The 140,512-nt window shown below is 44.2% G+C and overlaps 11 protein-coding genes across 15 annotated transcripts in view; 6 read left to right on the top strand and 5 right to left on the bottom strand.

The window, feature by feature from the left end:
- mllt10 (MLLT10 histone lysine methyltransferase DOT1L cofactor) overlaps positions 1-24,269 on the bottom strand; it is a 36,117-nt gene extending 11,848 nt beyond the window's left edge. For 2 of the 4 annotated variants that reach the window (XM_037455678.2, XM_037455680.2), the window contains exons 1-10: positions 23,888-24,267; positions 20,828-20,907; positions 16,765-16,819; positions 14,612-14,721; positions 14,386-14,489; positions 14,078-14,171; positions 6,812-6,910; positions 6,178-6,520; positions 4,944-5,162; positions 4,119-4,613 (exon numbers count right to left, since the gene is read on the bottom strand). In XM_037455678.2, the coding sequence (XP_037311575.2) occupies positions 4,119-4,613; positions 4,944-5,162; positions 6,178-6,520; positions 6,812-6,910; positions 14,078-14,171; positions 14,386-14,489; positions 14,612-14,721; positions 16,765-16,819; positions 20,828-20,907; positions 23,888-24,056 (1,768 nt within the window). In that variant the 5' untranslated portion in view covers positions 24,057-24,267. Of the gene's footprint in view, positions 1-4,118; positions 4,614-4,943; positions 5,163-6,177; positions 6,521-6,811; positions 6,911-14,077; positions 14,172-14,385; positions 14,490-14,611; positions 14,722-16,764; positions 16,820-20,827; positions 20,908-23,887 lie in introns of all 4 variants that reach the window. The other 2 variants (XM_037455679.2, XM_037455677.2) reach the window with 2 other exon arrangements.
- An 8,517-nt stretch (positions 24,270-32,786) lies between these two features.
- Positions 32,787-36,221, top strand: skida1 (SKI/DACH domain containing 1). Its single transcript, XM_037456685.2, has one exon. The coding sequence runs from the start codon at positions 33,174-33,176 to the stop codon at positions 35,607-35,609; it is 2,436 nt and encodes an 811-aa protein (XP_037312582.2). The 5' UTR covers positions 32,787-33,173; the 3' UTR covers positions 35,610-36,221.
- A 10,859-nt stretch (positions 36,222-47,080) lies between these two features.
- Positions 47,081-64,563, top strand: LOC134107517 (uncharacterized). The gene is made up of 9 exons (XM_062559361.1): positions 47,081-47,638; positions 48,229-48,357; positions 48,540-48,712; positions 49,531-49,692; positions 49,820-50,142; positions 50,702-51,419; positions 63,318-63,483; positions 63,677-63,916; positions 64,365-64,563. Exons 1-9 carry the CDS (start codon positions 47,322-47,324, stop codon positions 64,561-64,563), a joined length of 2,427 nt encoding a protein of 808 aa, XP_062415345.1. The 5' UTR covers positions 47,081-47,321.
- A 24-nt stretch (positions 64,564-64,587) lies between these two features.
- Positions 64,588-79,692, top strand: LOC119198413 (polycystin-1-like protein 1). Its single transcript, XM_062559055.1, has 46 exons — positions 64,588-64,781; positions 64,886-65,067; positions 65,159-65,362; positions 65,633-65,796; positions 65,876-65,983; positions 66,130-66,192; positions 66,429-66,653; positions 67,082-67,153; positions 67,231-67,410; positions 67,503-67,580; positions 67,832-67,974; positions 68,329-68,449; positions 68,557-68,689; positions 68,892-69,084; positions 69,183-69,239; positions 69,330-69,659; positions 69,756-70,121; positions 70,234-70,385; positions 70,511-70,611; positions 70,790-70,988; positions 71,131-71,214; positions 71,408-71,615; positions 71,726-71,832; positions 71,950-72,049; positions 72,136-72,264; positions 72,365-72,538; positions 72,618-72,807; positions 72,957-73,051; positions 73,147-73,198; positions 73,304-73,631; positions 73,739-73,823; positions 73,966-74,151; positions 74,231-74,349; positions 74,439-74,549; positions 74,633-74,738; positions 74,894-74,959; positions 75,457-75,533; positions 75,654-75,882; positions 76,349-76,453; positions 76,791-76,931; positions 77,171-77,290; positions 77,724-77,936; positions 78,034-78,195; positions 78,497-78,658; positions 78,765-78,832; positions 78,972-79,692. The coding sequence occupies exons 1-46, from the start codon at positions 64,668-64,670 to the stop codon at positions 79,309-79,311; spliced, it is 6,942 nt and encodes a 2,313-aa protein (XP_062415039.1). The 5' UTR covers positions 64,588-64,667; the 3' UTR covers positions 79,312-79,692.
- Positions 79,693-79,941: 249 nt separating this feature from the next.
- pdia4 (protein disulfide isomerase family A, member 4) lies at positions 79,942-84,399 on the top strand. Its single transcript, XM_037455546.2, has 10 exons — positions 79,942-80,212; positions 80,625-80,814; positions 80,931-81,136; positions 81,258-81,396; positions 81,537-81,742; positions 81,830-81,988; positions 82,085-82,236; positions 82,355-82,511; positions 83,204-83,437; positions 83,826-84,399. The coding sequence occupies exons 1-10, from the start codon at positions 80,137-80,139 to the stop codon at positions 84,239-84,241; spliced, it is 1,935 nt and encodes a 644-aa protein (XP_037311443.1). The 5' UTR covers positions 79,942-80,136; the 3' UTR covers positions 84,242-84,399.
- Positions 84,400-84,426: 27 nt separating this feature from the next.
- si:ch211-217a12.1 (alanine aminotransferase 2-like) lies at positions 84,427-90,603 on the bottom strand. Its single transcript, XM_037455547.2, has 11 exons — positions 90,335-90,603; positions 87,848-87,937; positions 87,627-87,735; positions 87,334-87,467; positions 86,641-86,884; positions 86,476-86,555; positions 86,057-86,193; positions 85,788-85,962; positions 85,300-85,455; positions 85,098-85,210; positions 84,427-84,859 (listed from the first exon to the last, which is right to left on the bottom strand). The coding sequence occupies exons 1-11, from the start codon at positions 90,479-90,481 to the stop codon at positions 84,769-84,771; spliced, it is 1,476 nt and encodes a 491-aa protein (XP_037311444.2). The 5' UTR covers positions 90,482-90,603; the 3' UTR covers positions 84,427-84,768.
- Positions 90,604-92,065: 1,462 nt separating this feature from the next.
- Positions 92,066-104,605, bottom strand: ppp1r16a (protein phosphatase 1, regulatory subunit 16A). 2 transcript variants are annotated; one of them, XM_037456483.2, is made up of 11 exons: positions 104,525-104,605; positions 97,205-98,220; positions 96,674-96,744; positions 95,893-96,038; positions 95,464-95,567; positions 94,949-95,073; positions 94,606-94,731; positions 94,437-94,512; positions 94,104-94,233; positions 93,843-94,008; positions 92,066-93,734 (listed from the first exon to the last, which is right to left on the bottom strand). In XM_037456483.2, exons 2-11 carry the CDS (start codon positions 97,449-97,451, stop codon positions 93,207-93,209), a joined length of 1,719 nt encoding a protein of 572 aa, XP_037312380.2. In that variant the 5' UTR covers positions 97,452-98,220; positions 104,525-104,605; the 3' UTR covers positions 92,066-93,206. The 2 variants fall into 2 exon arrangements, with proteins under 2 accessions (XP_037312380.2, XP_062415293.1); XM_062559309.1 differs by lacking the exon at positions 104,525-104,605 and adding an exon at positions 104,096-104,473.
- Positions 104,606-107,265: 2,660 nt separating this feature from the next.
- On the top strand, positions 107,266-112,647 carry foxh1 (forkhead box H1). Its single transcript, XM_037455250.2, has 4 exons — positions 107,266-107,341; positions 108,530-109,108; positions 109,772-109,876; positions 110,148-112,647. Exons 2-4 carry the CDS (start codon positions 108,635-108,637, stop codon positions 111,105-111,107), a joined length of 1,539 nt encoding a protein of 512 aa, XP_037311147.2. The 5' UTR covers positions 107,266-107,341; positions 108,530-108,634; the 3' UTR covers positions 111,108-112,647.
- A 1,433-nt stretch (positions 112,648-114,080) lies between these two features.
- Positions 114,081-124,751, bottom strand: oplah (5-oxoprolinase, ATP-hydrolysing). Its single transcript, XM_037456508.2, has 28 exons — positions 124,649-124,751; positions 123,818-124,032; positions 123,309-123,500; positions 122,698-122,812; positions 122,359-122,482; positions 121,834-122,029; positions 121,504-121,669; positions 121,141-121,279; positions 120,705-120,772; positions 120,068-120,243; positions 119,856-119,981; positions 119,598-119,710; positions 119,312-119,482; positions 119,081-119,218; positions 118,827-118,965; positions 118,608-118,720; positions 117,945-118,096; positions 117,612-117,772; positions 117,397-117,498; positions 117,108-117,282; positions 116,587-116,771; positions 116,360-116,506; positions 116,137-116,271; positions 115,859-116,008; positions 115,617-115,774; positions 115,354-115,514; positions 115,136-115,233; positions 114,081-114,796 (listed from the first exon to the last, which is right to left on the bottom strand). Exons 2-28 carry the CDS (start codon positions 123,986-123,988, stop codon positions 114,644-114,646), a joined length of 3,924 nt encoding a protein of 1,307 aa, XP_037312405.2. The 5' UTR covers positions 123,989-124,032; positions 124,649-124,751; the 3' UTR covers positions 114,081-114,643.
- A 685-nt stretch (positions 124,752-125,436) lies between these two features.
- On the bottom strand, positions 125,437-135,030 carry shrprbck1r (sharpin and rbck1 related). Its single transcript, XM_037456222.2, has 15 exons — positions 134,766-135,030; positions 133,613-133,964; positions 132,805-132,979; positions 132,283-132,360; positions 131,906-132,047; positions 131,666-131,756; positions 131,161-131,482; positions 130,420-130,520; positions 129,678-129,848; positions 128,370-128,530; positions 128,129-128,240; positions 127,454-127,633; positions 127,127-127,225; positions 126,781-126,924; positions 125,437-126,548 (listed from the first exon to the last, which is right to left on the bottom strand). The coding sequence occupies exons 2-15, from the start codon at positions 133,886-133,888 to the stop codon at positions 126,468-126,470; spliced, it is 2,133 nt and encodes a 710-aa protein (XP_037312119.2). The 5' UTR covers positions 133,889-133,964; positions 134,766-135,030; the 3' UTR covers positions 125,437-126,467.
- Positions 135,031-138,759: 3,729 nt separating this feature from the next.
- On the top strand, positions 138,760-140,472 carry prlh2 (prolactin releasing hormone 2). Its single transcript, XM_037456204.2, has 3 exons — positions 138,760-138,883; positions 139,321-139,507; positions 140,062-140,472. The coding sequence occupies exons 2-3, from the start codon at positions 139,345-139,347 to the stop codon at positions 140,265-140,267; spliced, it is 369 nt and encodes a 122-aa protein (XP_037312101.1). The 5' UTR covers positions 138,760-138,883; positions 139,321-139,344; the 3' UTR covers positions 140,268-140,472.
- The last annotated feature ends 40 nt before the right edge of the window (positions 140,473-140,512 follow it).

Raw genomic sequence — 140,512 nt, 5'->3', positions numbered from 1 at the left:
AAGGAACTGTATTTATTATGAAAGTGTGTGATTTAGTAAAAACACCAGTGTAAATAATTAAATCCATTTCCCTTCAGCCAATTCAGTTTGAGGTTCCGGGGTTTGTTGGTGTTGGCTAGAAATAATTAAAACATGGCTGGTGGATAAATCATTTACTAAAAATTTAACTTTTGAACAAATTACAGATCTGACCGAATCAATGCATGATTAATAAAATCAACAAACAGAATGCATAATTAAGTATGTGGGCCTGAGTATGCGGTCAGATATTTTGGTTTCTTTGCGATTGTAAAAACTCAAACAAGTATAATAAACTTAGCATAGATTGGGTGTATATACACACACACACACACACACACACAAAAATCTGACAACTCCAATACGCTTTTACAAATTAAGACAATGCTTCCTCTCCATGTGTATTATTTGTACTAAATCAGACAATTTCATTCAGCTCATGGAAAATCCTGATCATATCCATTTTCACACACACACACACACACACACACACACACACACACACACACACACACACACACACACACACACCGGTACTGATTCTCTTATCTCTTTGCTCTCTCTCTCTCTCCCCCTCCCTCTCACACACCCCTGTGCTCGCCCACTAACCAGGGATAAGCCCTGCCCCTGCCCCCTTTGACCCCGGCAGAGGAGGGGGAGGGGGGCATCGGGTGGGGGGGAGACAGGACGGGGCCCCTCAGCCCCACAAAAGCTTGAATGGCTCAGGGCAGCACACATTCACTTGGGGAACAAGAGATCTTTGTGCCAGGAGGGGAGTGGTGGAGGGTGAGGGAGGGAGGGGGGGAGAGAGAGAGAGAGAGTGTGATAGGAACACTGGATGAACCTACATACTATTTATAACGCTTTGTAGTATGCACCAGAAAAAAATTGATACCCAAAGCAGGGCAGCCGTGACTCTGGGGCACGAACTCCTGCAGGATTTCTAGCAGTCGGATTAGAGGCCAAACCAACGTTTTATCAGAGTTTAGCTCATTGATGAAACCAGGAGGGAGGGGGGGGGGGCAAAACAGAACCAGTAATATAAATTAGTTCATATTGATTTTATAATGTGAGACTATTGAAGTTTTTCGATATGTGAACGCCGCTTGTAAATCACAGCCAGGAATGTTGGAATTAAAAACAACAAAATGGCGTATTTAGATTAGCAAAGAAAAAAAATAACTTATTTTCCTCTTTCTTTTTAGAGAACGAAGCAAAGGAGAAATTTTCATTTGAACTATTCTGTTTACAATCAAAACAATCATTTTTTTATTTTGTTACTTTTCGGGTGAAAAATCTTTCCAACTCATGTAAATATTTGTTTCAAACAAATTAAATAAACAGACGAAAAAATAGAGGCGACAATCGGGCTGCTTTTTATAGATGGTGAGAAACTGCTATTGTGCAAATGTATTATTGTACTCATTTAGCCTTCTACGCGGGTGAGAACATTTTCAAATATTACAAAAAATAATATTTGAATTGCCGATTTTGAAGGGAATAAAGAGAATAAAATAAAATGTTGACACACACAAGAATGGAAAACATGAACCTATAAAGCTGCTGTCTGACCTCAGTGTTGCTTTTCCCTTCTTGACAAAACTTTTGTCAGGTTTAAAAATGTCCACCTCGGTCAGTTCAAGCTGGTATCACCTGCACACGAAATCTATGTTGCCCATGTAGGCGGGATTAACACTAATCTAAAAACCTGTGTGTGTGTGTGTAGGTATCACAATGTGTTTGTGAATTTGCCAAACAGCCAAATTCAATTGTGTATTTTACTATGAAGAGTTTGGGACTCAAACTGAACTACTGTATCTTCAACAGAAAATATGTTATTCAATTTATTCAGGAAGAAGAACCATATTGTAATATTCATGAAATCACTGCCACTTTTAAAAGGTTTCCTTCAAATTGCCAGATGTGTTGTTTAAGGTTGTCTACATAACGGCTGTGTGTGTGTGTGTGTGTGTGTTATCAGAAGCTGTTTACAGTGTCAACAGTCTTAAATACACACTTAAATATACTAATGGTAAAATATATACACATATATATGAAAATAAATGTTTAAATAATAATTCCAAAAACAGTCAAAAGTACTGCTTTGAAAATGTCCGTGACAACAATGCATTTTTAAAGTGAAATCACTTTAAAATTTTGCTGGTTTTCACAACTTCCCCCTCACATATTTTAAGGTTAGACCAATTTGCTGATAATGACCATTTCACAAAAAAATAAATAAACAATATAAACAAACAAAAACAATCTTAAATATGAATGAGCAAATAAATATACAAATAACGAGCGATACGCGTCTTATGCTCTCTCGTCTCTTATTATTCTTTTACACACACACACACACACACACACAGGTCTGAATAAATTCATGTCCATCCAACAGCTTTCCTCCCCCACACAGAGCCCACCATCGCCCGTCCCATTGGTGACCCCCCCTGCAGTCAAACATTAACCTAACCAAAATCTAACCCCCTGCCTCCGCCCAACCTCCACACATATCTATCAGGCTAACTATCCATCCGTCAGCATGCCGTGTCAGCCGACAGAATGGAGGGGGGGTTAAACGCTAAAAACCTCCCCATCACTGCCCTGTATTAACTTCCAGCTAAATATTTACAGTATGAAGAAGAACACACGGTTCTCAGACGCACACACAATGCACAGCCATACATGAGCGCCACAGCTGTAGGGACACGCGCACGCCCCAAGCACTGAAAGTGGAATACACTAAAAGCATCCTGAAACGGCTCCAATAAGTATCCCCACCAACTCATTGAAAAGGTCCACTAAACACACCTTTCAAAGTGTCACTGAACGAGAATATTTACTCGATTCATTTGATGTTTTGCAAAAATATAATCATTTAAGTAAAGCCTGATTTCAAACTGCTTCCCTCGCTTAGGTTTAATAACGTGTAACATGTTTCCTCACAGTAACAGTACACACACACATATAAACGATATATATGATTTTATAAAATGGCTGGCATAAAGGTAAGATGGACCTATACAAGAACTTTATCTCCTCAAAGCAGACACAGGCTATAAGATAAATGTTTAGATCACCATCAGTGTATTGTTGCACTTCTTAGCAACCACAACATTTGTTACTGCTATGAGGGGGAAAAAAACAGCATTACCACTGATTCATTAATTCTACGGACGCTACAGAGTGGTCCGTCTTATATCTATTAAAGCTTTTCAAGGTTAAGGACAAACAATTTGCCCACATGAAATAAAAACATGCAACATGCTCTGTAAGAGACAAAAAAAACAATCCAGGTCAACATTGGTAAATATTTTAAAGAACAGGTACATATTGGTAATTTGTATTGGATCTGCTGATTCCATGATGTATATGACCTTGATCGGAGAATCAATTTACTAAATTTTAATTTATAATAAAAAGCATGTACACATTGATTAGGGGACACCCTCCAGCGCACAAAGCAACAACAGGTGAGGCAAAGATCGATGGAAGGAGCAGAACGCAGGTAATAGACAGCACCCGGGAGGCAGAGGGGAGAAACAAAAAAGGGTGGCAATTGTGGAAGAAAGGAGAGATGTGGGCTGTGTGTTGGCTGAGCGGAGCCATTTCCATCAGTAGAGGGGAACTCCAAAGCATAAAGACAGTTGCCAAGCAACAGAACACGATGAAAGAAACACAGAGACCACTTCCGCGTGTGTGAGCAAACAGCACGGAGCCCGGACTCTGGCTTCCACGCACACAAGGAACCGATAACAAAAGGTGTGTCAAACCCCCTCGTTTGAGGTGGGAATGTTACATGGCTGCACTGACGCAAACCACAAACATCCTTCTGCTCCACACATCAGCATTTAGGGGTGCGGGAGAAGAAGAGAACGACGACTGCTGCGGCCCCCATGTCACACGGGAGCCACCTCCCCTTCCGGTCCTTGTGATGACGCATCGGGCCACAACAGGACAACTTCCACTGAATAATTTCCCTATTCACGCTGCCAAACAGCAGGTCAAAACGCCATAATGCTGCTCACGCTGACGGAGAGATGGACCTGTGAGACAAAGGATTGTTGTGTTTGGTGTGGTCCGCTAGTTATTCTCACCTGGCCCAGCGGCTGTGGAGCTGCTGCTCTGCAGACTCCCATTCCTGTGGTTCTGTATCCCACTGCTGACACCCATGACGCCGAGCCCCCTCTCTCCTCCTCCTGCTGCTCCCAACCCCACTCCTAAGCCACTGCTGGACACCATGCCCGGCCGGCCTGTGAGCATCGACGAGGAGGAGGAGGATGGGGAGGCGGTGGAGGAGGTGGCGGCGGCGGCGGTGGTGTTAGCCGTCGAGGAGGAGGGGAGCGTCAGCGAGGGAGCCGGCTCGGAAGCTTTCACGTCCGTGGTGAAGCAAGGTCCAAATCTGTTGCGCCAGTTGCCCTTCTTCTTCTTCTTCACCCCATCGTCCCCTCCTCCTCCTCCTCCCGCCGCGGCTCCTCCGATCCCCGGCAGCGAGCTGGAGGGTTGTGGCCGCTTGTAGCCGGCGGGCCCAACCAGGCTCGTCGTCTCGGTGGCCGTGTGACTGTGGGAGTTCTCGTACAGCTTCCCGCCCACTGAAACAACAAGAAAAGCAGAAGTGAACGTTTTGGCGTAAAGCCTGCGGCCTCTCTGTGCTTTTCTGTAGCCTGCTGGTCATCCAAGAGGGGAAAGCACAGCCTGGGTCATCGGTTCTCTTGTAAAACAGGGCCCTAACCAACTCGTTATTCATTAATCTACTTATTCCACTAAAGGAGCTTTGCTTGAAAAATGTGGCTCTGCCGTAATAGTGAGAACCAACAATGTGACCACGAACAGGGAAAGAACTGATTGGACACCTGACCAAATTACATGAACACACTTGAACTGAACCAGCGTGACCTCTGACCCAAATAAGCATCTGGTACCTGCGGAGGCCGTGTTAGTGGACATCATGGAGCCAAAGAGGGCCGTGGTTCCCTCCGAGGCGCCGCCCTCCGAGCTCGGCTTCACCAGGCAGCTGCTGAAAGACGGCGGGGAGGAGAAGGTGGTGCCCCCCCCCGAACGCAGCGCTGAATCCGAGAAACTCAGGAAGTCTGAGGAGGATGGAGCGGAGGGCGTCTTGCTGGCACTAGTCAACAGGAGGCCTGGAGGAGAGAAGGACAATGGAGGAGAGAAAATGATGAGTGGCGGGAGAGAAACAACACAAAAGCCGAAACGGGCGCTACGGCTGGGGAAAAGGTTCTGTGAGACTGCTCTCCATCATCACGTGGGGAGCAGCAACAACGTAACCAAAGAAAGGAGTTTTTCTGCTTGGTAGTCCTTCCTCGTATCAGAGGAAGTGCGCACACACACACACACACACACACACACACACACACACACACACACACAGATTCTCTACCAGACACACACAAACAAACACACACACACACACACACGTCTGCCGAGAGGCCTCAAGGTCTCCGATAGGAGAAAACACAGGAGCTCAGTGTGAGCTCTGACTCCTTTCAGTTCCTGACCCCCCCAACACACTCCCACGTGTTCCTTCTGCTGGTGTGTTTCTTGTGTCTAGGCCTTATTTCGCCCCCCCCAAGACGAGGCCCCCGATTACAGGAGCCAGAGGCCGGTCAAGACCAAACACTGTTATCAGGGCCACACAACATGGCCAAAATCCTGCCAATTACACTGCGTGCACACACACACACACACACGCAAAACACAAATCACACACTTATTTCAACAGCATTGCTATAATTAAGATGGTGCTGCACTGATTGCTGAACCTTTGTTTTTTGGGTGGGTGGGACAATTTGACGTTGCATTCACCTTTTTTTCTACATTACGTGTCATTTAGCTGACGCTTTTATCCAAAGCAAATTACAATAAGTGCATTTCAACCGTAGAGAAAGAAAGTACAATTTTCATCAAATCAAGCAGTTTCAAAACACGTTATAGATCAGTGCCATTATAAGTACAATTGTGAAGTGCTACAATGTGTTAGTGCTACAGTTTGTTAGTGTTTAGTCAAGGTGTAGTCTAAAGAGGAGTGTGCGAGTTGGGATGTAGGGTTTCACCGTGTCCTGGATTCTAAAACCGGAGGCCTAAATAGCCAGCAGTGGGAAACTTGACATATAAGACCATTTGCAGCCATTAATTCACCTTGATGGAAAGGCCCGATGGAGGCAGAGGCAGATGTGGAGGAGGTTGCCATGGTGACCACGGCGGAAGGGAGGGGTTTCCCTGAGGAAGTGAGGGATTTGCGGCCGCCCCTCTGTCCCGCCACGTGACCCACGCCGCCGCTCTTTTTGTTCTTCACCTCGGAGGCCGCCTTGCCGGCGTCGGCCGCCGAGCCGTCTTTGGAGCCGCCGCCGGAGAGGGCGAGGGCGGAGGACACCTCTTGAAAGTTGGCCGTGGTGAAGCGAGCAGTGGCATCGTCCAGCCGCTTCTGCGAGGACGCCGGCAGGGAGGTGACTCCTCCCCCTGAGCTGCCGCTGTTGTAGGTCTGGATGAAGGAAGAAGGGAAGGGGAGTGAGGGAGGGGGGGCAGAATACAGAAACATTATGGTTGGAAGGCGAGGGGGAGGACAGGAACCATGAGAAGCCGCCGCGAAGAGGGAGGACTGAAAATGGGAGAAAGGTCAGCGGGAGGACAGGATGTGTAAGCGATATAGAAGACAAGCAAAAAAAGGAAAATCAAGGTAGGAGGGGGGGGGGAGGAAAAAAACACCCATCCCTCCTATAATATTTAACTAGTTCAGTGAAAATTCACCGACACAAAGAGGAGTTGCCCTCACCTTGTCCGGGACCAAGATGTTAGGAAGGACAAGGGAGGGGGACATGTCCATGGAGATCTTCTTGTGTTTGGGTTTGTGCCTGTCCCTCTCCTTGTGTTTCTGAGGAAGGAGGATAGAAAGAAGAGAAGAAAAAAAAAAAAACGAAACCGATGGGTGAGGCTGCTTGAGAAGCAATACGGAAGAAAAGAGAAATAAAGACGGACCACCTACAACCCTTTCTTTCACATTGCATTTTGAGGAGCATGTGGAAGACAGAATACAGAGACACACGGGATCACATCCGCCAGTGGGAATGAATTATCAGGATAAGCTTAGGAAATAAGCACAAAAGAGGAAAAGAGTGTGTGTGTGTGTGTGTGTGTCTGATAGAAAGAGAGAGCATTATATTTCAAAGGCTCAGTCTGAGATGAAAGCTAAGAGATCCACAAACACAAAGAGAGTGATGGAGGAGTGATAAAGAACGGGCCGGAGGAGCAGGAATCCGGCGTGCTGCAGTTTAGAGGAGAGTGCGCCTAAGTGCCTCTTGCCTTTCACAAGGTCTCATCGTTGCATCCAATCATATCCTCCTTCTCGGACCATCACGGCTCAATTTACACCCTTTGCTATCACACACACGCCCCCCCCCTCCTCCTCCTGTCGCACCCCCGAGGTGGCAACTGGGTACCCTTGCGCATCCCCGCACCCCGACACCTCTACGCACACGCACACACTATGCAGCAATCCCGAGAGACGACATGGGACTCGACATGCGCGTGACGCCCAGTGTCACGACAACGATGAAACTCCCCCCTCTTCAACATGCTCCCCCACCACGACGGCTGGTGACAGTTAAGCCAGACTTCCTCTACGAGTAGCAGTTAACAGCGGAAATGTAACCCAATGCCAAGAGTCTGGGCTTTGGGACCCGATCGAGGCGTTCCGTTTGTGTCTGTACATCCGGGAGCTCTTTCCTTGAGGTTTGATTTAAAGCTTTTTAGTTGTTGAGATCGTCTCATCAGATGCCGCCTGATGTATCATAAATCCACTTAAAAAATATATATATAAAACAAAATTTCCCTAGAGTCTAAAATGTGTTTTTCCTCCCGGCATGGGTTTGTCCTGTTTATATTGACCACTGGCGATTATCTTAAGCTAATCAAGTCAATCTATGAAACGGCGACAAACGAACAGGAGAGAAAACAGGAGCGTGAGCGAGAGACAGAGGAGGTAAAAATCTTCAGGATTCTCTTGTTGTTTTTCATTAACATTCCAGAGGTAGGTGTTGATTGACAGAGGCTGAGCGGAGAGAGTCAGATAACACACACACACACACACAAGGACCTGAGGCGCTGGGCGTGGGAAACACAACACACACACAATGTAACCCTGACACACCCTTATCAATCAGGTCAATTGATTATACAGGCAGAGACAAAGCCTTTCAGCGTGTCCTCTCCATTCTTTTTCCTCGGTCGCTGACCGCTAGCGGGCCGATCATTTGACATGTCCGAGTGCCCTTTCAGACCGTGTGGCGTAAATGTGTGCGGTGGAAGTGCACAGAGGGCCGTGCCTATTCATCCCCCCCCCAGCAGCAACGGGAGCCGACGTCCCCTTCGTCTACGGCGGGACGATGGTGGCGGGGTTCCAAACCGGGACACTTTTTAAAAATGAGGCAAATACCGTGTCTCAAAGTTCTTTAGTGTCTTGGAAATAGTATTTCTACAATTTAGTCATTACAACTAAAATACATTAGGGCCTTAGTTATCTGTTCATGGATCATTTTCTCGACAATATGATCGTGGACATAAGTCCCAGTTCCGAGGTGATTGGACTTTAGTTTAAAACAAAGCATGCAAAATATACATCAGACCATTAAATAAAACAGAGCAGAAACCCCTAGTTAAAAATGCTTGGCTTTGAGGATTGATAAATGATATAGAATAAATGAGTACTAAAAATAATAGTTTGTGCCATGGATCTGGGATGTCTAATCAAAACCGTCTGTACAATTCACCAAGTAAAGTTAGCACCGGGGCAGAGATAATATCTCATAAATTTAGCTTGGTTATGTAAGAAATAAGGGGCCTTTAAAAACAAAAAGCATTGTCTTTCATTTTGATGCATCTTAAATGCTTCATGTGTTAACACAGCAGGAGGAAGATGAGAGGGTGCAGACACGAAGGGGACGGGGACGAGGGAAGACGAGGGGAAACGGACCAACAGGAAGGGGTAAAATAATCCGCTCAGGTTTAGCAGGAATTCCCCTGTGCAGTTTCCTGCAGGACTTCTGACCAGCCATTGTGTATGTATAGATGAGAGTGTGTGTGTGTGTGTTTCCTGCAGGGCTTTTCTAAGTGGCCAGTGTGGGGATCTTTAAGCCCCTGCTCTAGTTTGACTGCAGAGTCTAACATGAGGTGGGTATAAAACCAAAGCACATAATGTATGAGTGTCGACACACACGCACGCCTATTGATCTCTGACCCTGGAATGTGGATGGAGAGTATGCAATGCTTGCACATGTGTGAGTGAACGAGAAGTGGAATACTCCAACTATAAGGTGGCATTAACAAAAGCCAGGGCTGAGGAGCTGCATAATATGTGGGCAAATATCTTCGCGCGTGCGCGCACACACACACACACACACACACACACACACACACACACACACACACACACACACACACACACACACACACACACACACACACACACACACACACACACACACACACACACACACACACACACACACACACACACACACACACACACACACACACACACACACACACACACACACACACACAGTTTGACGAAATGGAAAAGTAGCCAGCTAAAATGTCACACATGAGAAATGTTCGCTTTGGATAAATTACTTTATGAATGAACCTAATGAACCATCTATTCTCTTGTTTCACACTTTTCGACCAAAGAACAATTAAGTATGATTAGAAAAAGATAGAAAGTGAAACTCAAAGCATCAAGAAAACGCCACAGAACATGAATATCTCATTCCACAGAAATGTAACTATTGTTTGATAGAAAATGAAAAAGAATTGCATGAGTGGCTGACTTCTGGGCCAAAAGGCACTTTTAAAACAATATCCATTCTTCCTTCCTTCGTCAACTGTAGGGTTGCAAAATTCCAGGATTATTCAACATTGGAAAGTTTTCGTGGGAATTAATGGGAATAAACTGAAAATCTGGGGGTAATTTATCTGTATTTACCCTGTCATATGACATAACATTTGTTTCGTCATAAGCAGACATGCATGCAAACATTTCTAATACAAAATTTAAAAAATAAATTTGAGTAGAACTTTATTCTTTTATTGGACAATAAAAATATGAACGTTGAATAAAAGTGTATTCCCTAAAAGACAAAACTTCCATGGAAGTTTTCCTTAGTAAGCACACTAAATTCCATGGTCATTAATATATATATATATATATATATATATATATATATATATATATATATATATATATATATATATATATATATATATATATATATATATATATATATCACACACACACAAACACACACACACACACACACAGCGAACAACAGCATGAATATCAAAAATATCAAAAATATCAGGGACACGTTTAGAGCAGTAAGATTAGTCTGTTTCTTCATAATGGAGGTGGTTTCTCCCTCAGAGGGTATGGCTCACACGCCAGAGCATGTTAAGTGCTCCTCTCTTGTTTTATCTAATGACGGCCCTTTGTTCATTCCTGGTTGCTACGAGTGCACGATAAACTTGACACATCAACACCAGCTTGGATATCTCGATTCTGTGAAATCTTCCCGTCCACTGCTACGTTAGGAGGGAAGAAGGATGGATGGAGGGAGGGAGGGATTTTCTTTGGGCCGTCCAAAGAGGGCTCATTGTTGGAGAAAATCAATGACACTGAGCAGAACTCTCTTAACCAGCTAAACTATGAAGGGACAGTCATGCACATTTATTGGGTACATTACACTGGGTTGAATATCTCCATTTAACTGCTCAAATCTAATAAATCTAATATAAAATCGAATACCAGATCTACAAAAGTTGCAGACAGAGCATCAACCATCAGAATTGGTAAAATTGGTAAAAAATGTTGTGAGAAGGACACAATATGAGAAGAAAACAGCCCCAACCCTGTCCTCTGGTTTAAAAGGGACTGGTGCGCACGAAAAAAAAGAAAAGTGGAACAGATGACTTGACACTCTTTTTTTTTTTTAATTCAGATTTTTCGCTGCCTGTGATTACATGTCCTTCTAACGGCTGTGGATGATTAAGTCACACTGATGCAGCATTCATCAGAGGCTTAGATCACTGGTGGGTGTAGGTGGGCCGCAGCAAAAAGCCATGAAAGCCATGAAAATACCTGGTCCATAGTGTACTATTTCCCCTTTAAACTCTCAACTGTAAAAATTGTGAGCTTAAATCAATACCAACCATAGCATAGTTTCTGCTTCTCAGAAAAATATTCTTTTTTTACCTTTGTGCCATTCAAATGTTTCAATTTAGTTTTTCTCAGATCACAAAACACTTTTTTCTCCCATTCTTCAATTCCAATTACACGATCCTCACATCGCTTGTCGTAAATACAAATAAATATTCTGCCATCAAATCAGACGAATGTCTCCAAATAAATGCTGATTATGGAGCCTTTTTTTTAGAACCACTAAAAAGTGTTGAGGCTCTTACTGCGAGCCTGCCTGTCCCTCCAGTGTGAGCATCTCTCATTGTTGGGAGGCAGGGAGAAGGTCCAGGGGCTGTCTTACCTTCTTGTCCATGTCCCGGGGTCTCTCCACACACTGAGAGGAAGAGCCACTTAATTGACACATACTACCACGGCCCATGTTCCTTCGCTAAAAAAGGTAAAGAGGAACTCTAGGTTATATATATATATCTCTCATAGTTATTTTCCTATATTGCAGTAAACATCCCCCACAACCAAGAGCAGTTTTATTGTTACTCTTTTGCCAAAACTTGCATGTAGAGGGGCATCAAGGGATATTTTTGAGGGGTCTTATTCATCGATCCCAGTCCATGTCAGATCGCTGTTGCTTATGGTATTGGTTGCCATGGTGACAAAGAACTACATCCTCAAATTACAGCCAAATTACCTCCAGGCATAGATCAAGGCTTGTGTTTGCCCAGTCTATTCAGAGGTACAGATCTATGATCAGAGACCGTTTCTTTTGGCTGCTCATGTAAAACGGACTCTCCGAGGCAACATGGTGAACCATGGGAGAAATCCTCCTCTTCTGGCCTCACACACAGCTCATCAGCTCTCTAATCGCCATCTATTCCCTTAAAAAAAAAAAGTCTTAATGCGGATCTCCATACAGACATACAGTACAACACGTGTGCAAGAGTTCATCGATTGCTGCTCCCACTGAAAAACACTTGATCATCGTTCAACTCTGAAAAACAACTTGGAAGAAATCACCAGTGTATTAAGCAAACTTTATTTTCTTTGCACCTCTTTTCAGGGACCATTCAGGGAACTTTGTTATGTTTTCCATTTGATGAATTTGAACATATTTCTCTCTGCTTTCAAGAGAACTGTATTTTCAGAATGTTATGTAACAAGGCTTGACCTATGGGCATGGTCACTCAAAGCCATATGCAGCTGTGAGCAGCGAGGATGGTTTGAAGAAGAAGAAAAAAAAGAAGTTAAAGCCAGTGCCTTGAGTGATACTGGAAAACCATCCAGTCTTGATGAAATCAACCACAAACAAGAATAATTTAAGTTTTGAAATTAAATTTGGAGACTGACCGAGTCCAGTCTAATGTCGCTAACATGCCGTAAACATCCATCAAGTGGCATTTCATGAAACCCACTCTGCTAACAACATTGCTTTCCTCATCATTGATTCCCTCGCGTACGTTCCTGTCATCCATACGATCCCTGCTTAATGATATTATGCGCCCGCATCCAAAGCCATTCACACACAATCAATAGAACAGCACGAGGCTTTCCATCAGCGGTTGTTAACATTGCAAAATGTCATGTGTCTGTCTATGTGTGTGTCTCTGTGGGTTTGTGTGTGGGAGAGAGAGAAAACTATGAAGCCGGTCCTGGGTTTCCAGCCCATCACTGTTCCAGGTATGATAATAGTGAATTCCCGCTTCTGCTTTTTTTTCCATATTTGAGTCCCTACAGCAGCTGTTGCACTGGGTGTGCATGCATATGCCGACATGCACACACTTCCAAAAAGTTGTTAACTGAGAAGTGGAACAAAATCACGAAGACAACAAGACAGCTGAATATGTTCCTTCTGCATTTGTGTGTCGATATGCCCGTCCTTTTCATTCTTCTCTTATCTGATTGAATTCTTCTCGACAAAGGGCCGGCTATCCGCCTATCAGGTTTATATTATGCTGGTCGCATAGTCAGACTACAAAAGATAAGGTAGCAATCATGGACAAGAAACCAGCACGCTGCCAATTAGGATCAAATGTGAATTCTTTGTAAAAAAGAAAAGTGCAGACAAAATAAAGTTTTGCACATGTGCAGTCAAGCCGAAGAAGCCCTCTGAGGCTGTACACAACTACAGCCCTAGGTGTTCCAATATAATGTAGATGGCTCTAAGACTCAGAAACAGTTTATTGCCAAGTACGTCACACATACGACGCACATGAAAACTGCACTGAAAGGACCTAAAGCAGCACCTGTAAACTCACACAACGAGAAACAGAGGAATGACAGGCATCAGGAAGGGAGGAGGAATAAGAGTAGAAATGGATTTATTGGTCCAGAGAAAGAGGAAGCAGATGTATGACAAAGATAGAGGGAGGGAGAGGAGGCCGACATAAACCGGAAGCCGACTGAAGGAGGGAGATGTCTGAGCGGTAAAGAGACACCCAGTCAACAGAGGAAAGGACAAAAGAGGAGAGCGGTAGTACAAGAAGGAGGACGTGGATGGGAGGGGCTAAGGGAGGTGACCCTGATTCTGTGATACAGGTAAACCGATGTGTGTCTACAAAGAAAACACATAAATGCTCATTCACATGGGTACAAGACAGGAAGCCTTGAGGAAATATACAGTCGCATGCAACAAACACCAGATGGCAATACACAAGTCAGGGTGGTTTATGCTTAAAACAATATAAAACAGGGACCAAAGGTCAGTTTTTACTGTCATGTATATATTTATGCAGCACAATCAATATTTATACAGAGAAACATCACAAAGATATGCGTTGAGAAAAATGATGTTGTTTAGTGAAGTTGAGTTTCAAAGACACATTGCTATCTGTAGAAAAACATAAGTACACTCACCAATTTGCTGTGGTGGTACTTGCAATATCCACAGTACTTGACATTGTCTGCGTCTGATCCTTGTTCTTCACACAGCAACCCCGCAAACTGGGCACTGGGTCAGAGAGTTGTGTGAAGCAAATTTTTAAAAAAAGAAGAAAAGAAACACGTGAAACATTGTGACACAATGAGAATCCCAATCAACACACGTGGTTTTTACTCAACAGTACGTCAAATATTCCAAGTTGGTCCTTGAGCGTGAGTGAAGAACTGAAGGGACAATCTCCTTCTTTGTTCAGGGAGTTTAATGTGCCGTGAATGGGTCTCACCATGTGACATGGAAGGCCTGCCGGCAGCCATGTTTGTTGCAGGTCATACAGGCTCCACTGGCCGCCTTACTCTCTCTGCCCTGGTCCTCACAGATGTAACACGTCTACACACACGCACACACACAAAATGAGAGAAGAGATTTGATCTGAACAACAGTCTCCCTCACACTTTACTGTATTTGCAATTGAGTGACATGTTTGGACGCATGGATCCATCCATTCCTACCTTGTTGTAGCGGTCATGCGGCACGGACTGGAGTACTATGGGCTCCATCGTCGACACATTAGCGAATTCCACTTCGGGTATATAAAGGGCACAGACTACATGGGCCCAGCCTGCAGAGACAACCAGAAGCATGTCAGACTTTACTTCCTATGAAGACACCTGAGAATACCTTGGATGTGAATGAAAGTGTTGCAGGGTCATAACTCGAGGCCCAAGTTGAGGGTTTTGGTTCGGTATATTTCTGCTGGTGGGAACGCTGCCTTTTAAACTGTGAGGTTGAAACAAAAACAACCCCGTCAAGACCGATAATAATGATGACAATGATGATGATGGGCCCATCTCCCCCAACCTCTTGCATTACATAACGCACCATGTCATCCATCTCCTATCTGCACAGTGTTCAACTAAAATCGGTACCATCCATTGCACCATTTGACTTGAAAATTGCAGTTTGGGTAAGATTTGCATTAAAGAAATGAATGAAAATTAAAAAAACTCCAATTAAAGCAGGTTCAACTTTGAGATGTTGAATCTTAAATGTTTCAATTTACAGCTTGGTAGCTAATCTACCCAAGTGGCAGTTTAATGAACACACACACACACACACGTACACACATGCATGTCAGTGAGGACAAACTGAGGGCGGTAGAACGACAGTAGGGCAAGGGTGGAGGGGCAGAAGCTGAGGAGGAGCAGAAGGCGGTCAGCGGGAGGTCAGATGGAGGGGGGGGGGGGCAAACTGGAGGTGTCTGTTTTTCCCCCATGGCGGAAAGAAAAACAGGCTTAAACTTACAGTTGAACCCCCGACCTGCCTTTGACCCGGTGACCGGGGCAGAGGTACGAGGGCACAGGGCAGGACAGAGAGGGAGGCAGCGGGTGTGAAATTGGGGGTGGGGGGGTGTTGTTGTTTTGAAGTCCCTCCAAGAATCTCGAAGAGGCCTATAAAACAGAACTATAAAAGCGGCCCAGCCTTCCTCCTCAAGCGAGGCATTCGGAGTGTTCGCCCCTAAAAACCCATCAAAGCAGCCCTTCACAAACATCCCTCACAGCCACAGGTTATCCAAGTCCAATGTGGGGAGACAATGGGCTTCAATTTGTAGATGACAAAGTGCTTTATGATTTGAATAAAACCTGTTTAACTTCAGAGGCTTCTCTGTAAATGAAGCCAAATGCGTGTGTAGTCAAAATAACAGAATTCAGCTCCAATTTGCCACATCTAAAATATTACTTTGCCGTGACTTCTATGAAGCAAACTAGATGCAGATTTTGAAGTGCACTTGTATCTATTAATACCCCCTTAAATACACCAATGTGAGATAACGTTTGAAAACTATAAGTGTGGAACATCATCTAGCTCTGTGTGTTAAACCCATACTATAAAGAAGGCACCAGTAATAATTGGGTATATGCAACTGAATAAAATGTAGGCAGCTGTAAACTTAACTTCTGTCTCCCTTTTCTTTGGTTAGCATGCCAGATCCAACACCCGTTCTAGACCAATCCCTTTACTCTGCTGTTATTTCAGGTGGGACAGCGATAAAGCAGCTCACCACACCAATCAACAAGTAAAGAGGAAGTGACAAGAGCAGAAGAACGAACGATATGGGGAGAGAGATGGCGAGAGGAAAAAGAGAGGGGGAGCGGGGTCATGGGGAGGGTAAAATAAAAGAGAAAGTAGTAAAACTGTGTGTGTTAGTGTTGTCTTGATGCCTCCCTGCAGGCCTGGACACAATCCCACAGCTGTGCCTCTCTCTGCGACTGACTGTCTCAGACACACACACGCGCGCACACACACACACGCACACACACACGCACGCACACACTATTTATAGTCTCAACCAGGCTGACCTCTCAATGAACCCACAGAGGAGACTCCTCACAGGCGATGCACTATACCCATCCTGGTCCGCCCCCTCATAAACACACACACACACAAAACATGGACTGGTGAGGACAGCAGAAAGAGGCTACACACACACACACACACACACAACAAACAGCAACATAACTCTCACGCTCACACCCCTTAAACTTGCTGGGGACATGCAATTAATGAAAAAAATCCTAAAATACACAAGAGGCTCACCACAGTTGTGTTTGTGTGTTTTTGCGTGTGTGTGTGTGTGTGTGTGAGTAGCTGGGAGGGGCTCTACCTCCGTTGTCTGTCCTCTTCAGGGCTCCATCTTTGTGGGGACACAGCTCACATCTCTGTGGGTGAAGAACAAACACCAGATCAGCCTCATCTACTCGAGGGGAGGTGAGCACACAAGTATGACAAATATGTCGCTCGGTGAGAAAGTGGCAAGCGGCGCGACTCCTGGCACAAGGCCAGAAACCCCACGGCGAGAAAGCCCCGCTATCCGCCACCTCAGGTGTGCATGTGTCCGCGTTTGTATCAACAACAACAGTCACAGTGTAATTAGTTCTGCTGCCGCTGAGATCGACAACTCAACTGTTCCTCAACTCACGCATTAGCTGCTGTGGCTTTCTATGGAATGCCGTTTTAGTCAAAATTAAATAAATGACCAAATACACGGTAATGCATAATGACACTGCATTTCATGATAAATAAATGAATAAATACACGGTAATGCATAATGACACTGCATTTCATAATAAATAAATGAATAAATACACGGTAATGCATAATGACACGGTACTCGGTAATGCATAATGACACGGTACTCGGTAATGCATAATGACACTGCATTTCATTTCACGTTCTTATATGCAAATCAGGGGGCGTGGCTATCTATCACATTCAGAACAGACGACAGAGCCGTGTGCCGTCGACACCGCTAGCGAACGCGGAAGCACCCCCCCCCCCCCCCTAGCATGCTAGCATTAGCGGATCAAATCGATCAACATGGGTTATCTGCAGATACTATTTTGACACATATTGAGGGTTTTTTGGAAATACTAGGGCTTGCGGTTCCCACTTCGGCAGCTCTAGACTGCGGTCAACTCAGGCGACACTCGGATATCCGTGGTCAACTCAGCCGACACTTGAATTTTAGTGCACGTTTATGCTGACATTTACGGTACAATTTCTCAAAGTTTGGTCCGGTTACTTGCTCAATACCGTAAATGTCAGCATAAACGTGCACTAAAATTCAAGTGTCGGCTGAGTTGACCACGGATATCCGAGTGTCGCCTGAGTTGACCGCAGTCTAGAGCTGCCGAAGTGGGAACCGCAAGCCCTAGTATTTCCAAAAAACCCTCAATATGTGTCAAAATAGTATCTGCAGATAACCCATGTTGATCGATTTGATCCGCTAATGCTAGCATGCTAGGGGGGGGGGGGGGGGGGTGCTTCCGCGTTCGCTAGCGGTGTCGACGGCACACGGCTCTGTCGTCTGTTCTGAATGTGATAGATAGCCACGCCCCCTGATTTGCATATAAGAACGTGAAATGAAATGCAGTGTCATTATGCATTACCGAGTAACGTGTCATTATGCATTACCGAGTACCGTGTCATTATGCATTACCGAGTACCGTGTCATTATGCATTACCGTGTATTTATTCATTTATTTATTATGAAATGCAGTGTCATTATGCATTACCGTGTATTTATTCATTTATTTATCATGAAATGCAGTGTCATTATGCATTACCGTGTATTTGGTCATTTATTTAATTTTGACTAAAACGGCATTCCATAGCTTTCAGGTCTCTAATTGTTTGTGGTAGAAATGGAAGAAAATCACTTTTGTGCGTTTAAAGTCACACCTCTCAAAAACGAAAGTGTAGGCGCTTCCGTTTCACATTGCCGTGGTATGATCCATCTTTCTGAAAGTGTGTGGCATTTCTTTGTATTCACTCAAAATGTATCATTTGCCGGAACATGATACTATGAAAATCAACAAAGGCAACTCATTCATTTCTTAAACTTGAAAGAAAAGCATTTGAATGCTACAGGCGTCAATATTTTCTAATATCTACTTAATTAGTAAAACAGTGTGAAATTCAAGATGCCAACATGCATTTGTCATTTTTATGAAGGTAACTGATTAAAAATCCAGTTCTGTTAAATGCTAACTTTGCACATAGCGTTCTTCTTTGTGAAAAAGCAAACACATGCAATTAAGGTATCTGGTTGCGGACTCTTTTTTTTTCTCCCCTAAACTAATTTTTTTGGATGCCATTAAATGTGAATGGATTGCTTTCCATTGTGTAGGAGGGAAAACTTGTTCCGCCGCTACATTTGAGAAAGGGAGATATTGCCCCGCGCGCACACATAACTACAGCGAGCCAGCGGATCATTCCCAGCACCTGTATCAACAGCTACGAGAGTAAATCTTGTCCCGACGTAATCTCGACAGGTCCTTAAAAGTCTGCCGAGGTCATATTAAGTTGAAACTCAGTAAGCCACCCCCGTTTGGGGCAAATGTGGAAACTCTTTTGCCAAAGGCAGGTCTGTGGGAGGCGGGTCAGCGGGGCCGGTTACACTGTCACGTGCCACTAAGGCAGAGACTAGATTGCTTAATGTTCGCCACAAAATGCAGCACACGCACAAATTAGAACAGTATTCAAATATAATCTTTTATAAAGCTTTTCAATCCGGATTTTAAAAAATGTAATTTGGTGAAATATGACGGTAACTGGAGCAGAGAACAGATGCGGGCTGAGTGGCGGGCTAAGGTCAAAGGGCAGGTGCTCCGCAGAAAGAGGCAGCTCAGTGTGTACCTGCGGCAGGATGCATTTCGGTTACATCACTGCGCAACGCAGCTCCTGCCAGGCTGCACGGGCATACGATGAAACGGCTTAAGTCCCAAGTTAAACAGTGCCAATATTTGAATACAATACGATTCATTCTTAGGTCCCCTGCTCTTTTCTTTCTTTAGTTGGAAATGTTCTCTGGAACAAAGTAGAAATCTGAAAACATTACCTTCAAAAGCGAAGAGATTTCTTTTGGCAATAGTGCACTATACATCAGGAGGGAACGGTGGTTCCATGTGCCCAATACCAAATTATGATAATAAAATGTCTGCACTTCAGAAACTCCCTTCAAGTACTTGGTCTATGCAATGTTTTTTTTTGGAGAACAGTCATGCTTACTTTTGGAGGGGGTTTCAGTTTCTTTGTAAATTTCAGTTTTTACAGAACAAATTAAACATTGATAAAATAAGGAAAGTCCTCAGTTTCGTGTTGATTGCCCTCCTCAAAGCCACAAACCATGACTAAATGTCCACCCCACAGCGCTGGTGGTGCCGGCGTGTGTCCAAGCTGCTGGTGTAGACAACAGTCTCAGCAGTGCCTGTAATCGATTCTTCGAGTCAAATGAACCACTGGCAGTCGATTGGTAATCAAGGCGTAGGTTTGTTTTCCTCCAGCGGCGTGAAATATCGGCGACGGACAAGTTGTGACTGCTGAAACCCCAACATGCAGCAAACACACGGGGGTCTCCATCATCGTGGTGAAAAAATGGTCCCTGTATCTGCTTTTCCACAAAAGCTTTCCACTTATTAGACCAACGGGGCGTCAGGCATAAACACAGCGAAAGATATACCTTTCGACACAAAAACACATTAGCATGGATGTAGTCTAAGGATGGATTTGGATGAGGACAGCTCTATGTGCACCAATCAGAAGAAATGTTGTGGCATTGTTTACCTCATACAAATATAGCTTATTTTGTTGCGTGTAACTGACGGCCTCCAACACATCTGAACTGCTACGCTGTGGTTGCAAACGGACTGAGAGGCTGGGCAGTACGCCAATGTCTCTCACCAACCACTTATCCTCAGCATAACTTGAGTTTGTTGCATAATCAAATATTAATAAATTGGTCTGTCATATAAACACACACAAAACTGTCCCCCGAACACTATGCTATTCATTTACATTCATATTTGTAGAGAAATGGATTTTCATTTACTGAGCAGTCCATTGAAATTATATTTAAAAAACATGACATGGGATTTTCCAACAGTGAACTGTAACTATGCCAAACAAAACGGTAGAAACAGATTGTGAGTATCATATCAGACCCCGAATCAGCCATAGTCAAAACAACATTGACTCTCCACTATGATATAATTTGCATTTAACATGCATCTTGTTATTTTAGGAGCATCACTCTATATAATCCAAGACCCAACCTATTGTCCCTGGCACATTTACAATGACTTACAAAGTCCACCACCTTTGCCGGACCGCCCTGTTATTCCAGGAGTTCACTCATGAATGATGAATGGATAGATTGTGGGACTCACCACACGGGCCGCTCTCTCCTGAGATTCACACTTTCTGCAGAACCAGGGACCAGTGGGCACCTGCACGATGCCGTAGCAGGCTGAGGAGAAACGGAGGGGAGAGGTGCGTTTGATTTAGTCATCACAACCCTTAACAAAAGGCTACAACTCACACCACAGAAGACATTTGAACAGAGCGATAACGAAACGAAACCACACCAGACTGCATTTGATCAAATCTTTAGGATATCAAAGGATCTTACGCAACAAATCTTTTTTTTTTCTTCCCCAAGTGCCAGACTTGAAAAACTTGACTAAACTGTTTTGAACGCAGAACTGAGGAGCGTTTTAAAGTGACAGAATAGTGAACACACTGCAGTTACTACATCAAACTCTACTGACAGCTGACATGGTTCGTCTGCACTACAAAACCTCAAAAGCCCCCAGGGTACAGAGGCGGGCGCAGCGCTGATGCATTGGTAACGTCAGCGCGCGTACAGGCATCCATGATAAATGGCTCATCCTCGCGTTAATGTTGCGGCGCGCGCTACACCAGGTTCAAGAAGGTGGCCGCATTCAGATTCAACTCAACCTCCTCCACGCAATTCTATTAAAAAAAGTCAAAAGGTAGGTTGACCGCTATATTCTAGATCAAACAACACTAAATACTCAAAATGTGACATTTACTTTTCTTACTCCCTGCATGAACAGGGTTGGAGAGGACTGATGTGTGTTTACGGCCATAGGTTCTTGTCAAATATCAATACTCGGACAACGCGTTAGCAAACTGAAACGTAAAAACCACACCTTGAGGTATAACTATTTCATTGATGCCTAACACTACTCAGATGTAAAGTTGCGGTACCGGTGGTGCTGAACTAAATACCTAAATAGCACTACCCTAAATAACCTACATACACATTTCCAGATTGGACCAGAGTCTGTAATCCAACAGAGTAAACCGCTAGAATCCAGGTTTCTATGAACCAAACAGCCCAACGTTACGCTGAATGAAGAAACTAGATATCAGATAAAACAAGTACCCGTTGGACAGGATATTCTGCATGCACTGCTATTTTTTCAAACAAGTATGGCTGGCCTATCCAATAACTTTAAAATGTACAATTTGTATCTGTATTCATACTAACCAATGGAACATCAGGTATGAAAATGCTTTACAAGAGACCTAAAAGACCGGAGCTATGACTTTTTTAAATAATTGAGGATTTAATAATATAATAATATCATGGGATTTACACAAAAAGGAATGTTGACCATACATTTAACCATTTGTACAGCAAGTGCACAGCATTCAGGAGCAATTTTGGCGGTGATGTACGCTTGCCCAAGGACCCATCCAGAGTGCGGGCCGGAGCCGGTCCTTAAATTAAAGATGACTCACTCTATCATTGAGTCACAGTGGCCATAAGAAACTATCCATATATGCCTTTTTATATTCGCAACTACTATACATTGCCCGTTGGAAATGTGCCCCAGTTAGTTTCATTGCTTCTACTGTGACAACAAGGTTGGAGCATCACGGCTCAAACACTGTGGCATAGACTTATATTACAAAATACATGTTTAAATATCTCCTGAAGGGGTTGTACAATTGCAACCACATTTGATAGACATGTGTGGATGGTGTCTGAGGGACCATTGCAAATACTGGTGTCATTTGGCTGTAGCCAGATCATTCATCTATAAGGCTTATGCGGGTGGTCATCTTTCCCATATCTAGAGAATTATTCACTTGATCTACTTCATTCTTTCTATGGCTGGAGACTCCAGGAAATGTACTTCCGAAGTTGGTGCAATATCAACGAACTTTGAATAAACAAATGGAGAGCTTCCTGTGGGCTACAGGGCCATGTGGAAGGAGCATTCATTAACCCAGTAAACAGTGAAAACATGGGTTTGCCGTTCTAATTACTAGTTTAAAGTATTCAATACAACATAATGCTTATTTAGTGAAATATAAATCTATTTAGAGTAACCTGAACAGTAAAAAAGGGTTTGCTTTCCTTGTGATTGACGGCACACTACCACTGCATTGTCTTGTGTGGCAGTGGTCTGGGTTTTGGACTCTTTATCCCTGTGTATTTTCAAGGAACAAAACCAAGATGGCAGTAAACAAAATTTCAAACACAAGGATTAAAAGCCAAATGTCTACCAAAACGATGGGTGACGACACAAACCCTGGTCCTTCATAACAAATCTGGAATTTGTGATTGTTTCCATTCCTAATTGATGTATATATATATTGAATTATATCAAGTTTTGCACAATGGGTGCTTTTTGTCAAATAAGTACTTATTCCACCCCTGCGTGAAACCAGCAAAGAAAAACCTATTCTTATCTAACCTGGGTCAAATAACAACATTGGACTACATCTGACTGGGCAAAATAGGCAACAGCTAAATAACAGACACCACCCTGTTAGAACTACTGTGTATGTCAAACACATTGCTACAAAACAAACACGTGTGTTTCAAGTGCGAATGCATCGAGATGCGTCACGGTTCAGAACCGCTGACGCTTCAAATAGTTCCCCGTATCCCCCTGCGTTGGCAGACTGACACATGGCCAGCTGTTAAGTTCGTAAACAGTAGACGTCATCGTCTTGAGTCATTTCGGGATAGCCGCGTCTGCGCTCCGCATCGCTGCAACAACACCAGACGCTTTGCAGCTCGTCGTCTAGTGGCGTGAACTGTTTACCAAAGTCCTGCGCTGCAGATTAAGGAAGCGGTCGAGTCGGCGTCTCTCCACGCTGCGTGCGGTTCGTTCTGTTAATCGGTCGAGTCAACTCTCCACAAAAAGCCACTCGAGCTTTCCCGCGAAGTTTACGCATATATATTTTTTGAACATGGACAAAATACGCAACGAGTCGAGGGGGGGGGGTGTAGTGGTAACCGGGCTAAACAGGTGGAGCCTGACCTCATTCCCCGGCCTTGGTCGAAGGGCAGGCGGAGGAGGCTCGCGCACGGAGCGCCTCGTAACCTTGCGAACAACACTACGCTAGCTAGCATGCGAGCTAACCAGCTAGCTTCTTAGCCGCGTCTCGCGGAGCTTACCGCTTACCTTGATGCACGGCCACGTTGCAGCCGTGTCCGTCGCAGTACACCAGCGGGTTTTCGGCCCAGCCTCTCTCATCAGAGCAAACACAGCAACCGCCGATCATCTCCTTCATATTATTCTTCTTCCTTGGCAACTTGTCGTCCGCCGCCAGACAACGCTCGCTGGAGACCATCTACGAAGAAAGCGGACATGCGGAGGGATACGAGGCAAAAAAAAGTAAACCGAAACCTTCGCCGTGGATCCTCTGCTCCCCCACGCGCTCAGCCGCTTTAGGTCCCGCTCGGTCGAAATGTCATGTTTTGAAGGTATTTACGTCCCCTTTTCGACACCGTATTTTTTCACCAAAACATCCACTCCACGGCGCGACGTTAAGCAGAAGAGGGGGGGGGGGGTTACTCTTCGAAGAGAACCGGAAATGCGTAATGACGCTGGGGCCGTGTGTGTGCGTGCTCTCTGGCAGGAAGTAAGATAGTCGGTTTGAAAGTTTTGTTGCAAAGAGTCTTCACTCAACCGTCTTCACTGCCAACATGTCGCAACATGGAGGTAGGCGAAGACGTGATAACTTGATACAGAACTTAAAAAGTCGAATGTTAAAGGCACGAAAGTTAATGTTGACCGATGTTGTCATGTTTAATTTTAGCGTGACAATCACGTTTGATTATTTTGCATATTTGCTCAAATGGGAGTTGCATTGATTTGTTGCATTATTTTGATATGTCAAATTACAAATCTGTTTAGAGTAAATAAAGCCATAACACAGGGTATTCTTCATTCACCCTTTTATTAGGGCTTCTTTGGGATTGACATGGCACTACCACAACGTTGTCCTGTCTGGGAATTGTCTGTGTTGGAGACCTTTAACCCTTACATAGTTATTGATTCAAGGATGATCTGTGCCACCTCAGGACAGTGAGCATGAACACAGTGCTGCCCTGTGTAAGGTGCATATAACTCACTTTCTATAAAAAATGTATCGCCTCTTTGTTACTACCATTGAATTACTGCTGACTCGCTACTTTTAATCGGCCTGTAGGAGCTGCATTGCAGAGTGAGCATTGCTGCAATTTACTGACTGATTGTTTTGACTAACAGCTGACAAAACTACCAACACACAGACACGCGCCGGCCGCCACTGAAAGCTGACGGAACGACACACCCTGGTGACTGCCTCGTTGATGTTGCTCCACGTCCAGACACAGTTATTCCATGCTTCTGCATCGGGTGTCAACCTTACGTCTACGCGGGTATTGTGAAAACTACAGACGTGCAAATGAAAAGCACATCAGATGGAAAGGTTAACCAATTGTGTGTTGATTTCATTCATCAAACGCCCCAGCAGCGGTTGTTGCACAAACAGCTTATTTTACTATTTACAATTATTTATTTTGTCATTTTGGACCAGTATGGCATTTTAATGAGAATTAGATTTTTCATTTCAATATTTCTTGAGAAAATAAACAAGGGTTAGTGTGACAATCTCATTGACTAAATAAATAAACAAACTGCATGAATGTAATGAAAGTATTTGTGGAGGCTTTGATAAATTGTGTACACGCCTCCGTTTAGATGGTTAAAGCGGACTAAACAAATTCACATATTTGAGGTTTAGCAGTGACTTTCCTGGACAGCTGTTTACCCTCTATGGGATTTCCTCCTTTTGAGCTTTGCTGTATCCTTTCCTGTGAGAAGCCTTGCGTCCTTATAACATTTTAAGGGCTTGAGGCTTGATAATTCCTGCCTCTCGCTTAAGTCATTTAATACAGCATTGAAACAGATTCATGAAAGAAAACATTTATAAATATCTTACAAAGAGCATCTTTAAAGTCATTGACAACAAATGGTTGTAAGAAATTTTGATTAAAAGACAATCATAATATACACCTCTATGAACAGCCTTTGGTCATTTTTCAAGTAACTGAAATATAATCTGTCTTTCAACGAGCAATTTCATCATGATTTAGACTTCCGGAAGAATATTTATAGGGCGAGTGAGCGTAGAGCCACTTCCATGGCTTCCCATTTTAAGAATGAATACCCTTTTATCATTCAAAAATTACTAAATGGGTTTGGGGAATCCTATATCAGGATGCATATCAGACTTGTCAATATGCAGTTTTGTTTTGACAGCATCCTCATTCTGTTGCCAAGGAGGCTTCAGAACACACACGCGCACACACACACACACACACACACATACACATGAATGCTATTCCAAGCACTCAGCTGCTGCTTGCATCACCGATTCCTCTGAGCAAGCTCCCGCTCTTGGTTTCCAGAGAAACGTAATGACTTGCCAATAATGCGCGAGAGCACACGAGCGTCCTCCGTGTAATATGGTGAGCGAGAGGTCCCTGGGAGTGCCTGCCCATTGTTTGCTTTAATTTCAAATTGCTCAAATGCTCCAGTCGACACTGGGCACTGCACTAAAAGGGGGTGTGGGAGGGATGGGGAGCTTGGGGAGAGGAGGGGGAAAAAAAGTGAATTGTGTGTGGCAGGGGAAAACCTATTAGAGCTGGAGAGAACAAAGGGAGGCGAGAGGAGTGGGCAGTGGTTATGGAGGGGCCCGTATAGCTACTGACACACTGAAAATGGCAAATTATTTTTTTACAACTTGCACTTGATAAAGTCAGTCTACATGAACCACGCAGTGTTGCTCGAGATATTAGAGAAGAGCTTTTCTCTGAGACAAATGACAGCGGCACAGATTCCAACAACTATTTGTGACCTCATATACTCCAAGTGTTTATATAGTTGAAGGTAATCTGTAAAAGCTCATACTGTACATTGAGTTGGTACTTGGATGCAGATCTAAACCATTCCGCACAAGCATTTCTGCAACAGCCCTTGTTCTGTCTCCTCTCAACATATTCATTTGTCAAATAAAAGATTTTACCCACTGAAGAAACATGCAGTTTTGGAGCAGGTTTTATACCACGGTTTTCAAACATTGTTGTATATTTTCAAATGTATGGCTGCTTATTTCACTTGTGGTAAAGTTTGAGCTGAACAAGGAAAAAGAAAAAAAAAAAACCTAGAAACCACATCCTCGAATGTATTATTCATCAACTATATCCAAACAATTGTGACAGAAGGGTTTGATCAGTCTCCCTTGCAAAATGTACATGCATATACTATATGCATCAAACAGCACCTACAACCTACCAACTTCTATGTAAGCTGCTTATAATGGCACATAAATAAATGTTGAACATACTTAATTGCCTGTTATTTATTTTGTCTAATGGCTACCGCTTGCCTTCCTTACGGCATCTCTAAAACACTTAAGGTTTTTAGATATTTAAACATTCTCAGAGAGACCCAAGAGGGAGGAATGTTTGTAAGAAATGTAACCAGTAGTAAAATCTAAAGTTTGTTCTGAACCAGCACTGCATTCTCTGCCTCTGCGTGTGTGTGTGTGTGTGTGTGTGTGTGTGTCCGTGTGTGTGTGTGTGTGTGTGTGTGTTGCTGCAGAACTCTGCAGAAAACTATAGCTCTGTGAGGAATGTTGTCACAGACTTAACTCATAAGCTTCAACAAATGACTATTGACAGCTAGGACTTTTATTTTGAAGTGATTCTCAAACTGATGCCACATGTTTCTTTTCAAGTCAAGGAGGACTGTTCATGTGTGTCATGTAGGTGGTAAACTGGTTTTGTCCCATACAATAAAAAAAAGGTGTCACATTTTTCATATATATATATATATAATATAAGCTGTGAGATGTTTTATCTCTTTTTTACACAATCTATTTCTATACAACCCTACTCTTATTCTTGAAGCGTATTTAAATTAAAACAATAGAGGCATTGTTTCATGGACAAAGCAGCGAGTAAGCAACGCACAAGTTCTTCAGCCCTTTGTGTGGGCTGGATTCAAACAGCCTTAAATTCATATCTACATTGTGAGTTCAACTCCCTGCCGCGTTAACAGTACGTTTTATTGATTGTTAAGATTGTTCATAAGCAGCAACCACATTAAAACATTAAGTTAGAGCCAGTTTATGTTGTCATGCAATTACAGGGCATAGACAAAGCTTTATATTAAGTTGTATTTGTACAATTTCCTGGGCTGATTCTCTATGTCTTTCTTTAGGTTTATTGCAATTGTATTAGGTAAATGTAATCAACGTTGTAAAGGTTATTGCAGACCATGAGCTGTGTCACATAAATCCAAAGTGTTTACAAATGTTCAGCACGTCGTATCTTTTTGATGTGTAGGAACTGTTCGCTGAAAATCAGCTATCCCAACAGGAACGTGAGGTCTTTCTCCTCCGCCGCCAGGATCCCCTGTGTGGGAAAGTGTGAAATGAAAGTTTGCAAACACTGAATTGACCCGAGCCGCAGAATTGAGCTCAACACTCCCGAGCCATAACGTTCACACCACGGTCAGAACCGCATTCAGACCCATCAGTATTTAACCGGGTCCCTTCTCTGATCGGCGAGTATAGCACATGGGGCCCAGGAACTAACACACACACGCACACACACACACACAAACAGCTCCAACACGGCGGGGTGAAAGGTGAAGAGAAGCCCTCCCCCCACCACTGTCCGCACACACTTCAGGCTCGGATTGCATGTAAAATCACCTTCTCCCGGGGGTGGAGAGGAATTCATTGTTTGGCCATAGGTTTGTGTCATAAAAGGTCTATGCTCTACAAGTGCCTGCGCCTCCTTGACCAAAGTGTCTCCATAAAAAACTCGACGCGCAACAAATGACTCGGAGCTGCAGGAGCGACACCTTCGCTTTGATGGCTGTTCGCTTTAAAAACAAAAAGAAAAGATTTTATGACCTGGGAGTTTATAAAAAGTTACAAATTCGTCCAAATAAACCGGTTGCACGTTTCCTCGTCCCACTAACAGGGTTTCCGCTTTGCCAATGCATGCATTGTGTGAATCTTTCTTTATATTCTCGCGAGCCTGTTTCATTCTGAATCACGATTCGTCCAGTTGCATGTAAATACTCTCTAAACGGTGCTTGTCACTCCGCGTGTTCCTGCACGGCCGTCGGAGTTTGTAAAACAATTCCACCCCTGTGAAAAATATAGTTTTGAAAAATGCGGGTCACGTGCGTTCATTGATCATGTACGCGCGCGCGTGTTTGTGTCCGCAGTGTGTTTGCCGTAATGCGCCTCCCCCCTCCATTAAACGGCTGGAACGTTTAAAAAAAATAAAGCTGCAAAAGCAGCAGTCACGAGGTGAACAACCGCCATTGAGGTCTGAACTAAACTATACGTTTTCATGTAAAGGATCTCAGTGCGTATAGGTTCTACTCCATGCCCTAATCCTACAAATTAAAGTGACTTTCAGAGCTTCCCCTCCTTTGTTACTCCCCTCAAAACACGTCCAGTCTTTGCAGAAGTGGATCGAGCCTGCTATGCAAAGTTTCGGGCTGCTGAAAGAAACCTCCCCCGTGCCTGAAGTCTCTTTCTCGGCCACTCGGTCTCGTCTCCTCCCCTCCAGTCCCGACCAACATCCAGGCGCATGAGAGGCATCTAGTGCATCTGCACGACAAAGCGTCCTTGGTCTCATTTGGAAATATATATATGGAAATTTACATTTATATATATACACACACAAAGTGATTTTACTTATTGCAATATTATATTATTGTTTTAGGTTATTTAACATCAATGCAGAACTTGGGATGAACTAATGGCTCCAATTTAAAAACCACGGCGTCATCATGGGCACGTATTACGTCTGTGGCACCGGTGTGGGAGAGACTTCACTGGCAGTTGATCCCGATACAGACAGAAATTCCGTATTTTTTTTAAACTAATTAGTTCAATCAAAAATAAACAATTTGGTCAAAGTGTGCCATATTCTAATAATTATATAAATAACAAAATAAATAGAAATAATAATAATTATTATTATAGTTTTTTCCATGTTTTTTAGTAAAGGTTTTACGTTTAAGCATGTAAGGTTTCAACAATAGAGACGTGCCAGACACGGAGGAAATATGTGTTAAAAAGGATGTGTTATGTTGGTGATTGATCCACGTCGCAGTAGCCCAACAAATGTCAAACAACCGTCCTCAATTGCTGTGCAGTAGCATTATTTCGTGATAACGGATGCATTAATTGTATTAGGGCAACTATACACAAGCACGCCTGAAGGGTCAGAATGTGAACCATATTAGGTCAGTAGATTCGTTTACGTTGTTTCAAATCGTCAACATCCAACAGAAAGTATTTGCATACGATCCGGTAAAAATATATATATGTATATTTTTTTTAAAGCATTTTGGTTAAACAAGAAAGAAGCCTAGGTTACCCAAAAGGGGAAGACATGCGGTGGACGCGACGTGGGACAGAAACCAGCCTGGACTGTCTGTTGCACCTTCTGGACCCGGGGCACCATCCCACTGGGATCCGGACCCTCAACACGCTGCCCCTCCTCTCACTTCGCTCTGCTGCATCCGCGATACTCGGTGCTCCCCGAGCACGAATGCTGTCATGGGCCTCCCCCACCAGCATGTGAAACGCGAGAATGCAGGTGAGGGTCTATGGAGATTTTAGGAGTTTTAATAGGGTTTTACTGGCTGGTAAGGGGAATGTGCAGCGTTTATTACATGTATCCACTGCACGAAAGCGCGCGCGCGCACACACGGGCATGATCTCTCATGTGTTTCAACTGCAACCGTGAACCGAACCCAGAATTAACCACAAGTAAGTGCATAAAGGCTTCCTGCAGTTTATATAAACGCAACTATCTACTACTAGGCTATTTTCATATAACGTAAAGTCATATCTGTCCTTTTCTCAAATACGTTCCACCAATGCCTCTGTTACATCAGATTAAAAAGTAAAGAAAATACCAATACGTGTCCTTAAAAACATAAGTCCCTGTTATTTCAAATGACTCAAACGATGCAGGTAACATGTGATTGTATCTGTGTCACACACACTCCATTTCCTCGTCCGTGACCACCACGTGAGTCGGTCCGATACTGGGTGGATATAGTGTATGCGGTCCAATCCCATTCAGAGGTTTCACGAGGAGCTACAATAACAACGCCTGCGTGTAGAACCAGCTGTTTGATGTAACACCAAGGTAACGTAGATGTGTTATTCAGAAAACAGGGAATGCTCTATGGGAACTGGCAAATGGGTTTAACGTTGTGGAAATGAGCATGCTCAGTCTTGAGTATATATGGCCCCATGAGGAACGGGCCACAAGGGATTCACGTGTTTTATAGATAAGAAAAGACGGAACATAGCGCGAGGAGATTTGAGAAAAATATGGCTTAGGGGCAAACACAATAGCCAGTCCAAACATCCCTTTTGAAGGCCAACCGGTAATTCTGACAATCGGCCTGTATAATATACTACGCAGTGCCATTATGTTAATTATTTGGACAACGTTATGGGTGGTGGCTTTAGTCTTTGTGCGCCTTTTCTGCGCATCTGTGTGTGTGCGTCTTTTCTCCGTACGTGTGCACTTGTGCACGTTCCGTGAAAACTGCGGGTATGCGTGGTATGTGCGTGCATGCAATATGCATATGCATGTGCATGTGCGCGTATAGTGGGAAAATACGGAGATGTATGGGTGACATACAACTCCGACCCCACATTGGTTCCAAATCAAATAGTGGGTCAGATATTATTACCACAATATCCTGTGTTCTAACAGACCTATACATGCTTATATATAATCGTATTTGTATATGTATATAATATATAGATATCGGAGGCTAATTGTTGCTTCAACGTCCCGTTACAAGAAAATCAACAGAGATCTAAATGGAAGTGTTTATTAGCTACAGCATTAACCTACATTGTCATAGAAAATATTGAGGGAAAAGCAACGATGACTCTGCACTTTTCGGTCTACAATCACGTTGATGTTGATTTAGTGGGATTAACATAGGCTACAATCTAACAACGTTATTAGTAATATAATAAATAGGATTTCTGCTATTTTACGCTAATGTATATTTTTGTATCAATTAGTAACAATTGCCCGCGCAAAATACAATATGATAGCATTGCTACACCCTGCTTAACAGCATGTTTCCAAACACACACACACACACACCCACACACCCACACACACACACGTGTTGTAAAAGAAAAAAGGGAATTAAGAACGATGGCAAGGTCGATGACATTTTAGTCATACAAATGAATATATATATATATATATAAACTATGAAGGATGAGTAAGTCCACAGTCTACCAGCGAGGGGAAAGAAAATCACATGGGCAGAAGGATAGAACCAACAAAAGCAGATGAGTGGAGCCTTGGTCAGGGGAGCAGCCCTGCGGAAAATCAGCTCTCCTAGTGTAAAAGACAAATGTCTTTGTTTAAGCTCCGCTGCTTTACACACACACCAACATGCCTAAAATACCGAAAGCGTCAAGTCATTTTATCAGCACACAATCGATTGCATATTGACTATTGCCCGCGTGCATTTTGATGGGGACCAATGGCACAATAAATGAATTCCTGTTCTTATCGTGACACTTCGCCGCTCGAGTTTTGCTCGCACTTTCTTTAGGATTTATGAAATGTGGACGTGTCAGCTGCATTATTTACTCCTAAACAGCAGTGTGTGTGTGAGAGAGTGTGCGGATGTAAACTATTGTGGCAGTATGGGTGTGTGAGAGGGTGGGGATGGAATATCCATTTTTATTTCATCACCTGTCAGCTTCATCCAATGGGCGTCGCCTCCGACGGCATTAATTGATGAAGGTGTCTCCCGACTGGCGCACCTCCCCTCTCTGTCGTTTTTATTTGTGGCTTAACCAGCGGCCAGAATAGCAGCTGCATTTTAGCTCTTATTCTGTTTCTCTCTGACTCTCTCTCTATCTCCCTCCCCTCCTACCAACGACTCACTCTCCCTCCCTCCCCTCTCTCTCTCTCTCTCCCTCCCTCTCTCTCTTCTCGCTATTTTATCCCTCTGACTGAGGCAGTGGTGTACACCTACCCCTCGTCCTGCTGCCGACCAGAGGGGAGTGGAGCCGGCAGAGGCAGGTAGCAGCAGCATCGGCAGCAGCCCCGGCTTGGTGGACGCATCGGGTCGCATTCCTCCACCATGCCGAACTGGGGCAAGAGGCGACGGATGGATGCTGTCAGATCAGTCAGCCTATTAGACACCGGCAGCTCCATTTAAGTCCGGCATGTCAAAGTTTGCATGTTCCTGACGCAGCAGCATGCAGCGTGGACGGATTAAAGGTATGAGCAGGGTGCCTTAAACTCTGGAGCCCGTGCCATTTACTGGTAAAGCCTCAACACACTGAGAGTGACTACATGGATTGATACATTGGAGCGGATACATAAACATGGGAGACCTGGAGTGTGGCTTTGAGGAAATGCAAGGAGTGAGATTGGGGTACCTGCTCATCAGAGGCAAGCAAATGTTTGCTTTGTCTCAGGTTTTCACCGACCTGCTGAAGAACATCCCTAGGACCACGGTGCACAAGCGCATGGACCACCTGAAGGTGAAGAAGCACCACTGTGACCTGGAGGAGCTGCGGAAGCTCAAAGCAATACACTCTATAGCTTTCCACGCGGCTAAGTGCACTCTGATATCGCGGGAGGACGTGGAGGCTCTGTATTTCTCCTGCAAGACGGAGCGGGTTTTGAAGTCCAACAAAAGGAAAGCGAAAGCGGCGTGTCCCCCCGGAGATGAGAGCGCGTCCCCGGGACTCCTCGGTGCTGACGCCGAACTGTGGAAGGAAAAAGTTTTGTTTAGTTTGCACGGCGTCTCGGACACTCTGACGCTCCACGGCCAAACGGACAGGAGGGGAGAGCTGACGCCTCGCCTCGCCGACTCCAAACTACCTCAATTTTACAGCAAACCCACCGGACAGGAGTACCGGTCGGCGACTAAGTCCAGTCACAAACACTTTAAAAACTACGAAACGGCGAAGATAGAAGGGAACCGCGTGACTCTGAGCCAAAGGCAATCGATTTTCCGCAGCGCGTTGAGCCGGCAGCCGGCCGTGCGTCATTCCGCCATCGCCGCTCAGTCCAGGCGCTCAGCCATCGACCTACTTCCCAAAAGGAAGAGGAGGCGCGAGGGAAGCAGGGGCAGACACGCGCACCACCACGTCCCACCGGTGCTGCTTTTGCAACCCAAATCACCCGGAAGTCACGGGACCTCTTTCGCTTCTTTCCACCTCGGTCCAGATTTGTACCTTGACGCTAGACCCCACCACCACCATCACCACCAGCACCACCATCACCACCACCATCACCACCACCAGCCGGGATTCCCGGAAAGCTGCAGCAGCGACACCGAGTCTAGCACCTACTCGGACCGGGCGTACCCGGACTCCGACTTCGGCTCCGGCCTCTCCAGCACCAGCAACTCCGTGAGCTCCGAGGAGGACGAGGGGGGCGAGGACGACGATGACACGCAGTCGGAGAGTTCAGAGGTCAGCACGGACGACGAGGAGGAGGAGGAGGAGGAGGAGAGCTCCTCTCAGTCCGACTCGAGCTCCGTGTGCAGCCGCGTTTCGGTCCAGAGCATTCGGTTCCGACGGGCCAGGGTCGGTTCTGTCCTCAAAGGTCTCAACGCTAGCAAGGCGCCGCTGGTCTTGCAGCCGACGTTTCACTACAACAACCAGCATCAACCAGGGCGAGCACCCAGGACTACGGGCCACGCAGCCGCATCGCAGACCGGCGACAGCGTACAGAAGTGCGAGTTCAGGCGCGTCCAACCTACACGGGACTTTGTACCCTTACAGCCACCCAGATTCCCCTCGTCCGTCATGGGGGAGAGGTTTTTCGCCGAGTCCAAACGGGAAACGCCATTCGAGGCAGATCCAAAACGGGTTGAACACGTGGACGCGCTGGCCCCCTTTTCGCGTGGCCCCAGCCGGTATAAGGCGTTTAACCCTTCCTGCAGGACACCGGTGTGTCCCGGCAAGCGCCACCCGGCGCTGAGGGTGCAGTGGGACCGGTTAAAAGACGCCAAGGTCCCCGGGTGTGGCGACAAAAGGGAGGCGAGCAGCCTCGAACTGTCCCCTCCGCTGAAAAAAATAAAGACCGAGCCGGAGGAGCTTTGTTTGACCGCCGTGCCCTGCTCAGACAACGGCGGCCGGGTGGCCAGGACACCGCCCTTCAACCTCCACAACGTGAAAGTTAAAGTGGAGGAAAGCTGTGATGAATACGAATACCAGAGCCAGGCCACTGTAGTCAACTGTAAAGGGGATAGGACGGAAAGCACCGCGAAACACGGAGACTTTTTCCACAGCGGGATTAAAGCCACCGAGAAAAGCCCCGGCGTGGCCCCCATCACCCACGAGCACAAGAGCGCGCAGGACAACCCGCGCACCGTGGAGGGGGCCCACGGGACCAAAAACTACAGGGTCAGGGCGCACGGGAATAAGAAACCTCGAGTTCCCCGGACGCAATCGAAACTAACGGTCGACAAGGCTGCCTTTTCCTCCGCCTCGTCCTCTTCTTCCCCGTCTCCTTCTCCGTCGTGTTCTCGTCCCACGAGCAGCGAGGAGGTGCCCGCGAAAGATTTACCGAGCAGACGCAAACGCGCCGCGGCGTCGCCCGTAAAAACGCCTTTCAGCCTGATTGCAAATTTCCCTTCCCCGCCGTCGCTGGTCGTCGGCAGCGACGGGGATTTGTGCCCCGCTTACTCCCTGAACTCGCTCCTTAGGGGCCCCGGGCCTCCCCCTCCGTCCCACCCCGTGTGGAGGTGGCAGCCGGGCGGCCAGATTTTCCCTCCCCCACTTGCTCAGAGGACTCGGAAATACTGAGCTGTTTTTTTTAAAAGCAAAAACACACACTCACACACACACACATTAAACAAAAGCCCCTATCGTAACCATCTCCAACCCATCTTTAGTCTTAATGAGAGTTCGCAACTTCATCGCCGATTATTTGTATTCTTTTTTTGTGAATGGGTTTACAATCCGCTTTGTTTTGTTGTTGTTTTTTTTACACAAGATCCCGTTTGAAGCCTCCGAAAAACGCCCACTGGACTACGAGACACCGCTCGTGGATTTTTGCTTATGTTAAAAACAAAAAAAACAGTGTTTTGAATAAGCTATCGACCCCCACTACGTAATAGTTTCTCGTTTAATGTGTTAACATGACTATTTTATCTGTTCTCGACTTGTTGGATTGAAGGTCCCAGGGTTTCAGCGGGTTGTGCTTTGTCTGGAAGAGGAAAAAAAAGTACTGAGGCTGCTCTTAATCTAGCTGTAACTGGGAGAGAGTTTTCACTTGGCTAATCAAAAAGTAAAGAAAAATCAGGATTTCCCATCCTGTGCCATCTGGTATATTGTATATATCAAAGCTGTGTTTTTATTTCCTCGTGTGTCCAAGAGATCAGTTTCAGAGAATTATTAAAAATGGGTTTAATGCTGTTTTTTTTATTATTATTATTACATGCACACAGTTAAGCCTTCATTAGTTTACAGGGACGTATTCCTGGTGGTTTTGGGTTTGTTTTCTTCTTTCCTAGACTGCTTTTGATTTGTTTGTTTTTTCAGTCTTCTCTTTTTTTTACTGCATCCGAGGATTTTCTGGTTTACATGTGTGTGACTGTGCACAGATGCAGGCCCATACACAACACAGTGTCCAGACAATCAAAAAAAAAAGAATAAGGCTCAGACCTTTACAGCACGTCAGACTCTATTCATGCCCCCCCCCCCTCCCCTCCTACTTCTCCTATTCCACTTGGCAAGCCATTTCTCCTGAGCACCATATTTGTGCCAGGGGCAGTCTGTATTTGCGTTTAAAGCACGAACATGTATTTGGAAGAAAAAAAAGAGAGGACAACACAGACATAATAACTATGTCCAAGAAGTATGTGGATGAATGGGATTCAGGAGAGTCACGGTTGGGAGCGGCCGGGGAGGGGGGGGGGGGGTACCTCGCTGCTGTGGTTACTTAGAAACAAGGCGACATAGCACGTGAGAGGCTGAAATGCGTTGCACATTGATACTGTTGGGGATCTCCTTTCAGCTTTAGGGTTCTCTGACCCCAGCCTATGAAATGATGTCGGAGAGATGCTTAAACAACGAAACGTGCCATGATGGGTCTTCCTGATTTTTCTATAATTTATTTAATAATTTGCTTTTCCCAAGCCGATATTGTACCCTGTCCTGATTTCTTAGTTGTAGTCACCTCCATCTCACCTGGAAAAGAAGGAAACACGTCAATTGTTTCATAATATTGGACACCCATAATACTGTCTTCTCCTGTTGCTTTCTTGTCAAGCACATCGCCATCTCATTATCTTTAATGAATATGGCCGCTCTATGAATGTAGAACCCAACCCCCCTCCCCTTACCCCACAGAGCTGCTCAATTTACTCCCCAAATGCAGCAACAGACGTCTCAGTGTGTCCCCCCCCCCTTAAATACGAGCAAAATTGAGAGATTGACGCTGTCCCTACCCGTAGGTGTTTTAAGTAAACGCGTGGACGTTTTTTAATGGCAGCGCAGGAAGCGCTCTGCTAATTGGCAGGCTTTCCCCCCCCTGTCTGCGACAAAGAGAGGCCCAGCTTATGGCGAGCCAGGTCACAACAAACCCAAAGCCCGTGAATGATGTCACCCCCCCCCCCCCCTCACCAGCGGAAAAGGGTGCATTCATTCACAGGATTGTAGAAACTATTTAATATATGATTGTAAAAATAGAGAAGGGGGGAAAAAACAAGAAAATGTGAGTTTTACTCTGCTTGAATCAGTGCGGATACATATGGTAGGTGTTTTAGCCCTGTGATTAAAGCAGCCCCCCCCCCCTCTACGCCCCTTCCGAGCTCACCGTGGGCCTTATAGTTAGTTGTGAGGCCGGAGCGACCATTCAAACTTGAACTTATATTATGAGCCTGTTAAACCGACTTGTTTTTGCAGCCGTGACACAAGCTGTAGAGCAGGCTTGCAGTAAAACGGAGGGGGTTGCACAGAGGGGGCGATAGATAGAGGGAGGGGGGGGGTGGCGAAGCTTTCAACCTTTAATCCGCATGTCAAAAGCATAGGCTGCTCGGCGGAGGAAGAGGCAGAATAGCCCGCGCCCGCAGTGAAGGGTAATGCTCCCCCCCCCCCCCCCCCCCACACACACACACATACACACCCTGTGACGCCGCGGCCCACGCTATCGCGGGAGCTCACAATGCCCGGCTGAAGGGACGGAGATGGTGGGTAACGGCCTGTTTCCGCCAGTAAGACCACTAGCCCTCGGACAGTGAAGCCATCGATGGAAGGATTGCGCTCCCCTCGCCCTCCTCATTCGCTCATTTGCTTCACTTTTTGGATACAATACTTGAGGTCTTTTTCTGCGGTGTTTTTTTTACATGCAATTTTAAGTCACTGAATATTTATTTTTGTGAATTTTTCTGGGGTTTCTCGTACATCGATTTTTGTTGTGAATATATATACATATATATATAGAGAGAGAAAAACTGCACTCAAAATGGAAACTTGAACGGTGGATTTCTGAAGCACTTTCCCTTTCCTTTTTATTTTAATTATTGAGCATTCATTAAACGCGACTGAGTGTAATTAACAGACTATTTCTCTTTCTTTGGAGTTGGGTAATCATTTGATGTGGACTAGTTTTAGGGGTCCCCCTTTCTTTAACTTTTATTTTAGGAACACAGCTGCTTTTCATCATTGAAATGTCCATTTAAATCTCAAATTTCACATTTACTCTGCAACTCATTTCATAAATGCCTAAAAGCATTTAGGGAAATTGGACCTATCTATTCTCCAATTAAATCACAGATAAGGATTTCGCCCTTAGGATAAACTGTTTCCGCCCCCCAAAGCGCTTATCCACATTGTGGGCAGTTTCAACTAACAAAAGAACCTATCATGACTATGGTAAACAGCTACACCTCAGAGGGTATCTTCCCTTTGGTTGAACTATTAACGTGGGGGAATCCCTTCCCTGGAGTGTGTGTGACGGAAGACGTGGTAGACCTGCTCAGCCTGCAATAATAACAGGAGGCAAACCGCAGACATTTACGCATCCACCATTTCCAACCACTGCGTACGAGGCGTCCGGTGCAAAGTCTGCTCGCTTTAATATACGATATCTGGCCTAAACTCCTGCAGGGAGGCTGTATATTTATGCTAATCCAAAAATAGCGTGCATGCCTGTGCATGAAGTGTATATACAGAGATGGCCAATGTGTCGAGAAAAACACAATTATTACTTTTCTTCCAACTAAAATAGGCACGTGTTCATCTGCGAGATTTGACGCGATGTTTCCCCGATTAATGGGACTCGGGGATAAAATCCAGGCCAAGGACCCGACGCCCATAAGCGGATCTCGGGCCGGCATGCTGTCTGACCCCGACTCCGCTGCTGCTGCTGGACCCAGGATCCCTCGAGGGGCGACTCTGGGAGCAGAGACGAGGCGTTTCAGGGGTAAATTCCAGTGGGATTTTGGGAACCAGCAGACTGTAACTTCTAATTACTAAGTATACGTGAACAAGACGAGCACGAACACAGTTTATTTTGGTTTGTTGTTGTTTGTTTTCCTCACAAAGGGCCCAACAGTTTACTGGAGCTAACATGCTATCTGTGGAAACGTATGGATAATGCTGACAGACAGACACGTCCAGCGCTGAGCTCAGCACTTTGCATTGATCTTTCAAATACAAGGAGACAGATAGAAGTTGTCAGGTCCTTTTTATGTTCAATCTCTGAACTGTACAGTATTGGCCCGCCACTCACCCCTTCCGAAAAGGTCACTCACTCATCATATTGTGATGTGAAATATTGATAAGCAAATCTATGTGGAGGGGGTGGGGTTGCGTCAACAATTGTTTCAGCGTAAATCAGCAATCAACCTTTTTAAAATTAAGGATGCAATTACAAAAACTGTTATACATTGCAAAATAAATCCTTTAATTGTTTCCAATACCATTGATGGAATAGATTTGGCACTTACATACACGTACACGTATTCAATCAACGCACGCAAACTAAACACGCAGGGCCGGGTCACTTGTCACGAGGTGATCGCAGAATTCTCATTATTTAGGACTCCTCATCCCAGAGGCCGCGTGCATCAAACCAACCCGCGTGGTGTAGAGATAGATGGGAAACTTTAAAACTAACCCTAACCCAACCGCAGAGGATTAGAATCAAATATTCGTGCCAGTTGTAATGCGGATAAAATGTGAGAATTTGTGAAAATTAAAAAATGGTATTATTTTGTAGGAAAAGAGTTCTCCTGAATTGTATCGCTCCTTTGTGGGACACATGTGGTTTTCCCTCTTTGAGTTTATACAAGATACCGATCTACAGAGACAATTAGGAGCAACAACCATTTCTCTCCACTCCTGTATTTCCTTCTTCTTGGTTAAAATTTGACGTTTTTGAGCCTGTTAAAACCGACTTGTTTTGACAAAATCAGTCTCAGTCTATATGTATATATATTAAAGAACCATTATTTTGTACAAATGTTTTAATTGCAGCCAATGGGGATGGCAATTTTACACTGTACGTCTAAAGTGGTGGTCAATCAATCAATATGAGTTTAAAATAAGTAGTGCAGAGGTCACGGACTCATAATATTGATATGTTCATGCAACCTATAGACTTCAGTGATACAAAAGCACAAATCACAATGAAGGGATTTTTAATCAGACCTTGTCCGTCAGTTTACGTCACGATATATATATATAAAAAAAAACCTGCATTCTTTCCCACATCTAATCAAGTCGCGCGTGTGCTTTTGGGAGCCTCCATCCTTGCGATCGGGGCTTTTTAGCAGCGTTGGAGGAAACAGCGCTGCCTCTGGGTTTTACCCGGCATGCCTCTGCACACACACGGGGTCAGAGGGAGCGACGGCGGCCCGTGCGGAGACGTGAACAACGCTGCTGCAAGTTTTACGTAGCGTCACGACGGGTTTTTATGTATTTCTCTAAAATATCCATTTGTCACAGCAATTCCATAATCAAAGGGGAAATAGGTTGAAGAGGAAGTCATGCGTTTTTAAATGGGATTAAAGCACATCAGATCCGTCAATACATTAAATATGCTATTTAAAGGAAAATGGTGTGGGTAGCAGACTCAACACCAAAGTTGGTAATACTGTTAAATATTATTCAAATTTAGGTAATTCTCATGAATAAAAATAGTCACACAGAAAGCGTGATTCTGCGTGTAATGTGTACGGCCACCACGTCTTTGCATGAAGTGAATCTCGAGCCTCCACGTGTTAATTAAATTCAAATGCTCTCGAGTTAATAACTGACCCCAAAGTGCCGAAAAAGACACAGGGAGCCCACAGAGCTGATGTCTGGTTGTTTTCCCTGGCCAGCGGGACTGTGTGTGCGCGCGTGCGCGCGTGCGCGTGTGCGTGTGTGCGTGTGTGCGTGTGTGCGTGGTTGAATCAGCACTAGGGCTTCTGCTCGGTCATGGAGCTCAACTCCATTTGTAAAAGGCTTTTCTGCGGGGCAGGACAGAGGCAGATTCAGCCCCACGTTGGACCGAGAGACACTTTGAACACACGATTCAATCACGCCAGTGACTGAATGAACCCGGATCCGAATCCCAGGAAAAAAAGGGTTTCCATCGACGGGCCGGGACGTTCATCCTAAAACAGAAACACTGTGTGGGTTTTTTCCTTCCCCTTCGCCTCTTGTTTCTGTCGCCTGTATTGTGTTCATATGGCCCCTGGCTCCCGTCCGAGGTTTATTTATGAATAATTCATCAGTTTTAACTAGTGAGTCGTTTAAAGACCTATACAAAACTATTTACACATTTCTCACATTCAAAAAGGGGTTTCAATGCTTGCTGGAGGAGCAGACGTATTCAGAAATAATGCAAGTTATTTAAAAATATGTATTTTTAATAAGAGTGAAGAAATGTTATTTTACTAAAACACTAAACAGCTCAGGTTTATTTTTATTCTGTTTTACTTTATCAGAAGTCACAGGCTACTGTCAGTGTGACAGACATGTTTTCTTTCAACAGCACTGTGCCGCGTAAATAGAAACAGTTCTTGAGACATCTGGCAAAGCCAAATTTAACCACACGTGTATTTTTGTAATGAAGTGATTTTGTGGTGACCCACATTTTAGACCAAGTTGAAGTTTGAAATTCCTGTTGTTCATTTTTTTGGCCTAATCCCATTACATGAATGACTGAACATGCATGTTTTTTACTCCTTAACTTATTGTCAGTATATCATTCTAATCAATAATATTATTTATTATTACAAGTTATATATATATATATATAAAAACAAGAAATAATTTGCTTTTAAACTGAAGCTCTCCTCGCCACACATGAATCTCACAAGTGTTTCTTTGTTGTATGCTATTTGGTAGAATTTTTTTTCTAATAATTTAATTTGAACATACATCTTCACATTAATTTATAACTTTACGTTATTGATACAACAACTTATCAAGCTTTCACAATATATTTCATTCTAAAATGTTTCTTGTGGTTCTACCAGCTACATTTTAAAGGTTCATTTCAAAGATGCGGCACAAATTTCTACCGAAAGGTATTTTGTTTCCACTGAGATTAAACAACCATAATAACCTTTTTAAAAGCATATTTAGCTCTCTATTTGGATATGTTTAAAAGAATCTGCTATGAAACTAAGCAATTTCACAAAGCACAAGATTAGGTGTGTTTCCCCTTTATATCAGCTGATTGAAATGTTCCACGGCTTGAAAACTAATATCTGGACACTAGATCCTTTTATAAAACCACTGATCAGTTGAGAACATTACACACTATAGGGGGATTTGAACACGGCCACAAGCAGCGGTGACCTTTGACCCTTCATACCAGGGAGTTAGGACAGGGAGGCCAGGCTGGATTGGGGATAAGAGACACACACACACACACACACACCGGAGAACCTCCTCCAATGCTCACACAGGAACAAATAAAGAATCAATGTTATTTGCATTATATGCGAAACAGAAATAATCCTGACATAAATGTGACAAAAACGCGAGATGAATGTCTACCACCGGCCCGCATCCATTCAGGCCTCAGCTTGTTGATTACTAATGTCAATGTAATTGCCCCATTGCCAAAGTTGACAGATTCTCTCACCTCAGTTTAGGGGATATGTGTCAAACGTCAGCCGGATGAACATGTTGCCTTTCTGCAGGGCACACAGGCGCCAGAGGCGTCAAACCCAGATATGAGCGGAACTGCTTCTTTTCTTCTGCTCTTCGAGTGAAGTTTCTCTGATTGGGTGTGTGGAAAATACAATGGGCCACTTTTATTTGTATGTCTGTGTGTGGTTAGGGGGTGGGTGACTGCTAGATAAGGTTTCCCTCAACTTTTACTTTACTTTATATCTGGCATTTGGAATGTGGTCAAAAAGGGAAAATCACTACTTTCATTAAAAGTGTGGCCATTATGTCTACAGTGACTTTAAATTCCTTAGTTTGAATCCTATTTAAGATAAGGGGAGCTTCTCAGTAGAGTTTGGTCTCACTCTTACAGTTCCATGGTTCATTAGGACTCATTTGGATTGAAACAACAAAGCTTTAGCATTAGCATAATATTATTGTGATATAAAACCTTTACTTTTTTCTTATTTAATTTAATTTTTTCATTTGTCTTCTTTGTCTGTTTGCAGGACAATGCATGGCTCACAAGAATTAGCTGGAAAATGTCCTGTTAAATATGTTTTTCTCTCTTAAGCCACAGAACACAGAAGAATGCTGTTGATCCAGCTTTGATACGATCTGCATGTTACAGTAAATCCTCGTTAATAATAGTTAGGAGTGTAATCTGATCCCAGAGCTGCTTCTCACCCTCCGGGCCAAAAACCAGCCTGAGAGCGCCTCAAAGGATGTTTTCATATACGTTGAAGCACAGAGGTTCACCAAGCATCACTCCGAAGTCATACTTTTACACAACCCTGGGATCTAATAGATGCATTCTAATAGCGCCAGGTTTTGAATATCCACGAGTCAAGGAACTTTGGGTCCTACAGGTTGCACCACGTCACCGTATTTTGGTGTATCTTTATCATTCTTCTTGTGACCACTCTCAGCTTCCCTCTGGTTCATTAGACCATCGTGACCCTCCACGTTCCCCTTACACGCGTTTCCACATCTCCTTCCTGGACTCTTATAATGCCCGCGGAAGGATTTGTTAATGCATCGAACGAGCCCAAAGTCCCTTTAACAAGCTGCAAGAGGAGGATCCGATAACAGTGTTCCGTTTGTTGAGGGGCTCATTAGACACACGCAGCTGATTGGATGGCACGTTAATTCATTCATCAGTTATAGGCATCGTTCATTTACACAACGTACTTTTACGTAAAGCGTCACGTGACCATCCTTTTTAAGCGAGACACAGTTTTTGTTTTCTTTTGGTTATGATGATCCAAGCTTCATAGACATGGAAACATTGCCGTTAGTTGTTGGCTTTTAACTGTTGTTTTAAGGTCTGACCGATTCCGCAGATCACCCAAAATACCCGAACTACGTACAGCCCCAATACACAGCGATTTGAAATACACGGTAACAATGCAAGTACTGGAAAATGTGTCAGTGGAAACACAATAGAATAAAGTCAAACAGGTTGTCAAAAAATGCGACAGCGACGCATGTGAGACTAAAATGTATTTGAACAACCTGCCTTCCCCAATTATTATTACTTCAAATGCAACTCGTTTCATTTTGTACAATATGCTAATATTCTATGATTGAGTTGTCTACTGTTAATCTGTGCCTAAACTGCCTTTCTTGTTTCATTTGTGGTTTGGCAATGGGATGCAGCGAATGCTTCTCTGGGCTTCTTCCAAATAGAAAGATGTTTTAGTTCCACATGACGCACAGTGGATAAATAAAGCGCACGTGTCAAACCTCTGTGGCCACACCTGAACCTTCTTCATCCCACTGGCACGATTTATAAATGATGTATTATGAGGAACTGGTTTGATCCTTGCAGGGAATGCTGTCGGGTCAGAAGGTTCCATGTGTCCTGCATTTGTTTTTTTTAGCTCTCAAAAACTAATGGCCAATTTGAAAATGTTTAAAAACCAACGACTTATTGAGACTTTTCATAACACCGCAACGATTCAAAAGTATATTTGCGCTGTCATGCGGATCTTTTGTTAATAATGTTGAGGGACAAGGCGTCTGGTGAGGTCAGGCCTATTGGTCATCTAAATTAAAGCCTCTGTAGTGTATTCTCGGATCGGGAGATGCGATAAAAGGGGGGTCACGTATGTTCACCAGTTGCTTACCATCAGATAAAGACACGCACGTGTATATATGAGCCACATATTAAGTTTGTGGATACGCCACAAAGGCGTTAATATGATACCCCCCCCCCCCCTGCACGGCAACGCGCTTACGAGACTAAATATATTTCCAATACTGCTCCACCTCGAGAGACTCCACGGTCTACCGGGAGGGGGGGGGGGGGGGGTCGGCGGTGCTCTTGCTCTCCTACAGCTCGGTGTGCTCCGTAGCGGCGCAGACTGCCGGCGCGCTTACATAATGCTCCGATGCGACACGACACGACTCTCCGGCACGGGGCGGCGTAACGCGTCAAGATTTCGTTGACTTAAGCATTTCTCAGTCGTCTCGCAACGCGCACAGGTTGGACACAAAGCACGCGCTTAACGAATTAAGCAGGTTAGTCGAGCTCACGGGCCCGGGAGGAGGGAAGGAGGGAGGAGGGAGGGGGGGGGGGCTGTGCTTTACGCACCTTCGCCACTACGGCGCTGCGTTTTCATTCTGGAGGTTATAAAATGCCTCTCCAAGTGTGGTCCGGGGACCCAGGGGTGCTTCTATGAGCTCCGGGGGTGCCGCACTGAATACTACATTATGAATTGAATATATTAATTCACTAGAAAATTAAATTAAAATTAAATTAGGTTGTATGTGCGTCAGATGTGCGTCACCCCATTGATTTTTGTTTTTTATGTATGCAGTTGTATAAAATAAAAATCCCGCTTTTTAGTTGTGGTTTTTTTGCTGGGGGGACGTGTTTGCGTTCATGTGCGTCACAAATGTCAGAGTTTTTTCTTAAACCGCGAGAGTCCCCGATGGGAGAGACGGAACGAAATCAACCAAATCTGCGGAATTATGCGTAACAAACAGAGAGAGAAAATGCGTTTTGACTCTGATCATAATGTTTCTCGCTACTAAAGGCAGCTTGAGGAGATGGAGCGGTCTCACAGCGCCGCCTGCTGGCCGCAAGGATGGATGGGAAATTCTCTTAAAGGGGAGGTCTAGGAAACCGGAAGGGTTTTTTAAGGTGGAACGGGGAAGTTAGCTGTATAGCGAGCACCCTTTTACTTCCCCTCGGGAAGGTGCTCGCAGGGTGAATTGGACCCAGGCGAAGCCCTTCCAACGGTTCCGTTAGGTTTGAAAAAATACGAATATGTTAAAGGGATTCGCGCTGGAGATAATAATCTCAATTTTCTTAAACTTAGTTTCACTTAGTTTTAAACTTAGCCCAGCTAGTGGGCTCCATGTGTTTCTTCTTTCCATTTCAAAACACGCTTTTGAAGAAAGTCCTTGATTTATGTAAATATGAGGCGACCGGGACGCAAACAACGTGACAATTTATTATACTAATCCACACAGTTTTAACTCATTTGTAGGATTTGAAAAAAAATAAAAGATTCAGAAAATGACATTAACACCAAAAGACTCGTTCACTCTGCAGTAAATTATATGTTGGTTTTCTCTTTCCAGTAATAAGCGGCCTCGTTCATAGTGACAAGAGGATGAGCCTAATGCATAAAGGAAAATACAATAGGGCACTATATCTCCCCCGTAATAAAACAGTGACGTAAGGACTTTTAGATACTTTTGAAGATTCAGATGCAGTTTTTAATCGGGAACAGAACAGAGGTCAGTCTCTGGCTTTTAGATGGTCTCATCAGATTTAGAAGTGCTGAATCAAATCAATAATGGGATTTCCTTCATGGCAAGACGCATACTTGTTTCACAAACATGGCTGAAAAAAACATGAATAATTACATTATACATTATTATATCGCAGGCCTATTTGATGAAGATTAAAAGGGCTATCAAATATAATATATAACAGGAACCATCTCATTGCAGTTTTTCAATGTTTCTGTTTTTCCTGCAAGGTCACAACATTTTACAATGTTTTTGTTGAATGCCTGTTGATGCCTGTTTGTTGACTACAAACAGGCATTAATTTGTATTTGTTTTAATCCTTTACTACCTCTACGTGTAAAAGCCTTACTATATAAAGCCTTAGAGCATAATCATTTATAGTCTGGATGCACATTTATTTAAACCTGTAAACGTTATGTTGAAATACAGGAGAACTGCGCCAGTGGAACAGAAATACACAACACCGTGGCCACCGAATTCAGGGGGACTACTTTATCGCATGGAAGCACAATAACTGGCACGTCTTTGAAGGTGGTTCGCTCTTTTTGTTGCCTCTTCAGTGAAGAACTTCCACCTCCGTCCCCCACACACACAGGGAAATTTACATTCAGTCCCTCTCTGTCCCCTCCTCACACCTGTATGTACCCGGTCCGAGGTGTGAATGCACCTGCGTCCTCTATCCTCACTCCGCTCCGCTCACCCGCAGCTCTCATTGCTCCAGCGGCGTCCTTCGTCCGGACACCTCGCGGATCAAACATGTTCGGCGCTTTCTTCTGCGCGCTCGTTTCATTGCATCCGATTTTCTGTTCTCGCTGGTCTCTGGCAGCTCTTCCTCCGGATCGCGAGGACGCGCCGTGGTTCGTGGGCTGCGTCAGCGCCAGCAGCAGCCTTTACAGAACCGAAGGGGCCCGTGACCTTGACCCGGCCACTTGCTGTGTTCTCTGTCTGGAGAAAGGGTAAGTTGGAGGGGGGGGGGGGGGGGGGGGGGACCCGTTGAATAGTTGCATTTAGTCTAAGGTTGATTTGTGTGTATTTCTGTCTAATTACGGTTTTAAAATCCGTCATTTGTGACCATTACTTTCCCAAATGTGATATTATTGTAGAGCAACCTATTAATATATAAGAAAACTGATTAATTGATTACCTCTAAACTCATTCTGACGCCTATTTTTTTGTAGCTGATGTTCTTATTCTCAAATCCCACTTTAGATATTGTAATGTATTTTCAATCACGGACCAGCCCTACTTAATTAGGACTTTGATGAACAAAGAAATAGGTGAAAATAAAAAAAGAATTCTTCCATGACAAAAAAGGACTTTTGCAATAGAATTCAATGTGTGCTTAGTCTGCTCAGACAGATATATTGGTTGACTTCTGCAGAACTCAGACAAGTATCTTTTTTTGTTCTCACTACATGTAGCTTATTGCTGAAAAAAACAGTTGCACCCTTTTGTTTCTATAACAGAAGTGTCCCACCACACAAGTGCTGAGTTTCGTAACAGTGTGCTGATGCACTTGCAGAACTTTCAGTATTTGTTGTTGAAGGTACCAGGTTGCAGCGTTGACCTCAGAGGCTTGTTACTGTGGCAACCAGCAACGTGGTTTCGTGGCCAGTGAGTGTTTCAACACATCTTCCAGTGGGGGGACAAAAGATGACAGAGGAGGAGGACAAAGGTGAGACGGACTGCTGCCTTGTCCTTTGTCTTTCAGTGTAACCTCAGCTTCTCTGATTCATGTCTGGATCGACCAGTGACTGAGGGCCGCTGTGTTCTTTCTGCCATCACACGAGTAAAACATTTACATCAGTACCACAGTCTTTGAAGCTTTTTTTTTATCTTTTCTTTTCCTTTCTTCAGTGTCCTCCACTTGCCTGTTGGAGGTGCACCGGGAAGTGTGGCCCTCTACAGAACCGAAGGACCATTTCTGCACAGCGTTCGCCTGTCCACGTCTCCGGACAGAGTGCAGGCTGGGAAGACTTTTATCATGGAAGTTTCTGGAAACCTGGCCGGACGCCCCAACCAGCCAACAGGTCAGCTGCTGCTCAACACACAAGTGCAGTTCTCAGGAAACAGGACTCTTCAAGTTGCACACAAGGCTCGACTCTTTTGTTACAAATGATGCCTGACTTGGAGGCCTTTGATCTTTCCTCCGGTAATTACAAGTGAAAATGTTTTTTTTAAACTAGTTTACGTGTGCAACCTTTTAATTTCATGATTTATTCCTAGTTTTTACTTCAATGAGTTGTACAATACGGTTAATTATGTTTAAATATGTTTAAAAATGTATTATTTATCATTACCAATCATTAGTATCAAAATGATTAGAGGAAGATACATGCTCAAGTTTGTTCCAACTGTCGACAGAATTTTAGAAATTGTTATTTCACATTGAAAGGTTCAGTGATTTTACAAAAATGGTCACAGCCACGTTGCATAAAACATACAAATGATTGGATATAAACTACAAATACACATTTTCTATAATTCTTTGTTTACAACTGCAGTCGAGCTGTAATGTGGACACAACTCCTCAACAATAATTTCTCCATTGTATATATTGTATTTCTTAAATAATTTCAATACAACATTTGTAAATTTGATGACATTATACAAGCAACTCTGCTTGAGATTTTTTTCTAAAATAATGGTTGAAAAAGTATTTATCATTTAGATTTTTTTGACCAATATTTCCTGCAGAATGGGCCTGTTAATGAGTTTGTATGTGAAAAAATATATTTTCAGGGGAAAAAAAATACATATTTGATTTAAACCTGCACATTTATTTATTGATTTGTAGCATTATTGTTTCTATTTTTCTGTTTCAAATTAGTTTCCTTGTGATTTTTAGGGATTCTGGGTCTAGGAGAGCGGGACCTCTCTTACGTCACTGTTGAGTTTCAGAAAACGACCCCTACAGGTCAAAGTTCACACCGTGTCAATGTGTTGGATGACGGCTCCTTTGTTGTGTCATCTGATGGGATTTTGGCAACGCCAGGAGAGTATCAACTCAGTAAGTGAACTAGAGCAAGCAAATTTAGTCAAATGGAGATCAATGAATCAAGGAAAAATATGCATGGTTACGTTTTCACCCTCTTTCTCTCCTTTTTTCTCCTTCACCCCGTCATTTTTTTGTGTAGACGTCAGCGTCTCCAACCCCCTCTCAACAGCCTCCTCCACCCTCCACCTCTCCGTCTTGCAGCCCTCTGCAGACGGCACGGTGGTCTCTGTGCCTCGCGGCCCCCTGGGTGTCCCCTCCAGCAGCCCATTCCCACAAAGAGGCTCCAACAGAGAGACAGTGGAGGAAGCGCACCCGGGCGACCCCACCACGCTGCAGGCCCACATGGCCGACGGTCCGCCAGGAGAGTTTTTTCAGTGGATTACTGGCAACCAAAAAGGGGGGGAAAAAAAGGTAGTCAAGACAGCTTGCCGTCCCACATCCGAGTGTTTGATCAGCACTGTGGTGAGTGGAGCTGACGGAGGAGCACTGCTAGGTGGTTTTTACATTCAATGTTGTCAGCATTCAAGGCTAAAAATCTCAGATTTTTCATTTCAAGTGCATGTTCTTATGAAATTTACCGAAATGGATCAACAAAGCTAAATGACGGCCGGTAGCTGTTTAAAAATGTTTTTTACATTGCACTAAATCAGGGATGTTAAGGACTGCCTGCTTATCTTTAAAGTCCATCTTCTTTGTGACTTTTTTTAAACAAATAATTTCCCATAGATTGTGATATTAAAGAGGTAAAAGCTAAACAATTGTATTATTTATTTTCTATTATTCTTTTTAATGTCTTTCATCAGCTTCAAGTATTTTAACCAATTGGTTATAGAGGACTCATTAAAGACATCAGGTGGATTATATAGATTAAATTTAAATTTGGTGAAAATAGTTCAAATGTGTATATAATTAGAATTATGGACATGTCTCATGTGGTAGCTCTGTATCAATGCAATAAGCCCAATTAGAGTATTGGTTCAACTGAACCCTGAATAAAACATGTTTCTTAAATGAATTGCAGACCAAGGAAAGTTGCCTCAGAGCGTCTCTTCTCTACACTTCTGACCCAACGTCAGTGCCGCTCTCCGACCTCCTGCCTCAGGCCTTTGTGGTGGAAGAGATCACACGTGCAGCGGTTTCTTCTCAGACTTGGAAGTCAGCAGTATCCACGCACACAGAAGTCCACCTGCAGGTGGTCGGCCCCGTCAGCCGAGCGGGGTCGCGGGTTATTTGGACTTTCAGTTTGGAAAATAACACTGGGATCAGCAGGAGCAGCGAAGACTGGAGCGCGAATGTGTCTCTCACAGCGGCAGGCCGTTACAAGGTGACAGCCGAGGCCTTGAGCCCAATCAGCCGGGCCTCGCTCTGCACACACATCCTGGTTCAGGATCCGGTTGGGGAGTTATTACTGAACGTTTCCAGCGTGGTCACGGCCCACCGAAGACACCCGGTTTCATTTACCGTCACAGCGGGCTCAAATGTGACCGTGTCTCTGCTGGTGAATACGACGCTGCTGCACAGAAACTGCAGCTACGCTGCAGGGGAGGAGACGACGGTGGTTTCGCTTTTCGACCAAACCGGGACAGTTGTGGTTGAGCTGCGAGCAGAGAATCGAGTGTCTTCTCAGAGCAAAAGCGTAACAGTGCGCGTCGAGGGCAACAGGAAACCAAAAGCTGTTGTTAATCCAACATGGCGACCACCCAGCAGTCAAAGTCCTGTTCACAACCTGGATGACAATGGTGAGAAAATGTTTTTAATGAACACCCACTGAGCAGTCTAAAGCTATTTTAGTGGGATTTTGTTTGCTTGTAATTATTGAGAAAATGTCTAGAAGATTTTTTTTTTATTATTGTCAATGTCAAAATATTTTTATCTTTGGTCATGACAAATTTCTTAAAATTAATTATTTATTTTTATCCGTATACTGTGGGTTTGGTTCTGTTTTTTAACACTGTCAAAGAAAATGACAGCTTCAAAATGATCAAGTAGATCAATGCTGATGCGGTCTTCTAATTTGAATTTTGTTTCTTTTCTATCACTATGATTTTCAATTAATATATTCTAAATCGTTTTTTCAAACCAGATTTTAGTGTAATGCTTTACATTATGTTTCATATTTATTAGTTGGAATGCTTCAAGCATTCCAAGTATTGTTCTTCTAATCTTTATTAGTTGGAATGCTTCAAGCATTCCAAGTATTGTTCTTCTAATTAGTTGGAATGCTTCAAGCATTCCAAGTATTGTTCTTCTAATCTTTATTCCGCCTTATTAGTTGGAATGCTTCAAGCATTCCAAGTATTGTTCTTCTAATCTTTATTCAACTTATTAGTTGGAATGCTTCAAGCATTCCAAGTATTGTTCTTCTAATCTTTATTCAACTTATTATTATTCTTCTATTTCTTCCGCGCCCCCTTTCAACTCCTTCACACTTTCAGCTATTAAGACCATTCAAATATTAAAATGTTCAGCTCCTTCAGGAGAGGTGTGCTATGACTTTTCAGCTTTTTAGCTCTTATAATTGAATTAATATAAATTAAAAACATCAACCTTTTTTAACATGGTTTCCAATGGATTACATTTTCAAATCCTCTCAAAACTTGTTCAACTTTCAACTTTTTCAGCTCTTCCAATCTTTCAGCTAGAGACACCATTTAAACTTTAAAATGGTGACACAAGTCTTAACAATTATTTAAAAAAAACAGCTTGTTGATATCTATTATACTTTTTTCATAATCACTAATTATGTTCCATTAGTTTTGGGGTCCTTTTTGAATTTAGAGTGGGCGCTAGAGTGCAGACAAAGTGGGAAGACAAGAGAGGGTCCATGTTTTGTAAACTGCTGGTAGAGCAGTTTTAAAACACATAGAGACATAAAAACTAGACTCAAACGTTCGGTAGAGTCTTGTGTCTCTCAAAATGTCATTATTTTTTGGCTACTCCAAATAGTTTTGCTCCAGGAAGCATTTGTTTGAGGTGTGGGTTTTCTGTAAATCACTGCCTGTCTGTGAGCAGCTTCTCCGTCGCCATGGATACTCCACTCTGTCAGTTGGTCTCACCCAGCTGAACCATAACGGCTGATTAGTGTCGTCACGTGACACAGCTATTCTTTCAACCAGGGTTCGTACAGTCATGGAAAAAATAACAATACGGACATGTTTCTTTATATACAGCCCCTGAGATTACTTTGGGATGTCAATCTGAAGTTCCACACCCAATAGCGCCCCTGAACTTGGCCATAGGTCCGGCCAATCATTGACCAGGAAGTTGTGTGCAGGCGAACGGAGAGAGCGGAGGGGGCGGGACGAGGGAGAGACTAAGAGCGATGAGCAATGGCGGATACGATGGCAGATGCGTCTGCTAATCGCAAGTTTAGCTTCAAGTTAAGTTCAGGGTCCGTGTCGAGGAAGAATGACATGGACGTGCGTGTCGTGAGTGGGGACGGTGACCCGGGATGAGCAGAGCGTAAGTAATGTGCAGGCAGGACGGTTAGATATTTGGGACATGGGAGAGCGATACGTGCTAGCTAGTTATACTGCTAACGAGGCTACTCCCCTTCTGCTGGGGTGTGACGTTGTTCCTTCGGTGTTGTCATTAAGCTGCAGGCACGTGAGTTTATTTTCTTACGCGAGTGATACTATTAATAACCTTTTCATGGATCGCAAGAAGGTCCGTAGGTTAATAAGCACGTCAAAAGTTACGGGGGAGGGGCGTGACGTTGTTCGGTGATTGAGCTGCAGGCACGTGAGTTTATTTTCTTACGCGAGTGATACTATTAATAACCTTTTCACGGTCCGCAAGAAGGTCCGTAGGTTAATAAGCACGTCAAAAGTTACGGGGGAGGGGCGTGACGTTGTTCTTTTGGTGATTGAGAGGCAGCCACGTGAGTTTATTTTCTTACACCGTGTGATACTATTAATAAACTTTTCGCGGACCGCAAGAAGGTCCGTCGGTTAATAAGCACGTCGAAAGTTACGGGGGACCCCGGACGAGCGGACCTTAAGTAATGTGGAGGCAGGACGGTTAGGTATTTCAAACATGGGAGAGAGATGAGCGCTAGCTAGCTAAACTGCTAACGAGGCTACTCCCCGTATGCTGGACTTAAACCGGGGGCGTGACGTTCCTTCGGTGTTGTTATTAAGCTGCTGGCGGAGCCCGGGAAGTACACCTGTGATTGAGGAAGCGCAACGGTAGGATGTTAGCCGCTAGTTAAGTGTTTAGCTGACTTTAGGAACTTTATTAGCTCGTCTCCAACGCTGAAGGCTTCACCGCGCCAGCGAATAACGACGGCCAGCCGCCTCACCTCTACAGCCCGTGATGTGCCAGCAGCACGCATGCTTTCTCTCCCTCCCTCTCCCACGCCACTACCCGACGTGAGTAATATCCTGCCACACGTGAATCCACCTTGTCCACGAACAGCAACGTGATCAGCTGATCGTGGCTCCTTTTTTTACGTCTACGTTATGGGTAGTTTTGAATGCTGTGATTACATGTTTGCTGCATTCAGTGTTACAGTACAGTGTTAAGCTTGGCCTGTCGTTTACTGCATCTATGGCTATATGTTGCTAATGACATTACCACGCAGTGGAATGAATGTACGTTGTTACGGGGAATTTATTTGTTTTGTTCTGGTTACTGAGCCCCCTTCAGTTAGAATAACTCCCCCTTGAGTAAGACTGGTGTTTCCCTGTTAAAGCATGGTCATGAACAAGGGGAAATGTTTCAGTATGAAATAATTGTTCTAAAATTCTCTAATTAAATCATACTTTGAAATTTAACTTTCTATATGGTTGGTTCGACCTGCTACATAACTATACTATAACGAGTCTTCATACGTTTTAATGTGGTGTCAGAGACTGATGTTGTTCACCGGTTACGTCTGTTTGAGGACAGAGTTTAGTTTTATAACTAGTATATAACTAAACCGTATATTACTACAGAGAATGTATTTTTTAATTCTCAGCTTTTCCTATTTCTATTATTTCAGCAACGTTTAAATTAAATTCAGCTTTTATTATTTCTGTGTTTTCAAATTCATAGAAGCTTCTCCCATTTTTGTTTTTTTGCAATTCTTTCAAGTTGATTTCAGCTTTTCTCATTTCTGTATTTTCAGCCATTTTTAAATGTATTTCAGCTTTTTCTATTCATTCAGCAATGTTAAGAATAATTTCAGCTTGTTTCATTTCTGTACTTTAAGCAACTTTTTGAAATTAATTTCAGCTTTCTGCATTCCAACGCATTTTCAGCAGGAAATGCATTTTCTAGTTCAATATTAATCTTATTCTTCTATTTCTTCCGCCGCACCTTTCAACTCCTTCACACTTTCAGCTATTAAGACCATTCAAATATTAAAATATTCAGCTCCTTCAGGAGAGGTGTGCTATGACTCTTCAGCTTTTTAGCTCTTATAATTGAATTAATATAAATTAAATTGTTCAACTTTTTTAACATGGTTTCCAATGGAATAAATTTTCAAATCCTCTCAAAACTTGTTCAACTTTCAACTTTTTCAGCTCTTCCAATCTTTCAGCTAGAGACACCATTTAAACTTTAAAATGTTGACACAAGTCTTAACAATTTCCTAAAAAAAACAGCTTGTTGATATCTATTATAGTTTTTTCATAACCACTCATTATGTTTCACTAGTTTTGGGGTCCTTTTCGAATTTAGAGTGAGCGCTAGAGTGCGGACAAAGTCGGAAGACAAGAGAGGGTCCATGTTTTGTAAACTGCTGGTAGAGCAGTTTTAAAACACATAGAGACATAAAAACTACACTCAAACGTTCGGTAGAGTCTTGTGTCTCTCAAAATGTCATTATTTTTTGGCTACTCCAAATAGTTTTGCTCCAGGAAGCATTTGTTTGAGGTGTGGGTTTTCTGTAAATCACTGCCTGTCTGTGAGCAGCTTCTCCGTCGCCATGGATACTCCACTCTGTCAGTTGGTCTCACCCAGCTGAACCATAACGGCTGATTAGTGTCGTCACGTGACACAGCTATTCTTTCAACCAGGGTTCGTACAGTCATGGAAAAAAATAACAATACGGACATGTTTCTTTATATACAGCCCCTGAGATTACTTTGGGATGTCAATCTGAAGTTCCACACCCAATAGCGCCCCTGAACTTGGCCATAGGTCCGGCCAATCATTGACCAGGAAGTTGTGTGCAGGCGAACGGAGAGAGCGGAGGGGGGGGGGACGAGGGAGAGACTAAGAGCGATGAGCAATGGCGGATACGATGGCAGATGCGTCTGCTAATCGCAAGTTTAGCTTCAAGTTAAGTTCAGGGTCCGTGTCGAGGAAGAATGACATGGACGTGCGTGTCGTGAGTGGGGACGGTGACCCGGGATGAGCAGAGCGTAAGTAATGTGCAGGCAGGACGGTTAGATATTTGGGACATGGGAGAGCGATACGTGCTAGCTAGTTATACTGCTAACGAGGCTACTCCCCTTCTGCTGGGGTGTGACGTTGTTCCTTCGGTGTTGTCATTAAGCTGCAGGCACGTGAGTTTATTTTCTTACGCGAGTGATACTATTAATAACCTTTTCATGGATCGCAAGAAGGTCCGTAGGTTAATAAGCACGTCAAAAGTTACGGGGGAGGGGCGTGACGTTGTTCGGTGATTGAGCTGCAGGCACGTGAGTTTATTTTCTTACGCGAGTGATACTATTAATAACCTTTTCACGGTCCGCAAGAAGGTCCGTAGGTTAATAAGCACGTCAAAAGTTACGGGGGAGGGGCGTGACGTTGTTCTTTTGGTGATTGAGAGGCAGCCACGTGAGTTTATTTTCTTACACCGTGTGATACTATTAATAAACTTTTCGCGGACCGCAAGAAGGTCCGTCGGTTAATAAGCACGTCGAAAGTTACGGGGGACCCCGGACGAGCGGACCTTAAGTAATGTGGAGGCAGGACGGTTAGGTATTTCAAACATGGGAGAGAGATGAGCGCTAGCTAGCTAAACTGCTAACGAGGCTACTCCCCGTATGCTGGACTTAAACCGGGGGCGTGACGTTCCTTCGGTGTTGTTATTAAGTTGCTGGCGGAGCCCGGGAAGTACACCTGTGATTGAGGAAGCGCAACGGTAGGATGTTAGCCGCTAGTTAAGTGTTTAGCTGACTTTAGGAACTTTATTAGCTCGTCTCCAACGCTGAAGGCTTCACCGCGCCAGCGAATAACGACGGCCAGCCGCCTCACCTCTACAGCCCGTGATGTGCCAGCAGCACGCATGCTTTCTCTCCCTCCCTCTCCCACGCCACTACCCGACGTGAGTAATATCCTGCCACACGTGAATCCACCTTGTCCACGAACAGCAACGTGATCAGCTGATCGTGGCTCCTTTTTTTACGTCTACGTTATGGGTAGTTTTGAATGCTGTGATTACATGTTTGCTGCATTCAGTGTTACAGTACAGTGTTAAGCTTGGCCTGTCGTTTACTGCATCTATGGCTATATGTTGCTAATGACATTACCACGCAGTGGAATGAATGTACGTTGTTACGGGGAATTTATTTGTTTTGTTCTGGTTACTGAGCCCCCTTCAGTTAGAATAACTCCCCCTTGAGTAAGACTGGTGTTTCCCTGTTAAAGCATGGTCATGAACAAGGGGAAATGTTTCAGTATGAAATAATTGTTCTAAAATTCTCTAATTAAATCATACTTTGAAATTTAACTTTCTATATGGTTGGTTCGACCTGCTACATAACTATACTATAACGAGTCTTCATACGTTTTAATGTGGTGTCAGAGACTGATGTTGTTCACCGGTTACGTCTGTTTGAGGACAGAGTTTAGTTTTATAACTAGTATATAACTAAACCGTATATTACTACAGAGAATGTATTTTTTAATTCTCAGCTTTTCCTATTTCTATTATTTCAGCAACGTTTAAATTAAATTCAGCTTTTATTATTTCTGTGTTTTCAAATTCATAGAAGCTTCTCCCATTTTTGTTTTTTTGCAATTCTTTCAAGTTGATTTCAGCTTTTCTCATTTCTGTATTTTCAGCCATTTTTAAATGTATTTCAGCTTTTTCTATTCATTCAGCAATGTTAAGAATAATTTCAGCTTGTTTCATTTCTGTACTTTAAGCAACTTTTTGAAATTAATTTCAGCTTTCTGCATTCCAACGCATTTTCAGCAGGAAATGCATTTTCTAGTTCATCTTCTTCATATTATTATTCTTCTATTTCTTCCGCCGCACCTTTCAACTCCTTCACACTTTCAGCTATTAAGACCATTCAAATATTAAAATGTTCAGCTCATTCAGGGGAGGGGTGCTATGACTTTTCAGCTTTTTAGCTCTTATAATTGAATTAATATAAATTAATATCTTCAACCTTTTTAACATGGTTTCCTAATGGATTCAATTTTCAAATCCTTTCAAAACTTCTTCAACTTTCAACTTTTTCAGCTTTTCCAATCTTTCAGCTAGAGACACCATTTAAACTTTAAAATGTTGACACAAGTCTTAACAATTTCCTAAAAAAAACAGCTTGTTGATATCTATTATAGTTTTTTCATAACCACTCATTATGTTTCACTAGTTTTGGGGTCCTTTTCGAATTTAGAGTGAGCGCTAGAGTGCGGGCAAAGTCGGAAGACAAGAGAGGGTCCATGTTTTGTAAACTGTTGGTAGAGCAGTTTTAAAAGACATAAAGACATAAAAACTACACTCAAACGTTCGGTAGAGTCTTGTGTCGCTCAAAATGTAATTATTTTTTGGCTACTCCAAATAGTTTTGCTCCAGGAAGCATTTGTTTGAGGTGTGGGTTCTCGGTAACTGTCTGTGAGCTAAGTGCACCTTGCTCCGTTGCCGCGCCAACGAGCTGGGGCTCTTTCTGTGACTCACAGCTGATCCTAATTAGCTGATTAGTGCAGCCTGACATGACCTCCTTCTCTCCACCTTCTCTCATCATTTCAAACCCCCATGGAGGGAGTTCTTACTGTAATGTTTGATGAGGCCTATTAAATAATATATACTGTCTCTCAACCCCCCCACCCACTCCCCCAATACCATCATTTCAAAATAAAAGCTGCAGTGATTATGTTATTTAAACATGAAGCTTAGGATTCAGCTGTTTCGTTGAATACTTATTGCGCTTTCAAATAGTACTACAACCACTACTAATATTTCTAGTACTTCTAGTAGTACTTCTAGTATTTAAACTGGTATTATTACTAAAATACTTTTACTACTAGTATTTCAACCCAATGGAGGGAATTCTTACTGTAATGTTTGATGAGGCCTATTAAATAATATATACTGTCTCTCAACCCCCCACCCCGCCACCCACTCACCCAATACCATCATTTCAAAATAAAAAGCTGCAGTGATTATGTTATTTAAACATAAAGCTTAGGATTCAGCTGTTTCGTTGAATACTTATTGCGCTTTCAAATAGTACTACAACCACTACTAGAATGTCTAGTACTTCTAGTAGTACTTCTAGTATTTCAACTGGTATTATTACTAAAATACTTTTACTACTAGTATTTCAACCCAATGGAGGGAATTCTTACTGTAATGTTTGATGAGGCCTATTAAATAATATATACTGTCTCTCAACCCCTGCACCTACTCACCCACTCCCCCAATACCATCATTTCAAAATAAAAGCTGCAATGATTATCTAATTTAGCCATGAAGCTTAGGATGAAGCTGTTTCGTTGAATACTTATTGCGCTTTCAAATAGTACTACAACCACTACTAGAATGTCTAGTACTTCTAGTAGTACTTCTAGTATTTCAACTGGTAGTATTACTAAAATGACTTTTACTACTACTAATATTACTAGTACTACTAGTATTTCAACCCCAATGGTGGGAATTCTTACTGTAATGTTTGATGAGGCCCATCAATTAATAATTTTAGTTTTCTTAGCTTAGGGCGACTGTGGGTGAGTGGGGAGCGCGGGCGGCCGTCCTCCAATCAGAGGGTTGGCGGTCTGATCCCAGGCCTGGCTAACCTGTATGTCACTGTGTCCTTGGGCAAGACACTTGATCCCAGAATTGTTCCTCTAGCTGTGACTACACTGTGTGAATGTTAGTTACTGGTTGGGCAGGTGCCACTGTGTATGGTAGGTCCTGTCATTGGTGTGTGAATGGGTGAATGATGTTATGTAGTGTTAAGGTGCTTTGAGTGGTCAGAAGACTAGAAGAGCGCTGTACAAATCTATTTTACCAAGTCCATTTGGTTTGAATAACAAACAGTCTGTCTCTCAAACCCCCCCACCCAATTCCATTATTTCAAAATAAAAGCCTCAATGATTATCTGTACCTCAACAATGGGTACACCACAATTGCTTTCAAATACTAGTGAAACTAGTACTTACTTCTTCTACTGCTGCTAGTACCACTAGTACCACAATTACAACTATAGTACTAAACTTTATATTACTACAAAAAATGTATTTTTTAATTCTCAGCTTTTCCTATTTCTATTATTTCAGCTTTTATTATTTGTGTTTTCAAATTCATAGAAGCTTCTCCCATTTCTTTTTTTGCAATTCTTTCAAGTTCATTTCAGCTTTTCTCATTTCTGTAATTTCAGCAATTTTAAATGTATTTCAGCCTTTTCTATTTCAGCAATGTTTAGAAAATTTCTGTATTTTCAGCCATTTTTAAATGTATTTCAGCTTGTTTCAATTCTGTACTTTAAGCAACTTTTTCATATTATTTTCAGCCTGCATTCCAACGCATTTTCAGCAGGAAATGCATTTTCTAGTTCATCTTCTTCATATTATTCTATTTCTTCCGCCGCACCTTTCAACTCCTTCACACTTTCAGCTATTAAGACCATTCAAATATTAAAATGTTCAGCTCATTCAGGGGAGGGGTGCTATGACTTTTCAGCTTTTTAGCTCTTATAATTGAATTAATATAAATTAATATCTTCAACCTTTTTAACATGGTTTCCTAATGAATTAAATTTTCAAATCCTTTCAAAACTTCTTCAACTTTCAACTTTTTCAGCTTTTCCAATCTTTCAGCTAGAGACACCATTTAAACTTTAAAATGTTGACACAAGTCTTAACAATTTTATAAAAAAAACAGCTTGTTGATATCTATTATAGTTTTTTCATAAACACTAATTATGTTTCATTAGTTTTGGGGTTTCTTTCGAATTTAGAGTGGAGTTTTCCGGATTGTCCCGCGATTTAGAGTGAGCGCCGTGTGAGGATTCAGTAAAAAAAAAAGAGGCACTTTTATCTTTACGGCCACAATATTCACTTTTCAGCCTTCATTTAAAAAGAAAACATTAGCCGTGCTTGTGCTGGTTGGACTCGTATAAGTTTGGAATGTCAGAGTTATTTACTTTTTGCGTGAGGAGCCTGATTGTGAGACAAAGTCTGCCCCGAGCCCCATACGCTTCCATACAAATCTGCCGACATTTAAAAAAAAAAAAACACAGCCGGTACACTTTTTGTAAACGGCTGTTTGAGCAGTTTTAAAACACATAGAGACATACAAACTACACTCAAACGTTCGGTAGAGTCTTGTGTCTCTCAAAATGTCATTATTTTTTGGCTACTCCAAATAGTTTTGCTCCAGGAAGCATTTGTTTGAGGTGTGGATTTTGTCTAAATCTCTTCACTCTCTTCGCCGTGAGCTAATTAGCGATCAGCTGTTGATCTATGGCCATAAAGACGTAGCTCAGGGACGTGCAGGTTTAACCGTGGTTAGATAACGGTACGTGTGGACGTGCGTGTCGTGAGTTGGGACGGAGACCCGGGATGAGCAGACCGTAAGTAATGTGGAGGCTGGACGGTAAGATATTTGAGACATGTGAGAGCCATAAGTACTAGAGTGCTAGCTAGCTAAACTGCTAACGAGGCTACTCCCCGCTGGAGACTTAAACCGTGGTTGTGACGTTGTTCCTTCGGTGTTGTCATTAAGCTGCAGGCACGTGAGTTTATTTTTTTACGCGAGTGATACTATTAATAACCTTTTCGCGGACCGCAAGAAGGTCCGTAGGTTAATAAGCACGTCAAAAGTTACGGGGAGTGGCGTGACGTTGTTCCTTCGGTGATTGAACTGCAGATACGTGAGTTTGTTTTCTTACGCGAATGACAGGAGATCGTTTGGTCTTTATTTTACGCAACAAAGCGTCAACTTAATATACTATTAATAACCTTCATCGGACCGCAAGAAGGTCCGTCAGTTAATAAGCACGTCAAAAGTTACGGTGGACCAGCCGGGGTTAGGGGGGAGGAGGGGGTCCGCTGGTGGGCGAAACTGCGCACTGAGGAGTGAACAATTGTAATCGAGATGGGGGCTGTAGTATTTGTGTGTGTGTCCACTAACATTTAATTGTCCAAGTGAAACACGTAGTACTTGTATTAGTCATTGGCGCTGTATGCGTCCATGTTTATTTCACAAAACCGCGCATCTTTATGACATCATCAAGACATGACGGTTAACTTATCCGGAAGTATCCAGGAGCGTTTTTGATGGCACCGCCACGAAGCTTTCAGTAATTTCTACACTATTTGCAAACTTTTGAGGCACTCACCAACCATGCAAAATGTTTTTATATTTTATTTTGACTTGTTGCCAGGATCTTCTCCTGTCTGGTTTATTCTGTGCACATGGGCAGGTGCCACTGTGTATGGTAGGTTGTGTCATCAGTGTATTAATGGGTGAGAGATGTCATCTAGTATTAAAGCGCTTTGAGTTGTCAGAAGACTAGCAAAGCGGTGTACAAGTTCATTAAGTTTGAATGAAAAAGATTCAGCAATGTTTAGAAGTAATTTAAGCTTTTATTAGTTCTGTATTTTGTCAAATTCATAGAAGCTTCCCCCATTTCTGTTTTTTCCAATTCTTTCAAGTTCGTTTCAGCTTTTCTCATTTCTGTATTTTCAGCAATTTTTAAATGTATTTCAGCCTTTTTTATTTCAGCAATGTTTAGAATAATTTCAGCTTGTTGCATTTTAAGCAACTTTTTGAAATTAATTTCAGCTTTTATTATTTCTGTGATTTCAAATTCATAGAAGCTTCTCCCATTTCTGTTTTTTTGATATTCTTTCAAGTTCATTTCAGCTTTTCTCATTTATGTATTTCAGCTTTTTCTATTCTTTCAGCAATGTTTAGAATAATTTCAGCTTGTTGCATTTTAAACAACTTTTTGAAATTTATTTCAGCTTTTATTTCTGTGATTTCAAATTCATAGAAGCTTCTCCCATTTCAGTTTTTTTGCAATTGTTTCAAGTTCATTTCAGCTTTACTCATTTCTGTATTTTCAGCCATTTTAAAATGTATTTCAGCTTTTTCTATTCTTTCAGCAATATTTAGAATAATTTCAGCTTGTTTCATTTCTGTACTTTAAGCAACTTTTTGAAATTAATTTCAGCTTTTTGCATTCCAACGCATTTTCAGCAGGAAATGCATTTTCTAGTTTTCATTATTATCTGCCTTAGATATTCCTCGTGGTCAGGCTTTTGGTTTATTTTGTATGAATAAATAAAATAAGTTAATGAAATCTTAATATAAAAATATTGGCTCACAGTTCACAGTTGTACTACATTTTCAATTGCGAGTGCCTTCATTAAGTTTTTCCTTCGTAAAAAGGAATATTATAAGAATAAATACATACATTTGATATATGTGCTGCAATGTGAATATCTGTTTTGTCTCTTAACAGTGTGGATTTATTCAGAAAAGCAAGCGTATCCCACAAATACCGAAATTACCTTTGTGGCCATGACTGGAGTAGCAGACCCTGTGGAATTCCTCTGGCACTTTGGGAACTCGAGATCAAAGAGAACCACCTCAAGAAACGTCACCGAAAGATACCACAAACCTGGCAGGTATGCGACCAAGTCTTTAAAATATAATATTAATGCTTCTTTGTCTCTCTCACTGTGTGCATAGTTTCATTTCACTTATTTAAAATAGTTTCAGAAGAGTTTTTAGACAAGCTGCTGTCAAAAAATGGAATTACAGTACATGGAATCTATCTTTTCCCAGCTTACAAGTATTTTCACCACCACTCTCTTGTAGGTACGCTGTAGTTGTAGTAATGTCAAGTGGCCGGACCTCCATTACCTCTGATGTGCTGCTGCTGGTAGTGCAGAGAGCTGTTAGGCTCAACAGGCTGGTCCTCCGGGCCTCCGCCCTGCAGAACCAAACCGTGACAGTGAGCTGCCGGGTCAATGTGGGCACTGATCTCACCTTCCTCTGGAGCTTTGGAGACGGATCGTCCAGGCTGGGACGGAGCACCGAGCAGCATGTTTTCCACAGGCGAGTTTCACTCTCATTATTGTTTCTTTAATTAGCTTAATGGGAGCTTCGGTCAATTCAAATAGGATGTTTCTAATACAGCTATAGGATTATTGTATTTGTGTATGTGTTAGACCATATATAATAAACAAAGCCAAAGTAGAAATGCAGATTAAATTAATTAAATTCATCATTTTTAAACTCTTTTAAACTTGATAAAATTAATAAATCTGACTAATTTGAAGGAATCCTCAGGAGGATGTGTGTTTATTAGAAAGAATACATATATAATAATCAGATGTTTTTTTACTCTCAAATAGGTTGTCATTATTGATAAGTAGAAGTTTCCATTTCTAAGTTATGAATCCAATGTACACTTTAGATTTAGATTATTTATTTCTTCAGGTTAAACAAAAAGTGTATTTTTGCCATTGTACATTTAGTGCTTATGTGTTTTTACCCTTTGCAGGACAGGAGAGTTCAGAGTGGAGGTAACTGTGTCCAACCTGGTCAGTTCTGCCTCTCTAAGCGGTCCCCTCTTTGTTGTGGACCGGCATTGTCAGCCTCCAGCAGTGAAAAACATGGGGCCTCTGAAACTACAGGTGAATTTTACCAGCGGGACTTTAACCTGTGCTATGGCTACGTTTGATAAAATGGCATCTAACTAATCCCTCTCTTCAAGGTGCGAAAACACGAGGTCGTCCGCCTTGGAGTGACCTTTGAGACGGAACTTGACTGTGACCTTTCAGGCGGCCTTAACTACACTTGGACCATGTTTGACTCTGCAGGGCAGGTTTTCCCTTTGCCTCTTGTAGACACACACAGACACAGCCTCATCCTGCCCAACCATCTCCTGCACTACGACACGTACACCGCCAGAGCAAGGGTAAGTAGTCGTCACGCATCGACCCTTAAACCTGGACCGGGGGGGATTTGTTGTTCTGCTCCTGACCACACACAACCAAGACTCAAATGGCCATTGCTCCGCAGGTTCAGGTCGGCGGGAGTGTGGTGCACAGTAACTACAGTGTGAGAGTGCAGGTAGTACCGAGCCCTCCTGTTGCCTTCGTCCGGGGCGGCACCAATATCTTCATCAACAAGTGGAACGACACCATGGTCACCCTGGACGGGCAGAGATCTCACGACCCAGACTTCCCCATGAACCCAGTCAGGTGCAGAAACAGTGTAATGTACGCACATTTGTATGGTATTACTCAAATAAGCATTCAATCCCAACAATGTTCTTTGTCATTTCCTTAACAGCTTCAGCTGGACATGTAAACCGGTCAGCTCCATTACCAGCTCCTGTTTCCACCACCATGTTCCCACTTCATCCCCTGTGCTTGCGTTTCCTGCTAGTTTCCTAAAACACGCCTTTGACCAGTTTCAGTTCTCGTTCACCGTCCACAGTGGAGAGCGCTCAGCTTCATCAGAGACCTTCCTCACCTTAACGCCAAATGTGATTGGGTGAGAGTTCTAATAAATAAATAAATCACTGAGTGCAACAGTAAGTTACTGGCATCTGCTGCCAGTATTTTCCCGTTAATTGTCTGTAAGTTTGCGCAGATTTACTGTAATCCAATTCACGTTAATATGTAAAAAAACATTTACGGTATTATACCGTAAAATAACGCTAAATTCCTGGCGTCCCTGCTGCCAGTAAGTTATGTTAATTTATGGTGAAATTGAGTGTTTACCTTGGGAGTTTTACCATGTATCTGAATTTTCCCAATACAGGAAGGTGTCTGTTTCCTGCCCTCAGTGCCAGGGAGACCAGGTGAACTGGCACAAGTCCTTCTCTGTCGGCGCCTCGTGTGAAGGCTGCAATGTTTCTCCAAAATACATCCAGTACACCTGGAGCCTATACCTGGTCAATGCATCATCCAAGCCTGTCATACAAGGTTAAAAAAATATGCATTTGGACATTATTTTGTTTTGTAAGAAAATCCATCCCCTTAATTGTATCCTTTTCTGTTCTAGTGCCGTTTTGTTACACAGTGGATCTCAGTGCTCCGTCTAGCATCGTGGAGGGTTCTGCCATTTCCCCTCTGACTCCTGGGACTTCCACCCATTATCCACCTGCTACAGGTGCTTCACAGTACACCCACACAGTGTGTCAATACATGCCACTGCTTTGTCTGCTTTGCATGTGTTGGCCTCTGTAAAAAGGAGAAGTGCATACAGATCAAACAAAACCATGTCAACTTCACTTCCTTCTTTTCCTCCTTGCTCAGATGTGATTGACACTGAGCCCTGGCCTGTCTCTGATCTAGTAGACATAAAAACAGAGGGATCAGGTAAGGCCGGTGCAGCTGTTTCTGTTTGAAATAAAAATCCACTTACAGAGTGAAAGAGTACAAAAATATAATAAAATATTATGAAGACTTTTCACAATGAAAAAACAAACAAAGGAAAGACATTTAAGACATGGCCATCAATAGGACAGATCAACAAGATATAATGGGCAAGGTCAAAGTTAGAGTAAAGTGGATGGTTTATGAATTATTTAACAGCTTTTGCTCTTTAAATCCAGGAGAGGAGTCCTTTTATCACCTCCTGGGGGAGTATGGCCCTCCAAAGCCTTTGTTCTCCTCCACTGAATACCCGCAACTCACCTCTGACAACAGTGGCGCCCAATATGCAGACCACTTTCGCCAGGCTGACGTTATCAGTGAATTCCCAATTGAATCTGACTCCTCTGCTGACTGGGAGTTTTCTTTTCCTGTTCTGGAGAGCGAGGACATGGGAGGACAACAAGGTGAGTAAAAACTAAGTGGAAATATTGGCTGTGAAGCTTCTTAGATCTGACAGTGTCACAAAATATCTCTTACAAAGTCAAATGATTATTTCATTTGGTCAGAGAATGATCAAAAAAGATGTTCAGTTATTCTGGCTGATCAAACCTCTAGTGAGGGTAAAGTGGAGCCAGACAGAGAATTATGTAAGACTGACAAACTTCCAGTGGTGGTAAGTACATTTACTCAAGTACTGTGCTTATGGAATACTCTCACATACTTGTACATGCGTCAATGGTCCGGTCCCTTACGCACTTTGTAGAAATAGGAAACACCTACCCATTGTCTTTTTTCTCTTCATAACACATTTGTACATGTACACAGTCTGCGCAGGTATTCAGCCTCTCACGTTAGCCCAACTGTAAGGTGCATTACGATGATTCTATGCCAGATTCAGATTACGATGTTCCCTTGGTGAGCGCAGAGGAAGGAAACCCAGGGGCTTCAGCAGGAAGACCCACAGGTAAAGCGCATCTTTTCCCATGTCGATAGTCACAGCTGTGGGATGTGGGGTGTTAATCGCTTGCTTGTTATTCCCAGGTATGGATGGGGAGAGCGACGGTCCAGCAGATGAATCATTCCACTATCCAGCCTCCGATGAAGATGAGGGGAATAACCTGATACATTCCAGACCATCCGTTGTGATCCGGGAGTCGGTTTTGCTCGATTTACCCAGAGACCGAGTAGACAGAGGGCTTTTTGAGTCCTACACTTACACAGGTAAATTATTCAAAAAACCCATATGAACAAGTTTCTGTTCACCAGCCACCCTTTGCAGTTTTTAGACACCTTTCTTTCTTTTTCCAACCCAGGCATTTCCTCCCCTTGGCTGAGTTTCAGACCATACAGTCTGATTCCTGGGAGCAGATACATGTTGGCGATCACAGCCAGTAAGTTTTACAATAATAACAGAAGCCGCGTTTCTCGACCCTCCTCACATTTGCTACAGTGCTATTTTACTTTGTATCTACTTTATCTAAGAGGAAAATCCAATAATTAAAATTGGTTATTGTTAAAATGTTCCTGAAGTACAATGGATGTTTGCTTTCCTGGATTGTTGTGTCCAAACCTAAAAGGGTGTTTATGGAAATTTAACAGATGAATGTCGATGCTGATGTCATTCCTCCCTTCCTCAACTTAGAATCTCATGATAGTTTTCTGGGCCAGACTCAACTTTTCTTAAAAACCAACCCAGCTCCAAAAGGTGTGACGTGCCAGGTGCAACCAGTCAGAGGGAGGGAGTTATACACACACTTCAGCATCTTCTGCACCTCAGGGAAAGAGGTATTTACTGTGTCATAAAGTGAACACACAATGACCCTCTCATAACTATTTCTATTACTTATTCAACCTTCCATAGTTTAACAGACCTGTGTAATTTAAGGTCCATTGTCTGCAAGCAATTTCCAAGAATTATTGTCAGGTACAGGAAAGAAAATGAAGGCACATTATACTCTGCATTAACCCTCTTTGCTTTTGATATTTTAGTTCCCTCATTCTTGGCTACCTCTTTATTTCTACATATTCAAACATACAATGACACTCAAATCTATCCATCTAACGTTTTACTGCAGTTTGAATCTATTTGAACTGTTCCACAAATGCCGAGTTTCACACGTTTATGTGTGTGCGCTGAAGGACTTAGTGTACGAGTACAGTGTCCGTGTCGGAGATGGACCTCCCAGGACTCTGTATGAGGGGAGAGACTTCCAGTACTACTTCAGCCTTCCTTCTGGAGACCCCAATGATGACCACAAAGGTAAACTGGCACGCACAGACACTGAATAATACCTTTTGTATCGCACAACTAAGGCAGAGATTCCCCTTTTCATTCATTGAGGGATTTGATTTTTTTTGTTCCTCCAGTAACTATTTCCACGGAGATCAAAAGCAGCATGGATGGGGCGGCCTCTGAACCTTGTCTTGTCACCGTCCGAGTCCAACCAAGCTTCTTCAGAGACGCCCCCACTTCATCCCATGGTGACCCTGACCTGGAGCTGTAAGAATCACCGTACCATCACACAGTCAGGATTATGGTTGTCTGCAGGATATTGTCAGAGGGATTCTCTGTGTATATACTATATGCGTATCATGAATCAAGTTCTGTGTCGCCTTAGGAGGTTTAAAGTACACCTGAACGATTTACTGTATGACTATTTGTGCAGTATAATGTTGTGTCAGTAATATTTCTTTCTCTCCAGTTCAGAGTCGGGTCTGAGGAATCTTTCGTCTCTGGTGCGAACTGGAAACGGCGTGGAGATTCGTAACTACATCAGTCTCCTCTCCGGCATCCTCAACAGACTCAGCCTGGACGCTAAGGCCAACGCACACGCCCAGAGACGCACACGCAACGCGCTCATCGGAACCATGTGTGAGCTTGAGAGCAGTGGACAGGTACTCACACAGAATATACTGAACCTTAAGGATAATGTAGTCCCATTGGTGATTTCAACTCTAAAGAAACACTTTGCTGACATTTTATTTGATCCCAGGCATCATTGGTGGACAACATCTGCATCCTGAAAGACCTTTTACAAGTTACAAACCAGGTAGGGGAAACGTTTGACTTTCATTGACAAAGGTTGGATACATGCTGAAAGAAAGAAATCATTTCCCATGCAACCTTCCATCTCGTTTAGGTGACATTAGCGAGTGCGAGACGAGTCACCGTCCACACTCAGGTCGTCTCAGAGCAGTTTTCCAGTGCTCCAGCCTGGTACTCTCAGAAGACACTGAACACCCTGGTAGCCTTGCTGTCACACTGCCTGCAAGCTGCTCTGACCACCAATGACTTCAGACCTGAGATGTCCGCCAGTGGCGACATTACACAGGCGTTCGGCCCGGGCCGACGTGATGAAATGCAGGACTCACCCAGCGGCGTCCACATGGAGCGAGGATCACCAACTTCAACAAAGCAGGCCCTGCAGCTCGTGGCGGATATTCTCCGGACGGCTTCAGACCTGATGCTGGTGAGAGAAGACAAACGCGTTCTTGTGAAACTGCGTGTTTCTCATATTTGTGCCTCCTTTAATCCCTCAGCGCCATTTCTTTCCCTTTTCTTTCAGAAGTACATTTCGTCCCATGAGGCCCACGAGCACAGCGTCAGCACTGGTCTCCTCGCCTTGTACGCCACATCGCTGAAGCAAACCTCCGCTGTCCTCAGCAGTGGCTCAGCCGCCTTCCACATGCCTGACTCCCTGGTCCAGCGTCTTTTTGTTCATGGCAGCGGGGAAGCAGGGGGCAGAGTGCGCCGGCCGTGCGTGCTCGGCGTGCTGACCGAGCTCAGCCGCAGTCCTTACACCTCGGCTGCTTTCCAGCCGAGCGGGCCGGTGGTCGACCTCAGTCTTTACAAGTGCAGCACAAAGAGAAAGATCCCCGTTCGCCCGCTGATTCGGCCGATGAACGTCACGCTGCAGCAGCCACCGAGAATCGTACGACGACCGTCTCTTCTTCTCGCTTTCGCTTCTGTTTGCACCGTATCGCCACAGTAGAGCACTTTGTTAAGTGAGAGTTGCTGACCATGTGACCGCGTCCACTCTGCAGAAGAGCGCGGCTCCCGAGTACGTCCTCCTGCCGAGCCGGGTCAACTACCACAGCTTCAACATTACCCAGGAGCACTTGCATCAGGCCATCCAGCTGAGCGTGGTCTTCGCGCCGCCGCTCAACAAGGTGTTTCCCATCATGCTGCTCTTCAGGTAGACCTGCGTGAGGTATTATACTCACTCAGAGCAACATAGTACAGCAATGTGATACTTTTGATCGGTTTCTTGGGTAAAAAGCTTTTGATACAGAACCAAACCAAGAGTCTTTGTTGTGGCAGGATGTTTGAGAGGCCGACTCCCAGTGTACACCACCTGCACAGGATTCATTACTGGGAGAGGAACACCACACGCTTCACTCTGCCACCATCCTACCTCAGCAGTAAGCAATGTCTTGATTCCGTCTTTCGGTTTTCAGCTTCTTTTCATTTTCATAGTAACCCAGTAAACAGAAACAGAATTCTAGCTTGAGCTAATTTGCCATGCTATTCATAGATGGGGCCCACATAACAAAACAAGAAAACACACAAAATGCATCACCAAAATGCTATAATTTCTAGGTGCAGGGATCGGTCACCTGGCCCTGCTGAATGCCAATTTTGGGAAAAAACCCAGACACAAGCACCTAAATGAACAGGTGAGTTACGGTGTCACAGCGGACAGCAGCCTGTGTTTGTCCTGGGACGGCCACCAGGGGGCCTGGACTCCCGACGGCTGCGGGACACAACAAGCCGACATGGCTGCTGCAGTCAACTGCAGGTAAGGCAGGGTTTGAAGTGTGTGTGTGTGTGTGTGTGTGTGTGTGTGTGTGTGGTAACGTATTTAGACCTTTCCCGCTGAGGTATTCGAGTTAACACAAGTGAATCAGTGCTTGCTCGTTGGTGTGTGCGCTGTGTCTCAGCTGTCACCAGTTGAGGCCGCTGACCGTGATGCAGCAGCCAATCGCGAGCAGCCACGACACAACCGACCTGGACCCGTTCCTCAGGTGATTTAACCCTCCTCAGAGTTGGATGATGTATTTAACTAGAGAAAACAACATTTTTTGGCAGAAATTTGCACCTTGGAAGTTGGACCGTTGGATCGTCCAGTTGCACACATATAGAACAATAATGCAACGTGAAAAAATGTCCAAAGTAGACATTTGCTGCAGTTGCCTCTCTCCCTCTCTGTCGCCTTAGTGTGTCCAGGGATCTGACAGTGCTGGGTGTGCTGCTGCTCTGCCTATGCCTGTACATCCCGGGGTTGCTGATGTGTCAGAGAGCTGACGTTGGCTCTGAGGCAAATCGGAGAGCACACTTTCTTTCTGACAACTCTCCATGTGACCCATACCTCTATGCTGTGACGATCCACACTGGTCCTCGCTCTGCAGCCCGCCTCAGTGCAAAGGTGAGCTCAGCAGCAAGTGTCACGTTGCTTACGCTTCAACGTATTGCTTAGACTAAAAGATCGTTACCTGAACTAATGTGTTTGGGAAACCGTCTCCACATCGTTATCAGGTTTACATAGTGCTCCATGGTAAAGATGGGTGCTCCCAGACAAGAGAACTACAAGTCCCAGGATGCAATCTGTTCAGGAGGAACTCTCAAGACACCTTCATATTAAGGTAATCCAAATATCATTCAAACAATGTTCTGCAATATCCGTACCATACTGTATAGCTTAATGTTTGCTTTGCTCATTTATTAACACTTCAGTGTGTTCTCTGTCTTGGACGCCACAGCACGTCAGACAACTTGGGTCCAGTGTGGGGGGTTCACATCTGGCATGACAACTCTGGACCCTCCCCAAATTGGTACCTAAAACAAGTGGAAGTATACGAGGTAAATTCCACCTTTTGAGTGCTTGTAACAGGTGTCATTTCTTCAGCATGAGGACGTTCTCTTTTTGGGGTCTACTTTCCATACAGGTGGGAAGTGCGCGTGTGAAAGGACGAGCTTGGTTCTTTGTGGGTCAGTGCTGGTTGGCTGTGAACAAAGATGATGGCCGGGTGGATAAAATGCTCAGAGTTGGCACTCATGGAATAAGCTTTTCGAAGGTAGTGCATTCAGGCACACGTATGAACGCTGGGTTAGAGGAAAACCCTCTTTTTAATCTTTTCTCCCATGTTGCCTTGATTTCCCCCTGTATACTCGCAGATGTTCTGTCTCAAGCTATCGGACTACTTGGCCGACTACCACATCTGGATGTCTCTGTACAGCTGCCCCCAGCCCAACCCGTTCACACGCACTCAGAGACTCGTCGTGAGCCTCCTGCTGCTGTCGGGATACGCGTGCGTCAACGCCGCAATCCTATCAAAGATGAACGATCGGGTGGGTTAAAGTACGACTCCTGGTGCAGGATGACCCATCCGAAGCGCCTTCCCCATAACGCTGGTGTTTCTGATCACAGCAGTTGCCGTTTGAGCTGGGCCTTGTGGACCTGTCGGCCGTTTCTCTGGCGACGGGAGTGTTGAGTGTGGTGGCAGCGTTGCCCGCGGCAGCTTTGACATCTTTCCTGTTCCGGCTGCGCAAGCTCAAGCCGATGGGGCCGGTGGTCCAGCACACGAAGGGTCGACGGACGGAAAAGGACCCTCCTGGAGGTTTGTGCTTAGATGGAGTTAAACGTGAACATGGATTTTTTTCAAAATTTCCATCTTCTTCTTTTTCCCCCAACAGTATGCAATAACTCATCCTCTGAAGCCTACGCCTACTTATTTTTTCTGTAAGCTCTTTTCTTGTCTCCTCACAGATGCCCTTTTGTTACATGACAGTATATTCGAGCCCCAGCTGTATTGGAACAGTCTTCAGCAGTGGGCTCAGGAAACCTGGACGAACAAATACCAGGTTACACCTTTTTTTTCTCCTTTCCTTGTTTTCTCTTTTCTCGTTTTATTCTCGCATGTTTCATGCCCATCTGACCATTCTCCTTGTGTTTGAAGGGCACAGAATTGCTGCCAGCGTCCACCACCATTCTGGAAAATAAAAGCACAGGTAATAAACCTGTAATCCAATCCGATGTAGTCCCAAGAAAGGAGGACTCTGTTGGAGTTAAGAACGACACAAGACCATCGCTTCAAAATGTGTTGCTGATTACAGAGAGGAGAAATCTTGATGGAGCACTCCGAGGAAAAGAGTTGGATATTTTAAGTGGAAACAGCAGGTTTCCTGGATCCCAGAGGGCTCTTTTGTCCAGTTCCGGGGATGCAAGACTTGCCTTTCAGAAGGACGAGGAACATCAAGGGAAGCTTTTGTCGGACTGCGGCTACGAGGAAGACTGCCATCGGCAGGCAGTGTGGCCTGCAGAACACAGTCTGGAAGGGAGCGCATCGACGCCGCTACCTCAGTGGTCTCATTATGTGGCCTGGAGCCTTTGTCTGCTGTTGTCCCTCTTCTGCCTCGTGCTTTCTGCAGTGCTTGGACTGAGGTAGAATATCTGTGACGGCATTCGATAATTAACTTATGAAGTGTACACATTATAGGTGTTTGTCTCTGAGTGAAGTTGATGTATGTTTTTGCCTTTTTGTGAGTCAGGTTCAACAGCAGCAAGGTTCTGCTTTGGATACACTCTCTTTTCTTCTCCCTGATGTTTTGCATCTTTTTCATCCAACCAGCTGTGGTAAAGCAATTCCAGTAAACTCTTTTAAACTATATTTCACAAAAAATAAAATAAAAAAGTAGAATGAAATGGGAAAAAAATGCAATTAACTCGTAAGTACTTTTTCCTTTGCACATAAAACCATGTTACTTTCCTTCCGCAGATTATTACAGCAGCAGTGGCCGTTTCCTTTTGGCACAGGAAAAGATCCGACCTTCACGGCTTCTCCAGTGTCAGAGATATTGAAAAGAACACTGCAAATTTGTGGAACTGCAACGGCGCTCAGCAACCAGCAGAGCAGGTCGGCGCACCTGCCTTTCCACAAGAGAGATGCTCGTACCTGGAGAAGGTGGTGACCAGACCGCTCTATCCGTTTCCCATCTACTCGCTTCTATTAAAACACGCAGTTCCTTACTCTGATCAATCAGCTGCTTGGAGATCGTCGGCGAGCCCGCTACCTCCGTCGAGTGCGCCCGCCGACTGCGGCAGAGCTGAGGAAAACCTGTGGCAAGAAGAGAAGGGAGACACTTCTCCATAATACTCTCAGGTATGCACACGCGTATGTGTGTGTGTGTGTTTGTGGGTATAAGAATCCAAGCTGTGAAAGGAATGAGCTCCTCTTTTCTTTCCATCCAGGGAGGTGTCACTCTGTGGCTGCATGCTTCTCCTGATGCTGTGCATAAGTTATGGGACCTCATCCACTGATCATTCCCACCTCAATAAAGCTGTAAAGAAATGGTTTATAAGGTAACATGCACACACATGCTGTCTGTTTCTTTGTACTTGTTGCGGTCTGACACACTCAAACATCTCACTTCATCTTGCAACAGTGGCGATGATGCATTTATGTCCATACAAAAGCCTGAGCACTGGTGGAAGTGGGCACAGGGCCGTCTCCTTGGTTTACTGTACAAGAATGCATCCACCAGGACCGAGGTAAGCCACAAAGGTTCTGCTGTCACTCACTACTCCATGGAAGTATCACAGTACATGCAGGTCGCTAAAACCCACTGAAGAAATGTACTTTTGAGGAAAATTTTGATCCATCTCAAATTCATCATAATTAAACTGCACCGAATATTCACCAACAGTCACACATGTTGATTGGAGAGCCGATCCTGAGGAAGACAGAGATGTCCAACTCATTTCATGGCCAGGTAGGTAACAAGAGGAGACAAGCGGTTACAATATTGCTACTACTGATATTATTTAAGTTCACAAAACAATTCATGTGCTCATATTTTAGTTAGTTTAGTGATGATTTTCTTTTGGATAAGCAGAAAATATGTTAAAGGGGGACAATAATGAGATTTGGCACCCATTGAGAAAATAGTTAATAGTTTTCCATAAAACCTAAACAATATAAAATCTATAAAGCAAACATATATTTCTTCAGTCATCCAGTGCAATACTGTCAAGCAACTAATTTGTCTAATCTAATCTAATTTAAGACAGATTTTTACTATACCAACTCCCACTGTAGAGTGCAGTTTCTCCTAAATATACTCTTGTAGTCCAGTGATTATTTTTAACATCTTTCAAGATTTAGAATTCATTATATTTAGAGATGAATTATTTATTGACTGTATATTTCTTAAAGCAACCATTGTGTTACTAGAAGTGTTTTATTTGATTTATGATTTCTTTTCCTAAGGCAAGCCCTCCAAGGACACGTGGTCACTTGGACTGCTACTTGGGACCAAGTACCACTGTTGGCTTAGGCCACACAAAGTAAGAAACGGCCCCGCAGCACAAATGATCATTCAAGTTTTTCCTAATACGATCTCCTCTGACTGGATTTTCTTTGATATCGTCACCATCACCATTCAGTTGTCGTCTTCTCCGCTGCAGGTCGGATGCTGCGTCCAAACTGAGGCTCCTGCATTCAGAGGGCTGGCTTTGCAGACAGTCTGTCTCTGTCCACTTCACCTTGTTTAGCCCGGCGCCCAACTTGTTCACCAGTGTGACGGTGCTCTCTGAGCAGAACCCCACCGGTGTTCTGCTGCCCTCTGTTGATATCCAGTCAGTTAGAGTGCATCACACTCCGGCTGCGTGGGACTATGTTGTCATGGTGTGCCAGGTAAAAAAAAAAATGCGAAAATGACTTTTCTTCCGTGAAAAATACTCGTCTTCAAAACCATCATGAAGACGCTAAACAGCTAAAGGAGCTGAGTCTATGGATACAAATCAAAACTATTGTTAATCGAGTAGTTTTTCAAAGGAAAAACACAACACAACGATATACTGAATAATACTAATACTAATAACATTAGATTAACGATGTTTATCATCGATCTAATCTAATAATGAACATGAACAACCAACAATACAAAATTTTAGTGATCACCGCTAATTGATGCTAACAGCCAAGACCAAGACTGCCCATCATTATTTTCTGATGTTTTTTGTTTTTTAATCAGGGCATTTCATTTGTGGATTCCTGCCAGGATGTAATGCAAATTTCCACATATGAAGCAAAATGTTTGCAAGGAAGATACCAAACCTGGCTTTTGGGGTTCCTCATGTGTTTTTTCCCTCCTCTCCAGCTCCTCTTCCTTGTCTTCTCCCTGCTGCAATTCTGGGATCACGTGTACGCAATAGGGCAGCAAGGCCTGATGAGATACTGGAGGACACCTTTTAACTGTCTGGAGGTGAGTCTTCCACGTATGCATAACCACACACACACACACACACACACACACACATACACACACACACACACACAAACTGCAACTATCGACACAATAATAACACAAAATATTAAGACTTATAGGCTCACAGCTCAAAGCTGCACAGGCACACACATACACACGGACTCGGCCCCAAAACCAGTGCAAACAAGATCACAATGACCGAGCTTGAAGGGTAAAGTGACCTGTGGCTCTTAAACCAACATACCTGTGAAGTTTGGCGGTCAAAGCACACATCGGTGTAAAATGTACACGATTATACTTTTACGCCTCACTTTCTTTCCGTCTCTTTTTTCAGGTCAGTTTGCTGACAGTTTCCTCCCTGCACTATGTTTATTGCATCTATCGCTCGATCATTCTCTTGGAGGTTGTGGAGCTGCTGCAGAGACACAACTACAGGGGACACGTTGACGTCACCCTCCTGGCTACCGTGGAACAAGTGAGACAAAGAGACAAGGAAAAGAAATATTTAGTGTTAAGAAAGCAGTTCACCGCCTACCCTGCTCCACTTCATTACAGGAAAATAAAAATAACCTTGTGTTTAAAGAGATAATTCTGAGTAGTTAATATAAATTAAATGTGATAAATTACAATTACAGATAGAGAAGTCCCTGTAGAGATTATAATGAGGGTTTAAAAAAATAACAGCGATGATCAAGAAGTTCTTTGTCTCTGCAGGACATTCGTACTCTGCGTGGCATTACGCTCCTTCTCCTCACCACGAAGGCTGTGACTGTGACCTCCACATCCTCTGGGACGCTCCTCCCCTGCTCGCCCTCCAGCCTTCTCTGGCCGACGGTACACTCATTGTTGAATTCCCACCCGTTAGGAAAGGTGTTCATTCCAATTGGCAATGTGTTTTTTAAACGATGGCTGAGAGGTCACCGACTTGAAAATATGTACAACTGTGTCATCAGATAGAATGCTGTTTGTAGGGAACTATAATAAAACCGTCACATGGTAGTCCACATTTTGCCTTAATGTGTACTAGAATATGACATCCTTCTTTTGACAGGGATAACATAACGAGAGTCCTATTAATATGTTGCACTCCTGTCCAGTTGGACTGGAAAAATGACCAGAAATTATTTAGGCAATTTGTGTGCATCTCATTCCTAAATTTCCACCCTCTTCAACTTGTTTACATGGGTATTTCTCACAAAACGGTCAGGATGCAAGCCCACTAAACTCTGAAAAGACAAAAAAAGAAGGTCCCAATCTTCCGTTCTAGATTGCGGGTCTTATCCTGATGGTGGCGCTGTCCTGCGTTGGGAGTCTCCTGTTGGTACACAGACACTGGGCCTTCAGCTCACTTCCGCGCTCCCTCCGGACCCTGCTCTGTTGCTGCGGGGGCTTCGGGGCCCCACGGGGCCTTGGTCTCTCGGGTAGTCATGTCCTTTATGGTGGAGTTCTCTGTCTTTCCTCTCTTGTGTGGAGAGCAGTGGTAAATATATAACTTTTAGTTTTTTCCTTTGGTAATGATTGCAAGTGGAAGATGTAGAAATCTGTCAGTGATGACCAGCCATCTGTCTTTCTCGTAGGTGATGGGTTTGGTGTTCTCATTGGTCAGAAGAGCCAAAAGATGGACAAACTGGGGGAATGTCTTCACCGTAGCGGAATTCGCCGACTACATCAGACACGCGGCCTTTGATCTTGTTGGGAAGCGTAGACACGCATGGCAGGAAAATCCTCTGGAAGGGAAGGTGGGAGAAAAACTTGAAAAAAGTGTCACGTTAACTGTTACATTAGATTACATTACATGTCATTTAGCTGATGAACCATAAGGATACAAACTCAGAAGAACAAGAAACAAGAAAGTGCAATTTCATCACAATTATCGAACTCAATTACTTTTATTGAGAAAATGCTTTACCTATGTATCATTTTCAAAAAAGAAACATTTCCTGTAAGTCCTGTAGCCTCTTATCCTATCTTAAATATTACATATTGCACCACCTGATCATATTTGTCAAGTTAACATCAACCATGCCCTCTTTTTTTCAGACTTACTACTTTGAAGAGTTTGAAAGCTTAGTAGATGAACTACTGTTCAGACTGGATGCCTTCTCAGACAGTCTGCACCGCACTCTGCCCTCTAAAGCCCAGCACCCCAGGGAGGAGGACAGTCCCGTCATCCCACAAGAGGCCTCCAACTTGGACGCACAGGTGAGCCAGACACAAAGATCGTGAAAAAAAGACACACATACATGCAGTGTATGCACCCATATACTGTACGAAGTTGCTCTCACATACTATACATTATTTTAAACAGGAGTATCTGAGTGGTAACACAGCTGTCATTGGCCATGGAGAGGCCTTGGCAGCATCTCACCTGCTCAGGTAATAACAGTAATGGTCTACTTAGGTTATGCCCCTTTCTTACGCAACATTTGAATATCATAAATCACAGTTAACTGGAAATATGTACATTTTCAAGAAAGATGGCTGATGTTTTTCCTGTGTGACATTACTTTACCAGGTCCAAGCTTGAACAGAGGGGAGAGCATTCCTCCTCAGACGATGCTGTGGAACGGCATGCTTCACTAGGATCTGAAACCATGGCCAAAGAAAACCCAAAGGCCAGAGGGCTTCATGCATATTTAGAGGCACAAAACTACCCCTCCACCTCAGAGTCAACATCATGCATCAGCGCTTGGGCAAAAGATGTTCCGGAGAAGCGAGTTAACAAAGGGACCAAAACAAATGAAAGGAGCTGCTTGATACAAACACAGGCCACATATGCAGAGATGGTGGTAGAGGTTCTAGTCCACCAGGAGCCTGGGAGTGTAGAGCCAGGTAAACAGGAGGCTTCTTATTGAGAGAACAGTTGTGGATGGGGCACAGCAAGCGATTGAAAAAAGTATTTCTTAATATAATAATACATATATTATATATGTATAATATTTTTTACTGTGTGCCAATCGTTGTTATTCACCGCTTTAATTAGCAGATGATAATATTACCTGAACCTACCTAATGTCATTGATGCAAAAACGGTATCACTATTTGTTACTTTATAATTGAGTGTAGTTGATGTAAATGTAATAATACATGTATTCCAGCTATGCTTTGCCCATGATAAGAGCTGACAGATATGTTATCATTGAGTTGTACATCACATAAAGAGATCCTTTAACTGAACCTGTCAATCCATATTAATGATTAAAGTCACATTTAAGTTGCACAAGTTTGTGCATCCTACGAGGTGAAAATGTGTCGTTACTCAAAGTTTCCCTCAAACTATCATTCAATATAGCACACGTTATAAAGTGGTAGTCTCTTTACCCCCGTGTCCGCATGGACGCGTTCCAAGACGTGCCTAAGGAAACGATCGATACGCGCATCCAATAGGATTCCCCCAACATGCAATTGAGTGGCGATTCCTGATTGGGGGACAGCCGAGGAGGAGGACCAATCACGGCGTGGCAAGTCAGACAAGTTGCAGACAGGGGAGGTGGGGAACCTGGTTCCGGCAGTGATTAGTTTGTATGAAACCGCAAGCCGCTGCCTTTTACAGCCATATACGTCAGTATTGATCCGGACAGCGCGCCCATTAAGCCCATAGAGCTTTGATGATATTCATCAGCGGTGTTAGCTCAAGTATTTAGCGCTTGGCTGTTAACGGGCCGCGTCACATTAACACAATGAAGAAGGTTGCCCTGCTGCTGCTGGTGTTGCTCGGCGTCGCGCATTTTGCAACTCTCAGCCGATGTGAAGAAGGTAAGTTGGGGAAGTTTTTGTTAATTTATTATTATTATTTACAACCTTACGTGTAACTAGAACCCGGCGAGTTATTCAGCGATACCGTTTTTTCTGTGTGTTTCCTGCCCGTTATTGTGACGCGAACTAGCTAAGGCAGCTAAGTTACTGATTGGCTAATCTGCCAGCGCTGTTAGCGGCGAAGCTAACGGCACAGGTGAGCTGACGTTAACGTCATCAGAACCTCCACGTGCACCAATGTGAGTGTTCGCAATCCTAAGTAACGTTAGCGCCTCTGCTGTGGCGTCACGTGGTTTGTGTGCAGTCAACCTCTTTTGCAAACGGGAAACATGCGTTCATCGTTTGCTGCGTGTTTGTGTTCAAACTAAAGCTAAAACTATTCCTCCACTTGCTCCCATTCGTTATGATTAAGATGTTAAAGAGGACAAGAAGGATGCTGAGGAAGAAGACAGTGACGATGAGTATGAGGAGGAAGAGGAGCAGGGAGATGATGGAAGCACGGAGGTGAAAGAAGAGAACGGGGTGCTGATCTTCACCGACAGCAACTACGACGCTTTCATGGCAGACAAAGACACGGTGCTGGTGGAGTTTTATGCCCCATGGTGCGTCTGTCCTCCTGGACCTTCTCGTATTCACATGGACGTCACAACGTGCGGCTTACTTTCCATATCCCCGCTTAACTTTTCCTATTTTTATTTTTGGTGTCCTTTCTTTTCAGGTGTGGCCACTGTAAACAGTTTGCTCCGGAGTATGAAAAAATTGCCCAAACTCTTAAGGAGAATGACCCGCCCATACCTGTTGCCAAGGTGGATGCAACGGTAGCCAAGGAGGTAGCGGGCAGGTTCGAAGTGACTGGGTACCCCACCATCAAGATCATTAAAAACGGGCAGCCTGTGGATTACGACGGCGCGAGAACAGAGAAGGGTAGGAACATCTATGAATCCTCATCGCCGACCCTTTCAAACCATCTGGACCCCTTTTTTATTGATGTCTTTTTTTTAATGTGTTTTCTTTTTTTCTCTTTTTAAATATACATTTTCTGCAGCTATCGTGGACCGAGTGAAAGAGGTGGCTCAGCCAGACTGGAAGCCCCCTCCTGAGGCGACACTGGTGCTCACCAAGGACAACTTTGACGAAACGGTTAACAACGCTGACATCATCCTGGTGGAGTTCTACGCTCCATGGTCAGTGCGGAGTGTCTAGTTTGCGCTGTTAATGGCACTTCCTTTGGGGCGAGAAAAGGGACACAGTTGACAGTCGCGGTGGAGACTTCAGAATAAAACCCATGTTGATGATTTGGCTGTTGTGCATCTCCTTTCCTCAGGTGCGGACACTGTAAGAGTTTGGCTCCGGAGTACGAGAAGGCAGCCAAGGAGTTGAGCCTGCGCTCGCCTCCCATTCCGCTGGCCAAGGTGGACGCCACCGTGGAGAACGAGCTCGCCTCCCGCTTTGAAGTTACGGGCTTTCCCTCCATCAAGATCTTCAGGAAGGGCAAAGTGTTTGAGTACAACGGACCCAGAGAGCACCGCGGTAGGCCAACGCTACCTGACCTCCCTTTTTGTATACGAATACATTTTACTTGTTGTTTGTGTTCATCACTTTTGATCCTCTCTCTAGGCATCGTTGACTACATGGCCGTACAGGCAGGGCCTCCCTCCAAGCAGGTCCAGGCGGTGAAACAAGTGCAGGAGCTAATCAAGGACGGCGACGACGCCGTCATAGTCGGCGTGTTCTCCAGCGACGAGGACGCCGCCTACGCGCTCTACACCGAAGCTTGTAAGTGGCCCGGGTGGTGTGTGTGCAACGTGGTTAACGTTTGCCGTGCGTGCGCGTGACCCGGCTGCTGTTTTTCTTTGCCTTCTTTTTTGGCAGCTAATGCGCTGAGGGAAGACTTCACCTTCCTTCACACCTTCAGCTCCGAGGTGGCCAAACTGCTCAAAGCGTCGCCGGGTCAGATTGTCTTGGTTCAGCCCGAACGGTTCGCCTCAAAGTACGAGCCAGCGTCTCACACTCTTGCAGTAAAGGTACTTTTTAGGGTCTTTATTTTTTATCCTGATTTTTAGCCTGATTTGTTACAAATGTACTTTTGAAGTCTTGACCCGTTCACTGATTATTATTTTTGTTTTTTGGGGGGGGTCATAGGACTCTACGCCTGTGTCAGAAGTGCAGGAGTTCTTCAAAAAACATGCAATCCCTCTGGTGGGCCACAGGAAACCGAGCAATGATGCCAAGCGCTACACCAAACGACCCCTAGTGGTTGTGTACTATGGAGTGGACTTCAGCTTTGACTACAAGAAAGGTCTGATATCTAAAAGGGAAAATGTTCTACTTAATGGCGAAAATGTATCTATTTCAATTATTTAATTTTCTTCAATTATGAAGTCTTAAACCTTAGATATTTTAATTTGTACAATATGGCTTTATGCTAAAGTTTGTATTGATATACTATGACATAACATTTTTACTTTTTATGCCATTTTTTTAAATACTGGTATTTCCTACTTTTGACAATATTTTTGTTTTACCTTTGATATTTCTTTGACATTTATCATTATTTGGGATTCATTTTTCCTCATTAATTACGATGAAAAACTACTGACAAGACAGCTACAAAAGTAGTTTTATAATGTGCGACACTATGACATATCAGGACTTCTTTCTATTGACTTACTATATTATGACTTTGGCCTTTTGATATATTGTATAGTGCTTTATTTAAAAAAAATTCTAGCCTGCTACAATATATAGTATGTCTACACTAATCATTTTTTATAAATTATATCAAAATATTTTGGTGTGTGTTCCACCCTATGACCTTTTATAACTAAGACCTTTTCTATGGGTCTATTTTGTCATTTTAGTTTACTTACTTTGACATTTCAACCTACGGTACGCTGACCTTTTAACATACTAATACAATGTTTTGTGACGTACGACTGGGCCGTTTTTTTCTTCACAATATATAGTAATACTACTTTATTTAATTTTTAGCTACACAGTTCTGGAGGTCCAAGGTGCTTGAGGTGGCCAAGGATTTCCCAGAATACACATTTGCCATTGGCGATGAGGAAGACTACGCCGATGAGCTGAAGGGCCTCGGCCTGAGCGACAGTGGAGAGGACGTTAATGTGGGAATTCTGGCAGATGGGGGCAAAAAGTTTGCGATGGAGCCGGAGGAGTTTGATGCCGACGTGCTGAGGGAATTCGTTAAGGCTTTCAAAAAAGGTCTGTTTTGTGGTCTGAATTTTTAATGTAATCATTGACTGTTTGGGATGCATTCAGTTTTTCTTCAGGTTTTTTCAGGAAACGTTTATTGCCATCATGTCAGACATGCATTGAATTTGACTTGAGGGTTGGTGCATGACGGATGACAGTACAATAATGGACAACATATGCTATGGTTTAGTACGCTAAGAAAGTGCGTCTGTCGGGGGGGTGACGTGGGCTCTGTTGATGAGCCTGACGGGAAGTCTTAGTCCTGATGGACAGCATAGTTTCCTTTTTTTGGAAGTTGTTTACAATTGCAATATTTTTTTGCTTATCTGCATTATTTATTAGTGGTGATTAAACACTGGAAGTTACTGACTCTACATTTTGAATGTCATGTTCATAGGAAAGCTGGACCCCATCATCAAGTCTGCGCCGGTGCCAAAGAACAACAAAGGACCAGTGAAGGTTGTGGTGGGAAAGACCTTCGATGAGATTGTCATGGATAAAGAGAAGGACGTCCTCATTGAGTTTTATGCTCCCTGGTGTGGCCACTGTAAGAAACTGGAGCCTGACTATTTGGCTTTGGGCAAGAAGTATAAGGGGGAGAAGAACCTGGTGATTGCCAAGATGGACGCCACCGCCAACGACGTGCCGAACGAGCGCTACGCGACTGGAGGCTTCCCTACGATCTACTTGGCGCCGAGCAACGACAAGCAGAACCCCATCAAATTTGAAGGTGGAGACAGAACAGTAGAGGGCTTCAGCAAGTTCTTGGAGAAGCACAGCACCAAGCTATCACAGAAGAGAGACGAACTTTGAGTGTCTCGCGATGATTAGCTAAGAACTATTAAACGTGGGGCGGGAAGTTACTGAGTTGCTGTTATAATTGCAATGACCAATCATCCTTTTTAAGTTTGTTTGTTCTAAAAGCATGTAAGTACTATGGGACGTTTCCATTTTTTTTTTCAATAAAACAATGATGGGCCACAGAAGCTTGTCACTGATCCATACAAATTTGTTTATTTACAATGTAAATATTGGTTTTACATATTATACAGGCCTCCAAATCTCACTTTGCCCCAACAATCACTGAACAACTTGTACTTGCAGCTGATCTGGCTGAATTCTTGAGCCATAACACAATACTACACACACACACACACACTTGTGCATTCAGAATCTGGCCGGGAAACTTTAAGTGCAAATGCATTTTACATCTATACCTACACATTAATCACATTCTTTACTAATGCAATACTAAATCTGATCCTGACTGAATGCAGTCAAGGCAACATAAGACTTCTTGCTTCTGTGTCAAAGGCACTTGATGCTGGTTCTCCTGATGGTTATGAGAACTCTTGTGTAAAGCGCACGTGGAAATCCCGGATCTTTTGCAGCACGATCTTCAGCTTGTCAGTGGGAGGTAGGATGGTCATCCTGAAAGCAAAAGGCCGATGTGTAGCAAATTACACCATCATGACCTTAATTTAGTAATACAATAACCATGCATTGGAAGTTCAAAGCAGACATGGAAGGATATGAAATATAGTCTTTGGAGATCAACTTATTTGTACTACCTATAGCACAGGAAAAGCCATAAAATAATAAATGGTCCCACTGCTTGCAGTAGGATCCTTTTTTTCCATTATTGAATTAAGGAGTAGATGGTACAAACCTGAAGTGGAAGGTTCCCTCTCTCTGACCAAAGCCACTACCTGGCACCAGGCAGATGCCCTCCTCCTCCAGCAGCCTCATGCAATAAAACATGTCTGGGGCGAGGCCTTCCTCCTAAACATGGAGACACACACGTTTCAAGACGTCCACATGAGACCAGAACGAGGCTCATTAGTGACGTATGGCGAGTGTGCAGAGCAGACCGTGGCCTTGTCGATGGCCCTCTGCGGTAGAGCGATTCGGGGGAAGGTGTACATGGCCCCCTGCACGGGGTTACAGGTGATTCCAGGTACTGCGTTGAAGATTTGCTCCGTCAGCCCAGCCTTCTCTGCTAAAGTTGCCAAAACCGCCGCCCGCTCCTGAAAGAGAAACAAGAGAAAACTCTGGTCCTTCATAACAAACCGGCAATCTGTGAAGGTTTCCATCCCTGACTGATATATATGCCTTAATAAATCCATCCTGAATATGAGAATAATCTGGCTTTCACTAATCACATCCACTTCAATGTGGTGTATATTACAGCCGTAATTGTAAATATATGTATTTTTGCAATAGTTGAGAAAACCACGGTATAATATGTCATAGTAGAGTACGTCATAAAAAAAGGCTCTCTGGGCGCGGAGGACTTGCTGCGGTGTTTAAGGGGTTCACTCAGACCAGTACACGGATGTGTGGGAGGTGTTCCTCAGACCTTCATAAACTGGAGGTAGGAGGGCTCATCGGGCTGCGGGGGGTTCACCACCAGGTCCAGGAGAGCTTGTCCAGGAACCGGGGGGCACAGGCGCACCGACACCATTTTGGTGAGTTGAGCCTTCACCTCGGGGTCCATGTTGATCACCTCCATGTAGCCCCCACGGAATCCACACCTGACAAAAGTATTGGTTTGTAGAGGTAATAACTACAGGGATCTTTTAAAATATCAATAATAAAGTGTGTGCAAACACGCGTCTTGCAACTCACTCTCCCATGTAGCATTTGGAGGTGGAGTGAAAGGAGGCCATCTCCACTGTGGTGGAGTACTCTGGTCCCATCTCAAACAACACCCTTTTGAAGGAGTGGAACTTACAGCCCTCTGCATACACATTGTCCTGGTAGACCTGCAAGAGGGGAAAAACACCCCATTTATACTGAAATGTGCAGTACAAGGGTTGACAGACAAAGGATCACTGAGCTCATAGAAAACTAGATACTGGATCTAAATTCCATACATGTTAGGATTAAGCAAGGAAGTCACCCTTTTCATTAAGTCATTGATTTTACTAAATGTTTTGTCAAGGATGACAAATGCATTCATATTGGTCTTTACTCTTTCAACCTAAAAGGATAAGGTCGTGGTGTGGGGGGAACTTCATAATTGAGGAGGTGTTGTGGTGAATTACTTCATCGGCCATGAGGAAGAGACGCTCCTCTTTAGCGAATCGGATCACATCTTCAATGCACTGTCTGCTCTGGACCTGACCTGTCAGACAACCAGAGATTGATCTCACACACACGCTATAAATACCAGTGACTGGCGCACAGAAAGCCCCATCGGGCGGACGTACCGGTGGGGTTTCCTGGGTTGATGATGCAGAGGACGCGCGGATTGCAGTGCTGCCTGGCCGCGTTGACGGCCCTCCTGAGCTCCGCCGTGTCCAGACTCCAGCACTTGTCCTCGTCCAGGTAGTAGTTGATCTGCACGGCGGCCAGGTCGGCCAGCGCCGCCGAGTACAGCGGGTACTGGGGGATGGAGATCATCACTCCTGTGCGGTCACGGCCCTCGCCGCACACCAGCATCTTCAGCATGGTCTGGGATTAGGATAATGAACCAGTGAGAAAAAACCCAATTAATTTAAAGAGGATATAATAGAAGAATCGATTATACACCGTGTTTAGACTGTGTCCAGTTGGGACGGCCTCCTTGCTTGAACCACACCCATATTGACTCTGTCTTCATTTCATAGCTCTAGTTGAGCCCCAGGTGTACAAACACGTGTCAGAGTACACCAGACCACTTGGGTGTCAGTTCCTGTTATTGTAGGCGTTTCCAGGATCGAACACACAGGCACCTGTTTTAGTTTTACAAACCTGAATCAGCTTCTGTTCCGACGGTGACTAAGATATATGGGCGCAGCAGAGTTCGCGATGAGCAAAGTACAGTGGAGTATATAATAAACGAGGTGAATAAAAGGACAGATTGAAAGCCCGCAGGGTGTCGGCAGCGTGGCGCAGAGACGATAGCGAAGCGGAGCCCGTACCACGATGGCGTCGCTGGCTCCGGTGGCGAGGTAGATGTTGTCGGGGTTGGAGGGGATCCCGCCGTCTCTCTTCTCTATGTAGCGCGCCACGTCCTGCCGGATGCACTCGATGCCCTGGCTCGAACTGTAGGCCCCTTGGGACACGCGGAAATATGAACTTTGAATCAGACGGGGGGGGCGGGGGGGCGCCACATCGATCGGCTGCTCCTCTGTTTAAATATTGTTCGGATAGCTTGCTATTGAGCCGACGGATGTGTGAATGTGGTTGGTGGAGGAGGCGGGAGTTGTCTGACCTATACTGTGGCCTCCGCAGGCCCCGAGGATACGCCGCGCTCTCTGCTTGGCGTCCTCCGGGAACTTGTCGTCCTGCAGGAGCTCAGGGTAAGCGCACAGGGCCAAGACCTGAGGAGAGGAGGACACGTGTCTCACAGGGCACCCTGGAGCTTTGCTTGTATGAAAACGTGCAAGAACAAGGGTTGTTAAACACACACAGTCAAAGCTGTAGTTTTCCTACCTGTCTGAGAAATGTGATCGGCTTCTGGCCCATGGCGTGGGCGTCCCCGATGTTGGCCTTGATGACCTCATTGAAAGGTTTCTTGACTCCCTTCGGGAGACGGAGACAGAGCCAAGGCGAGAGATTACGCACCACAGAACAAGACTGGATTTAATTATTTTGACACAGCTGGTTTACAACACTAGCCTCATAATAATAATAATAACCTCATACTGTCAACGTGATTCATTGATATTGCCTGCAGGACTCGGACATTCTTCCGACATCTGGGCAATACGTCACAATCAGGACATTGTGGAAAGTAGCAGCGCACTCAGCTCAGAATATTAAATCACACAACAGATCCACGGCAGCAGCAAGCACCAAGAGATGCCCACCGATAAAAAGGGCCTTCTTATGTACAATGGGCAAAAGAAAGCAACTTGTTTCAGATAGAAGCCTTTATCAGCGGAATTACACCCGCCGCCACGATGCAGATAAGATTCAATAAGCGTCCCCGTGCTGCTGTAACCTCACATGGCGTAAAGAGACAGAGGGAAATGAATAAAAAGAGCTTCAACCAGTCCATCACAGGCCGACGTCTTCCAGAGACACGAGGGTTAATTGGGGTCTTTGCGCTGGCTTAAATCTAATCTAAGTCTATTTCATTACATTCCTCTCCTCTTCCAAACCGTTTGCACCAAGTGATTTAATACATTTTGGAATCTGCGCTCAGCAGGCATCTATACATTTCATTGAATCAGAAGGTCAGGCTGTTTATCGGGACGGGAACCTACATTTAGGCTCATACCTCCTGCGTAGCACTTCCCATCCTGAACAGAAGTGGAATGAAATACACTTTATTGCGGCTCAGCGGTTGTGACAGCAAACTACCATGCGATAAAATGTTTCTTATCCAAATACCAGGGGAAAGGCCTTCAAGGGTTTGTCCTTTCGGTTGAGTCCACGTTATCAGTCATGTGACCTTGTGCGTGAAAGAACAGGGCCTGCAAGATTCTGCCCGATAGAAGTCCGTCTGAGATCTAGGTAAGAGGATGTGGCACGTTCCCTTTTTGACTCCCCGTCTTGTTCCCCAGCCACAAAGAGGCCGCTGTTCTCTGGGGGGGGTGGAGGAGGTGGGGAGGGGGGCGCGCTCCGTCCTCCTGCTCACTCAGCGCCAGGCACTGATTACGCCAGCGAGCCGGGCCAAGGAACCTTTTAGATCACCCAGCTGAATGGAGCCCGACCTAGTTTTGCATCTTACTAATGATATAAGTGGTGGATGTGACATTTTCTGTGATGTAATAAAACCTCGTTCTTACGCGGATCTTTTGCTTTTCAATGCAAGCCGGAAAAAGCGTTAAGAATTTGTAAGTGTCATGGCATGCACACACTTGCATAAAATCTGCTGAGCAATCACTAAAAGTGCTCCAGTCACATATCTGACAGGAAGCGAACCCAGAGATGCAAACCCTCCTGACTCCTCTGAAATATCCTGTATTTTAGATTTCAGATTGTTTCACAGTTTTGGTCTTAACTCGTGTACGTGTTTGATCTCGCAACCTTAGCCCTCCTGGACTTTGAATTGGACCCGTCTAAAATAAACCTGTGTAGGGAAACACTTCATGGCGCTGCAGCAAAGGATTCCAGTTATTCCTGGCAAAAAGTTTGTTTTGGGGAGTGTTGCGAGGTAAGGGGGGGGGGGGGCTCCTCTTACAAGAGGAGTAAAAAAACAAGTGGATTACCAAGAACCCGAACACTTTCCTGTGGAACTCGGGCCGCTTGTTAAAAGGCCAGTGACGCTGCCGGGGCCTCACAGCTGCAGCTTCGTCAAATGGACTCTCTCTCCCAAGGCGGGGAGGAGGAGGAGGAGGAGGAGGGAGGTGGGAAAACCAGATAGACAAAAGAGGATAGAGAATGTACCCTCTCGTCTTACATAATTACCATCCACCATCTACACATCCTGCCAGGTCACCTCAGGCCGCAGCAGTAGTGAAACTCTGGGGAGGCGCATGAGGACCATCACGTGTCCCGTGAGGAGAACATAACTACAGAGAGGATTACGTTACGCTCCTCTTCAAAGACTTGTGTAACCTTTTATATGAAAGGTTATGAAATGTAATACGAGTAACAGCAATGCTGACACGTAGAGACTTTTTTTAAATGAGGAACTATAGTGTCTGTCTGCTGAACCCAGTCAGCAAAATCTTTTCCAGGGCCAGCATAATTGATTAGCATATTATGAGGAATCAGTTAAATAACATGTTCCCTGTCAACTGTTGCTGGTGTGTGCAAATACAATATTTAGCAGCTGCAATTTTATTTAACAAAATTAAAAAGTAAAAAAATAAAAAAACGATTTGGAAGTGCCGAAAATATATCAACTTCTAGCTTTGTGAATACAGATAATAACCCCATTAAAACATCCACTTCGTGTAGGAACACCTATGTCATGTGACCTACAACCGCTAAAACAGCTTTTCCCAACTTGGATCAACTTGGCTTTACCTCTTTGAGCTCCTTCTCTATCTGCAGAGCCCGTTGGACTATGGCCCCGCGGACCGCGTACTCCACCCGCTTCACGTTGGGGTTCATGTTGTCCACAGTGAGCACCTTCACCCGGCTCGCCAGCCCGTTCGCCGCGTGCTGTGACATGTTCGTTTGGACACGCGGGCTTCGTCTTCGCCGACCTCTGAAAAAGCTTGAAGTGTACAAATGCGTTCACTTGCTCTCCAAAAGCCGCTCGCGCGTCAGTCAGTCAGTGGCGGCTCTAATCGCGCTCACGCCGTCTGCCGGGCGCCACGCCCCCCCACGCCCTGGTTGGCTGCCGTTTCTTGACTGACTTCAACTGATGCGTTTACATGACGTCGGAGAAAAGTAAAAACAACGGAGACAACTTTTAGGAATAACAGTGACACGCTTGAGTGGAGTAAGAGCATCAAAGGAGCAAATAAATAAATAGACAGAGCAAGTTAATAATTGCGGAGTGTCTGCTTTGGATTATCAAGAAGTTGGTACTTGGTAGTTACAAAAGTACCAACACAACAATACAAAACCACTCCTGAGTTCAACACTCCCCACGTTGCTTGTTATTCATACTTGGCAGCAGCTAAAGTGGCAGGATGCCAAACAGTGGCTTACGTGTACAAACAAGACTTTACGTTTCGAGCTGTGTGACATTAGAGAGCGCACATAATACAGAACAGAGGAGGTGTCGCAAGAAACCACGTGGGGGCTGTTTTGTCCGAGCTCATTTAATCCATCGTGTGACCCGATGGAAGAACAAGGGGATTTATATCACAAGACCCGCAGGTTTCCAAGGTTGAAGCACATTTCTTTCTTAATTGTGCTACAATGTTTATAGATTTTAGCCAACACATAAATAAATATACCCAACTGCAGCTCACATCCAAATAAACAGGAATGAGAAACAGTTTTGGGATGAAGTCAGGGAACAGTTAAAGGGAATCTGGGAACAGTGAAGGGGATCGCGTTACGAACGAGGAGCAGCATTGCTCGCAGACGCAGTAAATGCAAAACTCGTCATTTGAATGTCTTTTTGAAGACAGAAAGGGAGACACATAACGAGCTGCCTGTGTGTAGAGAAAAAACAGTGGAAGAAAGATACAGCCCCCTCCCCGGATGTCTTGGAAAGGGACGCGGGAAAGACATTTGATATCTGAATCCAAAACGATTCGCATTCACGCATGTGACGTTCCGGTGACCTCGTGCCGAGGCGTGCGTATTTATGGCAGTGTCACGCGACACTTCAAGATGTCTTTACGCATTTTATTATTTTTTTAAAGACAGATCGCATAAAAAGAAACCTCTCTCTCTCTCTCAAAGTCGCTCTTCAGCTTCAGGTTCTATTCAAATCGGGACATCCACGCACTCCACGGACAGCTGTCATAAGCCACGCACACACAACGCGCGTGAGGCAGCAACTTGCCTTAATTCTTGTGTTCCAGTGTTTACAATTACGGACTGTTGACATTCAAGATGTGCTTACAGTGGGTTGGTGATGTGCAACTGCTTACCACAAGGGGGCGACATCGTCATAGTCTGGTAATAGAGGCGATGGGCATCTCTACCCATGAGTACATCAGTCTACCTGAATAATGTCTCAAAAATCCCCCCCAAATAATAAAAGTAAAAAACCATGTTTATGTGATTCCGCTTTTGAAGATACCCGTAAGCGTAATGCTTAAATTCATCTAAGAAACACACTGTAATATAAAGGAAAATAGGAAAGGATTATTTGAGAATCAGTTTAATATATATATATATATTTTTAGATAGGGCTCAGTAAAAATCTCTAACAAAACTGAATTGTAATATAGAATTTAGAGTGCACTGACAGCACATCAAGTTGGAGGAATATATCCTTTGATCCCACTGCTCACCAACTTTACACGTGGGACTTTGTGCAAGCATTGCAAACCTATATATCAAATTTGATACCTAAACAAGGCACCAATCTTTGACAAAAAATAATCATATGACAAGTTCATTTGGTTTTACAAAAAGAAAAATTGATACATTACATATTTATCTTTACAAAAAATGTACACTGTACACCACCAGCACTATTCAGTATCAGATAGAATAAATAATGTGATTCATTCAGAGTAGAAAAATAGAAATACTGACAAAAAATAGAAATAACCATGAGGGGCTGAGTCAATTTTCTACTGCTTTAAATATATAGATAATGACGTTATTTTTGTGACAAACAGCTGATTTACAAATTGCACAGTATCAAATGTTGAAATGTAGGCTTTTCTGTGCACTGTAAAGTAATTTAAAAAATGAAGCCTCAGCATATTTTCAGAATCCCCATAAAAAGAAGAAATCAAGCAAGGGAACAGTGTTTTCATCTTTGTCTTAATGTAAATATAGAGTATATCATACTTTGAAGCTATCATGACCAAACAAACAATCTCTCAACCACAACTAACTAGTGGCTTATAATGCAAATAAATCACATACCCTTATAGCACTTGGTAAAGAAAACGGTATCTCATTCTTAATTTTAAAACACAATCTTGAACTGCTTTTACACTTCGGCCCCGATTAAGGCTTTTCATTGAAATGTCGATCTACAGTAGTTGAGCAGTGCACAAGGGGAGAAGTTAAATGTCGAGACCAAGACCAAGCAAAGCAAATATTTGCTTGTAATTGCAAAACTAGAACCTGTACTTCTCCACTTGAGTACACTTGATAGACTCCTAACATCTTCAGTTCTCTGAAATGCAGTGTGGGCGGAACCCTGGTTGGCATGTGGCCTCAACTTGCAGCCTCATTCATTTCAAGCAGGTTTATGTCACTTTGCGCTGCAAAATGCTTCTCTGCTCTGTAGGCAATCTGTGTGTCAGACTGTCTACATGAGTCCACAGCAGGGCTCCTTGTTGTTAGACTGTTCCTCCTCGGGGGCTCGTAGTTTCAGCAGAGGAGGGTCTCCGCTGGCCGGGGTGAAGTACACCTGGCTCAGGGAGGCCGCGTCCTGCGCTTCGGGGGTCGCTTGGAGCTCCGCCTGGGCAGGAGCGTTCGCCACCTCGGCTCCGGGTGGCTCCTCCTCTAAGGCGGGAGCAAGCGGCGGTGGAGGTGCCGGGTACTTATTGAGCTTGGCGGCCGCCCGCTGGCGTTTCAGCTCGGCCAGTGTTTGGTGCGATCTCTCCCGAGTCATACTGTCCGCCCCCTCTCCTACCGTGGACGCCGGCCCGGCTGCGGACGCGGGGCTGAGCTGGTAGGAGGCGCTGCGCTCCATGAGAATCCCACCACTCCGCAGCTCTCCAGGTAGCGAGGACGAGAGGGACACCGAGGTCCCCCCGTTGCCTACACTCGACACTGTTTTCCTGTCGGCGGCCTCCAGTTCCGCCAAGCCTGTTGTGGCGGCACCACCGGCGGCCTGAAAAAAAAAAGAAGAAAAAAAAAGAGCAAGAGAACATAAAAGAATGAATGACAGACTTTGAAAATGAGACACATTTTTATTAGTGTGCCCGCTGATCCGGCTCACCGTGGCGGCGTGCTGCTGGTGCAGCTCGTTGTCCGTTTGTCGGTCCTCGTCGTCGTCCTGAGGCTCCGACTGCCGGCCGCGCCCCTGCCACACGATGGCCTCCTTGTGGTGCTCCCGGCGGTACAGGCTGGAGCGCTCGTTGACACTGACGCGACGCACCACCTTACTGTACGGGCGGGGGGGACAACGGTAAAGCTCATTCGCCCCAACTGGTGATTATTTCCCCCTGTGGGCTCCCTGTGGCATCGTGGCCCCGCTCACCCTCTGCTGCCGGTGCTGGAGGCTCGTCTTTTCAGCGTGCTCTTCTGCTGGTCCTGGCTCTTCATGATGGCGTCGTGTTTGTGCTTCAGGTCCATCAGTTTGGCTCTGACCTCTTCATCCATGCACACGTCTGAAAAGTTGGTCGCAGCAGAGATTAGAAAGATGCAGACAAGGATACAATTGAGTGACATTAAGGAAATTGGTCCATTTTATTACAGGCTGGACTTGAGAGAGTGGATTAGCGTTAACTCGTTAAAAAGTGAATGGGACGGTCGTTTACATAATTTGGCTATGAGGCAAACGCAGGACTAAGAGGACTCTGTCTGGTCTCACCCATTGGCGTCTCATCTAGGACGGACTTTGTGTCCAAACTGGCTCCATGGGCCACCAACAGTTCCACCATTTGGATCTGTGGAACAAAAACACCCACAACCCCATTAGCGGGCTCCTTCAAGACGAGGTGGAAGGTTTTTCTCTTTTTGGTTTTGCATACGGCACCTACCTGTCCCCAGCAGGAGGCGGCATGCAGCGGCGTCCAGCCATCAGAGTCTTTACCCTCCACCGCAGCGCTGTGCTCCAGCAGCAGCTCCGCCACGGACACATAGCCGTTAGCGGACGCTATGTGGAGCTGGGAGAGACGTTCAACAGGGGTCATTCAAGTGTTGGCCTTATGGGAGGCACGTCGACATTATAGGGATCAAGAGGGGAAAGGAAGCTAAACACACAGCTTAGCTGATTGGAAACCATTTCTAAAAGCTGTTTGTGTTTTTCCTGTTTCAAGATCCTGACGCTGGTTGGTTAAAAACATGATTGTCCCTCCCATGCAAATGTCCCTCCCATCTCACCAGTGTAGCTCCGTTAGCATCCTGTGCGTTCAAGTCCGCTCCGCTCTGAACCAGGGCCCGAATGTCAGCCAGCATGGTCCCCTCTTTAGCCCCTCGACATTCATCTATACGACCCTGAGTTATCCCTACACACACACACACACACACACACAAACAATGATACCTACAGTAGCAGCAGACAGACACTTGTATGTGCACTAGGTTTCAAATCAAGACATGTTCAGCTTTGCAAGAAAACATGCTAGAAAACTAAATTGGACCAATTCCTATTCAATTATACTAATGAATCATCTGTTAATGGTTATGGGATTGCTGATTCCCAGGTGGGAATTTAGTATTGACCTTCCTTTATTCGCATTTCAATGGTTGTTTATTCATTTTTTTAGCTTTCCAACTGTCAGCTTAAAATGAAAATTAGCTTAAAGCCACATATGGTACACTATATGTTATATGCATTGTCCCAGGCAAATAAACAACAAATAAGCAACGGGCTGGACGTGACTCATCTCACTGACCCTGTTCAGTCATAACCATCTCCATCAGCTCAAGGGTGGCCTCGTCTTCACAGAGGTCATAGGGCATGTTGCCGTCCGCATTGACAGCCAGCAGGTCGGCCCCACTAGACACACACACACACACACACACACACACAAACAAACAAACAAAGACAATTCCAGTTGTGACACACCTGGATCAGCCACTCGGGATATTCGTTGACTTGCAAAGTGTTTTGTATGTCAGGCTGCAGCCACATTTGCATTGTTTATGTAAACTGTCTTTCGCTGAGAAAGCTCTGTCGGTTTGGTCCAGAAAGAGAATATCCATCCTGCATTCACTCATTATTTTGTTTGTATAAAAAAGTCTGTTAATGGTCCTTTAAGCTGTGAAACCGTTCTCTGGTATAAAAGGGTGCGTGAATGCGGGGCTCTCATGTGGGAACTCACGCCTGAATCAGGAGTTGCACCAATCCAGTGTGTCCACAGGTGGCGGCAGCGTGCAGCGGCGTCCACAGCTCGCTGTCACAAGCGTTCACGCAGGCACCGGCATCCAGCAGGCACTGCACTGTCTCCACAAAATCATCGATGCAGCACTGCAAAGAGAGAGAAGATGTAAATAGGATGTACAGGCAGCACATAAAAGCCACAGACAACGACAGGAAAGTGCTACAGGCCAACAAAATCAAGAGAAATGGATTACTCCATGGTTTATTATCTATGGCTGCTAATACAACGGTTTGAGTAATAAAAAAGGATTTGCATGCTTGGCACAGACCTCTGCTGTGTACACACAAAGTTTTCAAAGCGGAGCAGGGTCAAGTGAGTTTTCTGTGCGCTCACATGTCCCTCTTGTGAATTTGTGGTCACATTTTAAATGTTTATTCTTAAAAGAGAAAGTACCCATCCAAACTGTAAAGGTCTCCTTTGTAGCTTTAGATTTGTGCTCTTGAAGGTCTTCTAAAATCAGTTCTGAGTCAATGTTCAGGGAAGGAATGCGAGCCGAAGCAAGCTGCCCTCGCTAAACTGGCACCGGATAAGTTCAGACAAAATAAAGGCAAACAGTATATTCTATGTGGTTGCTGCGGGCACGGCTACCTTTTTAATCCTAGGATTTGTTTAGTCTCCACATCGCTGGATAAGGTGTGCGTTCTCCAAAGGGGGGGGGGGGGGGGGGGCTCATGTAGTTGTCACTGCCTCTTTGACAAGCTGTGTGCATGAGTATATGTACCTGATGCAGGGCTGTCAGTCCATCCTCGTTGACCAGATCTGGGCTGACACCGCTATTAAGAAGCTCCCTCACTAGAAGGAACACACACACACACACACACAAACCACCTGGTCAGAGTTCTATAAACATAAATCTTATATTACGTTGCACACAATTCTTCCTCTTAAACAGAAATAATAAATGTTCTAACAATGGACTTAGAAACCGTGCCACTGCAATTAGCCCTCGACCTGCCTGGCAATTATCCCATTGCCCAAATGCCTCTCCGATTACCACTAGAATGTATCTAGAAAAAAAGGGATGCATGATTCACTTCCTTTGAATTGCATTTTATGGAGAACAATGCCACTGGCCGCCGTGCGCTTCATATGAGGAGTGGCCAACAGCACCAAAGGAGCCCAATGTAGGGATCAGTCGGGTCTACCTGGTATTACTCCTCCTCTGTCTGAGCTTTTTTACTTCTAACTCAAAGTGTTGAAGCTCTGAATAACTTGTATTGGTGGGAGAGTTTGTGTGCGTGCTTCTACTCACCCTCCTCCAGGTCATTGCGTGCAGTCGCATCCAGCAGCGTGATGGACTGGGGGAAAGTGACTTTGGTGGTGCGCGCCTTCTTCTTATCCGCCTTGGCCCTCGACCCTCGCACTCCGTCCTTCTCCATCTGCGCCCAACCCTTCAGCTGCTGGGTGCGCCGCTTCTGGGCGTGCTTCAGGCGCTCTGTGGCGCTCAGGCGCCCGACTGTGGCCATTTCAGCCAGCAGCTCGCCGTGCTCTGCCGCCATGCCACGACAACACGGAACTTCGCTCGTGGTTTGTTTCTCTCTGGCCCCGAATGGAAATCAAATATAAAAGTTTGGGCTTATCCGATTTCTGATATAGCTCCCCAGTGAGGCCGATCGGGCCTACGTTAGAGCCTGAGGGAGCCAACAAACAGATGCAGTTTATTTGTAAATACGGGAGAGAATAAATTAAAAAAAAAACTCAAGCAAGCTCCAAAAATGCTTAAAGTGTGATCTCACAAAACAATTGATCACGTAACAGATATCTCCAGGATTTCAAGTGAAACCAACACGTAGAATTGTTGCAGCGTCTCATCTTCCAGATGATGATGCCCTTATCCCGCCGTTGGAAGAGGGAGGGAGAAAGATGCCCAAAATAGTATCATCCAAGGCGTGGATTGGAAAATATGGTCAGTCCTCCCATCCATGTCCAGTGTTGGGAACTGGGCCGATAATCCCTCGAAGGGAAGACAGAGGATGGGGCTAGTATGGCAGACTCAAACTATCCTACGGCCGGGTGCTTCTAACGACTACGTGGTGGTGACTGTGTCCGACACTCGGATCCAAACAAGGGGGAAGTCTTACAGAATCCATAGTGAGGATGTGGCGGCAGGGAACATACACGAGGTAGGAGGAACGGGGCCAGGAAACATTCACACAAGGCCACTTGTTGTCCTCGTTGTTGGACTATTTGGAAGACCTTTCGAAAAACAGAGCTGGGAACTAAGCTTTGGAGGACTTCGCCATCAACAACATCGTCTTCTGTCAGCAACTATGAGAATGGAGGGAGGAGAAGGAAGAAAAATAGGGGGGGAGAGAGAAAGCGAAAAGAAAGGGTTGGGGAGAAGAAAAAGTGTGAGGTTGTGTTACAGTAATGTACGCACGGCACTCTCCTAACCCGGTTATCTTTAACCCCTGAGCTCCTTTCACCTACTCCCTTCTCTCCCGCTCCTCTCCCGAAGGGAACCTGAGACAGTGGGACGACTTTCATTAATGATTGACACATCCTGCAGGCCGACACACACACACATTACGCTGCCAATGACATACACACAGGGCTCAGGGGGAGGGGGGTTCCTAACCGAGGCATGACCAGCAGAGGAGCGGTTGAATATCTGCTGTGCGACGGGTTCCAGTGGGGGGACTAGCCGCGGCGACCTCGCTCTCATAACCTCCCGGGTAACTCACCTGGGCTCACATGCACTCTGCTCTTTCCAGGCGTGTCATTTATTATTTAGGCCCGTGAGGGCTGAGAGAAAGGTCAACTAGAGGCACGAAGTGAGATAGCGATAGGGAGAGTGAATGACGAGACGTGTGGTCTGGGAGGCTTCGGGGGCCTCTGCAGCGAGGGGCCACATACACGAGAAGGTGGGCAAACCCCATCGCTACATAAGTCAGCCCGTGTGATAGATTTATATTAACCGAGTCGCAGGGACATCACTCCTTTGGTTTATTTCCCAATGAGCTAAAAAGAACTTTGATGGTTTTTTCAGAAAAAGGCGTTGAGTTTGCGCTTTATTTATTTTGATAAAAAAAGTTGGTCGGCCTTGAAGTGGCGCAAACAGGGCAGAAAGTCAATACAATTGGTAGGTTCCATTTTCTAATAAAGCGCAATAAATAAGTAAAAAGATGAACAGTTACGCTTAGTTGTGGTCAATTAATCAGTTACTAAGCTATATAACATGATTAAGAAGACACTTGAGTTGCTGCCGAAGATATTGATTAAAACCAGTAGCTACCAAGTATGCATCCTTTGTAAATGGTCCTCTATACAAAAGTAGTATCACAACATTATGTGACACACTATTATTGCTATATATATATATATATATATATATATATATAGGAATATCTGCAGGATAAGTACCAAGTTTCATAAACTATGGGCTGTAACGGTTATTTACATACAGGGACTTTACAGTTGGTTTGCATTAGTCAAATTTCCTAGCCAACTAAAATTTCAAGTCCTTGCTTTGAGGACCGACTACTATTCCTTCCTACTATTTTTAGGATATCTAACCTCTCACCCTTTGTCACAAGCTACAATGTGAGGATTTCCTTAGACTGAGCTAATAAGCTTAATTCTCTCGCACGTCAGGCCATACAAGGACCATTCATAAAAAACAATACACACCAGAACACGCCATCGAATGCATAGACATGGTTCATTTATAATGCAAATAATACATGGGGGGACTATTTATCCTTCCTCCTATTGGAAAAAGAAACTCTTAAGGAAAAATAGTGATCGGTTTTTGGTGAATTTTAAACAGGGAGCACGTTTTGTGGCATTTTAAGGGGCTTTAAAAGAGAGAAAGGAATGGAGAAAGGGGGGCAATCCTTAACTCAACAGCTGTATTAGGGGGGTAATACGTAACACAATCTGAAAGATCAGAGGATTAAAGATCCCAATCTTAAACATTAGCATTGGGTTGCTCACACATGAGTCAAGTATTAATACGCATGGCTGCATTTGACTCAAATTCCAAATGAGTTGGACATTATTTTTTGTTTTAAAACGTTAAAAAGGTGTGTGTGTGTGTGGGGGGGGGCAAGTTTCAGGGGCAGGAATCCTTTGATGACCATACGCTGCCATAGATCTGTAACATCCTCTTCTTTTGATTTGTAACATAATTTAACATTCTGCTCGAGTTGAATGAGATTTTCATGAGATTTCTCTAACACCGTGGGACGTGGGATCTGACACCGACAAATTGTAACAACCAACCCCATCACTGGGAGGTTCATAATGGTTACAATGTTATTCCAAATCTTGAATCTTTAAAAAAAAGTAGGCACAAATGGAGAACTAGATTTGAAAGGTGAATTGCATTGAAAGTTGACAAATATATAACTGAATACTTCTTAACAAAATGAGCAAGGAACGTGGACAGAAAACACATCTTTAGGCCAGCATAAGTATCAACATTAAGAACAATACAAATATGCCTCACAATAACAGTCTACTATAACTTAAGTTACAGTGATGGCCAATGTAGGGTCTGCACAACACACAACCATTTGATGGGGGTCCCATGTGACAACCAATCTCAGCTAGAAGGTCTTGCTAACATCAAGGCTAACAAGTAGATAGCTAGCTAACAACAATCAAAACTACAGCTTTCCCATCACACTTTATGGGGTGAAAGGTTTAGTTATAAACCCATCTTGAAAAATACTGAGAACAGAACATTTTTTATTTGACATGAAAAACAGAAAACTTCTTTTACCTCGACCTTAGCGGTCTTACCGGTACTCCAGAGAAAACTACGCTCTGACTAGAATTTCGGACAATTCCATACCAACATTTGAGAAAAAGTACTTTCTGGTGGCGAGATATAATGGATGCTACAACGAACATGTGTGATAACAAACCCCATTCTCCCCTACACATCGAAAATAAACTCACAATTACGTACAAAGGCGGTTTGGGCCACACACTGACTAGCAGCGCTGGGCCTCGTATACTGTGCATGTGAGGATTGTATTGAATGTAGCCCAGACAAACAGAAATCCAACTGTACTTTACAATCAAAAGACCTGCAAAGTCATCATGTGGCTTTTTGGCAGTTGGTGGAAAACCACCAAGCTTTGCTCTTGATAGCAGCTCTCGCCAACTCTATCTTGACTAACAAAAACCTCCTTTTAGTGTTTCTTAACGGACCTCAGTAAGATACGGTGGATTAAACCAGTCTAAAACGCTCCAATAAAATCACATCATGGCCCATTAGTTGTGCAAGTGGCATAACTAATCAGCATACGCATTTCAGACCAGACCCCACACACACACACACACACACACACACACACACACACACACACACACACCTTGGCTCAAATCTCAGCCAATCAGTTCAGGATATTGAAGGAATGGAGACAGCTCCATGTTTACTGGCTCCTCCAGGTACAACCAGAACCACCCACCCATTTTAATGTTTTAACCAAATACATTTTAAATGTTTATGGTAATGATGCATGTCACCGTAGGTGAATAACTGAGCTGAAGAAAATGGAAAAAGGGGCTGAATGAGAAAGGTACCGAGATGCTGGGCATGTTTTATGCTTACATAGTCAAGAACAAATATAGCCTTGTACGGCTGCGTGTCAGTCTCTGCTCCTTCTTTCTGGTTAAACCAATACTTAACACAAGTGTTTACATCAAACCCGGGTGCTTATTTTTAAATGGCCTCGCTCTTAACTATAACCTTTGGGTCCAGCCTTGTGGGGTTAGAATTGTGGGCCAGAGTTTAGAAGGAATTAAACAAAGTGAAAACCAGGTTGTGTAAAAAAAAAAGGAATACAACAAGCAGCATACAGAATGACACACCTCCGATTTGAAAATAGCAATAGCTTACACTGTGATTCATTCCTCATAAACAGGGCCAAAAAGACCATTAATAAACAACAATTTTACTATTAACAAAGTAACCAACCTACCATGTGTATTAATCCACCCATACATAAAGCTAAGTAGTTACTTGAATTTATCTCAATGGGTTCAATATTGAAAAAAGAAATACTAACTTTTCTGTAATGCTGTGATCTTACCCGATTCCTCTCTCTGTGCCGGTTTCCCCGACAGGTCGATTGAGAACTCGTGGTCAGTGCACGCAGAGACCTTGAGCTAGCGTCTCATTCGCCCCGGTCGGTTTGATAAATTAAGCCCCGGCATACATGCAGAGTGGGGATTTTGGTGGTGGGTAAACTGTGTAAGAGCCCTTGTGATTCTGTGAGTCAAGCAGAGCCCAGACAGACGGGAAAAGACGCGGTGAGATCACCAGTATTTTAGAAACTCTGGCAACTGACAACTATTTTGTGCAATGGGAAAAATGTCCCCTTTTCTGTCTAATGACTGAACAGGATGGGCTGTCTACAGCTGCTGAGGAACATACACTTTCATTCAACAGCTGGAATGAATGGAGCAGTATGGAAAACACAAGCTCCTACATTCATCAAGTGGGCGGCACCTGAGAAGCTTGTGACTGGACTTACGAAAAGCCAAAACTCCTGCTCAGCCTTAAATCTGCCCACCAGCGCGGTGTGCATCATTAAAGGTTTGCCATCGTGGGATGACATTGCTCAGCTGTTGCGTACAACCGCCAGCCCAGTGGCCGATTTGATGTGATCTGCTGAAACAATGCAGCCCGATGACTCAGCAACGATCCCGTCGGCCCTCTGAACAAGAGCCAGGTCCCCTAAACCGCCTACATAATGGCTCTAAAGGTTGTTTTTTAACTGGTGCTGTACTACTTCAAAATAGAGAAGGTATTGTATTATTAGTTGTTGGTAGAATGAAGCATCTGAATAAGAAAACACAAACTGTGCGTCGTTCCTTTTCTACTTTCTAACATTTTGACAAAATACGGTGCATGGTTGCAACCCTCATGGGAAGCACAGAATGTGAGAGAGAGGAGGGGGGGGGTCTACTTGAGAAGGGGTGGGCACATTGAGGCCTGTCATGTGTCATGGTTTAAGCTGCTCCATATACTGTACAGTACCAGTCAAACCATTTGAAGGCATTTTCTCATTCAATGAGAAAGTTTGTCTAAACTTTTGACTGGTACTGTAATTACACAGAAACATCAATCATACCAAAGAGAAAAGAGAGAAATCTAAATTTGAGGATGTTTTAACAAACAGACCAAGGGACCCTGCGTTTTTCTCTGTAGGACAGGATATGGAAGGATAAGGCCAGAGGATGTGGAAGAAAGAATGCGAGAGAAATAGAGCAGGGTACGAGGAGGAAGGACGGGGAGGAGACGGACTAGCATACTTTAAACTCCTCCGACAGACTCTAAGCAGGAAGTAGGGTCGACACACACACACAGGCGAGTTGGGGACGATCACGGGGAATAAAGACTCTTTAAATGGCGCCTGCAGAATGAGACATGTCTCGCATTGAAAAACACACGCGTGAAGATAAAGAAATGCCTCGGTGAGAACAAATGAGGGGGAGTTGTGCTCGATAGAAAGAATGTTACAGAGAGCCAAACCTTGGTAAATACAGTGTGACCTTCAAATAACTGCTCTAGTCCTTGGACCTCTTGCAATAGTCTTATCATGAAGAAAATAAGTGCATTAAGATGTCAAAGAAACATGTTTGTAATGATTAACTCCAGTCACGCACTGGGTTCCGCTCTTCATACATTCATCCAAAGTTTCTAATAAAGTTGACGTTCAGTTGAAAGATCCCATTGTTGCCACAATGGTGGATGGACACTTTGGATCTGAATTTAGTGAATGATAACCGAGGTTACAGTCCACTAAAATACACACCTCGGCACAGTGGTGAAATTAAATCTAAACTTTTATGATCCTTCTAAATCTTCGATTGCGTGTGTTATATGGCGTCCGTGTGATGCTGTAAATCAAGGGGCCTACAAGTTAATATTTATGAGCAAAGATTTTAGCAAGAACTGATGACAGTAATCTTTTCAGGTCAATAATTGAGTATATCCTGTAGTCGGTAAAACAAAGTTGTTTTTCTTTAGACAAACAACATGTCTCAATATTAGGGTGACATCATTTTCATTTGCAAATAATCGGCCAACTTCGTCCTTGGCTAATCAATGTGTCGAAAGCGTTCGTCTAGTGCCGTGTGAGTGTGGGATTAACCGTGAGCAGCGGATTAGCAAACACCGACCTACCTAGCGGTCCGCAGACAGGATCAACAGGTGGCTCGTCTGACAGGTGAGGTAAACAGTTCGTTTAAGCTAACCTGGCTTCGTCCATCGCGTCTGGGTGCGGATGAAGTAAACAGCGGCGAGTCCGTCCCAACCGGGGGACTGTCGTGGTACAAAAAACAAAAGCCGGTGAAAAGACGAGCGGCGACAAAGTCGACTATCTCAGGTGTTGTGTCATGCTAACGTCACCTTAGCCTCGGGTTAGCTTAATTATCCGCTAACTAGCGTTAACTATCACGACAAGCGCAGTCGCGCTGGTGCTTTTTTTAAGAGAAATTAAGAGGGTTCCGCGGCCCACGCGACACTTTCTGTTTATACCGACTCGAATTTAAGCCGAACAAATGTGAACGATACCGACGTGAACGGGGATAGAATAAGGCGTCGACGCCTTACCTGTCAGCTGTAGCCGCCGCGCAGGTCCGCCCCGGTGTAACTGAATCAGCCGCTGTCCCCTTTCGAGGAGAAACGCGTCACCATAACAACCGGACCTGCGCGCGCTCTCTCTCTCTCTCTCTCTCTCTCGCTCTCTCTCTCCTCCCGCAGGACACGCCCACTAGGGGGCGACCGAGTCCGCTTTTCAATCAGAGTGTCCACTTGGTCGCGGTCATTACACTTAGTTTCCATCGAACTTTTCACAGCCAGAGTGTGAATGGTCCTTGAAATGCGACAGCGAGAAATGGTGAACGCCAAAGTTTGATCCACAGAGCGAAGCACAATTTAGTTTCTGGAGTAGTTTGTCCAATGGAACCAAATTGCTGTATTACCAAGCCAGGAAATAATGAAATGCAGTAGTGAAGAGAAGAAGAAGATTCGGAGTTGCTCAATTTCTCAGGGGCCGAACACTGGTTAGGATCGGGCAAACAGCAATAATGATGGGTTAAGGATAATAAAACAGACTTCTTTACCTTGGCTGTCAGTGGTCCAGCATCAGGGGAGAGACTGGTTCACTTTCCCAGATGTAGCTGGCATGATCATGATAACCATATCCAACAAAAGAGCACTCTACTAAGTGACTGGATACATATCAGACACCGCTGATATTGGGAAGGATGTTACAAAATTGAGGTCATTATTGTAACATAATTTACAGATAAGTGCACATGAGAAAGGAGAACAAACCAGTAGGTGTGACATGCGATAGTGCAAAAGCATCTGTGCCTTGTTTGGTAAGAGGACTGTAGGGTGTGTTTACGTGCCTAAACATGTGTTCGTCACAGAGTTAATGTAAGACATTATACTGTTTATCTGGTTTGACAAGCGTGAATGCACTTCAGTTGTTTCAGATTTAACTGTCAGGGTGTTTTTGCCTTCTTGGTGATATTCCTAGATGACAATGTTCTCAACTCAAGCCTGAACAGATGTTTCTGAAAAATACCTATAATGAATAAACATTTATCACACAGGCTGGTTTCTGAATTGAAAGCTACATGCGAAAACCACGTCAAGGACGGACGCCGATCTGCTGACCTCTGCAACAAACTGGTCAACCACAGCAGCTGTGCAGGGCGCTGTGAGGAAACAGCTTGGGAGCATTAGCTACTGTCACATCTCTGGTCCTCAGGATAAGATGGAATGCAGTACTTTTACATTTTTGTAAAAGGAACATTTGCATACAACGTGAAAGAAATGTGCATACAAATGTGTTAAGAAAACATGCAGAAAAATGTTTGCTGTAGGTATGTCTTTAGACTTTTTTCTTGGAAATGTCTGCATTCCCTGCAACAAAATGGATTTAAATGGAATTTCATGGCACATTGTGCGAGATGGACACACCTCAACCACCTCAACCATCTCACAAATTTGTGGTCGGACACAAAAACATCAAGGGAGTTTGTTTGTTTATTCAGTCTTCATATATTATGATATGAGTTTGTCAAGCTGCACGTCCCTGGAGGCCTCTGTCAAGAAACCTGATGTATGCACGTGTTGTGTATTGTCCCTGCTAAATAAAAACCAAATAATAGAAACACACAAAGGGAAAATAAGACTATTGAAGTAATAAAGCCGGAACGCCACAATGAAGACTTCCTCTCGTTTTTTTGGTCTCTTTCACAAAGAGCTAAACTTCGTTCATCCTCTCCATCTCAGTTTCAGGAGGCATCCTAGGGCAGCTTAGGAGGGATTTGTCCAGACACAATCAGCCTATGTGAACAGCCTTGTCTCGGATGCTATCCTATTCCTAGGGTTTCCCATTCTTCTCATGCGTAGCTCACTAATCCAGGCGTAACCTATCGACTGGCACTCTGGCAGACAGGAAGAGACAGTTTGTATTTTAATCCGACATTTCAATCGGGTCTGAACGTCGTGTGTGAGGTTTTCTATTCTTGCATGTTTATTTGTCCAAGTTACTGAAAGTTCTCTATCAAATCCACTTTCTGAACAGAGCAGGTTACCTGGGTGATTTGTTATGGGGTTCAAGCTTCTGGTCGATTTTGTTGTTGTTGGTGAAACCACTAGAGGGAGACAAACTTTCTGGCTATAGGCGACAGTGTTCGTGGGAACCAGAGAAGAAAAGGACTAATGCAAATCGCAGCAGGTGAAGGCTGTTTGGAGCTCACCATGGCAGGGAAGCCATCTGACCTGGATAACAAGTTCTAACATTTTCGGTTTTACTGCAAAATTGACAAAACTCGCAAACCCACATGGTGAGTTTCACACACAGGTCAATCATTTATTAATCCCTCTTTTATTTTTGATATCCCTCCATATGTTTTTTTTTTACTCCTTTCCCCCTGTGGATTGGAAGATTAAAGCTACATTAAAGCTAAAAATGACCAGATGCTATTGGGTGTCATTTATATTTATATATTCGGGGTGGCTGCACACAAAATGTAGGTTCGTTGACCCTTAATTGTGGATTTGGAAGCACATGTAAATGGTGTGATACCAGTTTGGAAAAGTGTTACAGTGTGAAAATCGACTTGTTTGCAATTCCTTTGTTTCCCTGTCTTTCTCGTGACAAATGTGGGTGGCACGTTCCTCTGCTGCAAGAGTTGTCTTGCATCGATTTATCGGATGTAAATGTATATACTATACAAAAATTATTGAAATGAAAATGCTTGGTATATAAACCTCCAGTTCCCGATGCGTCTAGAGGTTGTTGATTCTTGGATTAAGTCTCCGTTTTTGTTTCAGAGGTTTCTCGATGCAACACGTTTGCTCCTGTTTAAAGGTGTGAATGTCCGAACCAACGACGACACTTAGCAGCTTGTAAGCGCCAGAAGACCCACAAATGGTGTTGAATGCCCCCCCTGTATTTCCTCACATGCTAAGCAGCTCCTTTGGGCTGGTCTCCAGTTTGCCAACGGGGTTCCACCTAATCCAACTTGTTTTCACTGTCTTGCTGGGAAGAAAGCTTTTGCACATTAGCACTACGTTAACATGAACAAAAGACATGCATTCCCGAAACTAAGTCATTCAACACTGAATGACGTTCTGCGTGCTCACAGGGAGACCCTACTGTGCGCAAACCACCCCTGGAATATTGTGCGCTATCAGGGCCGCACCATCATGTCTCCAAATAATTTATTCTGCCTCATGTGACCAATCACAATTTGTACATTTTTGTTTAAATAGAAGTCTTAACAGTTTACAGGTGCATAACTTCCTCTCTGCATTAAGGCTGACCTGTGCCAGTAGCTGCCTGCAATGCAACCTTCCATTTATTCCACGCAATTTAAAAGCTATTCTCTACCAAATCAAATATTTACATCACTTTGACATTGCCTGTTGAAATGAATGAATGACGCATGATTTTATTCGTGTTTCGACGTTTGTATATTAGACATTTCTTTTGTATATTGCCCACCAAAAACTGTTGATTGCGTTAAAACTTCAATCGAAATTCTCTCTTGCACCCCACCCATCCCCCCACCAAGTTTTACTTTCCTCCCCATCACGAAAGTGTCACTCACTCTCGATAGAAAAGTCTTTATGGTTTGAATTAGCCTTCACAACATGGTCTAATGGTCTAATGCAATGTAATGTCTCTTTGGATAAAAACAGTAATGAAATGACATGTAATGTAATGTCTATGGCTTCAATGACCGTGGTGAATTCAACATAATACCATCGTTTCTGTAATTCTTTAAAATAAACGCAAATGTTTGTTTTAAGAGCTTTTCCTAACTCATATACGCCCTTAATACTTTAGGCCCGCGTGCGTAAAGGACTGATTCCAAAAGCAAACTCTGAATCTCTGCGTTGTAAGTGGCATGTTGATATTATCATAAGGGTTATTTACAGGTCTACTGCCTTTCTCTCGCCCCTCCTCTTACACAGACCCTCCCCAGCCCCCCCGGGGCGATCAGTCATTCGGTTCTCAGATAACGCGTCATTCCCTCCTCGATTACGCAGCGGGATTTACATGAAACTGTTAATTGTTTGCTCTTCAAATAGAGTCAGCCTGGAGCCAGCAGTCTGCCAGGAGTTCAGGACCTCCCTCCCCCCTCTCTGTGCTCCTGTACGAACGTGCGGGCCGACCTTCCCCTCCGGAGGATCAGCATGACAAAGCACTGGCCGGAGCAGACCCTCTTTGCACCGCCCGCTCTGTCCCACCTGGGAGAACATCGCAGTCATCACCTTGACTTCCACCGAAATGCGCAGCAGAGTTTCCAGGCCAGGGGTGTAGCGCGGAGCTCCGCAGTGCAACAGTGGCCTCCACACCTGGCTCAGATGGTTCCCCAGCAATTGTCGCGCGCGGAGAAACCCACGGCAGGCCACGAACATCTCGCCAGTGCCACGGCGTTCATGGACTCGGCCGCGCTGGCGGGGTCGTCCTGCCAGAGTCCTCAAGTTGCCCACTTCACGCAGGAAACTATTGCCGGGGACTCGTGGAACGGTGAACGGGAGATTGGTGGTACCAGCGGTGGGAAGAAAAAGAACTACCAGCGGTATCCAAAACCACCGTACTCGTACCTCGCTATGATCGCTATGGTCATCCAAAGGACCCCAGAGAAGAAACTGACGTTATCCGAGGTAAGAATACGTGAACATTGCATATATATGTGTCTGAGATTTGGTTTCGAGGTTGTGTTTTACGCACAGTGCATGCTTAGCTCAGTTCATTTTTGTTGTTGTAATTTCTGCATTTTATTATTTAAATCCACCTCAAATGAAATATTCTGTAGTATTTTTCCGCAGGGATACTATTTAGAATCAGATGGTTATCAAAGATCCCAAAAGAGAAACTGTTCTATCTAATATGTTGATGTCACGCTGACTGATAATTTACAGTTCATAAAGTGACACAAAACAGCAGCCCTCCCGGTGACACTTGAGTGACTATCACCCCTACCATTCTTGGTTTGCTTTGATAAGGTTGGACTGCAGTGAAACCAGACACTAATCTGTATCAGGAAAGTGATAACGTGGGGATGTGCAGTGCATCGTGAAATCCCATTTAACTTGGAATACTATAAAAGTACTGCCAATACAACTGATTTGATTTGTACCTCAATTTTCCACTTGTGATTTTTAAAATTCTGTACCAACTTAAGTGAAAGATACATCCGGTTTAGTTAGTTACTAACTTTTAAAGCTACTATTATCAGTGATCAAAATAATCTGTATTTAGCATCCTAAACTGAAATACAGCGAAGACGCACATCTTCCGGACTGACATTCTTGTTTTATTTCTAGATCCTCAAGGAGATCAGTACTCTCTTCCCATTCTTCAAAGGAAACTACAAGGGTTGGCGGGATTCTGTGCGTCACAACCTCTCCTCTTATGACTGCTTTGTGAAGGTATGTTAAAAACCGTTAAACAATTCCATGTTTAGCTCCCTGTTTATTCCTTAATGGACATTTCACAAAATACAGGCCTCACGTTTGCATTGCACTATCCTGAGCTTTGCTTGTGCAGATCACCTAAAGGCTTTAGTTTGAACCTTCAAACCAGTCTCGAGATTTAATCTGTTGTTATTGTGATGTTAACACTGACACTAGGTTTCATTAGACTAGGTTTTTCCAGCCTAAGTGCTCACCCCACTCTCGTCCCTCCCTCGACCTTTTGTAGGTGCTGAAGGACCCAACGAAGCCTCAGGGCAAAGGCAACTTCTGGGCAGTGGAGTTGAGCCGCGTTCCTCTGGAGCTCCTCAAGAGGCAGAACACGGCGGTTTCGCGCCAGGATGAGACCATCTTTGCCCAGGACCTGGCCCCTTATATCTTTCAGGGACACCAGCCAGAATCGGAGCCTCCACCTGCCCCCACCATGCCCACCATGTGCTCGAAACCCCCCACCCCGCCGCAGGAGGACTTTTTCCAGCCCAAGCTGGACTCCTCCTTCGCCATCGACTCTCTGCTGCACAGCCTGCGACAGCCTAGTCCCTCCGGGGTCGTGGACGCGTCCGGCAGGGACGGCTGGGGCAAGGCGGAGCGCCCTCGGCCCTCGCCGCCTCTTCGGGCTCGCTACGCCTCCTCTGCCCGCAGCGCCTCGGCCAGCTCGGCCAGCCCGCCCTCCACCTCCTCGTCCGACGAGGAGTGGAAAGGCACCTCCCTGTCCGGGAAGCGCGTTCCTCTCGACGGGGAAGCCGGGTCGGACGGATACGAGGACTACAGGGCGCCGCTGCAGAAGTCGGCCCGGCGGGAGATGGTTGCGCACCCGTGGGAGCTCCCGACCTCCTACGCCAAGTATGCACCGCCCAATGCTGTTGCCCCACCCAGCATGCGGTTCAGCGGAGGGCCCCTGATGCCGCTGCACGGCGGACTTCCCCTTTACGGCTACGGCAGCTCTCCTGTAGCACCGAGCCACTTCTTGGGGCATACCTACTGGCCCATACTCCCAAGCGGACGGGTTTCGGTCCAAGCCCCTCCCCTCATAATGGACCTGGACAACATGTTGCAATCTGTGCCTCCGAATAAGAGTGTGTTTGACCTGTTAGTGCCAACCAATCATAACTCTCATCAACACCATCAACCACCCAGTCAGTACACACTACCAAATGGCCCTCCCTTAAACCGGTATTCTCAATACTGACTTGACTGAAACACTGACTTGTGGCTTCATACCGCCACTCAAATCCCACTATGATGCAGGACGGGAGGTTGCACACCCACAAAGGAAACCCATTTCTGCAGCGAGTCCTGCTGAATCTAAGCTTCACTACCTCCGGCTGAATGTTTAATATGCAAACAGAGCGCTGAACTACAGCGTGTACAAGTGATGAAAAGACCTTTCTCATCAATGTGGAGTATTAACTGGTTTCATTGGAAAGAAAGGCACCACAAAGGGCTACATAAGATCTACTTCAGGCTTTCAGGGAAATGCAGTGAGTTACTTGGATGGCTCCTTGCACTGTCAATCGCGTTTGCACTGTTTTATATATTGGCATGAATTTGCTTTCTCACACAAGTTCTACGTTGTCTTCCACCCGTGATGACTGAATGTATGGTTGGATTTAATCTTGAAGTTTACACATGGGGAAAATCCAGCAGCAACGAGCTGGGTGGTTGATACTTTGTTGCTCATAATAACTTCCTACGTATCAAATGCAATATTTTATTTTTGGTGTATCCTGCTTTCTAAAAAGAATATAGAATGTTTAGGTGAATAACATCATTTAAAAAATGTTTCTTTTCTTTGTCAGGGTATGTCTGTGTGCACAGAGCAATGTGTACACATGTTTTATTTGAGTTTTAGTGTGTTTGTTCAGATGGTTAAATATACAGGACATGTTGTTTACCTCAATGTTGGTCTTGTCTTAAATTTCCGTACGTCCGGACTGTCCCATGCAGCTACAACAGCAGACTAACCAGCGAGTGATACTGCATGTTTGCCCTGTAAATGTCTCAGGTTTTGTAATGGGGAAGAAAAAAAAAACTATCAAATGCTGCTTGTTGTCAGATCCACCACCACCAATTTCTACCTCAGGTTTTAAACGGGCCGAGAAAAGTTTCTTGTGGCCTCTGCACTGTCGGTTGTTTTGCACTATATGATGTCATTATTATTATGGTCATCTAACGTAAAAGGCTTGTTAATATCTGCGTGTGCCTCGTCAGGTAAAAGTTTTGTTAGTTTTCTACCATTTGCCTGTGTTTTTTACAGGACTGTGCTGAAGTGTAAACAGCTTTAGGTTTAAGTGTAAAAATAAGCTTATGGAGTTGAACAGGGTATGAAATAAAATGTTTGTTTTTAAATGGGCTGCTCTGTATTGCATTTGAAAAGGAGTCAACTAAAATGGCAGAACAGTTTCTTTTTATAATGTGCATTTGTAAATCTTGGATTCCTTATAAATGTATCATTTCTATGTTACTTGGTTTTAGTATGTTTGTTCAGATGTTTTTTAAGTCCTTGTGTGTCTTTAAAGCTGGGCGGTAAATCTACGCAACTACAACTCAACGAACAGCTGTCTTTATTTTACCGTGAATCTATAGTTTGTTAAAGGAAAAAAACAGATTTCTGGGTTCAGTGCAAAATTATAGTCCTTCATTTGTTTTAATGCTTGTGGCAAATTAAGAATGTGGCCGTTTTCGCATGAGAACCTATGCTTTGACATCTATATATTAAACTAGAATTAAAAAAACCTCTGAATAGCATTAATCCTAATCTCGGCCCTTTGGTGCCTAAAATGTGTAAAGCACTATTAAAAGCTACAATACGCATGTAAATAATACATTAAAATTACAAGTCCTTAAAATATGATGACAAATCCAGGGTATTAAGTTAAATGTATATTAAGAATTAAAATTGAAAAGAAAAATCACAAGAATCATTCATTTGATAAAGTAAATTCAATAAGCCTTAAAGCTAAATGTTTCAATTGCCCTCTCTTGCTAAATACAAGGTATGAATTTACTTTTTTTTCTCTTTTTTTTTTTTTTTTTTACAACTACTACCGAGTTAATAGCTGAACCCCAATCTTCCTGTGCACTAACACTGGGGCTGCAGCACCTTACTAATGACTGGCTATTCTGGGAGGACTCCCTTGATTTATGCTTGTTTTCTCTCTCTGTCTTGCATTCTCCCATAATTTAAAAAGAGTTCTCACACACACACACACACACACACACACACACACACACACACACACACACACACACACACACACACACACACACACACACACACACACACACACACACACACAACCATAACCTAAAACTGACTATCAGCCTGTGGATAAAGATGGAGATGGAGAGTCCCACGCAGCAGGGGGTGCGAGTCTCAAATCCTCTCAGTATGATGGATTGTTTTACCACAGGAATTCTGATCTATAAAGAAGGAAAAACTATCTTTGATCCCCAGCCCATGACATCCGTAGTAGAGTTTACCAGCACACCAACATGCACACACCGCCAGCTGATTACCATCAACAGTCCGACAACCATCGGCCTCCCGCTGCTTCCACTATCTCTTTATCAGCTGCCTACGCATGCCTGCACTCCCTCACCATCCTTCCTGCTCCCCTCCCTGATCATTCCTGACCAAAAGCCGGGAGGAGGGGGACACCAGTCCGACCGGGGCATGTCCCCCTTCCCCCGAACACAGCGCCGCTCTGCGTTGCATCTCAAAACTCCTTTCATGAATATACATGAGTGACTGGCAGCCACACTGGGCCTTTGCAGTTTTTTTGGTGTGCATTTCAACTTCTCCAAGTCCCCAACCGAAGGAAAAAAAAAAAAAAAAACCTCAGAGGCATTAAAGTAACATTTAAATGATTTGAACAGCTCACCTGTTTCAATTACCAACTGCTTACATAATGAGGAAAACGCCGACAAACAACTCGACCAAACGACCCTTTGACAAAGAGACAAAAAGTGAAAAGAAGGACATTACATAATGTAACTCATCCAGTGTGGTAGACGCAGCGTGACACGGGACAAATGCTACACTGTGCATTTCGCAAGAGGAGTTGATCAATCTTGGCTTCTCTTTACCGGCACATTTCCTCCAACACGCACAAGCGTATCACTGAAACTATTTTCTTTGAAAGAAACACAAAGAACACAATGTAAATAGTACAAATGGGGTTTATTTGTTGTTAAACTAACAGAAGACCAGGAACCACATTGTGGATTTAGATAAGTGGTTGTTCCAGTTAAAACAGATTTGCAGCTGCTTCACTTGTTTGGCTACTCTCAGGGTGGATTTCATTCAAAGCATTTAATTATGTGTTAACAGAACGTGACTGTAAGACTTGCAGAAAGCTACTGAGATTTTCCTAATAACAAAAGAGATTTTAACTAATAGGTGGAATGTTACATTTAACTGAGTAAAACATCATATGGCTTACTCTTTTAATATAAATGTTAGCAAACTGAGGTATTGCAATCATTTCTATTCTAGTGATGTTGACTTTAATGATAGTTGTTGGTACAAGTAATCTCTTGTTTATTCCTCCCAGTATGAAACTGTTACCACGGTTTCCCTTTATCTTTAGAATCAATCCATCTTTGACAAAGTGCCCCGCTCTGTGCTTTCCATCTCCGCCTCTAACGGAGTTCTCATTAATTTGCCCACCTCATTCCTTCCCCTCTGGCCTGTGTGTCGGCTCTCTGTCTCCTCATTTTTTTTCACACACCCTCTTGTGCCATTCGGTATTCAAAGACGCTGCCCCTCTCGGGGAAAGACCTGTCCAGACGCCTGCGCTTGGTCTCGGGTCGTCGGTTTGGGTCCTCCTCTCCTCCGTACCCTCCTCCTCCAGGGGTGTAGAGGCAGAACATGTCCTGTCAGAGGAGACGCACACAGAGTGGATTCAGCTGACTATTCAGTTTGCCTCCTGAAAACTTTAAAATAAAAAGGATTGATGTGTTTTCCGATTACTTTCAGACTGCTTGACAATATTTCAATTCTAAAGTTGTGCAAAAGAGAAGTGTGCAGATTTATGTGACCCTTTTCATTGCGAATATGTCTGTAGTCGTCTTGAGAAGTTTACTTTCAGTTAGGTTAGAAGAAATTTTAATGCAAGTAGTATTTTTTACTTAAATTAAATTCTGTTGTCAGAATACAACCTTTAGTCACGCAAAACATAACAAAATTGCACTCATTTTGCAGATGCATGTTACCCCGGGCTGAAGGCTGACACTGGTTTTGGCCCCCAGGTTGAGGACTCGACCGTCTGCTCTGTGAAGCAAGTTCAGGCCTGCTGCCCCGTCGTCACCCCCTAACCAGCAGAGAGAAGTTGGAAAATGACTATATAAAATTTAAAAAAAGAGTGACAGCGCTAGCAAACAGCTATTACTTCAACCCCCACTCGCCCCAAAAGACACCCTAAAAAGTTTACCCAGGAGGCCGTAGGGACGGGTGGATCGCCTCTCGGTCAGTACAGACAGAACCACTTGGTTCCTGAACAGAAGTTTCCGCACCACACCGTCTCCACCGCTGTACTTTCCTGCGCCTCCTGATCCGGGCCGCAGGGAGAAGTGCTCCAAGATGACGGGATACCTGAGCACCACGTGGTCACAATACACATTCAATCACACCCATTACATTAGCATTGCACACACGGCTCTTTTCTTCAACTTAAACTTGGGACTCTTGTCCGACCTCTTCTCCAGGATCTCGGGGTCAGTGATGCGGGTGTTGGTCATGTGACTGTGAACGCCACTCCGCCCGTTCCAGCCCGGCCCGGCCCCTGCTCCGCCAGCCACTGTCTCATAGTAACCTACACTCTCATTGCCAAATGAAATGTTGTTCATGCAGCCCTGAAATATGAGCAAATAACATGACGCTTCAGCATAGTAAATATGGGTGCGTTTGTTTTAATGTACAAATACAGAGTTTCTCACCTGTGAAGCAGAGCACACCTCAAATGCCCTAAATATGACGTCAACTACTCTCTGGGACGTGAGTACATTTCCTCCCACCACAGCGGCATTCTGGGAAGGCTGAAGGATTGAGCCGGGGGGAATGATGATTTTGATTGGTGCGAGGCATCCCTGGAAATAAGAAAAGGGTACACCTTAATTCTACAAATTATATGAAATAGAACATTTAAAAAAAATGTTTAAATGCAGTAAGGATGACGAAACACATACGTAATTAAAACCAGGATAAGCTCTCGTACCTGATTAAGGGGAATGTCTTGTCCCACCATGCAGCGCAGGCAATAGATGAGGGCAGAGAGCGTGATGGCGCGCGGAGCATTGCAGTTCCCCCAAACCTCTGTCCCCGTCCCTGTGAAGTCAAACACCGCGCTTCCCTGTGAAGGTTTTATTTATGCGAGATGATTAGTTCATTGGGCGAGACAAGATGTTTGGATTATCATGAGGAGGTGCTCCCCGCCCCACCTCGTCCTCGTTGATCTGAACCCGCAGTCTGATTGCCGTCCCGTCATCCATGAAATCCTCAGACTCCACCTCCAAGGAGCCGGTTTGTTGCCGTCGACGACGTGCAAAGTCTTTGAGCATGTCCCTCACTGCCAGCTCTGCGTTACTCTGAAACATTAACACAAAGGCCGCGGCATTACAGGATTTTGTTGTTTGTCTACACGCAATTAGTTTGTAGCCACAGTTACCTGAATGTATCCCATGTAGGCCTGGACCACAGCTAACCCGTAGCTGTCAATCAACTCCCCCACCAGCTGGCTGCCTCTCTGATTGGCCGCCACCTGGGCCCGCAGGTCTGACAGGTTGTCGTGGAGATTACGAGTCCCAGAGGAGTCTGGGTACTGGGCCGGAGCCATCAGAGCTTCGGTTAGAGCTTCAGATGCAGAGGGAACACACATAAGAGGAATAGAGTTTGGAAAAGGAGACAGAAAAAGAGAAAAGCTAGAAGAAAGTAAGGTGAATGCTAAATGAAGGTCATTATTTTAAATGCTTCCAAACATGGCACTTCTTAAAAGAGCTTTACCAAATGGGCAGAATTGAGTAGAGGTGACCTGGTGCTCATAATCATGCTTTACATTAGGTCATTTTGTAGGATTCGGTAGTTTTATTACACAATATGTGAAGTCCCAGCAATACAGTTCTGTATTATCTGCTTTCCCTCCTTTGATCTGTCCTTCACTGGTTCCTGGGCTGTGTCCTCCTGTCTTACCCTCTTCCTGAAAGACGCCACCAGTGACGAGTTTAAATGAAACGAAGACGGCCCCCTCCTGCTGCAGGGAGGTGGAGTGGGGGGGCATGGAGCCCGGTGTGATGCCTCCAATGTCGGCGTGGTGCCCTCTGCTGGCGACAAAGAACACTGGTCTGCTCACTCCTTTCCTAAACACCTGGAAGGAAAGGGGGAACAGGCAACGGATTAAAGTAAATAAATAAAAAAACAGTGAAAATGAATATATAAGTGATGAGGAGAGAAGGGAGACTGATTAGTGGGAGGGACTGACCGGTGTGATGACTGTGAGGTCGGGCAGGTGGCTGCCACCGGCACACGGGTGGTTGCTCAGAATCACGTCGCCTTTTTTCAGCTTGGTCCCAAATGATCTGATCTGCACGAAGAAGAAAAAAAAGCATCCTTTGTTTCACTGTGAGGTTCAAACAAACACACACACACACACAGCTGCCCCCCCCCCCCGAAAAAAAAGCAGTACACTTCCTGCACCTGGTACTGCACGGTCTCCTGCATGGCCCCCAGGTGGACAGGGATGTGGGGCGCATTGGAAACTAAACCCCCGTCTGGTCCGAACACGGCGCAGGAGAAGTCGAGACGTTCCTTGATGTTGGTGGAGATGGAGGTTCGTTGCAAGACTCTACCCATCTGTTCTGTAGAGAAGGAGATGGGGAATGGGGGGGGGGGGGGGGGCGGGGGGCAATTTAGCAAGCCAGTAACAAAACAAATATAACGACCCACAATCACTGTCCTCCTTTCTCCCCAACACCGCTTAGCACACACAGGTCTCACGGCCTCCTCTCCACCCTCTCGCCTCCGGTGTACCTGCTATGCTCATGAAGCGGTGGGAGAAGATGGAGAGCTGCACGGTGTTGAGCTCAGTGCCCAGGGCGCAGTGAGGGTCTGAGGTCACAGTCATACAAACGTCGCCCCCTTCCGTTAGACGGGCCTCACAGCTCGGCTCCACCAGGATGGTGCTGGTGGAGGAGAGCGTAGAAAAGAAAGATGAAAGGGGGACATATCATGCTCACTTATCAGGTTCATACTTGTATTTTGGGGTGCACTTGCATTATTGTTCAAAAAACCTTATTTTCTCATGCCGTGTGTCTGACTATACTTGTATACACTCACTCTATCTGACATGTGACGATTTAGCGGCTCTTTGCTTAAGCCAAGTCTGCTCTCATTGGTTGGAAAAATGTGGGGCACTTTTGTAAAATAACTTTTTAAAGCATGGCAGGAAATAGTCAGATACCTAATGTAAACTAATTACTAATTTAAAAGTAGGGAGCTCTCTATCTAGATTCTCACGTGTATGTGACTCATGAAATGGAGGTGAGGTAATACGGTTTAGAAACCAATCCATTTAAATATGCTCTGATATTGAGCTGATATAAATACTTCAGATTGCTTTGTAACAGCAGTAACCAAGTGTTGACATTGACATTAATTGGAAATCTGATAATGGCAACAAGGGGAAATGCCTGCCTGTTTTTGTCAATAATGATGGCTGGTCCCCAGATGCTGTGACCACATGGCAGCTCCTCCCACAGATACACACTGGTGTCCAGGTAACCCTCCTCAAAGTAACACTTGGTCACCTAGGAAGAAGAACAGAGAAGTGCCACAAGTTAGCATTTTGAAGACCAACAAGTTTCATCATTATCCATCTTAATGTAAATTGGCTTTGTGAGAGGGTCTGTGTACCGTGACTGGTTTGGCTTGTCCGAGCGCCGTCTTTGTTTTGAACACCGATTTGATACCAGATTTCCCACAACCCCTCACTCTGATGTCATCAACAATGATGGCTCTGTCTGGGATAGTGAATCCAAACTCCTTCAGATAACTAAAAGGCCAAAGGAAGGAAGAAAGTAGGTGTAAAAGAAGGTGTAATACGTGAATATTCTGAAGTCAACAGCTCTGTCGACAGAATAAATCAGCAAAGTGAAAGGTGCGCTAACCGGTCGGTGAAGGCACCACGGAAGTCTCCGGCGAGACACGACTTGGCGTCGGCAGGGTAACCGGCAGCGGTGACCATGAGAGCGCAGTCAGTGCCCTTGTAACGCAGGTGAAGGAAGACCTCAGTGGTTATCTGACCGCTGAAAAGGACCGAAAAAGAACATCACTTGGTAAGTATTCGCGCCTGGATCCGAGAGAGTCACCCCAAAAACGTGGTGCCATTGGGTGCCGACCTGGTGAACCCGCGCGCACACAGCGTATCGAGGCAGCGCGTCGAGAGCTGCTCCACCCGCCGGTCGAGCTCCCCGAAAGAGCCGTGCTCGTACTGCAGCGAGCACGGCTCCTGCACCTCCTCCACCACGTCGGCTAGAGCCAGGCCGTAGGCCGACAGCACGCCGCTGTATCTGCGACACACACACACGCATTACGGTCAAATATGTATATATATATAGCGAATGAAAAACAATCACCTACACAAACACACACACAAAACTGGGAAACAAAGACCATCGTCCTTACTTGTGAATGAAGACCGTCTTCATCCCCAGGGCTCGGGCGATGGCACAGGCGTGTTGGCCACCCGCACCACCAAAACACGCCAACACGTGCTGGGACGTGTCGTGGCCTTTAGCCTAAAGGGGGAGGCACGAGAGGGCAACAGAGAAGAAAGAAGAATTAAAACACACCATTTTAAAACAATGCAAAAAATGTAACTACCAAACATTCAGCGTTACTATTTTCATCAAGATGTAGCAAAGACTGTTAAAAGCTGAAGACCTGAGTCAGAGCTCTGATTGGCCGGCACATGGCCTCATTTGCAACGCGAATGAATCCCATGGCGACCTCCTCTACGCTCATCCCTGACTGGCTGCTGGGTGAGTGGTTGGCTCCATTTGCGCCAGCCTGCGGAGGAAAACGTGGAAAACACATTTTAGCTTCATTAATTAATAACTCCAGAATACAATTTCTGAGATAATTTGAAACTCTACTTGTGATTGGTTAGAAGACAAGAAGAGGTTGATCTCCTGGCTCAGATGACGGAATTGCTTCATGGTTTCTTCCATTGACAGCGGTTCGTCCTCCCCGGGCCCAAAGATCTTTGGGAAGAAGGAAGGGAGGAGTCGACCCAGCGCCAAGTTAGCATCGGTGACAGTCAGAGGGCCGCCTAGGAAAATCCCACAAGGAGTCAATCCGTTTCTTTTCCACACCTAAGTACACACATTTAACTGAATTAAACATGTTTCGGTCCGGTGTTATACCACCTGTTATGTAACTTTATGCAAAATGTGAAAGCAGGAGATTTTGATGAAAGGGTGAAGCCATGTGTCGTTTTGCTAGCTCACATCACAGAACCATAAAGGAAAGCCTCACATATATCATCTGGACATCAACTTGGACAATTTCCAACATTGTTGCAGCTAGACCAGATTACAAATCCAAGTGGCACTGTGGCAGGACATAGGAAAACAGAAATCCCAGCTCTGCGTGTGCATTTGTGTCCGACTACATGGAGGCTGGACCAGTAGGATTCAATAAAAGGTCCTCATGCAACAATGCATTGAGAGAACCTGGACATTTTAAAACAGAAATAAAAAAGGGACTAATGGTGGAGGAACAGCCAGTTACCTTTCCTGTAACAGGCTGGTCCTGGATGAGCACCTGCAGACTCTGGTCCAACCACAAACATCCCTGATCTGAGAGCAAAGTAAAGATGTATTTGTTAATTCTGATTGATTTGAAATTAAACTTGAACCAAACACAAGTGGATGCAGGAATAGAAAAGAGTATCAGGAGAGACTACAGGGTCAATCTTGTGTTGGGTCATTATCAAACCTCAAATCTTGAAACCCTTCCAACTTTTGAAGGAAGTGATCAACTCAACAGTCATCAATGCGACCATTTTGCTTTCAGAACCATATGCAGATACATCTTTTTAAGGTTGTTATTCAAATTTACATTATTCCGCCCCAAGAGCTGTAAACAGACTTAGATGTAGAAATTTGGTAGAATTTCCAAAAAGTTAAAGTCATGCAAACATATGGGTCAAGACTGACTGACAGACCTAAAGAAGAGGCGAGATCCTCCGCCTGCAGCCACAGTGTTGATGTCCAACTGCGGCGCTTGCAGGGTTACTCCGGCTGTGGTAGCCTCAAACACGTGTTCGTACTGGCCGGCGTAGCGGCTGACATCAGTGGATGTTCCTGCAGAGAAAGATGAGTGGGAGAAGCGTGTAAAGCTGTAGAGGTGAGAATATCTTCCGTATGAAGCACAGACATTTTTAAAATGAAATCAAAAAGAAAAAAAAAGAGATTGTATATAATAATATAAGAACATGTGCAACAGAGTACAACAAAACAACGGCAAGAAGATCATCATATAGTTTTGGCACTGTGTATTTGTTACAAACAATATTCCCCCAACTCACCACCCATGTCAAAGCCAATCACAGGTTTTTTCTCCATTTCACTGTATGAAGTGATGGCGTACCCCACCACCCCTCCCGCCGGGCCGGATAGAACAGCCCTCGAACCGCAGAACTGCCCCATGGGAGTCAGGCCGCCATCCGACTGCATAAACAGGACGTCCACATGCTGAGGAGAGAGTGGGTTTATAACCGACAATGAGCCACTGGAACATCTGGAAAATCCTATCTGCGATTCCGTAGGTTCACGAGTGTAGAGCAGATGAAGCAGTTCATGAAAGAAACTGTGGTATTTTGTGTCAGTACAAAAAAATGAATTCAATAAAAACACACCTTCAGCCCACCCTTGAACCCAGAGGTGAAGCCTTTTAAATACTGATGAATTTTGGGTGTGAGGTAGGCGTCGGCGCAGACTGTGTAGCCCCGAGGCACCGCCCTCACCATGGGCATGACCTCGCTGGACAGAGACACCTGCGTGAAGCCCAGGCGACGCGCCAGGCAGCCCACTGCTTTCTCATGATCAGACCATCTGAAAGAAGGAAAAAAAGAGGGGAGGGGGGAGAGGAATGAGGCGGAGCTTGAATGCAAAAGTCAAACATTGATACAGCTCTAATACAATTTGAGTGCAGCTAACAGTCGATTCTGTGAAGTAGGGCGGTTGGTCAACAGCTAGTTTTCCCGAATTGGAGGCAAAGCATTAAGGAAAAAAATAAGTTTAAAGTAAAACTGAGATATTGGCCTGGGAAGGAGAGAAAGCTAACGGACAAAATAGAGGACTATATATCAGACGAGGTCATATATGCATAAATACACTTCTCCTACACAGAGGTAAAAAACAACAACAGATGCACTACTGACGTGTACGAGTGTAGCAGAAGGACGGCAAGACTGGTGATCCCACGAGACAGGACTCCCTTCAGGTCTTTTTCCACTTGTTCAAGATCGAGCTCCCTCCACACCTCCAGAGAATCCCCAGTACTGCCTGAGGGACGCCAGCAACACACACAAGGATTAGATCAAGTGATTTTACACATGGCTGAGTTTAAATTCCTGCTTTTGTAATAATACAAAGTAAAACCGGTCTAATTCCTTTGTTGTGTTTCCATCCCCACTGACATATTATTATTGCCGGAGAACCACAGTAGGAGATTTGGAGGTAGGGGACAGTACGAAAAAAGACACAATTGTGTTTCCCACCAGTGACAATACGTCTGGGATCCTTTCTGGGCAGCTGGCAGCCATCCTGGCTGAGAACAACCCGCTCATCCACCTCGATCACCTCTTCGTACAGCACTTCAGGAACCGCCACCTCCTGCGCACGCACATACACACACACACACACACACACGCAAGGCATGCAAGTTCAAAAGCAGGCGTGACAAAGAGGGGGAACATCTGAAGGCCGCGCCGATGGTGATATAGTGATAAGAATGGATGCAACACAGTGCAAGGTGCGCACACAACGGGAGATTTCAGCAAATCGTCAGCTTTGTAGATAAGTGACCATTTCAACCATTAATGGTACAAGTGGCATGGGAGGGGGCAAACTCCATGAACCGCCCCAGTATCTGTACCACTAAACAATGTCTGAACCCTGTGTTACAGAAAGACAAGGACCCGTGTGCGGGCTACTCATTAACACCACACCATTGGCCTCATGGAGCCGCCTGGGATCAGCTCCCTTCTACGGCTTTTCGGTTGACGCGCCACGTGCATAAGCGCGCCCTGCACTCGCTTCGCCTTTTGATACCAAACAACTATGAATGCGTTGGCGTGAATTAAGAAAAAAAAAGACGAGCATCACAAACCAAGTCGAACAGTTTGGGCCTGGCCTGCGTGCCTATGTGCAGCAAATCCTTGAAGCCCAGCGTGACCAGCAGCGCCGTCCTCTCTCCCTCCCTCTCCAGCAGCGCGTTGGTGGCCACCGTCGTGCCCATTCGGATCCAACCAATCAGGGACGTGTCTACGGGCTGATCGCGAGGAAAGGCCCGGCCGGTCTCCTGTCAATGAATCCACGATAAGCTCCCACGTCATACACGGTCCAACATTCAAGAAAATGTCAAATGAAATAAGCTTCATTGAGATGAATGCATCTTAAAGGGAGTAATGCGCATTACATAGGGTTGTGTTAAAACTGTGACCAGGATTTCATTTCATTGAGTGACACAAAAGGCATTTAAAGGGCAAAGGTTGGGATTTGTCAGCTTTCTCGAAAACCTGCAGCAAGACAACAGTACACAAAGAGCTTTGTATGAAGAGAAAATTAACTACAAAGTGCTTGCTAATATTACAGAAAAAACATTTACTCTCACGTTACCTCTTCCAGGACTCTGCGGATCCCCTCAGTGGGAGCGTCTTTGTAGTTCTGGGGGTCCCGGGACAGCAGCTTCAGGACCTTCTCTCGACCATCGGGCAGCCGGGCGAACACATCGGTGAAGGTGCCCCCGCGGTCAATGGCGAAGTCAAATTTCCCCTTTTTCTCAGTCATCGTGAAGGAAGGGAGAGAAGAGCTGCTCCTGGGTCTGTGACTGGCTGGAGTAGAGAGGTGAGAAAGAAGCAAAGGTGAAGCAGATCCATAATGCAACAGGCCGCCTCCTGAGAGGATACACAAAAGCATCACAAACTGCTTTGCATCACTACGTTACATTAAGTCTTAGAGCTCCTTAATACACCTCATGCTTAGCTTTATCTATTCGGCTTATGTGTTATGTTAAATAAAATCATATAGATAGCGTCTTTAACATTACCGATTTTCTGTATTATTTTTTTAAATTCTGCAAGACATGTCAGGATTGTGAGTTTAAACCGGCTTTGAAACTCTATATATTTATGATATTTGTATAACAAATGCTAATGCGATTTTTAGAGCACAACCTCCGATACCCTGAGAACCATAAAGTAAGAGCCACGGATCCTGCAGGAACAGAACACTTTGAGTTTGGGCTCTTTCTAAGACGACAAACTGTGACAGTGAATAAACAAGAAAGGTGCAAAAAAAGAGCCGAGCAAAGCACTTGACAAGTGTCAACAACAGCCACGCAAAGACGTGTTTGTCTCAGTCTGCGCGCGTGCGAGCGCACAAAACGACCTCGAAGGTTAAAAGGTTGGAGATTAGAAAATTCCTGCGACGACGGACGTGGATCCCCACCTGAACACCGACAGGTTGATCCGATCGGTTAATCCGAGGTAACAGCGGTCACTCGGCTCTGTGACGATCACATCCGCGACAGGACCGAGAACGTGCTGCCGACGGGGGGGGGGGAGGAGTTAAACCCCGCCCCTCTGGGCGGTGCCGGTATTACACACAGTTTTTACAGCTTTGCTCCCCAATTGTGTAATAACAGAGGAATTCCCACGCGAAGGTCCCTCATTTCAAAGATTGCAGAGGCTGCAGTGATTTTTGAATATAAATATAAACGCCAAAAAAAACCGAATTAAAAAGTGACAGCAAGTTACACAATTAGGGTGTAGATAAGAACTATAATGTAGGCCTGGCATTAAAGAAGCCTTAATGCAGTGGTGCAATGTAAGTAAGTACAAATACTCCACTACAAATTCAAGGGAATTGTATTGTACTTGATTATTTTCTTTTTACGCCCCTTTATACTTGTACTCCACTGCCTCACTTATGTCTGCAAATGTGGTATATATGCTTTGTAATCCACTACATTCACCTGTAAGATTGCATTACTTTTATTAGATTACAAGTACCCTTCTGTTCAGTAAGAACCTTTCATCTTACACTTGAGTGAGTTTGAATGTTTATAATATATTGCTGTAGTGAAGAATGAAGGGTCCCTGAAGGATGAAAGAAAATCCTCTACTTGATTCTCCCTTCTCTGTCATGCCAGTAATCAAAACTTCATATGGATAAAACAACTTGTTGGCTTAAATTTTTGATGCACCTAAATGAAAAGCAAAGAAGAAAGAAGTCTGTGAGGTTAAATGGTATTTATTAATAATAATTAAGGCACAACAGTACATCAGCAACCCAGAGCTGATACTCTTAACACTATTACGTATAGACGTATTCATGGCTTGTCAGTGCGAGGGGGTAGTGTAGTTCAGGGGACAACAGAGAGTGCAGGTGAGCCTGCATGCTCTTATCAAAGTTAAGTGAAATAGGGTGTGTTGATGGTTTCCCACTTATGAATCAGGATAATAAATTCATGCATGAATTAGAAACTATGACCACTTTTTTCATGAGGTTAAGTATGCAGACAAATATCACCTTTTGCATTATATTAAAATATGTTTAAATGTGCCTTCTCAGAAAGTATTCAAGTATTGCAAATCAACATTGGACTACTAATCAATCTTCTACACAGCTGGTGAGCAGTACCTCAGTGACCTGTGCACGGCTTGTCAAATACAGATGCATGTGACTCAATGCGAACAGTCAGAGTCAGAACAGCATACGAGACTCGGATGACTAATTGGACACGTTTCAAAGGTCTTTCGTGGCTCCATCCCACAGGCACACAAGACAGGTGACTGCGTACACTTTTTTTTGATTGATCCCAATGCAGAAAATTACATTTCAAGAACACGACATTGACTTTGTCCACCAGAAAAAACGTCATCACAGCTTTTGTGCACAAGAATAAGGCCACTTGCAATCCGGTATGTAACTACCAAAACACAACACAACACACCTGTATGGCTATGTTTGCAGTGCAATTAATTGTTAAGTTAAAATTCCCTTCCTGCATACTTGTAAACAACCATATTGTTAAAACAGTCAGAAGTGGTCATTATATTTATACTGAATGCAGACTTGTTGAAATCACAAACCTGCATGTCCATCCATATTTGTGCGAGGCAGACGTATCATTTCTTATAACAAGGAGGATGCATCATATATAACTATGCAGTTTTGACCTAAATCGTCATTTTTTCATGAGAGGATGGTTTATTTTAAGTTGATTTTTTCATTCCCTTCCATAACCGGATGAATCGTGAGATTCTCAGTGGCAGTTTTGGCATTTAGGGTGGCATTTCTGATTGTTGAGGTTGCAGCGACATCCTCCGCTGGTGTCTCCTGGACCCTGGGAAAGGATCATAATGATAGTTATCAAACCTTTAACTTACTTAAATGAAACCCCTTTTACTTGTTTTAATGACATGTTGCCTTCATAACAAGAAACAGATATTTGATCTTTTGCAAGACTATTAAACCAAAATTGAAGGAATCAGACTTGCATTCCACAAATGGGGACCAGCAACACAATGTGGCTCGTGGATCAGGATCACAAATCATAGCGAGGAAGCATTTCTTACCGTAGGTCCCCAGCGGGGTCCTCTCGTTACCCAGCAGATCTCAATGTGACAGACAGTGCAGCGCAACCAATCGCATCCATCCCTCTTCTGCACAATGATGCCACACTGGGGACAGTGCATAGCCTCACCTGACTGCACAAGAGTCTAAAAGACAGAAAAAAAACACAGTGTCAGTTTTCCTTTGACCAGTAAACACAAAGCCATCGTTCTATGGGCTTATAGCATAAACTCTACACTTGGATGTGGATTGGCTATAGTGTTGATAGATGCATCTAATACTCCGCAGTTTCAAAAACACAGAATAACGGTTATCCTTTCACAAAAGGCCCAAGTGTATTCTGCTCGCCTTGAGTAGATGTGTCGTCCTCCTGGCAGCGGAGTCATTTATAGCTCGGGCTGCAAGATCATCCTGGTACTGCTTACAGTTCATTCCCTCGTGGATCGACTGAGGACAGAGGAAAAATAGTCTGCTTGAGGGGACAAAAACAATAAACAACAACGGCTTCTTTCAAAGAAGATGTTGCTGCTAATTATCTGAGTAATGGATTAGATTTAATCTTAACATGGCCCTCTCAATTTGTACAATGTGTGAGTGTTAATGCACTCATCTCATGTGTTTCAGTCCGAGACAATTTCCTGTGTGTGTGTGTATACACTGTTTACACTTCAAAACCTTGCAAATCAGGCAGTTGTGTTTCCTGCAGACGGGGCAGGGGAAGACATTGACCGTGTCCTCGTACACACACCAGCCCGGACAGTCGGGGGTGGCGCAGTGGTAGCTGCCCTCGCATCGCGACTCAGCCACTGACAGACCTCTTTGCAGCCAGCGCTCATACTCCTCTGCTGGCACCAACTGTGAAGGGAAGAAATTGCGTTGAACTCTGATAATACTACTGACATGTTATAAGAAGAGGTATCTGGTTTCTATTGTGCTTTTAACTCGAGTCCCACAGTGTAAACGCTGTTTGGTTATCATCTCCAGGGTAACTACTGACTGTCTAGCTGGTATTTCAAGGGCAAAGTTCTACTTTTCAACCCTTGCCTGGCTTCAGCAGTTCTGTTTGGACCACATTGCATTCTTTAACATTTAGCAGCTGGGGAGGTTGGCTAACTCTTGTTTCATATCAGCTGCAATCCATCCACGGGGAAAGAGGTCAAAGTCTGGGGCTGAAAACAATTATCTGAGCAGTAACCCCCGCTTCTTAGTTGTGTTGAACAAAAGAAGCGTTTCTCGCTGAATTAATACAAAATCTAAGGCCGAAGACAAAGTCATAATACCACCTGCTAATATGCCACATATTGAAAAACTGTCTCTTCTGTACGAGACAGAGTACGTGGTGCAACTCACAGCCCTGATCTCCCTCTCCTGCAGGGAGCATGTGCAGGAATACGTGTCGTCTCTGTAGGGACAGGCCACCTCCGGCTCCTCACTCAGCATGATGACTGAGCGCAAGCACTCTCTGCGCAGACAACCACAAAGACACAGAGAGCAAAACAACTTTTATTCATTTCTGATTTTCATCAGTAGACCCTCACTCGTCTCTCGGTTCCCGACAGTACCTTCCCACTTGGGATAGATTGAGCGTTACCTGCAGAAGCAGTGGAGGCACTCCCTCAGGAGGACGCCCTCTGCAGGCTTCAGGTCCACGTAGCAGATCCTACAGTCCACGGACTCCGGGTTAGGCAGCAGGTCGCGGCCGTCCATCATCACTAGCCGGGCAAAATTCTCCCTGCGCTCCTTTTCCCTTGCCTGGCACAGGGGGCGATGTCGTTGAGACGGTTAAACCAACAATCTGTGAGCTATTTCCATCCATTAGTTTTCATCCAAATACAGCCAACTGATTTACACATGCAGACACGCACATTGTGTAAAACATTTTATTTTATCTGTTTCCCAGAGTATATACAATCAACGGTGCAAATGTAACAATCAGGTTAATACATTCAACTTAGTGGCATGCTCCTGAGGGATGAATAGAAAATACTACTTTTTCACTGAAAGTCAAAAGTCAACATGATTAATAATATAAAGCGCAGACGTTCATGACCTTTTCACTTTAACCAAACTCTTTGACAGGGGCTCGGGAGAGACAGATATCTTATATATGTATATATAAATAATAAGGTCAGAATCTGCCTCTTAAATCAGGTACTACGTTCCACCAGAACAGATTTGCCACGTTTGGATAAAATAGTCTCTTCATACATTAACTGCAAGATCTTATGAAAATGAAAAAAACGTTTGCCGGGGATGCACCTGTGCCACCAAGTGGTTTACTTGGTTTTACCAATATCAGCTCAAAATGAGCTTTTTAACCAACATTTAACTTCAGGATCAGAGTCTTTCAATCCAAGCACATCCAATCAGGCTGTTCTTATGTGATCTTAAAATGAGTGTTCTAAGAATGTAACGGAAATAGTGCTACAAGGTGAAACTGTCCGGGAAAGAAACATAAATAAACGTGTATGCGTGCGCTTGTCTGTGTGTGTTCAGTAGTCCCGGTCCAGGTTATACAGGAGCGAGTTCTTTTGAGCCTCAGCACTCCTCAGCACCTCTCTTCTCCCTTTCTCCTTCAAAAAAACAGAGACAGAAGAGAAGAGAGTCAACCTGAGAGGGCCTGCAAATTACAGCTCAAATGTTGACTTGGAATCAATTTCATTTTTCCCTACTTTGTATTTTGTCACTTTGTTGCCTCGCTGCTTTTCACTAAATGTTTGACGCCGGCTTTTCGTTGAACCCTTCTGTTTAATGATACCAGATGGGACGCCGCAATGAGGTTTTGCTCAGAGTATATATACACCAAAGGACATGTTGGTTCACTCATCACGGTATCGTTGCACATGAAAGACTTTGGGTGCACGGTGCGCTCGGTGGTGCAGGTGTGCGTTTTTCATACCTGCTGGTACTGCCTCACAGCCTCCTTCTCCTGTTGGATCCGTCTGAGTTCCAGTGCATCTGGTCGGTATCCCCCAGGGATGACGTAGCTGTCCGGGCGGTCGGTACTGCAGATCTCACAGCCCGGCCGTGTTGGTTTGTTAATGTAAGTGCAAGAAGGACACGACCAACCCTGAGGCACAGAGAGGTTTGGTAAAAGGACGCTTTAACGTGAGAGAAACAGCACTGCATTCAAGTTCTGCCTTAGCAAACGACTTTTCTGATGGCATATTAGATCAAAATGTTGATCATTTTGAACAGGGACTTGATAAATAAACACCACACAAATACAACCACCTGCTGTTTCAGTGTTTCCCACACGTGGACTAATCATTCAACACCGGCCGACACACATTGCCTTTGGTGTATTTCTTTTTTTTTTACGCTATTTAAATCATGCACTGTATTCGTTCAGCTGCATTTCCATTCCCTGCTCTCCCTCCGTCTCTGTCGCTCACGCTTCTCTCACACACACACACTACGGAGGCGAATCACTGTCAAAATTCGAGAGCAGAAATCAGGTTAATGCGGGCGCGTAAATCAAACCTCCGCGAGCAAATGTTCGTCTCGCGATCTGGTACGACGTGTTTTGTATTTACTCCACTAACGTTCTGCTGTACACATTAATATTGAACAAATGATCCCCCCCAAGTCAGCCCCCGCACGTTGACGTTGGATCCGTGGGAAACACTGCTGTTTATTACCTGTATGGAGGCTGTTTTGGGAGTCAGTGCTTTGTTGAGTTGAGGCATCTCCAGGTTGATGAGATCTCTGATCTCATGGACATTTCCTCTCTCTGACCCACCTGAAACCATTTTTTAAGGAAAAATAAAAATAAAAGACCGCACTGTTGAATACAACATTCACATGCACAAACTATTCCAGTATTACTCCACAACGCTAACAATAGGGGTCATGCAAACAGCATGAATCTGGATATGGATGTTTTAAACCACATCAGATTATGATGTATAAACCAGAGGTATCAAGAGTCATGAACCGAAGGTGGAGCTTGAACCAACATGTAACCGAGGCAGCGATCTCTATACATTTTGTTTTGGTAGAATTACACAACTTTTGACCGAACGTGGCGTTATGAAGTCATGCATATGGCTTTTAACGACACATTGGACCACATTGTAGTTTTAATGCAAAGTTCTCAATTCAGTGGGGTTGCAGTGTCAAGATGATAACTGCTAGTAGCATTAGATATCTCGTATTCAGTATATTGTAAAACACTGCTTTTGGTTTGTGTTGTGTAGCTGTTCTAAATAGCTCAGGTCATAAATATTACATTGAAAAATGTTCAGGCTATTTCTTCATATTTATTCGTAGAGAAACCTAGAGAAAAATGCGCTCCCCCCTTGTTCAATGAAATGGCAAAGTTAGAGGAAATGGAATGCGATAGCGGTCACCTGGCGGGATACACCAACGCGGTCACTCACCAGTGTTGCTGCTTGTGTGGAGTCTAGAAGGCAGGGTGGCGTAAGGCCTCTGGCCCGTGGACGGGGCACCATTTGCAGAGGCCGCGGCGAGGGGGGGCCTGGGGAGAGACAGGGACGGGGTGCCGAGGAGGAGGGCACTCTCCTGGTCCCGCTGGAGGACTTGGAAGGTCAAGCGAGCATGGCGGGCTGACAGGAGGTACAAGAAGGCCGTGTCCCCGTCCTGACGAACGCCGTATGAAGCCAGGGAGCGCTGGTCGGTGCACAGACACTGGCCAATCACCCAGCGCTGCACCCGTGGGTGAAAGCCATACTCAAGAAACATCTGAGGAGGTAGAAAACCAGAGAAATTAAAAAAAAAAGACAGGGAGATTGACCTTTTAACCTTTTCTATAGACGGTAGTGACTCTTTTAGGAAAACGTGAGTTGTGGTTTTGACCTATAGAAATAAATCTGACATAATTCTTTCAGGACACAAATGAAAAAGAGAAGAATTCTTCAGACCAACCTGCTGCTTGAGTGCTGCGGTAGTCATATGCGGGGAGACTTTCACAGTGACACAACAGGACGAAGATGAATCCTCAACCGCAACGGCCAAGCTGTTATATAAGAGGGAACATGGTGAGCCATGCTTTTTGTCTTAGGATCTACTTTATAACACCATGTGAAATCTAACATGTAACATTTAGCGACCATCAATAAAGTTTTTGAAACAAGAACAATGAATAAATAATGGTGATTCTCCTACTTGATTTCTGTGTCTTCATAGTCTTTGGCAGACGGCTGAATCTTGAGTGCGGCACATTGTCGGGCGAGTGTGGCAGCAAAGTCAGAAGCAGACTGCACGTCTCCTGCTTCTATGGCTCGGGTCAACTCTATGCAAGTATCCTCTATAGATGGACACACACACACACACATACGCGCACACAAGGAAACACAGACAAACCACTCGGGTGAAAATGCGGGCAAGTGTGTGCAGAGGATGTTGCCATACCTCTAAACAGCCACTAGAGGGCTAAAATGATTAAATGAATGAATGAATAAAATGAGTGAAATCAGTGAATTAGTTAGATCACATGTAAAAAAAGAAATCTGGTATTTATAACAAAGATATTACGGGCTCACCTTTTTGTTGCAAGCTCAGGGTGCTATGAGGATGGAGACCCTGTTGGGGGGGCTGTGGATCATTATCTTGAGGAGCAACTGTGAAATGTGGAAAACCAGAGAAACGCATTATGATAAAGAAATAAAACCCAAGAAACGTTACATCCGTCTGTCACTGTGGTCTTTAACTCTCCGAAAACACAGGAATGAAACATTGATCTTAACAGAGACAACGTAAGTGAGTAAACAAGGGCGGATTATGCATAGTTCAAAATATTGAAGCCAATAGATGACTAGTGAAAAGCCCTTTTGTTACAAATAATATGGAACCAGCATAATTGGTTAAGCTCAATTAACTCCACCAAAGGGCAAATGAATTCCACCGTATTACACACAACAGAGATGTGTACTTCCCATTGTGCGGTTTCAGTTTGAAAAGGCAGAAAGGATCCTGTTACAAGGCATGAGATAACTACCATCCTCTTGCCGGGATTAGTGCTATTTTAAAACAGCGAGCGTTTGGCAAGAAGACGGGCGACTGACCTCTGTGTGCTTCACTCAGGGCAGAAATCACCACGGTGGCCCACTCCTGGGCCTCCTGCTCACAGCGGAAGTTGAAGCTGATGCGGTCGTGTGGAGGCGCCGCCAAACTCAGCTCGTGGCACTTTGCTGACTTCACCTCATATTTTACCGTCCTCAAATCAAACTCAGCAATGGTCTGGTAAAAAAGGAGCGGGGAAGTTAGAATAAAAGGAGGTGAATGAGGTCGGAAAAATCCAAGATTTTCAACAAACACAATACTGATCAATTGGATGTAGGATGCATTACACGGCTTCAGTTTTATTTTGGTTTCCCAACTACTCAAAGGGGAGGCTGCTTACAGACACAAGTGGCCCGAACCCTTGTTGTCTGTGCCGCTGCTTTTGGACCTTGGGTTTGGGAGTCCTCGAAGGTAGCGCCGAGATCAAAAGTGGCAGGTGGCAGGTTCCTTTTTAAGAACGGCATGTACCGATCTCAGAACAGCATGAAGCATGGACCCGCCTCCTCATCCATACGCATATCTCATGTAAATGAGTATCTTTTACGACTATGTGTTACATGCTACTCTGAAAAAGGAACCTGCCACCTGCCACTTTTCAATCGGCGTCACTCCAAATATGAGGGTTGATCAAGTAGTAATTATATAAAGAAGAAAAAAACATTTGCCATACCAAAGCGTAGAATCTTTTGATTGTCACTATTCTTATCTCTTTTTTTAATGTCTATAAGACTGAAAATGATGAGGCAGTTGATGTTATGTGTACATGTACCTAAATAAACACCGCAAACCACCACGTGTCCCTGAACTCACCACGCTCCGGCCGGTCCCGCTGCTGTCCTGCAGCGTCAGCCGGAATTCCCCGGACTTTCCCGGGTCCATGCTCAGCTGCAGGCGCAGTGAGTCATCGCCCGCTCCCGGAAGACACAGCGGCCGGATACCGGAGTGGCACACCGACACCCGCACCGACATGAGCACGGTCTGGCAGCCGAGCAGCGACCCCGAGGCCCCGTAGGTAGCGGGGAGGGCGGCGGACCGCAAAGGCGCGCACCCGGGGGTTTGAGTCCAGCCGCCTGAAGTCAGCGACATCCCGCCAGCTGGCTCATGTAGAAAACAGGATTCACGGGGCGGGGTCCGGTGGGTCGTTGCCTGCTGTTAAGGATCCCTTAACGATATTTATAACACGAACGTTACATGTCGTCGGCGGGTATTTAACGCACAGCGACAACAGGAAGCAAGTGTCAACTGTTGGGAGAGACTTCCAAAAAAGTGTCGCCCCGGCGAAAGGTTTCACTTCTCTCTTCCTCCGTGTTCGTTAAAGCGTCGTTTCTTTCAGGTGGGTTTAGTCTTCCCCACGGCCCCACGAGCAATAGCAGTATTCTTCCGGAAGACCCTTTCTCACATCAAGGTTGAGAATAGAAATGATAAGTATGTTGATGTTGACGTTGTTTGTGCCCAGCTTGAATTGCGTATTGCGCATGCGTGGTACGTTGTCTTCTTCTCTGACTTTTAAACTTGCCACCGTAGTTTTGCTTTGCTGCCATCTTCTGGATGCATTTAACTCCCACAGTGTCTGGTTTCTCAGATTTCTCTTCACTTGAATTGACCATTTTCATCACTCTTCATTGCTCCCTTTAGTCCTACTATTGTCTAATATTTCTCTCCATCATGTATCCCTTAAAACTTTTTTAAAGATCCTTTTCAAATCCCAAACAGCCTGACATGGTCATCACACATTTCCACCCTGATGAAGCTCAGAAGTGGCTGTACTTCTGGATGGAAACTTTTACAACGAAGCAACAGAAAGCTCCTGACTGGAGACATTATAATCTGGTGTGGGATAGCCGAACATCACAGACCCATCTACCCTATGGTGATTATAACAGTAAAACACCCACCCGGCTGTGGCCTGTTCACCTGACTGCCAAATTTAGATCAGTTTCAATTTAGAATATCAACTTCTTACCCGATTTTGAAGAATTACTTCTTCGGTTGGATCCTTGTAAAGTCAATCAGATGTTCCTCTCAGGGCAGAATCGCTTTTTGGTAGATCCAGAATTGGCCACTTTCTGGACGTCCTCTCATAAATGTCCTCTCATATTGGATTTATTATGTTACAGATACTGGCACGGAGGGGCTCCGAGCATGGGAAGCCTCAGAATGTAGTCACTACATTTTTGATTAGATCTAGGAGTCTTTATGGCCACATCTGGCCTGATTCCTGGTGTCAAGGACCAGGACCTACGTCTCCGACTCTTATCAGTTAACGACCTGAGACACTTTAACGCACGCAGCTGTCTTTGTGCGTGAGTCAATCAGAGACGAGAAGAGAGGTGTCTGTGTCTCTTCTGCTCAGATAGGACTTTCTCACTATTAATCTGATGATTAACCTTCTAAAACATTATGGCATCATTTTGTTTTACCATTACAGCTTCTTTCCTCTGGCTTTTCATATTCCACCCTGCACCACAAAGACAATAAGTGAATCCACCTGCGTTTTCTGCAAATAAACACATTTTTTGGTTGCTTACCTGACAATGTTCACAAAGACTGGTTGGGTGTTATCTGCCTTTCACCATGTCCTATTCTTATCTAGTCAATGTTACTTCCTCATTTCTGTTTATTTCCATTACAACACATTTTCAACTATAGAACTGAAAGTAAATGTTGTCCCATAATCTCTCGGGGCTGTTACCTTTAATCATAATATCGATTTTTCGCCCAACAATGCTTTTTTACTTTGATACGAACGTCTTGTTTTCTATTTTAACACTTTGGTCGCTCAACAACACAGTTTAAAAACCACACGGGTCATAGGCCACATTACAGTTGGACACAACTGATATACTCCCAAATCTCATCCTATATGATCTAAGAGCCGGCCAATGGTCACATTCTACTGGTAGCACCTTTTCTGCATATCCATAAACTACTTTTACTGAATCTAACCTCGATGTACTTGCAGCTACTTAGCTACTTATGCATATGTCATAGATGCAATATTGACGTCCCAACCGGTAAAGCATTAAATAAAGTATGTGTGTGCATAGATTTTTACCACAAAGGGGCAGCAAAGCATCTCATATAAAACATTATGAGTGCTCCCTTTTTTTCCTGATAATTATTCTGCTCTTATGTGTTTTTGTCATTTTAGGATGGATTCTAAAAACATTTGACCAGCTACTAAAATATTGTCTAGTTTTATATATTAAATCAATCTGGCAGTATAAAGTAATTTCAATATGCCTCGTCTCAACCTGCCAGATTAACATTTAAATTCATCATTAATTGTAATCCAGCTCTATCCTTGTAGATAAATGGGGTCATTCTGTATAATTCATGCTTTTCCTTTTGATACTTAAAAAAAGATTTTGTGAAGTTTACTTTTGAGGTGTCCCATGATATGTGAGCTGGGATGCACAATTAAACTAAAGCTGAATTTCAGTCACCATTTATTTCTCCGTTGAGTACTTTTTTGTGCTTTTCTTTCTTCGACATGCATTCAAACAGTATTTCCAATCACTTCATCGCAGCAGTAGAAAGCCTGTAAAGAGGCTCCCTGAGGGGGAGGTGGTCATGGCCTTCGAGGTGAGACTAATTCTATGGGGACTTTAACCTGTGATTTTCAGCACTGGAGACTAAAGCTGGGATATAACTTTGATGGACTAGGCGTAAGCAGAATAAAGAAAATATGTAACTTCTATCTCAAATGGACAGCACTCTTTTCCATCCTTTTAACCGCTCACGTGTGCATTTTACATTATGAAGCATTCTCCAATTCGCAAACTGAATGTCATTTGTTCTGAATGAAATCCTGCACCATCATACCTTCAAACCAATGTCTCTGCTAACCACTGACTTACTATTTGAATGGACGTCCCCCCCCCTGCCCCCGCTCCCACGCATTCTGTGTGTCACGAGTTATGGGGCAGTTAACAAAATATACTGTAGCGTGTAAGGGGAATAATTTAGACCACACAGCACGGCGGGTTCAAGCTGTTAATCATTCTGCAAGCAGAGTTCTCTTAATCAATACCACATGGACCTTTTTGCCTCCATTCACAGACGCAGCGGTAACACGGAAGGGATTCAGCCCTTTAATCAGGTGCTGTCATCGTGTCACATGTCAAAGACAGAATGATTGAATGAAATATTATGATACAGACGAGGCCAATCCTCAGCGTGGAAAGATTTGACCTAAGGTGTTGTTTTTTTGTTCCTGAATTGAGTGCAGTGAATATTATTATAACAACAGGTTTAAAAAATAGGATTACGGCTGAAATGTGGCATTAAGAGGAAGCAACAAATCGCCAGGTTTCCTAATAAAGGGGTCGCTAACGTAAATCAAAATGGCTTCATTCTTGCATGTTGTGGAGTGATCACACATCTGCGGTTTTCTTCTCATTGGCGCAGCCATGTACTCTCCCTCAGGGAAGACATGTCTGCATAATGCCATCTGATCTCATTCCATTATAGAATTATGGAAGCTCTAACCAACGTGCTCCTACCTACATGCACATAGACTTGCATGGCCACACACACACATACATCCTTCCAAGTCATACGGCAATGTCATTCCTCTGTTCTTTAATACAGTGTCACATGAATATATGGTAGAGGAGAAAGGTTTAGGTATAGTTCTTTTCCCTAAAACACACATTGTAAGGAAACTGAGATTACATTTTAATGTGATTTTGTCCAGTACATTGTAAGTATGGAGTGAAATAGTCACATGAACCTACAACTATAACCAATAGAGCTGCAACTCATTTGTTTTAATTATAGACTATTATGTTGTTTCTTTTCTTAAAATATTCAATACGTCAATCAAATGTTCCTTCTTAATGAATTTAAACGACAGCCTTGTCTTACAACCAGTCCAAAACTCATTTTATTGAATTTACTATCATAAAAGAAAAAGAGAATTGACACATTTTCACATTTGAGAATTTGGAACTAGCAAATGTTTCAAATGATATTTGGTAGTTTATCAAAACTTATGGGAGTCAGTCGATTACCTTGTTGATTGATTGACTAATCTGGCAAAGACTGAACTGGATGCCAATCAGCAGTCTAAATCTACACAAAATGCATCCTCCATCAAATTATTAAATATAGTATAGCAACAGTTGGCATTAAATGACATGATTTCATTAGGGACTCAAGTATTGTCACTTGATAATTAGCATCTTTGTTGATCACTCGTGTTTGTTTTTTTATTCGTAACTATTGTCAAAATGGATATTTTATGCATTTCATGCATTAGTGTGAAGTATCTGAGTTGTATGCGTTGTAAGTACGTGTAATACTTGTAAGTGTGATGCAGCAACTTGGAGACCAAAACAAATTTTCAAAAAACAAAAATCCATTGGCTTGGTTCTGCAAATAAGTAGTTATTCCTTCAACTGTTTATAAAAAAACATTAGAATGTCACTTGTGATCTTTACTGGCATTGGGTTACGCCCTCAGGTGACTCTACACCTAATACCTAACACTATGATTTTGTCATTTGATATGAGATGTTGTTTTAATATCTTGAGTGACAGTACATGGGCTGTTCTCTGGAGCTGAATCGTAATGAGAAAAGTTCCAGAAAGGGCAGCTTTTGCGGTGACGACTGAATTCACCGAGGTTCTTGCAGTAGCTGCTTTTGTTCTGCCTTTGCCGCTTGTAGTCAGGCTGATTGATGAAAGCCTCGTCAGAGAACGCCCACCCCAGTCTGACAGACCTACTTTGGGTGTCGGGTCTCCCCGTGTTCGCTGATACAAAGATGTCCGTGTGTTAATGACTTACTGATGGACTGCTCTGCTGCGTGACACACATCAGGAAAACTCCCAAACTGAACCTCCTGTCTCCAAGAGATGAGGGGGTGGGGGGTGTTTAAAGAGTGGGAGGAGAGGATGTGAGGGGGGGGGGGGGTCTGAAGCATCCTGTGGTCCGGCATCACCGTCTGTGTGACTGACGTTCCGTGATTCATCATCCAACCACGGCATGAGCCTCATGGATATATAAGCTGGAGCACACCTGCTCAACAATAAAGGACTTCAGACCTCCAACTGACCCCAGCCTGCTCCCAAAGTTAAGGTAAAAGGGGTTAAACATGATTATTTTGGGTTATTTGGTTATTATCATTATATTCTATCTGATCTATAGAGGGACACCAATATGTTACGTGCATAGTTTATTTAGATTTTCTTTGGAGATACTACCAAGTTATTTTGTAATATTTGAACACTCATATAACTGCTTTGCGCTACACCTCTTCAATGGGTTGAATGGACGATATTGATACTTTTTAAAATCCTAGTAATGTTACATTATTGTAGAACTTGATGAGCTTTTGGAGCTTAAACAATTTAGATCACTTCAGTCGATGTTAAGTCATTTTCTTTTGCCAAATTTCCTACTATCCCTGTATGACATTAATACAATGTATGTCTAATTTGATCAGTTTCCACTTTTTCGGTTGTAAAATTGCATTTCAGTTTCCACTGTCCTCTACACCCTGTTTGATACGTTAGCGACCAGCGTCCTCTGCCCACAACATGCTGCCGGGTGGAGCGGTGGATGTCCGGCACTGCGTGCTGACGAGCCGCTTGCTGCCCGCAGCTCTGGCTCTCCTCCTCCTCCTCTCCTCCAGCCTCAGCCGCGCTCACAGCACCACCATGGAGCACGACTTCCACATCGTCCACAACGTCGACAACAGAAGTAGGACGTGCTTTTGTGTCTTTATTATGCATAAGGCTCTGCTTTTGACTCCTAGTGAGTTTTTTTATCTACTTTTTCTTTACATAGGGATTTGCTTTTAAAAAATCCCTCTTCTTTACTATTAGATTTAAGACGTTCAGGTTGCTTTTACTGTATTCAATTAGCTTTTTGAAGAGAGATGCTCAACAAAGTTAGTCTTGGTATATACTTAACCCCAATTTGCAGTATTTGGTCATGTAATCTATTTTGAATTTTGGTCATATGAATATGAATGTATTTAGAATGATTAACTTGGCAATGATTTGTTATATTATTTCTGTAGTAATATAGTAAATGTATACATTTGTGTGTAATATCAAAAGGACTTAAAAATAATTCATTTAACATATCTCCTGAATAAATCAGATCAGCTTTGAAAACCATCCACGTTGCTAGACAACCGTGTATACACTTATCGAAAGTCACTTTGGATAAAAGCGTCAGCTAAATGACACGTAACATAGACAATAATCTATATTAACACGCTCCGTTGACGTTGTCGATGTGGTGTCTAGGTCCAGAGATCGACCCCTTCTGGTACGTGGGACGTGGGGTGAGACCCATCGGGCGCTTCGGGAAGAGGCAGAGCACCGGGGAGGCTTCGGGCAGCAGGGGGGTGCAACCTGTCCTCAGGGCTTTAGGGCTGGTGGTCAGCAGCCTCAGGAACAAGGACAACTTTGGAAAAGTGCTGGACAGGGACGACAGGGATTGGTTACCATGACAGCGAGTCCAACTCCCTTCATCTACAAACTCTAGAGTGTCTTCATTTATTTATTTTTTTCATCATGATTGAGGTTATAAACTCAATTGCTCTTATATGTATTTCTCTCTGGTGTCTGATATGAGGCCTTAATGAATTAATTTTCTTGTTATCTGTACATAAAAATGCATTCTATATTGATTAATAAACAAGAGTGTTGTGGTTATATCTGTTACTTACTTGTTTTTTACTTGTAGGTGCACAAA

The sequence above is a fragment of the Pungitius pungitius genome, chromosome 19, assembly GCF_949316345.1.
Source record: "Pungitius pungitius chromosome 19, fPunPun2.1, whole genome shotgun sequence".
Classification (NCBI taxonomy): Eukaryota; Metazoa; Chordata; class Actinopteri; order Perciformes; family Gasterosteidae; genus Pungitius; species Pungitius pungitius.
Note: the sequence above shows the minus strand (reverse complement) of the source record. Positions and strands in the feature narration are given on the sequence as shown.

What these genes read in the sequence shown, in the direction of transcription:
- skida1 (XM_037456685.2), top strand. Translation starts at nt 33,174, where the DNA reads ATGGGAGACCTGGAGTGTGGCTTTGAGGAAATGCAAGGAGTGAGATTG.
- LOC134107517 (XM_062559361.1), top strand. Translation starts at nt 47,322, where the DNA reads ATGTACCCGGTCCGAGGTGTGAATGCACCTGCGTCCTCTATCCTCACT. An exon ending in GACAGAGGAGGAGGACAAAG is followed by an intron (nt 48,358 to 48,539) that starts GTGAGACGGACT and finishes TCCTTTCTTCAG; the next exon opens with TGTCCTCCACTTGCCTGTTG. An exon ending in TCACAACCTGGATGACAATG is followed by an intron (nt 51,420 to 63,317) that starts GTGAGAAAATGT and finishes GTCTCTTAACAG; the next exon opens with TGTGGATTTATTCAGAAAAG.
- LOC119198413 (XM_062559055.1), top strand. Translation starts at nt 64,668, where the DNA reads ATGTTTGACTCTGCAGGGCAGGTTTTCCCTTTGCCTCTTGTAGACACA. An exon ending in CATAAAAACAGAGGGATCAG is followed by an intron (nt 66,193 to 66,428) that starts GTAAGGCCGGTG and finishes CTTTAAATCCAG; the next exon opens with GAGAGGAGTCCTTTTATCAC. An exon ending in CCAGCCTTCTCTGGCCGACG is followed by an intron (nt 77,291 to 77,723) that starts GTACACTCATTG and finishes CTTCCGTTCTAG; the next exon opens with ATTGCGGGTCTTATCCTGAT.
- pdia4 (XM_037455546.2), top strand. Translation starts at nt 80,137, where the DNA reads ATGAAGAAGGTTGCCCTGCTGCTGCTGGTGTTGCTCGGCGTCGCGCAT. An exon ending in GTGGAGTTTTATGCCCCATG is followed by an intron (nt 80,815 to 80,930) that starts GTGCGTCTGTCC and finishes CTTTCTTTTCAG; the next exon opens with GTGTGGCCACTGTAAACAGT. An exon ending in CGCGCTCTACACCGAAGCTT is followed by an intron (nt 81,989 to 82,084) that starts GTAAGTGGCCCG and finishes CTTTTTTGGCAG; the next exon opens with CTAATGCGCTGAGGGAAGAC.
- si:ch211-217a12.1 (XM_037455547.2), bottom strand. Translation starts at nt 90,481, where the DNA reads ATGTCACAGCACGCGGCGAACGGGCTGGCGAGCCGGGTGAAGGTGCTC. An exon ending in CGATCACATTTCTCAGACAG is followed by an intron (nt 87,736 to 87,847) that starts GTAGGAAAACTA and finishes TCCTCTCCTCAG; the next exon opens with GTCTTGGCCCTGTGCGCTTA. An exon ending in GGGCCATCGACAAGGCCACG is followed by an intron (nt 85,211 to 85,299) that starts GTCTGCTCTGCA and finishes CTCCATGTTTAG; the next exon opens with GAGGAAGGCCTCGCCCCAGA.
- ppp1r16a (XM_037456483.2), bottom strand. Translation starts at nt 97,451, where the DNA reads ATGGCGGCAGAGCACGGCGAGCTGCTGGCTGAAATGGCCACAGTCGGG. An exon ending in CCGCCTCCTGCTGGGGACAG is followed by an intron (nt 94,513 to 94,605) that starts GTAGGTGCCGTA and finishes TTTGTTCCACAG; the next exon opens with ATCCAAATGGTGGAACTGTT. An exon ending in CCTAGATGAGACGCCAATGG is followed by an intron (nt 94,234 to 94,436) that starts GTGAGACCAGAC and finishes CCAACTTTTCAG; the next exon opens with ACGTGTGCATGGATGAAGAG.
- foxh1 (XM_037455250.2), top strand. Translation starts at nt 108,635, where the DNA reads ATGACAAAGCACTGGCCGGAGCAGACCCTCTTTGCACCGCCCGCTCTG. An exon ending in AGAAACTGACGTTATCCGAG is followed by an intron (nt 109,109 to 109,771) that starts GTAAGAATACGT and finishes TTTTATTTCTAG; the next exon opens with ATCCTCAAGGAGATCAGTAC. An exon ending in CTTATGACTGCTTTGTGAAG is followed by an intron (nt 109,877 to 110,147) that starts GTATGTTAAAAA and finishes GACCTTTTGTAG; the next exon opens with GTGCTGAAGGACCCAACGAA.
- oplah (XM_037456508.2), bottom strand. Translation starts at nt 123,988, where the DNA reads ATGACTGAGAAAAAGGGGAAATTTGACTTCGCCATTGACCGCGGGGGC. An exon ending in TGTCTTCTAACCAATCACAA is followed by an intron (nt 119,982 to 120,067) that starts GTAGAGTTTCAA and finishes TTTCCTCCGCAG; the next exon opens with GCTGGCGCAAATGGAGCCAA. An exon ending in GACAAGCCAAACCAGTCACG is followed by an intron (nt 118,721 to 118,826) that starts GTACACAGACCC and finishes TCTTCTTCCTAG; the next exon opens with GTGACCAAGTGTTACTTTGA.
- shrprbck1r (XM_037456222.2), bottom strand. Translation starts at nt 133,888, where the DNA reads ATGTCGCTGACTTCAGGCGGCTGGACTCAAACCCCCGGGTGCGCGCCT. An exon ending in TATGAAGACACAGAAATCAA is followed by an intron (nt 131,757 to 131,905) that starts GTAGGAGAATCA and finishes CTTATATAACAG; the next exon opens with CTTGGCCGTTGCGGTTGAGG. An exon ending in TGCCTCCACTGCTTCTGCAG is followed by an intron (nt 128,241 to 128,369) that starts GTAACGCTCAAT and finishes TTGTCTGCGCAG; the next exon opens with AGAGTGCTTGCGCTCAGTCA.
- prlh2 (XM_037456204.2), top strand. Translation starts at nt 139,345, where the DNA reads ATGCTGCCGGGTGGAGCGGTGGATGTCCGGCACTGCGTGCTGACGAGC. An exon ending in CCACAACGTCGACAACAGAA is followed by an intron (nt 139,508 to 140,061) that starts GTAGGACGTGCT and finishes TGTGGTGTCTAG; the next exon opens with GTCCAGAGATCGACCCCTTC.